The sequence below is a fragment of the Sylvia atricapilla genome, chromosome 13, assembly GCF_009819655.1.
Source record: "Sylvia atricapilla isolate bSylAtr1 chromosome 13, bSylAtr1.pri, whole genome shotgun sequence".
Classification (NCBI taxonomy): domain Eukaryota; kingdom Metazoa; phylum Chordata; class Aves; order Passeriformes; family Sylviidae; genus Sylvia; species Sylvia atricapilla.
The window spans coordinates 1914218-2053745 of NC_089152.1; the positions used below are offsets into that span (position 1 = coordinate 1914218).

The window sequence follows — 139528 nt, forward strand, 5'->3', positions numbered from 1 at the left end:
CACCAAAGCTAAAAAGAGATGAATACACCGAGGATTTGAGAGTTTCGCTTCTCTAATTGAAAAAGATGTCCAAACTGCCCACTTCATATAATTAAGGTCATGCTGCACTTCTCTGGTGTCCAGAAACAAAGCAGGAGCAGAACAGTCTGCTCTCCCCATCATCTCCCTCTCAGCGGTGAGAGCTGCTCCCCGTGGGAGCTGCTGCCTCGCAGAGGTTTCATTGTGTGTGAACAGAGAACGAGTTTCCCCATAACCCTGGCTCAGGCAGTGCCTCCTCCTCTACCTCAGAGCTGGACTCCACGTGGACTTTGTGGAAAGCAGAAATGCATCTTCCCCATTGACAGTTATCTGAAATATTCTTTCAAATGAGATGAAGCAGAAAAATGTCCAGCCAGGTTTACAACCTTTTCTTTCTCCTGCTGGTGCCTTGCTTTGGGGCAGCCACTCGGACATCAGCGCCATTTTGTAAAATCAAACACTAACATTTTTACAGACACTGCTTGATTTCAAATGTTTCAGTTACCAAGTGCTCAGCTTGGATACCTTGAAGAATTTTTAAGTTTTCAGGTGGTGAGAACACAGAACTTCCAAGTCTCCTTTCTCCAGTCAGCCCAGAACCACAGAACCCACACTGATCATCAAACATTTCCAGAGTCTACTGCAGAGACCTGCTTACCTATAAATACATTTACAGCCACTTCATAGACCCCAGTTGTTCCAGCATTCCATTAAATGGTTTTTCCTATTCTACTTAGATGTTTTTGCAGTTACACGTGACATGCAACCCTTGTTCTTCTTCTAGGGGTGAAATTTGAGTTGCAAAAGCATATCAAAGTGATGTTGAGATCCGTGGCACTGCTTTCAAAGAATCTCCTTGGGACCTGTGATACAATGGAGCATCATTTTCAAAACCAGCTTTCAGGCTTTGCAGATGAAGGCAAAAGTGTCAGACAAACACCACTCAGGTCTGGCCTTGCTGGATCAAAGGCAGCAGGTCTGGTGTGCCAGGCTTCCTGCAGCTCCTCCTTGCCCCTGGGAATTCCTGCCTGCTCCAGGGGAGGTGTTTTACTGCTCACACTCCGCCTGCTCACCATTTGCAGCTCGATGCTGCATCAGGCACCCTGAGAGTGTCTCAAAGCAGCGGCTGGGGATGTGCTCCCATGGAGCGCTGGGATGTGTGGGCACATCACCACATGGTGGTGGGACATGCTCCAGTCCCACCAGTTCGGCCCCTTTGTGCCTTTCCTAAGGGGGAGGATTAAGGGAAGGCCTTTGGGCAGGGATCACTCCTTGGCTGCCAGCCAGTTTGCCATGGCAGAATCCTCTCCCTGACATGGAGGTTCCCTCCCGTCCCGTGTGTGCCACTCATTTCCAGCTCCAGAGGGGAGCAGGTTGGACCAGAAGTCAAAATAAAGTATTTCCTGATGCAACTGTGACTGCAAATCCTCAGTTGAACAAGCAAATCACTGAGTAACGATAAAAGTGACTGAGCAATCTCAGACTAGTGCAGCCCTGGACAGGTAAGAACGGTGCTCAGTGGAGAGAATGAGAGCAAAACTTCTTCAGTTCACTATGAAATATTTCAACTCTCTGCGCCGTTGAGGCAGTTTTTCAAATTGAGTAGTTCGATGAAATTGCCACAGACTGATGAAACAAAGCAACTGTGTCAATTTTGTGTCTGCAGTTTCCCTGTGAGACCTGAGGGGAGAAGAGTTAACAACGACCCTGAATGTCTCTATTTCAAAATAAACCACTGTTAAAAACAAAAAAAAAAAATTAAAAAAAGAGAAAAAGAAAAAAAGAGAGAGAAGAAAAGAAAAAATCACTGTCTGTAACATTACAGTTTTCAAAGACTCTGCAGCCAGGAATTACAGATAAGCCCTCTTAAGACCATAAAGAAAAATCTTTTGATAGTGTTCAGCTTATTGAACTGGCTCCTCGGTGTATTCACAGCAATAAAGCTGTCAGGCAGACAGAAAAGGAGAGCTAAGTGTTTCAAGCCTCAGCCACATGAACTCCTATTAACCTGCATTACCAGGCAATTGTTGCTGTGAGCAGAGCGTTCCCTGTGTCAAGTGCCTGTAAAGGACACAGGGAAAATCTCTCAGTGACAGACGAGGTGACTGCTGCTCTGTCCCACGGATGTGAGCGCACTGTGCCTGGCCAGCACCACGCTGAGAGCTGGGAATTACTCCTGGGAACTTCCCGTCTGCTTAGCGAACTTCAGGATGGGAAGAGATGTGATTTCGCTGTAATGACTTCCACGTTTTCCATCCCACCAAGCCGCCGGTGGTTTGCTGGAGGCTGAGGGGACGTTCCTGTCTGATCACACCAGGCACCGGTGGCTGGGGAGGCTGCTTCAAAGCTCTGAGACACCCTGACAAACCCAGGGCGATGAGACAGGGGGACATTCGGGATACAACCCCAACACTTTCATCTTCCCTGCACTCCAGCTGCTGTGTCCGAGCTGAATGGGAGCACACCTGGAATTCCCCTGGACACAAACCCAAGCCACGAAGCACAGACAGATTTTTGGACCTGGCTGCGAAGCACATTCCCCATCGCCTGGAACCAGTAGCTTGGAATTCTCTGCACCACTCCCTCAGGCACTGCAAAGATGCACCTTTAGGATGCACCAGAAGTGAGGCTGAGACGAGGCACCCAGGGCTGTCTGCAGATAAATCAGAAGGGCAATCAGCAGGAAGAACTCATCCAATCTGAAGGAAAACATTTGCACAACAAGCAGTGGCTACAAGCCAGCCCTTAATAAATTTCTGCTAGAAATGAGAAAAAGGTGCAGAAAGATTCTGGCACAGCCTTCCAGCAGGATGGGAGAAACCACACAAAAAATGTTACTGTGGTTTACAATGGTTGTTTATAAATTCACAGAGAAGATGAGAGGCTGTAGTGCCCTGGGACTGCAGGGACTGGATTTTCTCAGTCCTTGCCTTGGATTTGTGCTTCAAATTCCCTTCCTTTCCAGCCAGGGTGACATCCTGGCTGACATTTGATTAATGTTTGTGAGCTTCAAGGGTATCACTAAAAAGATGATGTGGGAGCATCCTCAGAGGGCAAGACATTAGTGCAGAGATGGATGTGCTTCTCCTGAGCGGATGGTTTGCTGTGGCCACTGCTGGTGCAGGTGAGGAGGTTGCTGTGTCCATGAGGCTGCTCATCGAGGCCTCTGCCCTTCTCTCAAGCCTTACCAGACTCATTTACAAGATGACAGATGCCCTGATGGATACCAGTGGATCAAATGGGAGAAGGAAAGGTGACAGGCCTCCCCCAGTGCAGGGACAGCCAGAATAGGGGCAGTTTGTTGGGGTGACAGACTGGGGATAACATCACTGCACTGCCCTACTGGAACATTTCCTGGAATTGCTTCTGTGAGTCCTGCTGGCTTCCTTGGAGAGGTTGCTCCTGGACAGGCCTCTCTGATTAAACTTCAGTGTCTGGCAGTGAAGGGCAGCACACACCGAGCAGGTAATTACGCAGACACTCCGTAGGTTTCATAAAAGCACCGAGGAAGTTTCAGGTCCATTTACTCCCCCGGGTTTCATTCCAGGCATTGCAATGTGCCTCCCTCACCTGTCACCATGTTGCTTTAACAAATGTAGCCCGGGGGCATTTCAGAGCCCGCATCCTCAGGTTAAAGTGGCTGCTGCTGACAGACGGAGCTGAGCAGAGCACGCAGGGCTGGAGCTCGCAGGCAGGCGAGGAGCACGCAGCTAAACTTGGCCAAATTACTTCAGAAAAGCCCTGCTTGAAAGGGATCTTCATTGTCAAATGCTGAAAGACACAAACACGTGTGGAAAGCCCTGGAACCACTGAAGTGCATGGCCAGAAGGCAGAGAAGCAGCCGGAGTTTTCTGACCCACATGGGCTCCTGTTCAGCTGATGGCCTCATGGAATTTGGCATTCCAGAGAAAATGCCCTTTACACACAATCCTACCCAAGGCCAGCCTAATTCACACTGTAGTTAAAAGGCTGAAGAGCCCTTTAGAGCTGGAGGGAGCTTAGGTTTGCTGAAATCCATGCCAGCAGTGTCCATGGAATTCCATGGAATCACTTTTGCTCTCCCATTTTTTTCCTGTCTAAGCAGAACTGCTGAACAGAGATTCACTCCTCAGCATTTTTATAACTTTGCTGTGTAAAGATCTCCCATTTCCTGCTTCATACCATCCTCATCACGGGACACATCTCCTGGAGATGCTCTGGGGATGTGGCAAACAAAAAAGAAATAAAATACACATCTCCCCAGTCCAAGGGCAGCAGGGCTCAAGGCACTGCCAAGCTGGGGGCTGTGGCATCTCCCAGTAGCCACAGCAACCACCAAACATTTTGTAAGAGATTCACACTCCTCCCTCCGTCAAGTGCAGCTCCAGGTGCCTTTTCCACTGGAATTCCAGCATCCCTGCTGAGTGAGAGCTGCAGGAGCCTTGGCTGTGCACACGGGGCACGGACCACGCTGGGTGAGGTACACCCAACTGGTTTCACCTTCATTCCCAAGACATGTTTCAGCCTGACTGACCTACTTCTTCAAATCCTCTGAGAAAAGGACAGAACAGGAACTCCTTCCACACAGTAGCCACCGGAATTCAGCATCCAACAGTTCTCTTTTGTAATGCAAGAGCTGTAACCACCGACAGCAACCACGATTTAGGATACGACAGCATTCACCAACCATTTCATTGAATTGAATGGGTATGAGCAGCAAAAGGAAACATCAACAAATTCCAGATGCAGAATGTAATTATGTTTGGATGGCAGAATGTTCATATTGTTTTCTATAGGGGAAAAAAAAAAAAAAGTCATCATTAAAGCAGTGGAATTTCAGTAAACTATGTTTTGGGTTACAGCCCAGAATAGTTCCACTTGGCAGTTCAGAGGCTTGGGTAAAATATTCCAAGGTTCATAAATCCTTGACTTTAATTTGTAGCTATAGGTTACAGCTTTAGTATCACTGCAAGGGGGTAAATCATGCTCCCACCTCAGCAGCTGCCAAAGGGCACCAGACCAAGCCTTTGGCTGGATTGGGCAGCGTTCAGGAAAACCACACATCAGTGTCATTGCCATTCCCATGGCACTCAGACCCTCGGTGCTCCCAGAAGGTTCCTTGGCTGGAACAGCCTCTGCAGCACCTATTTTTAACTCACACTTTAGATGGGGGTGTCCTGTGAGGGAAAATGATACCTGGAGGTGGGCTGGACATGGGCAAGGTGATTTCCTCTCTCACGTCAGCTTCTATCAAGTGTCTCAGTCCTGCAGGCAGTTTGAAACTGGGAGGGATTCATTTGTAAACCCCAAAATCCAGCAGCATTCCACAGCAATAAATAACTGCATTTACCTTGCATTCTCTGAAACACTGAAAGGAGTTCCAGCGGTGTGGGTTTCTTCACAACATTTGAAGTGACACCTGTGTTAACCTGGCTCTCTCACAGTGCCAAATTTCTGCAGAAAGAGAGTCCCTCATAATCCGGCCAGACTTTGTTCTTTGAATTGTGCTTTGTTCTTTGAATTCCTGCTCACCCACAGCAGCTCTGCAAATACAGTCTGAGGCTGAGCCAGACTCCTCCAAGCCACCAGTCCTGCCATTGTCCCAAAGAGCAGCAGGAATTTGGGTGGCTCACCCAGGGACTTTGTCTCTTGCTGCTTGTTTTCCTGGCAGTCTCCTATTAAACTACAGCAACATCTCCACACAGCAAACATTCAATAACCAGGTCACCATCTAACATCCAGAAATTAGAGAGCAGCTCCACTTCCACTGCTGAGCCAAACCCCAAAATGAAGTGCTGGCCCGGATTAAAAATTCTCCCAGAAAGGGAGAAAATTGTGGCCTTGTGTCTTAGAGTCTCGCCGTGGCTCCATTCTGGAGGGTTTGGAGGCTTGTACTGGGCTGTGCCAGACTGTAAATTTTCAGGGGAGGCAATCTTGCTTCTCTAGAGAAATCTCCTCTCCTGAAAGCAAACCCCAGTTGTCCTGCATCCCAGCCTTGCCTCCCAGGCCAAATGCATCTTCTCCAATAAATGTCCCAAAAGAAGTTGAAAAATAAGTAAAGACATTTCCCATAAATCCAGATTTATATGTAATATATTAAACTGCAGATGGCAGAGGAATGTAAAATGCTTTGCTAATGGAAGAATTCAAGGAAAAAGCCAGAGTTTTAACATGCAAAGAATGCAAATATCCAGCGAAGTCTGCAGATCCATGGCCTGAGGAGTGGACAACCCCAAAGAACGTGTGGAAACCCAAGAGCTGTTGTACTTTCATGTTCCTGACTCCCTCAGTGACTATAATGTCTCACTCTTTGGGTTCTCCCAGACCCAGATTCTCCAACATATTCAAATCTGGGAGGCTTGGGACTCATCTTGATGATGCACAGCAGTGCTGGTCATAAACCAGGCACTGAAACTGCGCTTTCCAAACCGACAGCTCTGGCTCCAGAGCCTGTGTTTGGAACAGGAAAAGAGATGGATACAAACAGGCAGGAGAAGGCAAGGGAATGCTTCCAGCTCAGGAGGATGGGCAATATGGCAACTCAGCTTTATAAACCCGTGCCAACCAAGTCCACAAGCCAACAGGAGCTGAGCCAAGGACCTCTGAGATCACCCTGGAGCACCATCCCCAGGAGGTGGCTCAGCTTCAGCCCTGGTGATGATATTCCCAGAATTACAGACTGCTTTGGGTTGGAGGGGACCTTATACACCATGTCACTCTTCCCCTGCCACAGGGCAGGGACATCTTCCACTGCCCAGGGTGCTCCAAACCCCGTCAACCTGGTCCTGGACACTTCCACAGCTGCTCTGGATATTCAGCAACCATGAAGAGTCAAGGAAAAATTGTACATGAGACAGCGAGGGAGGTTTGAGTGTCTGTGCCTGCAAGTCCAGCCACTTACACAAGCAAAGGTCAAAAGCAGGACACAAAGCATTGGAAAAGGTCTGTGCATCTCAGTTCACATCCGGCCTACAACAATTTCTTTTTTGTATCTTATTTACATCTTCATCTGAATAGGAACACAGTAAATGAGGTGAAGTTAAAATTGGTAAACAAGAATTGCAGCTTTAAGCTTTGATTTAGATGATCTGCTTTCTGATAGTGCTGATGTGAATTGTGCCCTCAGTTATTTTTGGAGGCAGAGTTTATAAACAGGTAACCTACAACAATGTTTCTTAATCCCCCCACCCATTTAATAAAGTGAAGGATCACCTAAATTTAAAACATATATTTAAAACACCAAGAACCATTTCCTGGAGTGTTGCCTAGTTTGTCTGATTTTTTTTAACAAAAATAAAAGAAGTCCAATCTGTGAATGTTTGTTTATTGCTTTTATGTTTCAATTGTACTTATTTCTGTGTTCATACAAGTGGAAGCACATAACTTTTTCTACAACAGCTTTTTTCAAAAGGGAAGTCACTTCTGCCTCCAATTGTGTGTGTTTTCAACTAAGGGTCATAAGATATGAGAAAGTGGATCACAGAATGATAACACAGATTAATTTAAAAGGTTTTTTTGATATATCTTAATGTAACTTGCAGTCATGTTTAGATATGCTTGATTAGGGAAGCGCATGATGCCCATTCCAATTTTTTTTAAAAAAAATCAGACTTCCCTAAATTCTTAAATTCCCTAATCTAAATGTCTGGAGAGTTTAGAGTCTCCCTCCCACAGCTTCCCCAGGGATTTTTCCTAAAGCACTGAGAGAGGAAAGATAAGCATTCCTCAGTGTTCACACTGTTTGCTGCATTGTTCCATTTCCCCCCAGTTCTCAAAGAAATCTATATGATAATGGCAGTGCTGGTCCTGAAGGAGAACCCTTGTTCCCATGGACATGGATGGCAAAACAAGCAGGAAATGATCCTGGGCTATCGACAATCCTTGTGGGTCCCTTCAGCTCAGGATATTCCATGTGAAACACCAAACCACAGCACCCACAAACTGTTCAGGGTGCAGTCCTAAGTGTTAGATTGTCACAGTATTTACAGTTTGCTGCCTAAAATGGAACCCCCCCAAAAATTAAAGTGAGTTTCTTCCAAAACCTTCGCCTCAGACTGAAATGATTTTTTTTAAAGGCTTTTCTTTAGGGTTTAAAGGGAACAGATGCAAAGCTGTGCTGCGGAACAAAGAGGAGAGCACAAGGATTGTCTCTCCTTTATGATTCCTTCAGCAGATGTTCCTCCCCTGGCATGGAGGACTCTGTGCTAAGCTCCATGAAGACCCTCCTTCCTTTAAAAGCTGTGGAAAAGCGCTGTGGTTGGCCACCTCTACCATGAGATTGACCCTGCCCTGCCCTGCCTGCTCCATCCAGGCTCCACTCCCCAGGGACACACGGGGCAGGGTAGAGTTTCCCGGCTGCCATTCCAAAGAAAAAGCCAGAAATCCAAGAGTCTTTGCTTAATAAATAAAATCCCAGCACTATCACCACACTGGTGGCTCAGTTTACAGGGAAGAGTTGACAGAGTTTTCTTCTTGCTCGGGCTTGAGTGAGTTACGGCGATGAAGGAAGACCCAAGAATGTTGATTAATAGATCTTGGAATCTCCAAAAAGGAGGCCCAAAATCCACGGCTGGAAAAGCAGAAGGGCAGGGCTAAGAGGCAACCAGAGCTGCAGCAATGCTGGGTAGCGTGACACTCCAGCCAGATCAAGTAACACTTTGTCTTTGCAAATCAAGGAATGACTCACGGTAGAAAAATTCAAATATCAGCACTTCCCATGGCACAGAGACAACCTCCAACTCCGTGAGCTGCTGGGCACGTGGTGGATTTGAGGCACTGACCAGAGGCAAGATGGAAATTACTTCTTGTTCCATATTTTTTCTCTCAAACCCATTGGCAGAAGCACTAGTTAGGCTTCTCATAGGTTTGGTCTCAGGGCTGAAATTGAAAAAAAATATAATAAAATTCTGATGGCGGCCAGGGAAGCTGCTGGAACCCTCAGGACATGGGTGAAAGCCTGGTTTGAGCAGCTGGGGAGGCCTTGAGCTGTAGCCATGGGAGGTTTGAGGGTGGACCAACTGCTGTCAAGAGTGATATTGGTGTAGGTGATGATGGGAAGGACTGGGAGGTCTTCTGATATGGTCCTGAGCTCTTTCACATCACCAGCCCTGCTGTAAGGGATTGGACAAACTGCCCAGGGAAGTGGTGGATGTGGCACTTGGGGACTTGGTCCAGTGGTGGACATGGGGCTGATGCTGGGTGACAGCTGGAATCAATGATCTTACAGGACTTTCCCAACCTTAACCATTCTGTGATTAATTTGATTGTTATTCCTACCTCACTAATTTTACAACAAATTGATACCCAGCATCCACAACTTCACTGATTACTGACACAATGCTAATAAATCTAAAACAATCCAGGTCTCTTTGAAGAAAGAGCAGGAGACAACATCTCCCCTGTCAGAAATGAGCTGTCAGCCTCAGCCAGCCCAGCAGAACATCCAGCTCACAGCCATCAGAGATCACTCTCCGGGATCTCAGACAGGAGTACGAGGAGCAGTTTTACAAATTCCAGACAACGGCTCGTTCTGGCATCATGACAGAGCAATAAACACACATTTCAAAGCCACTTTGGTCAGGTTCCTCTGTTTGTTCACTAGACAGTTGCCAGAAGGAATGAAAATGTTACCCAGGGGGTGAGCTCTGAAGGCATCAGAGCTGGGGCTGAACTGGTGCTGATGGATCTCACAGAATCTCAGTTAGGAGGGTGCTGGATGTTCTGAATTCCACATTAGATTATGGAAAACAAGGTGATACTTTTAAAAAAAAAAACTAGATAAAGTAAAACACAACTAATGCTCCAATACTGTGATAGATTTCTCAAAAGGGGAAAAAAAAAAAGAGGAACCAGAACTAAACCAAACCCCACAGCCAAGGGAAGAAAGTAACCATCAGTCAGCTGTTAAATGAAACCGTTCTTTCTTTCAGATTAGCTACTGTCTAGTGGTCCATAATTAATATGATTTGAAGGCAGCCTGCCCAGGGGATCCAGAACAAGTGAGTGCAGCACATGCTGACAAATGAAATATCACAGTGGTCACTTTGCAGCACGCCTTGAACGAGTATCTATCAGTAGGGAGAGGGTTTTCCTGCCTCAGATCCAAAAGGCAAAATTCTAATTTGACCAGATTTCAGACACTGGAAAATGGAACTGATACTTGAGGAAACTGGAAAGTACTGTTCTATTTTTTCAGCTTCTTTAATCAGTTTTTCATGTCAAGGCCAGACTGTGTGTCTCGGGGAAGGAATTCCTCAGTGGAAGTCCCTGGACTAAAGGATGGCATTAAAACCTCATTCCTGGGTGGGTTTTGTGTGAGTGTTCACGGGCAGGGACCTCCCCACGCACTCAGGGGAAGGAGGGTGAGAGGTCAGGCTCTAACCCAGGGTTTTAGCAGCCTGAATTTCATCTCTTGCCTGACACAGGTTTCTGTGAAACAATTCTCTATCTTTTGGGGGGTTTACTCTCACACCTGTGATAAGGGAAGAAGAGGATCACCTCATGGAGGCAGAGAAAGGATTAAAAACCCAAGAGCTGAGAAAAGTCAGGCCTTTGAAAAAGTGTGATGGCCCAAAGGTTTAGAAGACCAATAACCTTCTGCAGCCAGCATTGCCAGACACTCAGAAATGCACTGGAGAGACCGAAATTCAACAAACTGAGGGGGTTTTGATTCATAAATGCAAACAGTAATCTCCTCAGAGGTAAAACATGAGAGGGGGGAAAGGATTTGAAGTTTTCTCCCTCAGAGCCACACCAAGGAGACTCTGGTGGGGGAAGGAGCGAGTCCTGCTTGCTGCCTCTGTCCCTCCAAGTGGGTTCAGGGAAAGGGTAGGAGCTGAGGGCAGCCTCAAGTGAGAATTAAAAGGATAAACCAAAAATTGCTTGCACGAGGAAAGCAGCTGCGTGTGAGACCTCTTTACACCTTGCGTTGGGCTTTCCTTTCATCTCTAATGACTCCTGCAAGTGCCAGAGCTCAGTGCAATTGCACAGCAGAACATCAACTCCTGACGTGCAGCTACTCTGAGGATGCAAGAACAGTAAACATTACATAATTCAGTCAAAGCTGTGCTCGTGACCAGGACAGAGCTGGAAAGATTTCCTATGTTTCCATAAAACATCCCATTTCCTCTATACAATCCTATCGCAGGAAACAAACACAACAAAACAAAATCTATTAATTCTAGGTTCTAAGACTGAAGAAGGAAATGACAAGTTATATTAAGAAAAAAAACAGGGTGGCAATTTAAAAGAAAAACCAAGATGTCCCCAATTACTAAAAGCAGATTTGCGTGTCCCCTTTGGTACTGAAGCAAAACTGAAACAATTTGAGAATTATTCCATCTCTTCAATTTATTTTTAAATTAGAATGCTGAATGATAGATAAAACTTAACAAAACAAAACAACAACACAAAAAGGAATAAGCCCAGAAATCATTAATATATTTCAGTAAGATTATTTAAACTCCTTAAACTGTTTGTTTCCAAGTCCAAAACAGTTTAAAGCTCTCCGTGTAAATTCTGAGCATCCTGCTGAATTCAACAGCACAGAAAACCTTCGCATCATTAGAAATAACACATTGTTTGCATTTTCATAAAGACATCAAGTGTATTTCATCCCTGTGAAACACGATCTCCCCGGGGAATTATGGATGAGCAAAACCAGAACAAGTGGAAGTTTAATTTTTTTTTTTTTTAAATGCCAAGAAGCCAATGGGTTAAGCTCTCAATTTATCTTTGTTCTCCAAAGATACAACACTCTCACAGAGACATTAAGAGTGAGACCACACCTGTGTTTCTTTAGCGGTGGCCTGCTGAAAATATTTGTCAGGCATTGTGTCAGGAGCCAGAGCACATTCCTTCACTTTATGATTAACCTTTGGAGAGATTACGCTGGGAAAAGGCTCAAAGTGACATTCAGAGTGAATTAACGGCGCTCAGGCTCAAGGCTCTGCCCTTGAAGCTGCCGGTGTGTTTCAAACAAAGCCCAAGTCAGACGTGGAGTGAGTGTCCAGAGGAACAGAATCCACAGTCGAGCGCTGAAAATGAGCCAGGGACGTTTTTGATATTTGGGCAGTGGTAAATTCAATTCTCCATAGAAAGGGAAAAAAAAAAAAAAAAAAAAAAAAAAAAAAAAAAAAAAAAAAAAAAAAAAAAAAAAAAAAAAAAAAAAAAAAAAAAAAAAAAGAGACAGATGAGAGAAAACTGACCCTTTTAATGAGATCTGCTCACAGGGACCAGCTTCAGTGGAGGAAAACCTGACCAGAACCTGGGCTCAGGCTGTGAGCCGATCCCACAGCAGCCCAAACATCTGTCGCAGGTTCTGCCATCTCTGCTGGGCTTGGCACGGCTCCGAGCGTTCTCCTGACGGGGTTTGCTCCTGGAGCCGTGTCAGCTGGGGCAGCTCCAGCCTTGTTTCATTGAGAGTTTATCTCGAGACTAAAGCAAAAGTCAGAGGCTGCCCGAGTCTGGGCACCCGGCCAACTCTCCAAAGACAAAGAACTTTGTCCAGCACAATGCTAATAAATGATTACACCCTCATTTTACAAAACACTGACTCGGGGCACAGGATCCCTTTTCCAAGCGTACAGTAGGGGTTTAAAGAGAAAAACAAACCCATGGCAAAGCAACAGCAACCAGCCCTGAGCAAAGGGATTTTCCTGCTGTACATTGAGCAGACTCCCTCGTCCCACAGCGGTGATTTGAAGCAGAAATGAAGTGGCAGGAGCGATAGAGGAGTGAATGTAACGGGGGTGTTTTTGTGTCAGGAGCACAAGGCAAAGGCTGTGCTGCATTCCCCGATCCCGGCCTGTCCACGGTCAGCTCCAGGAGAAGGGGGATCCCTCAACACCCAGCTCTGCTGTTGGGGCTTCGGCAGTGCCGTGGCCATCAGCCCTGGAGTAGAATATCCCCGAAGGCTCCGAGCAGCCAGGCCGGCTCCTGACAGCGCTGGAACCAGCACAGCCCCCGGAGCTCTGACGGAGAACATTCCGTGTTGTGGAGCACCATCTGCTGGTACCTCGGCCACGGACACACGGCCACACACCTCCACCTGAGGCTGCTCTTCCAAGGACAGGAGTTCCCTTACCCCACTGGCTGCTCATCTTGCTGCCATCCCTTTCAGTTTCTTGTTGTTCTTACAACAAAGTTGTAAAACGTGATTTTTCAGGGTGGGTGGGGTTGGTAAAAGCGTTTCTGCATTGGTCAATGCCTGTGTGAAGGCAGCTTCATTTTAATTTGAGATTGATTCCATCAGCCAAAAGTCCAGCACTTGAGGATGAATACTTAACAGCCTGATGTCCCCCCAAAAAAAACATATGATGCCCCTCCTGAGAATAAGGACTGCCCTAAAAACTCCTGGCAAAGGACTTCAGGACAACCAGAGGATGTATGGTTCATCTCCATCCCTCTGTTGCTTCCTCATGAAAGGCATGAGGATGACAAGGACATCGTACGGTTCACTACAGTAAATTTTCAATACTGCTTGAGAAAAGCTTTTTTCATGTGATTAGAATAATTTCCTGTCTTAAATTATTAAAAGACCTGTGTCAGGGATTGGTCTGAGTGCTGCAGCCTCTGCAGAGTGTCAGTGTGCTCCCGTTTTCCATACTGCCCCAGAGCAGTTTGCTTCTGCCCCTGGAATGCAGCGAGCTGGCAGCTACATCCACACATTTCTCAGGAGCCTGTAACCTCCAGATGGGAGCACAGGATTAAATCCCTGCATGTCCCTAAAGCATCTGATATTCAGGAACATCTGGGATTTCCTCAGTGTCCCACAGTGCAGACCTTTCCTGCCACCAAAGCATAAAACTCAGCTTGCCCAGGTGGAAGAGAGATTGCCAGGACACTGGGTCTGTCCCCAAAACCCAAAGATGAGCCTGTAAGTTGTGGGGTTTGGGGGAGCTGTGGGGTTTTGGTTGATCAGGAAGACTTGATAAGCAAGTAAATAATGGAGTTTACAGACATTCTTTCCTCGTTAAGGGACTTCTCAATACTTGGACTTTGGGGCTGTTTCTGTCAACATCAAGGATTTCTGGTTTTTTTTCTTTTTTTTTTTTTAATAAATTCCAAAATCCTTGAAAAACACTAAGAAAAGGCATGACTCACATTCAGAATTTCCTGTTGATTTTTTTTTTTTAATGACCAGGATGTCATTGGACAGCTTGTCCTAAAATAAACTGATTACAATGATTTTAAGATACATGGGATATCAGAAAGTTTAAAGCAGCAATTCTGCCTTATGAGCCCCTGTCACCAGCAGCGCTGTGAGTGAAGGCCCCCAGGGCAATCTCTGGGACTTTTGCAGGTACAACATTCCCAGAAATGGGTTTTAGAGGTCCAATTCTCACCAAAGACTGACAAAGCTCTTCATGTAAACTGAGACTCAACAGAAACCAAACCTAAAGCCATCTCCAAAATCAGAAATGCACTTCCAGGTTTGTCCTCCTGTGGGATGCCAACACCTGGGAGGCTGCTGGGGACACCGAGGGCTGATCAATTCCTCTTCCCCTGGAGCAGGCACGCTGGGGATGGGGAGGAATGTCCAGCCTGGATCACTTTTCCCCACTCCCCAGGTCAGAGCCAGCTCTGCCACCCAGCACCACGTCCCTGTCCCCTCAGCAGCATGAGCTGTTTTCTCTCCTGGGCTGCCAGTGGCAGGGAGATGAGATAAATGGGAAGGAAACATGCTAGCAAAACATTAAACAGAGAGGAAGTGGTTTGGGATGGCACTTGGAAGTGCCCCAGGAGCACAAGCCTGGCCTTGGGGAAGTTGAGGCACAAACCAGAAAAGGCAATTTTGGGTTTTTCTCAGGCTCTCACATGCATCCAAAGCATTGCTCTCTTGGAAAAGCATTGTTTGTTCATTAGATGTGGGGGGTTTCTGCTGAGCAGAAAGCTGGATTTGAATGCCATATGCTCCAGAAAGCCAGGCGGATCACGCTGATGAGCTGAGAGTTATTTCATTAGCATCGTGCAGCTCCAGAGGGGGAGAGGCCAACGTTAAACTCCATAAAACTCCACGGAATCCTGTGGAGGAGGGTGCCGGGGAGAGAAGGAGACTCTCCTAATCCAAATAACACGTTATGAAACTCGCTTTTGGTCAGGCTGACAGGGTTTGCTAGCGAGCAAAGCTTTCACACGCGGCTTTTGCAACTGCGGAGGAAAGCCTTGGTACAAATTTCAGAAGGTTCAAAGGCAAGAGAGCCTTTCCTTGATCCATTCTGAAGCGGGGTGTGAATCACAGAGCCAGCTGAACACAGGATGCTCAAAGACAGGAGCAGGCCCTTGCTTTGCACCGCTCCTGATGTGAGAGAACAACAAACGGGGCTGGGAGCACAGCCTGCATGACTCATTCCCCTCATTCCCCAAAAAGCATCTTTGAAAGTCTCACAGCTGAGAAGCAGCCAGCCAAGACACTCTTGCTATTCAGAAATTTAGTATACAAGGAATGAAAATTTGTTGTGGAGTTACATATGGCACTACATCTGCAAATATTTCACATTTTCAAATGTTTAGAGAATGCAGAAATACTAACTCTTCCAGCCTCCCTGTAAATGTTCTGAACACATTTATAGGAGCAGCAGAGGCAGGGAAGCAGCTTTCTCCAAAGCCAGACAGTCAGTAGCAGTTTTGAGGAGACCCAGAGCTAAAAAATGCTGCAGAATATTTAAGACTGCTCGTGGCATGGCACACACAGATTTACCACAACAGCATTCACCCCTGCTTTATTCTTACAGTTTGGAGATCACTATAAAGTTTTAATTAAAATTCCATCACGTATTTATGGAAAGGAGATTGGCACCACCACCTTTACAGCAGCTATGATAACAAATAAAACAGAATCCTTTAGTTAACTTTAGGTCCTTATTGTCTCTATATACATTTCATGACACGAATGAATATTGACAGTGAATGTTATGTCAACAAAACTATGTGGAGGATTGATAATGAAACATCCAGAGCAAAGGCTCCTTTTGAAATCCTGATTTAACTCTTCTACTTATAAATTCCCAGCCAGCCTTTCAGGACACAGAATCACCACTGCAGAATTTAGTTGCTCAATGAAGTACTGCACATACAAAACGATGGAAGAAAGAGAAAGCAAAAAGTTTAGGAACATCTTATGGGTTCAAATCTGCTTCCAGGAAATCAGTCCCACACAGATCATACAAGTGAACCAAGAAGAACGAAATTCTGTTAAAAAACAATCTAAAGAGGAGGAAAAAATCCTGACTGTAGGATTTTGATCCTGAGTAAACTCCTGACTGCTGGCTCTGCTCAGGAGCCCCATTCCCCAGCCCAGTCTCCTAAACCACACGGGTTTGTGCCACACGAGCTCCAGCTGGAAAAGGCTCAGCTTTGGGTGTCGTGGGTAACAAAAGGCAGCAGCGCAGGGACTGGCACCATTCCAGCTGGGGATTTTGGCATTCAGCTCTCCCCTCCCGCATTAATAAAGATGGGCTGTGCCCTGCAGGGAACGGCCACAAACCTCGGGAGTGGTGACCTGCTGTTAGTTCGGCCGAGCTGGGATGGACCTTTCTTCCTCCCCCCTCCTCCTCCCTCCTCCTCCCTTTCACTCTCCTCACACACTCCCAGCCCAGATGGCCAAAGCCAGGCGTGGTTTTAGGGACTTCCACTGCTGCACCGCGATGTGAGCCAGTGTTTGTCTGTTTGCAAAGGACACAGGAACTGATACAACACATCTGCTCCCACAACACTATTTCTTTCATCTGTTGGAGTTTTGGCTTCTCGGAGGGAAGTAATTGGCTGTTAATTATGGGGGCTGAGAACTGGTCACATCACAGAACTGTGTTTGCAAGCATGATTCATGACAGCATCATTTCTCAGCAGCTGTCAGCAGCAAAGGCTCAGCACTTACAAGAAACTATTATAATATTATACCAGCAGAGGATGAAGACAAATGCTGTGCACAGCTGAGAAAGCAGCAAACAAAATATTTTTCTTAAACCTTTATTCGATAGAGAATCAACTTGAAACATGCTGTTTCTCAGGAGAGATAAACAACAATGCTGCCAGCACGGCTTCCCAGACCATGAAACTGAAATCCAAACTCTTCAGATGTCCTCCCCAGAGCTGGATGAAAAATGAAAGACCTTTTCATTAATAGCTGGAAATTTAAACTTGTTCTTAATACTCCCCAGACTGTCTCTGTTCCTGTGTCTTTCTTGTCTTGTGCTTAAATTGTTTGCTCCTTAGGGAAGACATTTTGATTTGTTATCTTCTTACATGCCCCAGGAGATCTGGCCAAAATCCAGCCCTAAAGTATTTAAAAGCAGGAAAACAATCAACCTGCATCAGATCAGAAGTCCATATAGAACAGCATCCTGTCTCCAGTGACTCCCAGTAGCAAACGCTTTGGGGGAGAAAATGCAAATATCAGAGCATTGTGGATTGAACTTCTTCCTGATCTATTTTCCCTGCTCCCTGCAGCTTGGTAAGAAGCAAACAATAAGAATAAAATGGGCATTATGGCTCTGGTGCAGAAGAGAGAGCTCTAAATGCCATTTATTGTTGCTGCTTCTGTGGATTCTTTCTGAGGGAGCTTTGGCAAGCCAGGGGAAGTTGTTTCCTGTGGAGTGTTACCTCATCCCTGCAGATGCCATCACCTGAGGCAGCTGCAGACCCTGTGAGAGGTGGGCTGTGCCCATCCCATTTCACAGCCCTGGGCAGTGATACACTGAACTCAGGGGCAGCTCAGGTGAAAATGCTGGGCTGCAGACTGAGGTGATGAGGATGATGAAGGAATGCCTTCCATAGGGTCCCATCCCTGCTCAATCTGCTCACACACAGCACACAACTCTTTTATCCCTTCAAACAAAATCCAATCTTGAAAACATCTCTTCCTAGAAACCAAACTTGAGGCCATTGGGCACTGGAAGGGAGAGCTGCACGCAGTTTGTCATAACCTCAGTTCTAGGCTGGCACAAATAAAAATGAGAAATTCTACAGAAGCTGTGGAGAGCTCTTTTCTCCTCAGCCACACCATAAATCTCCTGTCTGCCAGAGCAACCACCACGAGGAAAAGATGGTAAAACGGGCACTAGTAGTCATCAGCCATGGTGAAAAACAAGGTGGCTCCAAGACAACACACACTGAGGAACAAGGGCTTTTACAAGACACTCAAATACTTCTGTATGGGCTTCAAACTTTTTGGTGTGGTTTTACATCCGCAGTTCCCTTCCGGATAATTGATGTTGAGGAAAAGTCTGGTTTTGCAGTAGGCAGAAAAATTAAGGCTTCATGTTTGTGGGCTAAACCAAAATACAAGACTTGTATGTAAAACACAAATGAGAAGAAGGAAAAACAATGTTAAAAAATCCCTCAAAGGAGTTTAAAGAGAGCTGACAGATAACGACATCTCCACAAAGCAGAGCCTTTTTCCCACTGAATTCTGAGACTTTGGAGGAGAAACGAAAATGAGCAAAATGTTTGTTTCTTATTACTCAGGAAACTTTCAATTCAGAGATTATATCAGGAAAAGGGAGATCTAGGAATTTGAGATAATGATATACTGCCCTCAAAAGTCTGTTTTTCACATCAGATAAAAGTAAACATTTCCCTAATTTCATAAAAACTGGCTCTCTGTGGATTAGAAACAAAATCCTGCAGTTTTATTGACGGGCAAGAGACTGCCAGAGAACAAATCCTTTGTCAAGACCCAGAAAGTGAGTACAATCAAATTGTTAAATGTCTTTTAAGGTTGCACAGGGGCAGAGCTGTGGGGTCACAGTGCCATGTAATGGCTGTAAGGACAACACACAGCAACATGAGCAGGTCTGTAGATCAGGTTTTGTCTCTTGGTGAGCATGAGCTAGAAAAACTGAAGTGCTCTCAGCCCCAAAGAGTCAGGGTTTATGCTCTAATACCATCTGACTGAGCTTAATCCAACAGTGACCACTCCTGATTCATAAATCTTTGTGCAACTCTTCAGGTTGAGTTATTCAACTCCAAACCCAGCCCCTCTGCACCATCCTTGAGTCTGGCCAAGACACTGAGCACAGACACAGAAAGAAATAAAAAAAAACCACCTCAGACACCCCTGTCCTCACACCTGCTCAACACTCCCAAGCTAAATTAACCCAGGCCCTTGTTTGCCAATGTTAACAAATGTTATTCAAAGAAAAACAGTATGTGAGTCCTGAATCTAGAAGTTTGAAGGGCACCAGCCTCTGTTTCTGCAAGTTTGCAGCGCAGACAAATAGTTCTGATGATAGTTGAGAGTTTAGTCTGCAGCAAATGTGCCACAGACCATAAAGCACAAGCACCCCAAGAGTTAAAGGCGGTGTTTACCTGACTGATCAAAGCCAAATGGTGAAGCTTTTCAAAATCCACAACACTTCTCCAGGTCATCTTCATAATTCCTGGGCATTAGAGACATCCAGGACAGGTGAGCCACCCCAAATTTGTCCACCCCCAAGAGTTTCCAAGCTACTTTGCTCCTGATAGAAGCTCGTTAGCGCTCTGTAAACGTTTCTATATCGGTAGCTCTGGAGCAATAACGGTTGTGCCCCAGATTGGCATCACCTGTGAGGATTTGACCCCTCAGTGCTGAAACTCAACCCCTGCGGCTCCAAACCCTGCTGGCTGTGAGGGCTGAGCCAGCTGAAGCTGCCAGCCAAGGACACACAGCTGTGAGTGGCTGCTGATCTTCTCCCAAGCGCTGGGAGACTTGGTGCTTTTTGTTCCACGGCCACAACTTGGAGCCATCCACCCCTAATGTGACTGGAATCAGGGAGCCAAAAATCTGCCTGAGAACGGCCCCTGTCTACAGAGCTCACAGTCCTGGCCAAAGTCTCATGCTGATGGTCTGTGCCAAGAGGGTTCTGACTCCAGTGGGATCAGAGTGTGGGAACTGCACCAGCCACCTCCAGGAACAGAGCAAGCACTCTGAGCACAGGCAAACCAGCTGATCCCCAAGTCACTCCTTAGCTGTTCTCCTTGGGACCCCTGAGCTGGCTTAGATCCAGGATTGAGGATTGAAGGCTTGCAGCAGAAAGGGGCACTGTCCTGGACAGCCCTGGAGGCACTGCCTGCTCATCCAGTGTCCATTTCCAATCTGCTTCTGGAGTCATCTGAAGGGGTTCACCTAAAAACTAAACATCTCAGCTGGGTAATCTTTAACCAATTCATCACAAAGAAAAACAGCATCTTTTACAGAGGAAACGTGGACAGTTCCCTTCTGCACAGATTTATTGGAAAGGTTTTCATAAACACAGATGTTGGGAACGGATGGCTACTGTGTAATCATGTGTAGAAAAGCCAAAGGACAAAATATCCCTTAATGAAGACCCACATACCATGCAATAGTCAAAAACAAGGGAGGAAGAAATATGGGTGGTGTTACAAATACACAAATTGCAACAATCCAGATGCCAATATTTATTTAAAAAAAAAAATTTATTCTCCCACTCTGTTTGTAAGCAAAAGAGCCAAAAAGTCCTTGCTTTAAGCAACACACGAGGCAGCTCAATAGATCTACGTGGCATTCAAGTTGGTTTTTAGAGAATTACGCCCAGTTTAACAACAGCATTGAGATGGGAGATAATTCTCAGTATTTCTGATATCCTCAGATCAGGATAATATAATTTAATATTTGCAAGGGCTGCACACATATTTTAATTGACATCTTAATGTCACAATTTATTCGAAGAGCTTTTCCTGGATTTTCTAGAATCACAGAATGCCCTGGGTTGGGAGGGTTAAGATCATCTCATTCCACCCCTGCCATGGCAGGACACCTTCCACCATCCCATGCTGCTCCAAGCCCTGTCCAGCCTGGCCTTGGACACTTCCAGGGATCCAGGGGCAGCCACAGCTGCTCTGGGCAATTTATGATTTTAGTCTGTTCTGTGTCAGTTTTTAGAGGTATAAATAGATTAAAATATCTTCATGAAATATTTGAGGCAATGAACCCATTGGCCTCTGTAATTCCAGTAGCAACACGGATTCTGCTGTGTAGAAAGTCCAAATTTCTGGCTTTTAGCAGTTATTAGTGTGAAAATGTGTATTTTTAATTTTTCCAGATACCTCCAGAGCATTTTTAGGGAATTTCACTCTCACTTCCCCCTCCTTAATTTTTGACTGTCATTCATTAATCACAGCAAAATAATATCCAAGGAGAGAAAGTTATTTTTGCCAGTTCAATATCCCTGTTATGCCAGTGAACTTTGCAGAAGAACCCCAAACTCAGGCAACTTAAGAATATATTTGTAATATTCAACAAAATAATAAATTCTGCACATGACACAGGAAACTAATAATCAGATGATCTCAGCCCCAGAAGTATTTCACCACTGTGGAAATGCCAGGTGGAGAGTTCATGTGGAAAAGGAAAAGCCTTGTAACTTCTCCAAACATCAGTCATCACTTCCAGATACCTCTAAATACAGCCATCATTTCACACTGCAGGATATTGTATTGAAAAGCAAGGCAGGGCCAACACGAGCACCTTCTACACTAAATATGCACTGCACAAACCTTAGCTAAGGTGTTTTTCATATTTGGAATAGAGCTCTTTCATTCCAAAAAGAGCTTCATGCTTCTCGCAGAGCAAAATATTTATAGCCACATGCAAAAAGAAAAAAAAAAAAAAGGAAAAAAAATACAAAAGAGCTTGAAAAGGCAAATCCAGAGGTATTCCAAGATAGCTCCGTGTCAAATATTGAGTGACTCATCCACCTCTTTCAATGAAAATGTTCATCCCAGATAGATCAAAGGCCCTGAGTACACCAAGCCCTTTTTGCTAAACCTGGCAGGAGAGTAAAAAGGTTTTCAATCAGCAGCCACTTGGTGGGAGGTCTGGGAACAAATGAAAGCCAGAAGACGCTGGCATTTGAGAGAGACCATCCCCTACAAAGCACAATAGGGACAATGTATATAATGTAAGCACAGTTTGGGAGGAATAGAGGAAAGCTCGGCTGGATGTTTTGTGCAGCTCTACAGATGGATCTGATAGGAGCCGTTCTGACTTATTTTGTACAGATTTTCAAAGATCCTCCTCAGTGCCTATCACCCACGTGCTTGCACAGGCACGGCTTTGAAGGCTGGGCTCTTTATTGAGGATTTATTAGGAGCGGGGATGGATCCTGCAGCCTGCCCAGCTCTGTGGATGCTGTGCAGTAAAGGAGCCTCTGCTGGGATATTCCTGTGAGCTCCCATTTTACCGCTTGGGCTTCCACCTCTTCCACCGCCCCCACAAAGGTTGGGCTGCGGGGAAGGGAAACCACGAAACACAGGAAAGCAAAATGTCAAAGCCGAATTTTAAAATAACCCTGACCCGCTGCAGCGGCCTGCTTGCAGTGGGAGAACACAAGGCTAAAGATTATCGTGCACAGCGGAGTTTTGTGTTGTGCTGCGGCTGCAGCCTCTCCCTCCGGCCCCGGGATGGTCCCGGCTCCCTCGGCAGTCCGGGGATGGTCCTGGGTCCCCCCGATCCCAGGGATTCAGCGGTTCCCCGGTTCCCCCGGGATAGTCCTGGCTCTCTCCCGATCCCGGGGGTTCCCCGGGACAGTCCCGAATGCCCCGATCCCGGGGGTTCCCCGGGACAGTCCCGAATGCCCCGATCCCGGGGGTTCCCCGGTTCCCCCGGGATGATCCCGAATGCCCCGATCCGGGGGTTCCCCAGGACGATCCCCGAATGCCCGATCACGGGGGTTCCCCGGTTCCCCCGGGATGATCCCGAATGCCCGATCCCGGGGGTTCCCCGGTTCCCCCGGATGATCCCGAATGCCCCGATCCCGGGGGTTCCCGGTTCCCCCGGGATGATCCGAATGCCCCGATCCCGGGGGTTCCCCGGTTCCCCTGGGATGATCCCCGATCCCGGGGTTCCCCGGTTCCCCCGGGACGCTCCCGGCTCCCGCGGCCGCAGCTCCGATCCCACGCTGCCATCGTGCGGTCGCTGCCGGCTCCTCGCCCCGTTCGCTCGCCCGAGCCGCAATTACGGAATGGTTTGGGTTGGAAGGGACATCAGAGCAGGGACACCTTCCTCTAGCCCAGGGCGCTCCAAGCCCCGCACAACTTGGCCTGGAACACTGCCAGGGATCCAGGGGCAGCCGCAGCTTCTCTGGGCACCTTGTGCCTTCCCCACCCTCCGAGGGAGAAATTTCCTCCCGCTATCCCGTCCACTCCTGCCCTCTGGCAGTTTTAAAGCCATGATCCCCTCTGTCACACACTGCTGGGGCTTGGGCAGAGCCCATTTCCTCAGGACTCATTTTGGGGACCCGCGACTCTCACAGTGTGACAAGGCAGGACACAAGTGGCCCCTCCTGCGAGGGTTAAATAAGAATGAACGTTTCTGGGTGTGTTCCATGCCCAAAGGTTCAGCACTTCTGTGCAGTAAGGTCATCACCCCACACTCCTCTCACTGAGTGCTCTACCTCGCTGTCTGTGGGATATGGAGAGAACTGTCTCCTGTAAATGCTCCTTAATTCCTTCCCAATTTCCTTGGTCCTCCTGCCTTGCTGGCTGCTCTTTACCACTTCCAGCAGCAGAGACAGCAGGCCAGGAGACCTATTTCCATCCTGCAGCTCATCCATGGCCAACAAACAGCCAAGGGACCAGGAATACACAGACAGCCCCAGTCAGCCCTGCGGAAGGCAGCACTGCCAGACCACAAGGCACAAAACTCCAGCCCACTCCACACTGGGATCCTCCAAACACGAGGAGAGGGATGACACAGGCTCGTGCTAACACCACACTGACCAGGGCACGGGTTCCTCCAACTGCCAAAACTTTCCCAAACTTTCCATACACAGGAATCATCTGGGCCACGGTGCTCCAGCCCTGCCCCTGCAGCTGAACACAGTTTTTAGGAAGCCATTCCAGTGAGAAAAAAAACTAAGTTGAGAGTTCCTCGAGTTTTTCTGCTATATTTTTATAACTCTTTTTAAATATTAACTGTGCAGAATTGACGATTCCTACAGAAAGGAAAATCCTGACACTAATATGCTTCTCAGTCATAAAGAATTCATGCATTTTACCCTCTTTTGAAACTCATTAACCAAGCTGCTGGAAGCAATTTTTCCATGACCCAAAGTAACAAACAGTTCGAAAATTTCTCGGGGTAACAGTTGCCTACAAAGCACTTAAAATTTATAAACTTCTCGTCCAGTTTGTGCCATTTATCATTGCTAGAGTAAATGGAAGCAGTGGAATCGACTATGCATCATGAGTAATATAATGCAATATTAAAGGACACCCAGTGGAGCACTTTGGAGGCAGAAGGATCTAAATCATACACTCGGTGCTGGGAAACCATAAGGAAAATGTGCAGCACCATTTGTTGGTGTCTGGAGCTGTCAGTGTTCTGTGAGCACGGGGGGACAGGACTGACAGCAGGGATTTATTGTGTGTGTGAATGAGGAGGGAAAGGAACACAGGGAAGGATTCCTAAGGAGTGATCACAAGCATTTCCATGCTGCACAAGCTGCACAGAAACTTGCAGGGAGGTGAGGGGGTGGGTTCAGGGAAAGGAAAAGCCCAAGTATTTCCACCTTCCTCCCCACTCCTTCACTGCTTCTTATCCATATCCCAGGAGAATATATAGATTTGTTTAGCATAATCAGTCACTGGAATTGCACTTTGGAATTATTTTCTTTCGCCTCTGTTTTTTAGTATATTCTGGGTTTTAATCTTTCACTCATTTTCTTTCTCTCTTTTTGATTTTTCCTTCAGTCTCACAAAAGATGCACAGAATCCTGATGTAAGAAATAAGTCACTGTTCCCCATTCCTCTGTTCCTCCTCCAGTAATCTGCAAATTGCATCAGCTGAAGGATGTGGGACAGGGATGGATCAGGGCAGACAGGGAGGCACAGACACAGATCCTGCCTGGTGCAGGGCTGTGCTGACACTGGGGAAGAGTTTCAGCAGAAGGATCAGGACAAACCCTAATCCTGTTACAGAAATTGTGAGATGAAAATGAAAGTTTCAATTCCTGGAGTGTTTGTCTTCATTTGTCCATTTTTGGCTCTTAAGATGGACACGTAGACATTACTATCTCCAGGCAAATGATGAGAGGATTATGAAAGAAGAAGCAATATGAACTTCATCTCAAAAGTCTCAAAATGATATTTAATTCCTGTTTGTGTCTTTAATGTCAAAATAGACATTATTTTTCTGGTAAGATGGTCAAACAGCTCTATTGCTCTTTTGAGAGAATTACTGGTATTATTAGCAAATGAGCAGCTTCTGAAATCATAAAAATGATTTCAGAGTGCTTTGTTTTCAGAGTTTTTTAATGAGAAGCTTCTCTCCAAGACAATTACAGAACAAAAATTTGGAAGAAAATAGATACAAATACTCCAATGACCCCAAACCACCCAGGAAACAATGAATTTTGAAAGCATACTCATCTGCTTTAAGCTTATGGTCTTTAACAAAATCTCCTGACTTTAGAGAGCATTTTTGGCTTTTGAAAGCTATCACTTGGATCTATAAAGCTGCTCTTCACAGCCACTTCCTTCAAATCTTTGCAGAAAACATCTGGGGCTGACACAGGGAGCAAACAAGGCAGCAAGAGTCACATCAACACGAGTGCCTCATGCTTCCCTGGCTTGATGTTTCTATGGCAGAAGTGCCTTTATTTGGAAAAGCAGCAACGTTTTATCAGTTCCCCAATAACAGGGATGCAGCCAGTGAGGAAATCTGCCCCAGGAACACCTGGGGATCCCTGGATCTGTGGCTGGAATGATTCTTTACACCCAGGGATCCATGGAATCTTGGCCTCCAGTGACAGCTGGGCCTGGCTGGGCTCCACTGGGAACTTCCCAGGTGGGATGAATGCACCAAGAGGACATTGCTCCTTCCAGGGCATTTTCAGGTCTCTCACCTCTCCAGACTGATGCTGCCAAGAGTAAACTTGAACTGGGGGCATGTGATATCTTCACCAACATCCCCAGTTTAGTCAGGGAGGAAAGATTTCCCATTCCCAGCTCTAGTTGACATCCTGGTCAGCTCATCTCCACCTCCAGATTCAACAAAGCACCACTGCTTTGTCCTCCCATAAAATCCCACCCTGTCCTACACGGGGAGCTCATGGAATAGTAAATGAGGCTCTGAGCTTCCTGAGGATCCTTTGGGAAAGCATTAAAAAGGGAGGCCATATTCATATTCTAATATTCCAGCTATATTCAGTGCAATATCAAAGTCTAGTCCCCATGGCTCTGATTTCTGAAATGCCAAGTCCCCGCAGGACACACACACACGCTTCAGAAACAAAACACCATTAAAAGATCAAAGATCCCTCTGGGAATACATTCTCTGCACTCTTCAAAGCCAAATGTCCCCTCACTTGCCCCCTTGTAAACTGATTAATTTCAGTGGGAAGAGTGCTCACAAAATCAGCAGATCCATGCAGTGAGGAGAAGTGTTTGTACATTTAACTCCACAAAACCCTCTGTATTTCACTCTGCTCGGCAGAAACAACAGGATTTACACTAATTCTCATTTCCAAGCCGCACTTGGTGCTTCATTGCAAGCAGGCAGCTTTTCCTTGAGTGGTTTTGCACATGGATGGGATGCAGCCCCTTTCCCTGAGTGCAGGAATAAATGAGAGCACCATCTGGCCAGGCCCTGCCTGCCGCAGCCTGCGGTGCAACTCCAAAATGTGAGGAATGCTCACCCAGAAGACTCCGTTCACATCCTCCCTCCCGTTCACTGAAGCTGCTCTGTCCCTTCTGGGCTGCTTTAGAGAAGAATTTGGTGGGAAGAGGAGGCCTCTGAAATCCAAACCATCTTCAAATGTGCCTGTGTGTGGTCCGAGCAGGCAGCTTATGCAATGAGAAATGGGAAGCCACTAAAATGATTCTGCTTCTAAATATTTTGACCTTTATTGACATTTATAAGTAGCAGGCAGCTTAATTACCAATTAAAGGAAGTTATTAGCTACAAAAGGAGCCTGTTCTCTTTTTTTTTTCCCTCATGGCTCCTTTCCCAAAGCAGGGCTGTTAGATGAGATGTCTGTGGCAGGACAAGGAAGAGGAGCCCAGGAGACCTCGGCTACTTTATGGCAAATCTGTACAGAAATTCTTAGAGAAGTCAAAAACCTTCCTAAAGGGGATATCCAGAGACAGTAGAACAACAGACTCCCCAAACCTTGTTTTACAGGACTGTCCCATTTTCCTACATGGAATTGCTGGATGGACATTACTTCTGGCTGATTTTCTTTCAAGAACAGCCATAAAAAGGCCTTTCCAAACTGGTTTTGTGGGGTTTTTTCCCCCCTCTTTTTTTTTTTTTTTTTTTTTTTTTTTTTTTTTTTTTTTTTTTTTTTTTCACAATATTCATTTAGGGGCTGGCCTGAGGAGCTGAGAATATTCAGCACTTGGCTGCTAATCCTGACACACACTGTTAAAACAACTGGAAGTTTTGTCCCAGAGATGGATGAATTCCTAGAGCAAACAAAGCAGCTCCTTTAAAATCACCCAACTCTTCATACTGGATTGCAAGGGCTGGGAGCTCTACACATATTTATTGTCTCACCAGAGCACTGGGATTGTTTGCTGGGGGATGGCACTCATGAGAACATCTTAATTAAAAATATAGATATTGGAATGATCAATGCTCTCCCATAATTTTAGAGATTCTTCCAATAAAAAATAGGCACAGCACATACCAAAACTGCAGGATGAGCAGATCTCTGATACTGACAGAGGCAAGTGTGACTTCTTAAATTAAATTAGTGCTCATATGAACTAAAACACAGCCTTGTGAAAGTATTGCCCTACACTTGCATTATTTTCAGTTCTGTAACCTGCATTAATGTTAAGAGCCTTTATGTATGAAGGGAGACACAACGTAGAGAAGACATGAAAGCCCAAAGACACTTAAAGCATTATTTCCTCCCTGGGTGAGTAACCCCAAGGTGTGAATTCCCCAGTAGCTGGGAAGGTGGATGAGTGATCCAAACCTCATTTTGGAGTATGATATGGAAGATGTGAAAGTTCCAGGCACACTGATTTTGCTTTCCCTCAATTCTTCTCCTGCTTTTATCCACACAAGTGCCACAACCCTCTCCACCAACCTCAGCTTCTGATTTTCTGACAAAATTCTGGACTCCCAAGCAAGACTTTTAGCGCTGGTTTTTTCTTTCCCTGAATTTTTACCCAAGATCTTCATAGCTTTTTTCTGCTCTGTGTTCTTTACACCTTTTTTTTTGTAAGCTAAAGGTCCAGGGAAAGAAGGTAGCACAGGGAAGCTGCTTCAACCTGTCTGACACAGACAAACAGTCATCAAATGTCTGAGAAGAAAATGTGTTCAGATATAATTTGCCTGCAGTTTAATAACAAGGAAAGCTTGTGTAAATATCAGCTGCAAAGACTTGGGAAAGCAAATCAAATCCAAGCTTGAAACAGGGAGCAGGTATCAGTAATAATGAAATATTTGCCTGGATTTTGATAGCCTTGAACAATTCAGTAAATCCTAGCACCCCACGTGCACAGCCTGATAAAAATTATTATTATTATTATTATCAGGCAGCTGCACTGCCCTTGAGAACTGGGCAGTGAGTTCTGGGAGGAAGGAAATTGCTGCCACATGCAGTAAATAAAAAGAAGTTTAAGAAAAAGAAATGCACAGAGAGTTGTGCTGCAGAATCATTCCATTGAGCCTGGCTAGAAACACAGGCAGCTACAAACCAATCATTCATCTCCAACATAAACACAGATTGGGTTCGACTCGCAGTAACATAGGTTGAGATTTTTAGTAGATGACATAAATAAATGTATTTTTATATTTCCTGACCACATTAAGCTTGAAATCAAGAGTTCTAAAATGTGAGCCATACACTGTGAGGCTTCTAATAGCCAATAAATTCAGGCAGTCACACTGAAGCAATGTTTTCTCCTTAAAGGTACATTTTGCTGCAGTGTATACAAATACAAGGGGGCTTGGTTTTTTATGGATTTGTAATTATATGTAGGTGAACATGATCATTCAATAAAGGTTTAAGTTCTCTTCGGAGGACAGCAAGATGGAAACCACTTCAGAAGGCACAATCTCAGATCCCAAATATTATTTCTACATGGAAAGACATTAGTGAGGAGATGGGGGAAGGTTGAGGAAAATTACTTTCTCCAGAAAAAAAAGACCAGTTGAGGAAAGGTAAAATATTTTGGCTCAAGAACATAAATGTATTCCTCTGTTCCTGCCCCACTTCTGCTACACTAAGAAAGCACAAAACCAATTCTTATCCTGCTCAGTGCATCTACTTCCCATGTGTAAAGTGGGGATCAGAGAGCTGGAATTCCTTCAGGTGGTGTTAAAGGAATGAAAAATCCTAGAGAATCACCAGTAATACACAAAATACTCCCTAATCAAAGGTCATTTTTCATATCCAGCCCTTACAGCACTTCACAGTGGAGCTCAGCATTTTCCCCAGCATGACCCACACTGAGAAATGGAAAACAACAGAGCAAGGAATTTTTTCAGCTTCTCAAGAAGAGCCAGCAGCAACGTGAGGAGCGATTTCAGGTGGCAGGAAAGGTGTGTGTGATGCACAAAGGCTGATGCCCAGCACTCAGGGGGCTCCCAAGGCTGAGGCTCAGCTTTGCTCCCCACACAAGCTCTGCCTGAAGGACGCAGTCACTGCCCAGGCTGGGAAGGCAAATCCCCCAGCACAGAAGGAGCCCGTTTGTGTTTTGGACCCAGCACTTTGAGTGGGTGTCTCACACTGTGTTGGCAGTGGGGGAGCCATAAAGAGTCAGTGTGTGCTCCCTGCAGAGCCCCTCATCGCCTGGATGTGCTGGGAAAGGCGAGTGGAAATGTCTGAGGGCTGATGTCACCCAGCTCCAGCTCAGCTTTCCTTGGGCAGCCCGCTCCTGGCGGGAGCCTCGCTGAGATTTGTCCCCTTGGCTGGAGCTCTCTGAGCAGGGAGAAGGGAAGGAGGCAGCTGAGAGCTTCACTTCACAACCAGGCAAATCATCCTTTCAAAGGAGAATTCATCATTCCTAGCCCAGTTTAAAAAAACAGCAGTTGAGACTGAGTCAATGGAGGGGACAAGCAGAATAAATTTGAAATCACCAACTGCTTTTGCAAGGGGAATTGAGCTGCATTTGGGACAAAATTAATAAGAAATTCCCCACCTACCTAGGGTTGAAAAGTCAAGTGTTGAAGGGATGGAAACACCAGAGTTAAGGCTGCCATGTGCAGTCTTAATTCACATCTCCTGTGTGATACAATTAAAAGCTATTTTTCCCTATGGCCTCACCCCATTTCGTGGGCAGGATGAACAGAGCTATTCAGTATTTCTGGTTGGGTTTTTTTTTTACCTTTTTGAGTCGATGTGTGGCCTTGGCTTTATTTATAGCTTGCCATTTAAACTCTTCACTGGAAACAGGATTATTCACATCCTTGTGGGTTTTAATATAACACTTATCACAGAAATATTTGCTTCAAAAACATAACAAATGTCTCATGACAAAACCCCTGCCAGTGAGGCAGGATGGCAGCACAGTCCCTTGAGCCCAAATGCTTAATCAGAATCAGAGGTCCCACAAGCTTGTTTTGCTTAGGATGAGATCATCTGAATGTAATAGAGTGTATAATATATTCTTGGGTTTTAGCAAACCAATGGTAACAAAAACCCCATTTCTCTGGGACAGAGCTCCAAAACTTGCAGTGCCCCGAGTTCTGGCTTTGGGAAAGCATCTGTTTCCTTTCAGCAGTGGCCACAGCATTTGCAAACCTTGTTCTCTGTGGTTTAAAGCAGCCCCTTCTGAGACCACGGGGCAAACAAGCAAGGCCTGATCTGAAGCAAAGTAACATTGCAAAGTAAGGCTGGAGGGAAATTATTCCTGGCTCACTTGATTCTGGAGGATTCACACTGAAATTTGCAATTTAAAAGGCAAAAGAATTACCCCTACCTCTGTTTATGCATGTGGTTATCTAATACACCTAAACCCAAAAAAGTTGTCATATCTGATTGTAAAAAACCTGAAATATCTTTGAATGTGTAGCACACAACAGTGCTAATCTTCTTTTTCAGCAGTGAATCAACCATCAGCAAAGGTTCAACAGACTTGAGCTCAGGCACTGCACATCATTCCTCTCACAGACAACTCACATTTGCCCTTTTAATTTGGATCTGGGTTACAATCAAGTAATTTCTCTTTTGAGACATTGTAGAAAAAAACGTTGCTTCAGGTTCTTCCACAAGTATGAAACCATTTGATAAACGCAATTTTCAAGTTTATACAAGCCTGCAGTCCCACCTGCACATCCTGTCAGGGAAATCCATGATTCCCTGTCATGCTGCTTGTTTTACAGCACAGGCTCAGAGAAAAGTGCTTGTTAGAACCATTTTTAAAACATTTACTCACTGTTCTGACAGCCCTTAGGATCTCTTTTCCTTCTTCTGGTCTGTGTTGCTAATCTCCCACTGTTCCTCACTGATGCTGTCTTCTGAAAGAAAAATGCACAATGCCAACAGTTTATACCCACCAGACTGGAAACCTGGCATGTCTGGAGCATTGTTATTATTATTACTATTATTATTATTATTACAAATATGTTTTGGAATTTGTGTTTTTGGCATAATGGGAAGATTTATTCTAAAGGATGCAGCTTAGCTTTTTAAAAATGTGCTAAATCAGTTTGGATCATATCAAACTGAAGTATTTCAGAGATGACTGGGACTAAGATTCCTGTTTGATTTGATGTAGCCAAAAGACAGTTCACAAATATAATCTCAAGCACCACTTAGAAACATCCTAAATACTTAAATACTGCTATTAAAAATACTGTTGTTATTATTTTTGTGTTTAGGCTGCATTTAACCCTTCCCATGGCAAAGTGACAGAGGCTCTCAGAACTCACTAAGCCAGGTTTTAATTTACTACATTTTTAACTGATTTATCTTCAGCTCAGTCCCCAAAACCATAAGAAGGCTGTGATGGAGCAAAGCACTGGGGCAGATATTTCACTTGAAGAACACATTGAATCTCCAGTGGCATCACTTGATTTTGGACTTGAGCTGAAGTTGCTGAGGCCTTGTCTCTGAATTTAACCCTGAAAAAGCAAAAGATTTTTTTTTTTAATTTCTTTTTCTTTTCGCTGGTTTTGTTTGTTTGATTTGATAAATAAACTACAAGAAGGTCAGACACCAAACAACTGTCACTGGAAGAGCTGTGAAAGAATTTAGATTATCCCAGTTCATATTCAGTTTCTCCATGAAATTTTAGATTTTATTTAGGAAATAAGGAGCCTGGCAGTTTAGAAAGGAGCTCCCTCAGGCTGTGCTTATGTGAGCAAAGCCCTCCTGTCCCTGGCAGCCCCGATGGCTCCTGAGGCTGCTCAGAACCTTCTGCTCCCTTTGCTGCCCTTCCCCACCTGCCCTGGCCAGGCAGGCAGAGACATCCCTGAATGTCCAGGCAGAAATCCGAGTTTCCAGCTCCCTGGTGCCCTGTGCAGAACCTTTCACAGCATTTTTCCAAGGTGCCACCAGCTGAAGGAAGCCAGGGCAGGGCAGGCTGGCAGTGCCCAGGCTCTCAGTGCTGTCTCTCCCTGGAGCTCAGCTCCGTGCTCTGCAAGGCTCCAAACTCTCCTCTCCAGCCTAAACCTCCAGCCCTGGGTAGAAGCAAAATTAATCTGAATGTCTTTAGTTATTAAAGTGTTTTATCTGTCCGCTCCCTGTCAATTTGTGCCTGTCTGGTGCATGAGAAAAGGCCCTTCTGGGGCAAAACCACAGAAAAAAAAGTGTTTTAAAACTGAATTTAAAGCCCTGAATGTGAAGGTTTCATAATCTAAGCTGAATATCCATAGAAAGAACAATTGTATGATTTTGGTAATGACCTAATTCAATAATGAACTAATTCAACCCCTTCCAAAACAATTCATGAACTCTTCTTACTCATTATCAACAGACAGTGCTTGGGGACCTGCACTAATTAGCACTATTCTTTGGTGCTGGAGGTATTTATGTCATGGATGCAGGGTAAAGATGGACATGGAAAGAAAATATAACTGTTTCTTTTTTGTTCCTACTCACAAACAGTGATGGGAAAACCTCCAAAAGCTTTCTTGCTGTTTTGTGGTTGTCAGGACACTTCGTTTTCTTTCATTCCCAAGCTTCAGAAGCTTCCTCTTTGTGATTGCAAACAGATGATGGCAGAGGCAGCAATTAGACTAATCCAAGTAAATTCCAATCACTGGTAGCCTGCAGCAGCTTGCAGTGCTCCCATCAAATGGAGGCCCACCCTTAGCACGAAGCTGTCAGCAGGAAAAGAGAAATTAAAATTGATTTTTAGAAGCAAATTTCTGTGACCTTCCTCATTGCACCCAGGAGTATCCATAACATCTGTCATTTATTATGTACCATGGCTGGGATTTTTAACCAACCACTGAGCCTGGGCATTCCAAACCCAACGTGCACCTTTGATTGTGTCAGTGCAAAGTCTCGGGTGTTTTGGACCATCTGGGAGTTCCACAAAAGGACGAAGTGTCTGCACCTCTCTGCACACACCAAGAAACATTAAAAACACACAGTTTAGGAGCACATTTGGAAATGACATCTTTAAAATTGGAGCTTTTAGCACAACCAGAATAGATTCTGCAGATTTATACTGTCCTGGCCAATCTTTGCAATCATTCTTTGCAAAACAGAGGTGGCAGGTTCTCAAAGAATTTGATTTTTTTTTAAATAATGATCCCAATAAAACCAGTGGTTAGTGATAGCAGCTTCTCAGTGAGTTCAATGGGCATAAAACATGAGAGCAGTGTCTTTCATAATAGTGCAGGAGCTGCTAAGGAAATTTAGTGTAAGAAGATCTCCATCTCTTTTCAGGAAGTTCAAACACGAGATCTCCCAGACTCTGGAGATTTTCTTGCAATGGAGACTGTCTCCAGAAGCTGCCCACAGATTTCCCAGGATACCAGATTGGTGTTCCCCACAGCAAAGCAAAGCAAAGCAAAGCAAAGCAAAGCAAAGCAAAGCAAAGCAAAGCAAAGCATCCTCATTTCTCTTCCTTCCAATATTCTTCCATAATTCCAATGTTTTTTCTCAGAAAAGCAAAACCAGGCCATAAACCCAGTTGAGCTTTAGACAAAAAAAGTTTCCAAAAGCAGCAAATATAATGCAAGGAGATTCATTTTGTAACACAGAAAAACACAAGCACAGTTATACAAGTGTTCTTGTTCCAAGAACAATTGTAAGTGGGTTTTGTTTTGATTTGGAAAAAACTCCAATATCTCAGTGTAGTTGCAGCAGACCACACACTGGAAAAATGACGTGGTTTTCTGGTGGCTGTATAATAAGAAAGGATTTTTCTCTCTGAGACAGAAAAGGCCTATTCAAGGTTGGGAAGGGAGTGTAGCTCAGAAGAATGAAGAATCAGGAAGCTGAGGAGATAGGTCAGGATTGTGGGAGGATGATGTGGTCTCGTTGTCTGAACAGCTGCCAGGGAATTAGGAAAGACAGCTTCTCCTTTTTCATCAAAACAGAAGGGCAAAAAGCAAGAAGTCCAATAAATAGCAGGTTTAGGGTGTTTGCTCCTAGGGGTGGCTCCTGCCCTGGTGTCTAGCTGGAGATAAGAGGTTTTGCAACACAAAGTGGCACAGATAGAAAATCAAGTGGGAGGATAATCACAATGGGCTCTGTGCCAAAAGTTTTGTGATGTGCTCACAGAGATTCCTGCAGCAAGAGAAGCCATAAATCTCTCCAGCATTTATGGATGGAGATCCACTCCAGGCTGGAGACAAGTGACCAGCAGCTACAGCACTCCCAGAGTCAGTCCCTGGCTTCACACTCATGGAGTGAGCCCATTGCAGAAGCTGCTTTCCAGGTTATTTTACTGCATTTTACTTCATTGGGCAATTTTGGATGGACTCCAATGAGTAGATTTTTTTAAAAACATTCTTTTTACCAATAAAACACAATAAAAGATTTTATAGCCTTGATGTGTTTCTGGCATGGTTTAAAACCTGCTGCTAATAAAACTTTTCCAAGGGGAAAAAATGACCGAGCTGTCACAATGTAAATATGATTTTTTAACTTTTTTTCTTTAATTTGGGGTTTTATGCAGGAAACTGGGAAACAACATCACAGGAAAAGATCATGTTAAGAGGAGAAAATCTATGCAAGCACAGCTTAGAGTGGAACAGTGTCATGTTCCTGGCAGCCCGTGTTAAATGCACTTGGAAAGAATTGTGTTTTCATGCACACCAAGGGCTGGCTCCTCCTGACCACTGAGTCAGTGACAATTCACCAAGTGACTTCAGTGATGCCCTAAAGCAGCAGCCTGGCTCATGGATCTGGCACCAGGCAGCCAGACAAGAGCTCTGAGCTCAGTGCTGGCCTGATCCAAGCTCCCTGTGTGAGATCCACGCAGCTTCTCCCATGGAGAGAGGGCTGATCTGTCAGTCTGCTCCCCCTGCCAGCTCTCTGAGCAGTCCCAGCCTCTCCTGGCACGCCAAAGCCTTTGTTCTTGGGGTGTTTTTAGGTGCAATTACGATTTAACAAGGAATGAGTAATGCCCACCTTTAATCATCACAACCCTGGCATCGTTCAGCCCTGTGGTGACTCTGGTTCACTGCCCTACCCGGTTCTGCAGGAGATAAAATGTGCCAAATGCCAAAACAAAAAAATAATAAAGTGGTAAAAACGTGCCTTTAGCACCCAAGGCCCCTGCAGCAGGAGTTGTGTAAAGAGCAGCGCCCTTGGTGTGCATCACAGCTGCAGAAGCTGCTGGATTTTCAAGGATCATCACCTCTGTCCCTGACAATGGTCCCTCCTGAGGAGCAGCAGGGCAGACAAATGTACAGAGACCTGCAGGGATGAACAAGGAGCTCCTGGTGATGTTCCTGCTCTCATTTCAGGGCACTTTTTACTCCTGAGATGTCTGTAAAATCTCTGAGATTTCTCTTCTGACAGGCTCTGTCAGAACTGCCATGTTGTTGTTTATTTTGTGCTACCAGGCAACATTCTCAGTTGGGAAATCGGCCATGCGAGGGCACCAGCACTGCTCAGGAAAATAAAACTAAAAAGGTTAAAAAAGACAAAACTGAGTCGCCCAGGGAATAAACAGGAGTTTTTTTACAATCTGTGCAGCTGCAAAAGCACAGGAGAGCAGGTTCCAGGCAGGAGTTACCCACTCAGAGCATCCAGCAGCTCCGGGGTGCACAGCAGGGAGGAGGAAATCTCCCATCACTAAAAGCCAAGGGAGCTGGAGCTGCTGCCCCTGCCGGGCTCCCCTTGCCCTGAGAGCCCTTTCCTCAGAGTGGCTGTGGGAAAACCTCCCACACCTTTGCTGGGTTCGGTGCCTCCCTGTGCCCTGCCTCGGGGCAGCAGTGACCTCCAGGCTCTTCCCCCTCTCCCTCAGCACTGGATGGTTTTCTCACCTGAGAGCCCGGTGAGCAGAGATGTCTGAAATCACATTTTCGGCCCGGCAGTGGTGACCTCCTTTTGTACCTTTTCAATGGACATTATCGAAATAAAAGAAATGAGGAGTTGTAGCTTGAGTTGAACATCCAGAGCGGGCGAGTTGTTTTTTCCACAAAGACATCACCAGAAGGAATTCCTTTAGAAAGAAAAGAAAAAGCACATGATTTTTTTTTTCAAGCTTGCATCTTAATTATATGATTTTAAATGATCCCATGTAAGAACAAAACCCTTGGACTCACTAAATCTGTCGCTGAGTTCTCCCTGCCAAACACCATCCAGGACACAGATATTTGCACCAAGAAAAAACCACAGAATTCAGAATGCAGAATGCTTTGAGCTGGAAGGGACATTGAAGATTACCTGATTCCACGGCAGGGACACCTTCCACTATCCCAGACTGCTCCAAGCCCTGTCCAGCCTGGCCCTGGACACTGCCAGGGATCCAGGGGCTTTTCTGGGCACCCTGTGCCAGGGCCTGCCCACCTTCACTTCAGGGAAGATTTTCCTCCATAAATCTCCCCTAAATTCCCCCTTTCAGCTTGAACCCATCCTTGGCCCATCACTGCAATTCCTGATAAAAACTATCTACAACGCCCCTGTTGAAGAGCCAGTTCTGTAAGAATGTATAGATGAGTGCAAAGCTCATTTTGCTTACAGAGGAAAATCCTCATTGCTAACAGATCCCTGTGGTTAAGCTAAAGCTGGTCCTGCAGCATTGACTGTGGATACAAAAGGATTGTTCTTTTTTGTTTTGACTGTTAAGTGAACAAAATGCTGTTTGCAACTAGATGTTTCTCCCGAGGTTTCGTGATAGCCTGGATTAATCCCACCCAATTATTCTGGGAAAGTAAATTTATTCTGAATGCCCTGGTAGGTTTGTGGCAGTTCAGAGGAATCTCCCAGATAGGACACGTCTGGTGTGAAGAACACCAGGTAAGGCAGGAAAGGGGGGAAATTAAAATAATTCCAGCTGCAATCTGGGCAGAAGGGAGCACAGACAACAAGGGGGTGAAAAGGGTTTTACAGCACCATCCTTAAGTCTGAATTGATTAAATCTTTTTGCACTATTTGAAAAGCTGTTACTTCTGCTGTGTTTGTAGAGGTACAGGCCAGAAAACCAGAGCAATGAAGAGTTCCAAAATGCACATATCAATTTGAAAAGACTTTGATTGAATATTCCACAGCAGACTGTGCATAAGATTGTTTGATTCAATGCAGGGTGATGTAAAATCCTAAAGTGTTTTATTGTGCCTGAGCAGTTCTTGAGGTACTGAAATTATTTTTAAGTCTACTACTAAGAATAATCAAACCAAAAGTGAAAAACATATTGGGGTTTTTTTGGTGTTGGTTCTTTTTGTTGTTGTTTTGGTTTGGTTTTTGTTTTTTGTTGTTGTTGTTGGGGTGTTTTTCTGGGTGTTTTTTTGTGGGGTTTTTTGTTATCCCTGACTCCAAATGAGTTCCTAGCTCCTAGCAGCACTCTGTAAAAGCACAGAGCCCTGCTGCCCTGGGGCCTCATGGACAGACCCCATGGAACATTTCCTGCTCTCCTGGCTCCTTTTCCTGGGACTGTTGGTCAGTGCTAATGAGAAGATGAAGGGCAAAGCTAAACTTAAATTTACTGACTAAGCCAGTGAGCTTCTGGCAATGTCTGTGTTAAAATCACATCTATTTGCAACTTTTTCTATTCAAAATAAAAGCAATTGTGGAGTATTCAGACCTGATTTGAAATGTTTGTAGTCTGCTACAAGTTGTTTTTTTAACCCTGTAATCTAAATGCTCCCATTTGGAATGTCAAGGCTGAGATATTTTTAATCCAGGACTAAAGCCTTTAATGCTGCAGCAGTTGCATTTTCCCAAGGCAGCTGTGCAGCTCCTGTGTTAATTAGGAGATATGGGATGATGATTAATAAACAGAGGAACAACTCTGAGGTTGTACATTTATTACAACTGTTCTGAAAAGGGGTCAGTCCTTTGCCTTTTCGGTTTTTGCCAGTTTTAGGGGTTCATTTTGGCCAGGAGCCAACATGCAAAGCAGCTTGGTTACTCTAATGCAAAACGTGATTATTTTAAATATTTGTTCTGCTTTTCCTCATGGTCCAACCCCATCTTCAGATTCACCAGCAGATGCTCAGGAATGTCAAATATCCTTTGGGGACTGTATCAATTTGGGGAAAAGAGTGCTTTTCTAAAAAGCCTGTGTGAAACTTTATTTAACTCAGCTAAAATGTGTCTAATAGTTTAACTTGATGTCACAGTTTAAAATTGATGCTGGGACTGGATAAAAAGGATGACATCAAGACAAAAGCTGCAATTAATTAAAACTGCAATAATTGCAAGTATTAGTTTTCCTTTTCAGCTTCCACAGGGCTTGTTGCCATGACAGGTGGGAAGATGCTACCAGCATAATCACTTCTCTCTTGTCATGTTTAGAGGGTTTTACTTACTGATATTTGTGGGACAGTTGGAAATTCACAACAAAATAGGTACCAACAAAGAGACCTTTAGGATAAAGATAAGTAACATTATATGAAATATGTGGCTTCAATAATTATAATTTTGCACCTCAATCTTCCCTCATTTTCCCCACCCTGCCAGAAGATAACTACTCCTTCCACTGAGCCCAAGCTTCCAGCCTTCAATTATAATTCCCATCCAGCAGAAAAAAGAAATCAGCTTTTCCCTTTTGACCCTCCCCAAAGCCATTTGTGGAGCAGCAGCTCCTGACAGAGCTGTTGTGTTTTCCCTGGCAGGGAGCAGCAGGAGATGAGGAAGGACACCCTGAGGTGCTGGGCTGTGCTGGTGGCACTGATGGGACTGAGCGTGGCCGAGGACTTCCCGTGGACCAAGAACAATCCAGGCTCCTTCTACTACGGCACTTTTCCAGCTGGTACCTCCCAATCCAGCTGCTTTGGGATTGGAATGTTCTAGATCTGCTCCTGTGTTTGCACAAGGAAGGTTTTCCTTGTCCTTCCAGGGAAAAGGCAGGGACAGAATGAAGGCGGCTGCAGAATGGGGATCAGCAGCATTGTGTAATTCCTTTGTTAGATGAGAGTTTAAAGGAAATATGGAATGTTATGCTTATGACTTTTTCCTTTGCTTGCTTTTAGTAATGCAAATTTGGCAGTTAGACAACCCCAAACAAATGTCTGGGTGCCTTTAGCCAATGCATCAGGTTTAGAGACCATGTGTCTGTCCAATTCCACCCCAGAAAGGGCATTTCCCACCTGTTTAGTTGGTGTGCCAGGAGATGCTTGGCCAGTTCCAGAGGAAAGCAATGAAGCCATTTAATGTACACTCTCAGGACCATCCACATGGGATCTTTGGTCTCCTGCAGATGGAGTGACCCCAACACTTTGGGATCTACTCATGGGAATAGAGGGATCCACAGGGCCCTGCATTCCACAGATCCACTTGAACAGGAAACACAGAGGAAAAGCTCACAGATGAACAGTTCATATCCACAACTCCCTGATTAAAATGCAGTGTTACAAGTCACACCTGAGAACTCTTCTCCTTTTTTATAAATTATCTACAGTTAATGAAATAAATTAAAATACCCTTTGTTATGCAGCTAATTTAAGAAATTAGTAAAAAAAACTGTGCTGGGTTTCTTCAGTATGGAGTTATCAACCTTATCCTTTCTTCAACACATATTTAAACACATTTCATCCATACAAAATCAAGACTAGAAAGATACTGATTGGTTTTCATGCTCAAGTTTTTAAGTAATTTTTAAGTTATATTTTGTGTAACAATAGGAAAACAATCCAGAATATTTCTGTGTATTTTACATAACATCTAAACTTGTAGTTACTAAAATTACTATGAAAAGCAGCAGGGAGAAATGAAGTGGAAACCTAATTTGGGTTTTGCAGTAAGACATTTCTGCCACATTATCAATGCCTCACCTCCTCACTGTAAAATACAGATTTTACAGGTTTAATAAATGAAAGGATTCAATTCCTTTTTCAGTGCATCAGAACAGGGCACCTTCAGTTTATTACCCATTTTCAGGCCTTTTTAGGCACAGATACACTCTGAAATGTAGAAAAACCTCGGCCTCTCCAGCAGTGCTTACTTTCACTTTCAGTTCCTTTCTCCTATGACCATTTAGCACCAAGATCCATCAGCAGGGAAATGTTTTCCCGTTTTTACCTTCAGGTTTCTTGTGGGGCGTTGGAAGCTCTGCCTACCAGACTGAAGGGGCCTGGGACAAGGATGGGAAGGGCCTGAGCATCTGGGATGTTTTCACTCACAGGAAAGGGAAAGTGCTCAGGAATGAGACGGGAGATTCCGCCTGTGATGGTTACTACAAAGTCAAGGTACTGTTCACAAGGAATAATTCCACTTCTGCAAATGTTCTGGGGCTATTCCTTCACCCTGATTTCCCATTTTGAAGGAACAGCTTTAGCTGCTCTAAAGGCTTATTTAACTTAGGAATCCAAGGGCTGATATTTTTTATTCAGTGCAGTAAAATCTTATTTCCTTATAATCTCAAAGAATCAGTAATCCCAAATGTTTCCCAAATACATCTCAGATTTTCAGGATTTGTGTGGCCAAAAAATATTCTAGATGTTGTAGGAAGTCCAAATGCTTAGTTAGCAATGCAATAAACACATTTGAGCTTTAAATGAAATTAACTTTACGTGTGTGTGTACATGTATGAGGTTTTCCATGTATTTTTAAGAGGTTTTAAAATTCAGTCTGGAATTCCCCATATTTTTTTTTGAAAGGCTAACAAACAAATAATCAATGCAGCTCTGTTCACAACATGTTTCCAAGCCTAATACCATCAAACCCAATTTTCAAATTACTGTGCTGGAGGAAAGACAGATACACAGCAAGAGGAATCCAAATGACTGTGAGAAGCCAGGGTTACATAATTGGAATTACAACTAATTAAAAAAATTATATTCCACTGAGGTTTCTCCACATACATAAAGTCCAAGGGAGAACCAGAGGTCTCAGCAAGAACTAAGAGGAAAGAAACTAATTGTGCCTTACTCTCCTAGAATGGGAAAATGCAGGAGAGGTTTCATTTGAGCACTCAAACCAGCAGAAGTTTGAAAGAACAGCTTAAAAATTATCTTAGAGAAGAAGCTGGGACTGAGCCTCACCGGGCTGTGGCACCAGAAGAGATTGAGGCAGAGATTATTTGGTTTGGAAACTTTTTGAAACTTGTATTTGTCCAGTTACCTGGTCCTCTTTGTATCAGAGCACTCTTTGCTTTCGTCACCAGAATCCTCTTTGCATTGGCACAAATACCACCAATTTCTATTTCATTGAACACTGAAGATGTACAATTTCTTAGCAAAAGAACATATATTCATATGGGATTTAGGGGGTTTTCTCATTCCAGTACAAGACAGTAAAGGAAAGTCCAAGTAATTATGGTTTTGAGCCTGAGCTAAAAATGTTTGAGGTCAAGATTTACATGCTTCTATTATCTTCTGGTACAAATTCTGACAGAAATATAATTGTGTTGCAAAACCTCAGCTCATTTTTCTGTAGTTCAAACATTCAACCTCTCGTTAGACAAAACATTCCAGGACTTCTTTGGACTGTAAAAAAAAAAAAAAAAAAAAAAAAAAAAAAAAAGTGGTTAAAGAGGAAGGCTTCGAGTAGAACGAGCCTCAAAGACCAGAAAATAACAGGTGGAATCCTCTTTTGTGCAAACCTTCCACAGATTTTCCACATTCAGAATTATTTAAGACTGATGAGGAACTGAGGTTACACTGCTCAGCCTCAGGATGTGTTAATTGGCTTTTCTTCTCACAGGATGACATTCAGTTACTGAAGGAGCTGAAGGTGAATCACTACCTCTTGTCTATCTCATGGCCAAGGATTATGCCCACGGGCATCAAAGGTGAGCACAATTTCCCTACGTTCTTCCCAATATTCTTATCCATGAGGAATTTTACTCCTGAGTAACCCACAGTTGTTCAACATTCCTGTTAAACAGATTTCTGTTTGTCTGCATTTAACCATTCCAGAACTCCCAACACTGCAATGGAAAATCCCTTGGTTAAATTTTTTTTTTAGATTTCTGTTCTTCCAGTTATTTGGGAATCAGTGCAGGTAATTCCTTGTCTGTGTTTTTCATCAGCTGAGCAACTGAATGAGAAGGGAATACAGTTCTACAATGACACAATTAACAGTCTTCTGGAAAACAACATCACCCCTATTGTGAGCCTCTACCACTGGGACCTGCCACAGGTCAGGCAATATTTAAATTAGTGAAACACCTCAAATAAAGCCTTCTGGTAGAAATCATTTCCTAAAGTTAAGAACTAAAAGTACTTAAATTTGAGGAGCTTGCATGGTTTTGAGAACTTGTAAATATTTCCTATTCATTTGCATTTTATGTACATTGAAGTTTTGAAAAAATCTCTTTCTGAGATAGAAATAGAAACAGAATTAAATAGAAGTCTTCTTTAAGCAGCAGCTGACCTTCAAGTACAATCATTGAATCTTGAAATTCTTATTTCCAAAGGTTCTCCAAGAAAAGTATGGTGGCTGGCAGAATATCAGCATGATTAATTATTTTAATGATTATGCAAATCTGTGTTTTGAGAAGTTTGGCGACCGTGTGAAACACTGGATTACGTTCAGCAATCCTTGGGTAAGTCATCAATGCTTTCCCCCCAAACACTCCCACTGCTGGTTCTGTTCCCAAAATTCTGTGGAAGTGACAGTAGAGGAGAGTAGGGGGAAAAAATGGAGAGGGAAGGGGAAGGATTTAAACCATCAATCTTTGGGGCTAAAAATCTCGGTGGGCAGAGGGCAGAGTTTCAAGGGCAGAGTTTTAAGGCATGAAATTCCAGGAAAACGTTGAAAACTCCTCAGCTGGAGAGACACCAGGAATGGAAAGGCAGCTGTTATTTACCCTTCCCTGCCCCTCAGCTCACCCTCCTCACCAACACTCTGCTCCCAACAAGCCACAGCTCGGTACCAAGCAGGCAGAGGGGCAGGAAATGGGAGCCAAGGAAGGGAAAAGGGGATTGGAGAGGGAGGAGAGCACGGGATGCAGAGCATGGAGCACATCCCCTGGCTCTGGAGGCCAGAGAAGGGCTGACTGTGTGCCCAGGACTGACTGTGTGTGTTTGCAGGCAGTGGCTGAACAGGGCTATGAAACAGGAGAACACGCGCCAGGACTGAAGCTCGGCGGCTGTGGCGCCTACAAGGCTGCTCATCACATCATTAAAGTAAAAAACCTCCTGAATTTGTGCTTGAAATTATGTGTCCATTAAGGATTTTTATCAGATTTCACTCTTTAAACAGAAATATAGTTTGACAGCCATGTAATTTTTAAGTAGGACACTTAAATTATCATCTGGCTTTAAACCTCCAGTGCATAATCCAAGGCACTACCAATGTTCATTTAACACCTGCAACAATTTGAATTTTCCTTCTATTATAAATGTCTCTTATAGTTTGTTTCAAGCTGATTGAAAAAGAAAACATCCAGGTTAGTTCAGAAAGAAGCAGAAACATCCCGGACTGTTGAAACGAACCTGAATGTTTCAAGTGACTTCAAGAAGTCTCTGGTAAAAATTAACTGTCATTTGTCTGAATAAATTAGGGAAAGACATCCAAAAATCAGAGCCTTGGGACAGAACCCTGTCCTGAGGGCTGGGTGGCAGCTCCATGTGGACATCCTGGAAATTAGGGAAGGAATCTTGCATAAAGGCTTTTGTGATGTCTCACATGAAATGAAAGTCTCTGTAATAAACACAAAAGAAATTCTGTGATATTTTTGGCCAGACCTCAGTGCAAGAAGTGCTCACCAGCGTTCCATGGCGTAAGAGATGAAAATGTGCACATGATTTATTCTATCTTTACTTTGTTTTTAGACTCACGCCAAGGTTTGGCACTCCTACAACAACACCTGGCGCAGGGAGCAGAGAGGTAATCAGGATTCATTCTCTGATTGTGCTGCTGTCTCTGTTAAGGGCTTAAAGAACTGCAGAATTGTGCCTTTGTTTTAAGGGATGGTTGGAATTTCCCTAACGAGTGGCTGGGGGGAGCCTGTTGATCCACACAGCCAAACAGACAGAGATGCTGCTGAAAGGTACATCCAGTTCCACCTGGGATGGTTTGCAAACCCCATTTACAGAGGGGACTACCCAGAGGTTATGAAGAATTACGTAGGTAAGTGCCGCTAATTCTGACTTGAATAGATCCACACTTCCAGCACATTGCAAGGGAATAACTCCTGGTCAATGTGTGCTTTAGTCAAGTGAGGGCACAGGTGAGACACAGCAAAGCAACCAAAGGGCCCTGGGCTGGACACAGCTCCTAAAGCAGGCACCAGGACACCTTAAATCACTGTTTCTCCATGTATTGTACCAAACTTAATCCTCCAAACCGAAAGATACTCTTAAAAATCCTATTAAGCTCAGGTGTCCTCGACATTAACACCAAATCCAGGGAAACCATATTTGGCCCCAGAACAGTTCCCAGGGAAGCTCTGGCTGCCCCTGGAAGTGTCCAGGGCCAGGTTGGACATTGGGGCTTGGAGCACCTTGGGATAGTGGAGGGTGTCCCTGCACATGGCAGTGATGATTTTAAAGGTCCCTTCCAACCCAAACCATCCAGGATTTTATGATTTTATGATTTATTGTTGGTGAGACAAAGAAAACCAATTTCCATGCTCCTCAGCAGATGTTTCCTATAATTATTTTGCTAGGCAGGAAGAGTGCCCAGCAGGGCCTGGGGACATCAAGATTACCAACCTTCTCAGTGCAAGAGAAAACCTACATTAAAGGCACCTCGGATTTCCTGGGAATTGGTCATTTTACCACTCGTTATGTCCTGCAGAAGAACTTTCCCTTCCTCCAAGTGTCCAGTTACCACACTGACCATGACCTGGCTGAACTGGTGGACCCCAACTGGCCAGCTCCAGGCCCCAAGTGGCTCTACTCTGTGCCCTGGGGGTTCAGAAGGTTACTCAACTTCATTAAGGTGAGCAGAGCAGATCTTTAATGATAAAGGAAGCAAACAAACTGCCTGGTTTAGATTTAGATTTTCAATAGTTTCACCCATTGGTCTTGTCTTTGTGGGAATTTTGTCAAAAAACGCTCCTTAATTTCAGCTCAGAAAACTACAGAATTCAGTCATTTTAAAGTAAACCCCACAGTTAAATTCCTACTACACATTTTTGTACTTAGGTAAGCAAATGTAGAAAATTGCTTTTAATGCACTTTGCTAATTCACATATTCTGTCAAAAAATGATTTTATGTGAACCAATGTCAACATTTTTGTTTGCAGACCCAGTATGGGAACCCCCTGATTTATGTGACAGAGAATGGAGTGTCTGAAACAATGCAGTGCCCTCAGCTGTGTGATGAGTGGAGGATCCAGTACCTGAAGGGATACATCAACGAGATACTCAAAGGTCACTAAAAACAGCCTTAAAGGATTTGACTTTTGGAGTGTTCTCACCTTCTGCCTAGTTTTTACTTTGTCATTTCCAACACAGAGAAATACCAATTCACAAGTCAAAACGGACAGCAAACCAGACTCATAAATTTTCACCAGAATGACAACCTAAGCAACCATATTAATACTAATAAGGGCAATAACCTATCTGAGATTTTATACTGCAATAAATAATCAGTTTCCACTTTCACAAAGGAGAAATTGCTATGCCCATAGAGCTCTAGTTTAAGCTACAGACAACAATTTCAAAGAATCTAAATTCAATTAATTTATATTTAATTTTTCTGTCCTCCTCTCCACCTCTTCCTGCTATAAACCAAACATTTACAGAACCATATTTTAAGGACAAACCCCACCTTTATCAGTGATTTGTGGTCTATTTCCAGCTCTAAACGATGGTGTAAATGTCAAAGGTTACACTGCCTGGTCACTGCTGGATAAATTTGAGTGGAACAAAGGCTTCTCCGAAAGATTTGGGCTTTACCACATTGACTTCAAAAACAAGAACAAACCACGGTACCCAAAGGCATCTGTTGACTACTATAAGAAGATTATCAGTGCAAATGGATTCCCAAATCCAAGAGAGGTGATGTCAGCTGCTAATTTTGATCTTTTTTTTTTCCTTTTTCTTTTTTCTTTTTGATTTCTGTGCAAATATCACATTGAATTTCGGGAAACAACTTGTATGAATATGGTGCAGAAGGGACACCTTGGTTCTGTGAATTAGGGATCTGAAAGTGGGAACAGCCTCAACTGCTGTTTCTAAAGCATTCCACAAACTCCAACTGGACTTACTGATGCAGTCAAAAATTCTCTACCACAAGTTATTTAGCAGTGCAGTCAGATTTCTAGGCAGAAAATTCCACATATTTACCACCCTTACTGGAAAATAACCTGGAATGTGGTACGTGCCGTTAAAAACTTAATTCAACCATTAACTCGGAGAAACCCACTGAAATAAACCCCACAAAGAACCTTTCAGAAAATCATGTGTTGGTAGAATCAAATGGTTCCAAATCAATTGTAGGGACAGGGAGGGAGCTGTGGGAGTGAGGAGGATGCTGCAGGCTCACAGAACTGTCCCCCTTTCCCAGGTGGAAAACTGGCAGCGGAAGGCCATGGACACCTGCTCAGCCACACACCAACACCTTGCTGCAGGTAATGATGCCTCTGGTTTGGTCTGTAAAGGCAGATTCTGTAAAGTTCAGGTATTAAATTGCTCTCTGAATACTGCTAAAAGTATTTTCTTCCCCAAAGTACTACAAGCCTCTAAAGAAAAATGTCTTTATTTACTGTCTCCAACTTAAAACCACTGTAGCTAAATGGATCAGCTGTGGATGTTACTGAAATACAGGAACTGGAAGAGCTACTGCTTAAAATTGAGGTTGTGGACGACAACATTCTCCTTAAAATAAATCTGCTGAATGCTTTTTCAAACACAAACCAAACCCAGACAAATCAAGACAACCACACAGACAGAAAACTTCTAAATGTTTGACTTTTACATGAAGCGGAACTATAAAAATAAATAAAAGGGCAAAGGAGTGGCCTAAGTTCAAGTTTGGGCTCTGATACTTTTGGTAACAAAGAAACCCAACACAACTGATCCAGAACAGCAAAAAAACCCTCCTGGTGTAATTCAGGACCTTTCAGAAGTCCTGATGTAGGATTTTTTTTTAAGAAAGATCAAATAACTCCTATAGATTCTTACAAGAAGATGAGCTAAATTCTACATGGTAGGAAACATCCCAGCACTCAGCCCAAGTTAATCCTGTCCAGCCTCCACTTCCAAGTCATGTTCAATGTGAATAAATTTGGTTTAACTTAATTCTTCCAGGCTTCTCTGTGAAAAAAAGTTCCACAAAATAAAACCCATTTAATTTTTTTAACAGATACAGAACAATCATAAAAAGGGCAAAGCTTCCCAAGGATTTCTCTTTGACAATTTCCTTTCACCTCGGGGTGAGGGGAATAAAAATCAAAAAACCAGTAAAATATTGTTAATGCCCTGCAGCAAATTCAGAGCAAGGACAATTTTTGCAGCCCTTTGAGCACTGACATGTCTTCAGAAATTTAACTTAAAAAGAAAAAGAGAGGGAAAACCGTCCTGGATTTGCTCCAGCTTTGGCAGACTTAGGAAATTCTGTTTGCTTTGTTTGCTGTTTATGCCAATGTCAACAGTTTTATGTTCAAAAAAAGATCTTTATGTTACCTCTCAGTGAGGTATTACTGTACTCCAGAGGATTAAATCTCTCACGTATTCCTCATTTCTCAAATTTTAGATTCCCTGATTACTCACATGGAAATGGTGACAGAGATTGTTCTTCCTACAGTTTTCACACTCTGCATTCTCATCAGTATTGTCCTCCTCATACTCTACCTTCGAAACCACAGCTAAAACTGCTGTTTGCACACACCTTCATTTGCCAAAAGGACTAAGCTGTAACTGTTTTATTTGAGTGGTTAAAATTTACCACAGATGCCTCTTTTTATACCCCTGTAATGAAATGTTATTTACCAATCCACCTGGAGCTTTTAGAATTGTTCAATTCAATTCCCAAAACATCTTTTTGTTTTTGCCAAAATACAAAATACATTCTCTTTCCACTGATTCTAAGTAGTAGGTTTTACAATCCTTGTAATTTTGGAAACTGTTACACGTTTTGTTCACCAGAAAAATAGTTGAGAATAAAGTGATTCAAATCTTGCCACTATAAAGTTCAAGTGATTAAAAGCTGCTTGCAAACCTTTCAGTCTGTTCATCAACAGCATTTTGATTACCATGTAATTGCTGTTTGTAGAAAGACAGACACATGATTTTAAAATACAAAAGGACTTAAATATTCCAAGAGCACTGCTTAAATATGAACTTGTTAAATATGAACTTATTCATGTCTAAAAGTTAGGATAATTTGCTATTTAGGTGTGCAGAAGAGTTGTTTGAAGTGAGTAATCCAAGGTGACAACTTCCGAATCAGAGTTAAACCACATCTCTGCAGTTTGGTTTACAGGAACCAGACTTATCTTGTACAACTTTATAATATATTACACACAAAAATGTGGATTTTAAGTAATCCAAGTACTTCCAAAATTAATAGTCCACCTTAATTTCCCTTCTAAAGCAAGCAGGAACAAGTACTATAAAAACTTGGTTCCACAAATCAGCTGGCTTGAAATACAACTTCCTGTGCTCGAAACCAGAAGTTATCAAAATTTGTATTCATAATCATCTATAATTTATAGTTTTTAAAGTCATGGATATTGGGGGTTTTCCTTTCTCTTACTTACCCATTGTTAAGTTTTTAATGCAAAATATTTCTGTCTCAGATTATTTAGTCAGGATGTACAAAATGATGGAATTGTTTAAATCAGACCATCAAAATGTTTCCTCACTGATTAATCAGCATAACACATTCAGCTGCCAACGTATTTAAATTATTAATGTCCAGCCAATTCTACTGGTTTTGTTTCTCAAAAAATTATGCAAAACATACCAGACAATACTGTTAAAATAACTCACTTCACATTGAAGGAATAAAATAATTTGAAGAGGAGAGAGAAGTATTTCCAAGAATACTCCAAAATATAAATGCAGGGACAAAGAAACCCAAACTGGCTGAAGACCCCAAGGCCCTGGATGAAGAACTTTCCAAATCCTTCAGGATGATGAAGGAGCACTTGATCCCAGGAGAACATGACAATATTGCTGGGTTTGATGGTTAAGAAAATTCACACTCTGAACAGTGTCTGATTGCATTTATAATGATCAAAAAATAAAATACGAAACCCCAAAGTGCACAATTTTGTTGAATGCCTGTACATATATGAAAAAAAATCCACCATATTTACAGAATATTTATACTGTACAGTCATAATTGCACTGCATTTTTAACAAAGGAGGTGTCTACAGGTGAACTGTGGCAGTGGAGGTCCCACTTAGGTGTAATAAAGCAAATAAATCAGTGAAGGTGAACTGTTTGAAGCCCAGAGTGTTTCTAAAGGTTCTGTTGGGACAGAAAACACTGAATTTTTCACTGAATTTTTCCCCTTTCTGTACCTTTCCAGTCCTGCCTGCTCAGTAACATCAACTTAAGTGAAGTGCACCTGACTGCACTGAGTCATGGTAATAAAATACAGCCTTTCTTCACTGCTGTCATTTACTGTGGAGTCCAAAAGGAAACCTGCAAGGACAAAGGGAAAAGATGGGATTAGCCACTCTTGTCAGAAGGTAGAGATCAGTCCATGGAGCAGCTTCCAGAACTGTTTTCAAAGTGCAGTTTTACTGAAGCACTTCATGACAAAAAATCAATGATGACAGGAAAGATTTACCAAATCCTCACATCAAACCTCATCCCAAAAAGGCAAATCATTTCTGTACCAGTCTCTCTGCTTATTCTTCCCCCTCCTGATGCTTTTCCACTTGTCCTACATTTGTTTGCAGCAAAGCAGATGTTCTCCCCTTTGCACCTTGTCTGACTTGAGACCAGCATTAACAACAGGGAAATTTCTCTTCAAAACTCTTCTCAGATTCATTGGCAAACATTTTAGAAATAAAGTGCAAGATTTTTGGGTATCAACCACCTCATATTTGGAATTATTCTGTCATTTTAGCTCTAAAAACATAACTCAGCCAAGTTGAGAAGGCAAAAAGTCATCACTTTCTGAATAGCCTTAACTCTGTAAATACCACCTCACTCTTTTAATAGAAGGCAAAACATCATTTTGCTTTTGTGGAAAAAGTAAATATAAAGCTCAGACCCACTGAACTGAGGATAAAAACTGAATTTGTTTCAAGTTTGTGCTTTGATTATTTCATTTCAGCACCAACATTCCCCACCTGAATTGTTTGATGTCCCATGTTCAACTGGAGCATTGGTGCTGATCTGCCACGTTGTTTTCACCTCCTTCTGTCCACGGCCACTGCTTATCTCCACCTTCCAGACCTCAGGGTTATCACTGAGAGAATAATCAAAAAACGTCAAAATTGGGGCAGGTCTTCAGTCATATCTGAGTTTTATGCTGCAAATGCTGAGGTTTCTCTTACTTTTGATAGAATTTCTTCACAAGAGCTGGTCTGATGGGCAGCTGAAACACATGCTTCTCATTCAGAGGGTTCTCCTCGTAATATTTCATGCAAATCCTACAAGAGACAGCAGGTTACTTTCTTTAAAGAAATGCTTGTACAACAGAGCATAAACCTTGTGCAAAATTAACTGTACTCTCACATTTTATTATTTCCTTTAGCTTTCAGTTTTAGAACCAAAGCAAAATTTGGCAGGAAGATCCACCTGATCCTTCTGCAGTCTCACTATCACCAACATTAAGGTGTTTCTTTAAAACAGTCAAACCAACTCTATTTGTGACTGTCATTTAAAGAGCAAAGATACAAATGGAATACTTACTGTGTCAGAGGGAAGAGGTTCTCATAACCAAACTGCAGTAAGCCTGTACAGCTGACCATTATTTCCACCACGTGGTGAAGCTTTTGAACACGGTGCACTTGCTCCTGGAGATCCACTGATGTGGAAATGAAATAATCCTGGAAGAGCAAAGAGATTCTGCTCTTACCTGAGCACTCCATTGCTCCAGACACACAACACACCCTCAGGAAATGAAATCATCTTCCTGCTTCTTTGGAGGAGCCAAGATTTTTAGAGTGGCCCAGCAGACTCAGAACAAAGCCCCATCAAAGTGTGACAAAAGTTCACTGCCTTGACAGTGACCCAGATCAGATATCAGGGAATTATCTGGGAATAAGGAAACAAAACAGTGACATTCCTGCAGTGGGCTGTTCCAGCCTCGTGATCTGCAGTTCAGTTTCTCAGTTTTTAAGATTTGCATCCCACCATCAGCTAAGCATGCTCTGCTTTATAAAATAAAAATAAAGCGTCTCACCAAGTAGTTTACTGTTCCAAGTTCCTGGCCTGTAAAAGGAACAGCAGGAAAAAAATAATTAAAATTTAATACACGGTATCAGATGAAATACAAGCAACATTCAGGTGATCAAACAGGAGATTCTACTGAAGCACAAAGTCAGCAGGAGTGTGATGTTATTTATTGACCAGATCATTCATTCCAAGCAAGAAAACCCCTCTGAAGTGGTAAGGTCAAGGCAGGATTTATTTATCACCTAGGTTGCACAATGAAGAAACCCACCATGTACTTGGAGACATTCACCCTCCTCAGGACATAGAAGTTTACAGAAGTAGTGAAAATAAAAAAGCAAATAAACAAAGAATGAAAACAGGATGACAGATGCCAGAAAGAAATGAAGGGGTAACAACAACAGTAAAACACAAAGCTATGCTTCTTTCAAAACAAGTAAGTTTTTAAAATTTTGAAATTTAAAAGCTGGAAAGTTCCATTATTAAGGAAGCTGGAAACTTCACTTCAGCAGATGGGAAGGAAGAGAGATGGAGGTTACCCAAAACGTTCATTATTTCCTGCATGGAACACCTTTTCTCTTCAATTCCTCATGCTGTTGTTACCAAGTGTCAGACTCACCTACAAAAAACCAGACATAATCCTTCTTCAACTTCTCCAAGCCAATCTCCAGGAGCATCTGAATGGGAGTGATGCCACTGAGGGAGACATCCTCCATCTCTCCATGGTAGGACTGTTGGATCAGCTGACTTAAGAAGCTGCTACTTCCTTGATGGATCTAAAAATAAACCAGTTTTTTTAGTGATGTAACTGTGCATGAAACGTCCTCAATATTGTTCAGGAGTTCAATACACAATTTAAATACAACACCAATGAGGGGCAGTGAAAGGACAAGAACTGTATTTTACTTGAAACTCTCCCAAATTTTACCATCTCTGGTGAAATACAAATACATACCCGTGGCTGTATCTCACCACGTTTCAGGGATTTTATGACCAGTGTGAAACAGTCTACTAACTCCTGATAGGAGCTGACACCTGGAAAGAAAACCACAATATTTTAATTATCAATCCAGGCTCTTTCTCTGGTTGGCATGAACAAAACCCCTCAATTAAAGAATGAGAGCTAAAATTACAGATTGCACAGCTTTTTGGCAGCTTTGTCATACGATGACTTTAAGGAAGGCTACTCTAAAAAAAACCCAGTGATCAACAGAGATCACTGAACTCTACATACACTGAAAAATATCCTTCAGATCTAGAGAAAAAGGAACTATAAAGTTTTCAGTTTTAGAGAAGATGGGTTTTAGCTTTAGAGCAACAACCAATGGTTTAGTATCTTTTGCAGTCAAGTCAAATGAAATCATCTCCTGCTAGATGCTGGTCTGCCATTGGAAGGTTGTAAGAAAATACATCATCCTACATCCCTAAAATGGGCTCTTTTAGGAAGAGCTGATACCAATTTTCTGAAGAATCATGAGCCCTTAAAACTCAGAAATGGGCAGGAATTTCCTTGCAAAAGCAAAACTGTCCAGCAGGTAGAGAAGGAAACGGGGCACACCACACTTACTTTTCATTTTGCACCATAATTGCTCAGTAAAGTCCAGGTCTCCTCGCTCACCAAAGATTGATTTTATGCAACTGTCCACAGCAGCTGTGTCACATTTGATTTTCTGCAAGAATTTATTGGTCTTCAATGAAAAATGGTGCCTGAGAGTCAAAAAGCTTCCACATCTGAATTTCTTCAGAGATCAAAACTGGCCGCAGCACTGATTTTTCCCACCACTGATTATTACACAGTAATTTGGAAGTATATTTTTATTTAAAAGTGAGTCTAATTCTTTTCAGAATTATCCCACTGGATAACTGCCAGCCTTGGAAACACAAGGCAGTGTCAGAGAGACTTTAGATCTCAGCCAGGGATTGTCTGTGCATCCAGCAGTGCCCTGGGAGGCCAAAATCCAGACACACGAATTCTCAGAACAGAGAACTTCCCTGTAATCCTGACACAGACTAGTTCTGTTGACACAGAAATCAATATATTCTTAGATTATCAACAAAATGCTGCTTCTCCCTTAATGAAAACAGAGCCAAACCTTTCCTCACAGGCTGAGAGGGGAAAAAAAAATCTTAATATAACCAAAGACATTTTTTATCATTTGAATTTGCCTGTTGCTTTACAATATCATAAACCTGTAGATAAAGAGGACACGTATTCAGCTGATACAATTAAATTGGCCCCAAGTCACTAAATCAGGCAAGAAAAGCAAATTAATGCTAGAATGCAATGGCACAAAGGTCATAATTCCTGGGAGAAATCAGACCAACTCCTATTTTTACACAGCAGAGACAGAAAGCAAGAGATCCATAATCCTTTACAGCACTATTTACACATATAAACAGTATAGAAGATTTAGCCAAATCTGGAATAACTGCAGTTAAAAGGGAAGCAAAATGACAAAGCAGCTGTTAGGACATTGCACACACCTCTGTTTCATTCTTGTTTCCAAATACACAATCTCCATCCAGCTCCTTCTTTAAATCTAGTAGAGTTAAAAAAATAAGTTCCACCACTATGGAAAGTGTCATCAAACAATTATTAATCCCCAGGCACATCATAACTAACAAATACATTGAATAATAGAATTGACTCATTTAAAAATGGTTTTACTGGGTAAGGATATAATCTGAAAAGACTTTTTAAAAATGTCTTTTATTATTTATTACTTTCATCCGTGATATTAGGACAAAGAAAAATTACATGTATTAGCCTATTTAACTATTCTGTGCAGAGGATCCAGCACAGAAATGAATATTTCTAGTTCTAATGCATTAGAAGCTGTCTGTGGAATTCCCTTTTACTCCCGTGAGGTGCCACAACCCTCCCTCCCCATGGACAAGCAGCAATTACCAGTCAGAAATTCCTGGACCAGTTTAAGAGTTGATTCAGACTCTGATGGCTCAGGCCACTCAGTTACACCCATCTTCAGACCTTCAGCCAAAGCCTAAAGGCAGCAGAAAATCATACCAAAAATCAGTTCTTGGGAGCCCTGCACGTGTCATCTCTCACAGATAACTTCACTGAGAATCACAAATCTCTGCACAGCTAACCAGGAGTTACAAAATTTCAGAATTCTCTGGTTATTTGCCCTCTTTATAGTCAAGATTTCTAAAAGAGAACTCAAAGTTGCAGTTAAATAAACACTTGGAAGTTCTCTTTGAAACATGTGATGCAGTTTGCAATAAAGCAAATTATTAGCACATAAAGTGTGAAATTGGAATTTCTCCCCTGCACTCACCAGGACGAACTGCAGCTCTCGGTACAGGTGGAACACAGGACTTCTGGGGTCTCCTGGCTCCAGGACAATATTCTGAAAGTTCCACAAGTTTACTTCAGTTTCAAACTTTAGAAATCAAATATCCTAAAATTTTTATCAGTGAGAAGCATTTTATCAGCGCAATTTACAATTCAGCTGATGAACAGGTTTTGCTTTTGTCTGCTACCCTTTACACTCCTCATGATGTGAACTGTGCCAAGAGCTTGGGCTGGTTTTGCTTTGTCCATCCTGACTTACCAGGGTGGCAGCAGTGGTCAGTGGGGGAGTCTCCAGGATCTTTTCCACCCCATTCCATGTGATATCCACACTGATGCTGCTCCCACACTCTGCAGTGGTGTCCTCCATGGCAGCAGCTGCAATCAGCTGATAGACAGCAAACCCTCTCGTTGTCACCTGAAGCGAAAAGATTCCAACAAATGAAAACAACAAATCTACCACGGGCAAAGGAATTTTAAAAGCATTTCACAAGCACGCAGAAAAGGGTTAATACTCATTAGAAATGCATATACAAAGTTGGCTTTTTGCAAATATTAGAATGAATACTGTTGTATAATTGTACTGTATTATGTTTTATTAATAGAGTTTAGAAAAGTGATGACTGTATTTTCTGCTTGTGACACAGTGTAAATAGTAAAAATACTAGGGTTTTTTTTCTTCTCTGTAACATCTAAACTGACCAAACCAGAAGGTATGGGGGAAGGGTTGTCACCTTGTAACCCTGCATAAAAAACTGCTAACTTTCTGGGGTTTTTTATCAAAATGAAAACAACCAAAAGTCTCAAGAAAAAGATTTGTAAGATCCACGTTACTAGACAGAGTGGAGCCACCCACAAATAAATCTAACAGATAAGATGACTGGGGATACTTGAAACAGACAGAAACACAGAAATAATGCATTAATATCCACTGAATATGTAAAACAGCATAAATTGTAAATTTGCATAAATTGTAAAACACCATAATTGAAAGAGAAGGGTGTGCTTTCTGGTGAGGCACCCCAGTTGGAACTTTTTGCCTTTCTGTTTCCTAATTATCTATTTTTAATTTTTATTAAACTTGTAAATTTTCCTAAGAGAGTGGAAAAGCTTGTTTTTCACAATACCAGACAAATGCATGATAATCATGACCTGAAATCAGGCTGTTATATTACAGAATCATACTAAGGTGAGTTTCCATGGAGGATCTAAAAGGCCTCCCCAAACCAGCATTATAAATCCCAAAATAAAGTTTTTAAACTTCAATGGAAGCCATGACAGAGTGTAAAAACCTACAACAGATGAACGATGTCTTATTTTATGTTCCTTTTTGAGCTCTTCCAGGTTTGCAAAACGGGTTTTATCAGCTGTAGGACCTAGGAAAGAAAAAAAAATCAGAATCAAAAACCCCCATTTGACACAATTCAAATTTGGTACTTCAAATTCATTCCCAAATATTCCCTTTGTGAAGCAGGATTTGTGCTGTCCTATAGAAAGCAGGAATTCTCCTTGCATTCCCCCTATTGACTAGAAGAGCTGATATGAACATACACAAACATTTAGAATGAATCAGAGGCTGTGCAAGAAGCTGAAAGGCAGCAGTTTAAATTTCCTGTTGTTGCACCTGAGTTGAGGCAGGCCTGCACAGCTACAGCTGCATCATTCAGATTAAAAAGCCATTTCCCTCACACAGTATTGGTTAAAAACATCTTTTCTCTCATTTAAATCCTTTTATTTTTCCTTTAAAACCAGGAATATAGATCATTTCCAAGCCAGCATCACACCAAGAACAAAGACAGCACTGTGACATCAGCATCCCCACATCTTTTAGCCTTCCTCTCTTTAATTTCTGTGCAGCATGATCCCCTTACCATCACATGAAACCAGGTAAATATTGAGCTCTGTGACTTTGTTCCCAGCCCTGAGAGGCTCAGCTCCAATCCAGCAGGTGTGCTGAGGGTCAGAGCCATCACACCTGGCCCACAGGGGAGGAAGCACCACCAGGTCACTTGTCCCCAGGCAGGACACGTTTGGGTTTTGCAGCATTGTGTACAAGGAAATCAGCTGCCTGGAAACAGGAACGGGGAGAAGGGAAGATGTCAGATTCCAAAAGTATAATTGAACATTACATTTTAAGCTCATTAAAAGAATAAGAACCAGGTTTTGGTACCATGCATTGGGATTTTAATAGCAACAAAGATGCAAATCAGATTTTAACAGGAGCTTTACCAAAAAAATAAGCATTGAAGTTTCAGTGAGCTTTTTTGGCTCATCTGCACCCAGTGAATGCCATTACCCCAACAGCTCAGCTCCCAAGTGCTTTTCCAATAGCTGGATTTTAGCTACATTTTAAAACACTTTTAGCCATTAAAAGCAGGGAGACCCTTTTGCAGGATGGAAAACAGTCACAATTCCTCATATACTAATGACAAACTTCATTTAGGGGATTGAAAATACCAGTTCTGAATATCAGAAAAAGATAAAATTACAAAAGAAAACTCCCTCAAAAGGAGAGGCAAAGCTTTCACACTTACTTTGCTCTTCCAACAGAAAGAGCCAGGGCTCCAGGACTCTCTTTTGGCAAAACCTCAGAGGCACAAACAGCATCATCTGTTCTTGATTCCTCCATGGAATTACTTACTTCACTGTGAGTCTTGAAGAGAAACGTGCATGTAAGTCAAAAACTGCAAAGTGTGTGAAAAAAATCTGATGGGAATTCAAAAGTCTGGATTGCATTGAACATCTACCATGCACACTTACAGCTTTCTGCAAAATATACACTGCACTGCTTCCATTCCAGAAGTTTTCAACAGGACTTTTGCAACTGCCACCAACCAACGAGATCTCTACGTCAGTCTGGAAAAAAAAAATCAAAGCTTTTTAATGCACTGTGTAGAGACACTACATTTCAGCATTTATTTTTTTTAATGCTAGGAATTGCAAAATTAAATAACTCCACAGGCTGTTTTCCAATCCTTTTGACTCCATTTGTGACCCACCAGCAGGGACCTGAAGGGAGCCTACAGGAAAGATGGAGAGAGACCCTTTAAGAGCACGGAGTGACAGCACAAGGTGGAATGGCTCCACACCGAGTAGGTTTAGATTGGAAATTAGAAGAAATCCTCCATGTGAGAGTGGGGAGGCCCTGGCACATTTTCCCAGAGAAGCTGTGGCTGCCCCTGGATCCCTGGAAGTGGCCAAGGACAGGGTTTGGAGCACTTGGGACAGTGGAAGGTGTCCCTGCCCATGGTTGGGGGTGAGATGGGATGATCTTCAAGTTCCCTTCCAACCCAAACCAGTCTATGATTTTACCTCGTAGAGATAGGGATGTTCGGGGATACTGTCCTTTCCATCTTCAAGTAACCTGAAAGAAAAGAAAACGTTGAGATACACGACCTTTCCCCTCAGCATTCCTCATTAAACACGTACATTAAACGCTTCAAGGCTACAACCGGAGCCTCAGCAGCCTCCCCACAAGCGGGGCCAAATCTCCTTCAGCAGAGCAACGACCCTCACCGGAGCAAGAACCCGGACAGCCCCGGGAACAACCTCGATCCTCACCGGAGCAAGAACCCGGACAGCCCCGGGAACAGCCCCGATCCTCACCGGAGCAGGAGCCCGCTCAGCCCCGGGAACAGCCCCGATCCTCACCGGAGCAGGAGCCCGCTCAGGGCGCTGACAGCCTGACGCCGCCGCTCCGCCGCCATCGGCGCCGCCACAATCGAACCTCCCGCCCGCCGGCGCTACGCGATCTCCGTGAGGGGAGGGTGACGCTGTGAGGGGCGTCACGCTGGATCCCTCCGCCGGAACAGAGTCCCTTGCTTTAGCGGGGATCTGAGCGGGACAGAGGCCCCCGAAGGGCTCGGGATGACCGCGGCGGGGCCGAAAGCATTTTTCTGGGGACTGAGACCGCGGCTGGAGCTCAGTCAGAAGCTTGGACTGGGGTCGGAGGTTGGCCGGCCGGCGCGGAAGAAGCGGTGGTCATATCGCGGAGGGACATCGACGTAGTGACGGGGGTGTGACCAGTCCTTCCTTTTCCGGTCGGGGCGCGGCGCGGGCGGGCGGCCGCACGAGCAGCTCCGCCGCCATGGTGAGAGCAGCGCCGGGCCCGGCCCGGGGCAGCGAGGGGCCGGGGGAGAGCGGGGCGGGCAGCGGGGCCGGCCCGGGGGAGCCGTGTTTATCGGGCAGGGCCGAGCCACGGGCAGCTCGGGGGCCGCGCCGGCGGCGTGGGGCGCGCGGCCGCCATTTTGGGCCCGTCAGCGCTCGGCGGCCGCGTGGAGCCACCGAGCGGCGCCGGGCCGGGCTGGGGAGGCCGCGGGTGGGAGCGCGGCGTGGTTTGCTGAGTCCTCCTTTCCGTGGGCATGGAATACGGTGGGGTTGGTCCCCATCGCCAGCTGGCAGTGCTTTCTAGTTTCCTCGTGAATGTATCTAAAGTGAAATAGGCCTCATGGGAGCGTTTTCGCTTATTTAGAGTGGGAGGAACGGCTGATGTATATCCTTTTTTTTTTTTTTTTTTTTTTTTTTTTTTTTTTTTTTTTTTTTTTTTTGCAAAACAAGCTTTAAGAGGCCTTGATCTAGAATCAGCTTGCGATTAAGCAACTTTTCTTTCCAGAAAGAGCTCAGATTGTGGCCTGATGCCTTCGCCCTGATGGAGTTTGTTGCTTGTGTTGGGGTCTCTGGGTTAACAGCGAGGGCCAGAGCGTTGCTCAGGACTAATGTCACATGCAGAGATGGCCCTTCCTTTGCTGTTAGCTGCTTAGTTTGCAGTTCTAGAGTATTTTAATACATCTGAAATGAACTGCAGCTGGGAAGGGGAAGGAAGATGCTTTGCCTGTACTGTTACCACGAGATAATTTAACAGCCAATACAATACAATGCTAAAACATTGCTTTTAAAGGATGCTGTTCGTCCTCTGGCTATTTTTGGGTATCCTTTCAGCCTTTTGACAGGCAGCTGGTGCTGAGAGCAGCTTAATTTTTCTCTGCACGAATTTTAAAGCACCGGAGGCTGTTCAGTGGGGTCCAGACTTCCCTCTGACACTGATGAGCTGTAATCATTGTAGTAGAGAAGTTGGTTACAGCATTTCTTAATTTAAATTACAAGTATTTAGCTAATGCAGGTGGGTTTTTTTTGATAGTAGATGGGAAGTAGTTTTGAAGGGGTTTATTGAGAGAGCCTGGAGGCTGAATTGTGGAAATGCTTTGGAAACTCAGGTGTAGGGAGGGTCCAGACCCCCTTCTGACACTGTTTGATGAGCTGCAATCATTGCAATAGAGAAGTTGGATACAACATCTCCTAATTTAAATTACAAGTGTTTACTTAACACTTGGGTGGGGTTTTTTTAATAGTGGATGGGAAGCTGTTTTGAAGGGGTTTACTGTAGAGCCCGGAGGCTGAAGTGTAGAAATACCTTGGGAATTCAGTTTTCTGGACTGTGGAGCACAACTGGGAGCGAATTATTGCCGTGATGATGTAATTTGCGTCTTATCCAGTGCTCAGCGACAGTTGCCTGCTGTCAGCGTGCTGGCACTGCCGAGCTGACGACTCCTTCGTTCTGAGCAATACCCAGAGGAGCTCAAAACACCGGGAATTCCTTTCCCTCGTGCTAAAAGAAGCTCTGTGCTCTCCCTCCCCAGGCTTGCGCTCGGCCGCTGATCTCCGTGTACTCCGAGAAGGGCGAGGCCTCGGGCAAGAACGTGACGCTGCCCGCCGTCTTCAAGGCGCCCATCCGGCCCGACGTGGTCAACTTCGTGCACACCAACCTGCGCAAGAACAACCGGCAGCCCTACGCCGTCAGCGAGCTCGCAGGTACGGCACGGCTCACCTGGGCAGGGGCTGGGAGGAGCAGAGTGCTCTGTGGTTAGGCAGCACCAGAAACCCGCGCTGGACCGACAGATTTCAGGAGGAGAGAGAAGGCAGTTTGTTGTATTTCTCTGGGGGATGGTTTTTCCCCAGGACCACTGAAGCTTGTACCCATGTAGTTTTACCCTTCTTTCCTTTCTTGACTTAATTGGCTGAGGTCCAGCCATCCCCCCTGGGCAGAAACCTTGATAAGGGCCTGTCCTCCCTTTTTCTTCTTCTTGCCCTCTGGCTCTCCAAGGCTCCAGCCCTCTTTCCCTCCTTCTGGACCTCCCTTGCCCTCTGGGCCTCCTGCCCTCATTTCCCCTCCTGGAATAAACGTCTTGCATCAACCCTGGGGGTAAGAGCCTCTTTTGGATCTTTTGCCCTATCCCTGAAATATTCCCCCAAAGCCTCCCAAGGAACTGAGCCAGCCCCGGGGGGCTGCAGGGGATTCGTTTCAGAAGTTTTGTTTTGGGATCTCGACTGATGTAGGCTTTGGAATTTGATTAGGGATTGGGGGATGAGGTTGACACCTCGCTGACTCCACTGGTCAACCTGGAAGTCCCATCAGTTTGTCCTCCCCCCTGGAAAGGAATGTATTATTCACCAGACATCGCTCTGTGTTTATATTACAAAGCTCCAGCAGAAAATGCAGAAACCTCAGGAGGTTGAAAAATCAAGGTGACAGTGGTCCTGGCTGGGGCTCTGTGCAGGAGGCAAGGCCAGTTGTTAACAGGCTGCTTTTAAAGGCAGTGTTTTTATTCGTGGGCCTGAGAGAATTTTAGCCTGCTTAGCAGCTGCTAACTGCTTAACATTGTCCCCAAGGAAAAATTTCTAAAGAAAGCTTTTCCTCAAAACAATCTTGGTAAACAACTCTCCTTTCTCAAAACAATCTTTGTCCAGCTAGTTTCTCTAGTTTAACCAATAGCATTAGAAAGGTGTTGTTTCTTTTCACCAATCATGTTAAGTCACTATCAGAACACCTTATTAAAAGGTAGTAAGAGTTAAACAAAAAAAAATAAGCCACCTTTTTTTATACTTTAGCTTTCTGAATTATTTAGAGTCTTGGATGTCCAGCAGCAACATTGTTATTCTGAGGAGCATCAAGGTGGTGTTTTGGGGTTCTCTGTTGCTGGAAGTATCACAGTGCCAAGGTCCTCAGGTGGAATCCTGTTTTTTTGCAGGAGAAACATAAAATGGCTGAAAGTGTTGCAGGTGAAAATCTCTGCTGCACATTGACCTCGTGAGACTTCCCTGAGGCATTCACCAAAGAAAAATTCCTGCAAATGGGCACTTGTTAGATTGGCTTCTGTTGTTGGTGCAGATAACTTCTGCTTCCCAAGGAGTCTGTGCTAGGAACATGCCTTTGTAATCTTATTTCTAAATTTCACATAAACATGCCTTTTTAACCTTGTTTCTAAGTCTCACACAAACTTTTTAACTTGCTAAATATAGCAGTGCCAAGTCAGACCTCCAGACTGAGGATCAAGCTTAAAATAAGTGTCTTAAAGATCTTAAATCAGAATCAAGTACATTAATAGACTGAGATGAAGTTTTCCTCATACAGATTTGTTGTGCTGAAATGATGAAAATCCACTTCCTTGGTCTGTGTTTCTGAAACACATGATTGTGTGGAAATTCTGATTGATGCCCTGAGTTCAGCATCCCTCAGACTGTGGGAGCATGGCCGTGGTGTCACTCTGAATGACTCTCTCTCTCTCTGTCTGTTGCAGGTCACCAGACCAGTGCTGAATCATGGGGTACTGGGAGAGCTGTCGCTCGAATCCCTCGGGTCCGGGGTGGTGGCACTCACCGCTCTGGCCAGGGTGCCTTTGGCAATGTATCCTTCCACGGCTCTGCTGCCTCTGGGGGCACAGAACTCAGCCAGCAGAACAGGTTTTAATGATCTAAACTTGAGCTGGAATCTTTTTCTGGAGGTAATGGCTGCAGCTCAGCCTTGATCTGACGTGATTCCCAGTCTGGAACCACATGACTCTTTCTGTCTTGCCATGATGTCGTAATTTGCGCCTTACCCTGTGCCCAGGGACAGTTGCCTGCTGTCAGAGTCCTGGCACAGGTGGTTGACGACCCTTTAATGCTGAGCAAGCGATAGAGAGTCACTTTGGGGTAAGAAAATTGTAAAAAGTTGTCCTTAACTGCAGCTCCCAGATGTGTCGTGGCGGCCGCATGTTCGCCCCGACCAAGACCTGGCGGCGCTGGCACCGCAGAGTGAACATCATGCAGAAGCGTTATGCCATCTGCTCTGCTCTGGCTGCCTCTGCCCTCCCAGCTCTGGTCATGTCTAAAGGTGAGAATGCTGCCTCTGGAGTTGGTTGTCTGAGCGCCAGTGTTGGATGCCACCAGCGTGGTGATTAAATGGAGTGTGGTAGTGCAGTTTGATTTGTTAGTGGAGGCAAAGATGCACTCTACACTCAGGTACACAAAGTCCTGTGTGAGACAGACCTGTAAGACAGCACTGGAACTTCACTGCTCTGGTTACTGTGCCTGATTTCATTTCTTGTATTTCTGCCATGAATTTAATTTATCATGTATCATTTATGAATATACAAAGCAGGAACCTTGAGAAATTGGTCCAGCCAAAGTCAGTGAGCAACACTGAGTGTCCTCTGAAATCCTCTGTAGGTCACCGCATTGAGGAGATTCCAGAACTTCCTCTGGTTGTTGAGGACAAGGTTGAGGGCTACAAGAAAACCAAGGAAGCTGTTCTCCTCCTGAAGAAGCTTAAAGCTTGGAATGACATCAAAAAGGTGAGCTGGGAAAGTGTGATCTGAAGGGTAAAAAAAACAGGTGATCCAGTTCTGCAGTGATTAGAGCAGGAATTCCAAACAGTTCTGTATGTTGATTCTGGAGAATGATGAACTTCTTCACGGTCCGTGTTGCCGATGTGCAATGATGATGGTGAAGTTCTGACTGCAGCAGTGTGTGGGGCCTGGCTGCTGGGCTCTGGGCTGGTGGGATAGTTGGGATGTTCAATTCCTGCTTTTCCCAGGTTTACGCCTCCCAGCGCATGCGGGCCGGGAAAGGCAAGATGAGGAATCGCCGCCGCATCCAGCGCAGGGGACCCTGCATCATCTACAACGAGGACAACGGCATCATCAGAGCCTTCAGGAATATCCCAGGTAACTGCCCTGGGGCACACCCACTCCTCTGCTGGACACTGCCTGGAATGATGAGATTCCACTTCATTGGTCCGTGTTTCTGAAACACCGTGATTGTGTGGAAGTTCTGACTTGCTGCAGTAGTTGATATGTTTTTTTATAAAAGCCTGTTGGAGTGATGTTTAGGGTGTTTGTGACAAATGTTGCAGCTGTTCCCAACCCTGAAGTGCGTTTAGGGTACAGATGAGGCTGCTGAGTTTGCCACTAGAAAAAGACTATGATGAATATTAATAATTTGAAAATTCAATAGGTTTTCATACAGAGGCATGTACAGCTCCAGTGTCAAAGCCAAAAACTCCCAGTCACTTTCTGCATCCTGCCTATTGCATAGCCTCCCATTCCTGGGTTTGAGTTACAAACTCAAGGGATTGCTTTGCCTGCTTTTCCTGCAGGGATCACTCTGCTGAACGTGAACAAGCTGAACCTGCTGCGCCTGGCTCCTGGGGGCCACGTGGGGCGTTTCTGCATCTGGACTGAGAGCGCCTTCCGCAAGCTGGACGATCTCTACGGCACCTGGCGCAAGGCTGCCACGCTCAAGAGCGACTACAAGTGAGTGCAGGCAGGCTGGGAGACCAGCCCCCCTCTTCCCAGGGAAAGGGATACTGGGACTTGCTCCTGAATGCCTGGTTATGGAGTGTTAGCCGTGGTTTTGTCACCCGCTCACGCTCTGATCGTTGGTTTCGCAGCCTGCCAATGCACAAGATGACCAATACAGATATTGGAAGAATCATGAGAAGCCAGGAAATCCAGAAGGCCCTGCGTGCTCCAAAGTAAGTGATTAATGATAAAACGCTTTGCAGGGAGGTTTCAGGCTCAGATTTCTTAATTCCTGGGTAAACACAAGGAATTGCAGCTGTCCAGATTTCAAGGATAATTGAGCAGAAGTGGCATTGCAAAATACGCTGATGATACACCATGGCTGTGCTTTTCAGGAAGAAGATTCAGCGCAGGGTCCTGAAGAAGAACCCACTGAAGAACCTGAGAATCATGATCAAGTTGAACCCATACGCCAAAACCATGCGGCGCAACACCATCCTGCGGCACGCCCAGAACGTGAGTGGGGCTGCCAGGGCTGGGGCTCCTGCTTCAGGTGTTGTCCTGATCCATCTTCTCTCTCTCTGTTGCAGCACAAACTCAAGGAAGAGAAGAAAGCCAAGGCCCGGGCCAAGCTGGCAGCTGCCAAGGCCCAGGCTGAGCCTGCTGCACCCACGGCAGAGCCTGCTGCCAAGAAGGCCAAGACAGCCAAGACCCCCAAGGCAGCCAAGCCCGCTGCAAAGGGCAAGGCTGAGGCGTAACTGGGGCCGTGCTGCCCCGGGGTGTCCGCGGCTGCTGTGCCCAGGGCGTGTCCCTAATAAACGCTGTTGTTGGTACAGAGAAAGCCAGCTCCGGGTGTGCGTGTCTGAGTGGGCATTCAAACAAACTTCCGGGAAGAGAGGGAGAGGAGGGAGGTGTGGCTGAGCCCACGGGAGCCGGGGTCGGGAGCAGAGATCGTGAGGCTGCTGTGGCCAGAAGGGGCGGTGGCCAGGAGCTGCTGCAAGTGCTGTGACCTGCGCTGGCCGTGGGTGCAGTGGCCGGGAGCAGATGTGGTGACCAATGGTGGCCGTGGGTGTGTGGCCAGGAGCAGCAGCAGGTGCTATGACCTCTGGTGACCAGTGGTGGCCAGGAGCAGGTGCTGTGGCCTGCCGTGACCATGGGTGCAGTGGCCGTGGGTGCTGTGGCCAGGAGCAGCTGCAGTGGCCGGCCGTGGGCGCGGTGGCCAGGAGCAGGTGCAGTGCCCGGCCCTGGCCGTGGGCGCGGTGGCCAGGAGCAGCTGCAGTGGCCGGCCGTGGGTGCGGTGGCCAGGAGCAGGTGCGGTGGCCAGGAGCAGCTGCAGCCGCCGGCCGTGGCCGTGGGTGCTGTGGCCGGCCGTGGCCGTGGGTGCTGTGGCCAGCCGTGGCCGTGGGTGCGGTGGCCGTGGGCGCGGTGGCCAGGAGCAGCTGCAGTGCCCGGCCCTGGCCGTGGGTGCCGTGGCCAGGAGCAGGTGCTGTGACCGGCGGTGGCCAGGAGCAGCTGCAGCGGCTGGCCGTGGGTGCAGTGGCCGGCCGTGGGTGCGGTGGCCAGGAGCAGCTGCAGCGGCTGGCCGTGGGTGCGGTGGCCAGGAGCAGGTGCTGTGGCCAGGAGCAGCTGCAGCGGCCGGCCGTGGCCGTGGGTGCAGTGGCCAGGAGCAGGTGCGGTGGCCAGGAGCAGGTGCTGTGACCGGCGGTGGCCAGGAGCAGCTGCAGTGGCCGGCCGTGGGTGCCGTGGCTGGCCGTGGGTGCAGTGGCCGGCCGTGGGTGCTGTGGCCAGGAGCAGCTGCAGCGGCCGTGGGTGCAGTGGCCAGGAGCAGGTGCTGTGACCGGCGGTGGCCAGGAGCAGCTGCAGTGCCCGGCCCTGGCCGTGGGTGCTGTGGCCAGGAGCAGCTGCAGCGGCCGGCTGTGGCCGTGGGTGCGGTGGCCAGGAGCAGGTGCTGTGACCGGCGGTGGCCAGGAGCAGGTGCGGTGGCCATGGGTGAGTGCGGTGGCCAGGAGCAGCTGCAGCGGCCGGCCGTGGATGCTGCGGCCAGGAGCAGCTGCAGCGGCCGGCCGTGGCCGTGGGTGCAGTGGCCGGCCGTGGGTGCGGTGGCCAGGAGCAGCTGCAGCGGCCGTGGGTGCGGTGGCCAGGAGCAGCTGCAGTGCCCGGCCCTGGCCGTGGGTGCTGTGACCGGCGGTGCCCAGGAGCAGCTGCAGCGCCCGGCCCTGGCCGCTCGGTGGCGGCCGCCGCTCCCCGCCGTGCCGCGCTGACGTCCGCGGGCGGCCCGTGACGTGCGGGGCCGGGGCGGTGCCTCCCCCGGCGGGGACGATGCTGAGCCGGCTGCAGGAGCTGCGCCGGGAGGAGGAGACGCTGCTGCGGGTCAAGGCGGCGCTGCACGATCAGCTCCGGCGCCTGCGGGTGCGCGGGGCCGGCCCGGGGCTGGGGGCGGCCGTGGGCACCGGAGCGGGGCCGGGCCATCAGCCCTGCCGTCTGCCCGCGCTCCGCCACGGGCCCGGCCCGCTCGGGGCTGGGGAACGGGGAGCCGCTGCCGGGAGTCGGGCGGGCTGGGAAAGGGCAGCCACGCACGGTGCTCTGGGGGGTGAATGTGATTGTGAGTGCGTGTAGGGTGCGTCTGTGACAGGTACCTGTAAAAGAGAAATGTGAGTGCATACAGGATAGGTTAAGCGATAAGTGTAATTGTGAGTGTATGTAGGATACAGCTCTAGGAGCTACCGGTGAGTGTATGTATACATTGAGAAGAATGTCAGTAGGATATAGCCCTAAGATATATAGGATCCTATATAGATATACCTCCTATATATAGAATATATCTCTGAGAGGTAAATGTGAGTATATTCTATATGTAGAATATATCTCTGAGAGGTAAATGTGAGTATATTCTATATGTAGAATATATCTCTGAGAGGTAAATGTGAGTATATTCTATATGTAGAATATATCTCTGAGAGGTAAATGTGAGTATATATATATACATATGTATATCCTATATGTAGGATATAGTTCCAAGAGGTAAATGTGAGTATATATATATATATATATCTTATATGTAGGATATAGTTCTAAGAGGTAAATGTGAGTGTATATATATCTTATATGCAGGATATATCTCTAAGAGGTAAATGTGAGTATATATATATACATATGTATATCCTATATGTAGGATATAGTTCTAAGAGGTAAATGTGAGTGTATATATATCTTATATGTAGGATATAGTTCTAAGAGGTAAATGTGAGTGTATATATATCTTATATGCAGGATATATCTCTAAGAGGTAAATGTGAGTATATATATATACATATGTATATCCTATATGTAGGATATAGTTCTAAGAGGTAAATGTGAGTGTATATATATCTTATATGCAGGATATATCTCTAAGAGGTAAATGTGAGTATATATATATACATATGTATATCCTATATGTAGGATATAGTTCTAAGAGGTAAATGTGAGTGTATATATATCTTATATGCAGGATATATCTCTAAGAGGTAAATGTGAGTATATATATATACATATGTATATCCTATATGTAGGATATAGTTCCAAGAGGTAAATGTGAGTATATATATCTTATATGTAGGGTATAGTTCTAAGAGGTAAATGCAGTACATATTAATGTAATGTAGTACATATTAAGAGATAAAGGTAATTGTGAGTGTACATAGGATACATCTGCACAAGGTAAATGTGAGAGGATGTGGGATACATTAAGAGATAGATGTAGTTGTGAGTGGATGTGGGATACATCTCTGGGAGATACCTGGAATTATGAGTGTCTGTATACATTAAGAGATAAATATAATTGTGAGTACATCTCTAAGAGGTAAACGTGAGTGTGTGGTTTGCCTTAGCTGATGGAGGGAGGAGGGATAGTTCGAGGTAGTGGAACTGAAGACTGCGTGGCTTTAGAGACTCAGGTAAATCGTAACGAAGGAGCGTAGAACAGAACTGCAGCTTGAACAAAGCTTTCCAGACCCCGATACTGGGGCTCGGAGCCGGTGAGCAGTGTCAGGCGGGCCGGGTGTTAATGCCGTGTTGGTGCTGAGTGCCAGCAGTGCTCCCTGCAGGTGGAGGAGCTGGCGCTGCAGTCCATGATCCAGGCCGGCGAGGAGAACGTCCCAGTGCCGCTGGCAGCCCTGGCCGAGGACACGCAGCAGGTAAAGGGGTCCCTGGGCTCCGAGGGGGCCCCACAGCCGGGGGTGAGCATGAGCAGGGCTCTGCCTGCTTCTCCTGTGCCTGTGTCACCTCACTGACGCTTCTCATCAGTGCAGAGCTCAGCTGGAAGATGTCTGCGTTGCTGCTGGCTTGTTTCCAGGGTTTCACCTTTTCCCATCCCCAAAAGCAGCACCGTGTTTCCAGGGGGATTGGGAAATACCTGTGTATTTGTGTGTAATACCTGTGTTCACCTGTGTGGTGAAGCTTCAGTTCACCATTAGTGGGGTATTCTGTGGCACGGGGGTGGCCCCGGTGCCGGCGATGGAGGCTCAGAACCTGCCAGCCTGACCCAAGTGCAGCTTTTCCTTGTTGCTGTGATGGGCTCTCAGTCAGCAGTTCCAGCTCTGCATTAAATGAGTCTTTCATTAACAGTGGCTGCACAGCTCTGTCAGTGATTTAACAAGTGTTTGGTGTCTGTGCTGGTTTGGTAATGGGCCCTTTTCTCGTGACAGGCTCTTGGGCAGATGGACAATGAGGCTGCCATCAATCAAACCCAGTTACACCTCAGTCTTCAGGATGATAAAGAGGAGGAAGAGGAGGAAGAATCTGATTCTTGAGAGAAAAAAAATCCAACATGGTTTTTAATACAGACTCAGGAATTTCTTCTTCATTCATATGAAACTCACCAAGTGATTTCCATTTTGTGCTGTGTGTGGATATGAACTGTTTGATATATCAGAGTTGAGGGCAGTGACAACACTGAACACACGAATTTCACAGCCTGGGCACATCTTGACTCAGATGTTGAAAGAATGAAAATCTGCTGCACAAATATGTAGCATAACCCATTCCACATTTCAAACCTAATGTAGCTCTTTACAACATCTTTGGATGTGGAAGGGAGAAGTAATTGATCAACCAGACTAATTAACACATGCACTAAAAGCAATAACTTGTCTGTTCTCACTTCCTGATGTGAGAAACAAATCCAGGTCCTGAGGCTGGTGCTGCCCCAAATGATAACCTCATTTGCCTAAACTGGGAATTTAAGATACAGGTTGAGAAAGATGTGTCCAGGGCTGTCTCCAGCCTTCAGCTGCTGTTTTCTCAGTTCCATGGAAAGCTGGAGTCACTCCCAGAGTCCTCCCAGTGTCAGCCCAATTCTGTGCACAGCAGGGATGTCCCTCTGTCCCCCTGGTGCTCTCCAGTTCTGTCAGTCTGTCCCAAAGAGGGGCTTTCTACTTCTGCTCCTTCAGAGCAGCAGCCAAGGAGCCTTTTATTTGTCCACAAATCGTAGAGTAAGAAATGATCCGTGGTGCTTGTAATAAGCCAATACTCTTAAATTGGTGTTCTTTTATTTTTCCCCCGTTGTAACCTCATAAATCAAGGCAGGGTCACCTGTTATCATGTGATTCTCAAGGAGGAGCATGAGGAGTTCAAGCACTTAATTATAAATGGAAAGTGATGTGAAATCTCCACAAGTTTTGCGTTTGGAAAAGTGTCTGGGATCCTGGGGGTGGTCAGAACTGACATTCAGCCTCCAGTGAATTCCTGCCACTGTTCAATGAGTGTTAATTTGGCTCTTGTTTGGTTTGTACCAGTGGAAACTGTTGGGATGTAAATGTGGCTTCATCCTGTACTAAAGACTGTTTGAGGATCCTGGGTATCTAATGGAGGAATTCAGAACAGGAGTGAAGAGATTGTTTAACAAAGCTTCCCCAAGCCTGACAGGTAAAAAAAATCCCCAAAGTCTGAGCCAAAAATGTTATGGTCAAATAAGCCTTTGCAGTGATGTGTGTGAAGAGCTGGTTAGGGAGGAGCTCAGGAGCCATCCTGGCCTTTCTTGGCACATTTCAACTCCAAAGGATAATTCTGACTGTTGAAAAATGTTATTTGTGCCCAGCATGGTCCAGAGCAGTTTTCATGGATGAAATTCCTGCTGCTTTTGTGAACAAGTCCCTTGCTTTTGGATTTAACAGCCCAATTCTAGTGCATGTTGCAATAAAGTTCTTTTCCTGCTGTCCTTACCCACAGCTGTGCTTGCAGTGCCCACGTTATTTCTGTCTGGGAGAACAAAGTGGGAGCTGAACCTCTCAGACCTCGCTGTGTGTTTCTTTTAGCCAACAGTAAAAGAGCCTGGTGCGGGTCTGTTTGCTGGGTGTAGAGTTTAATTTACAGCCTCCCAGCTGTCACTTCGGGTGTCATTGCAGCCAGGAGAGGCTGGAGGGAGCCCTGGATGTGTCACTGAGTCATTTCCTGCCCTGCTGGGCCCGGGCTGTGCCAGCCCTTTGATACCTGATCCTTTGGGCATGTGGAAGTTCACGGCCCGCTGATGGGGATTCCTTTTGGGGAGGAATTTCAGGCATTTCCTCATCCAAAGCATCCTCTCAAAGAGCTGAAATTTATAATGCAGTGACCAGATTAAAGCCTTGGTCAGGTTTTGAAAAAAAGCTTCAAGAAGTTATTTGATAATATATTTATTAAGAGAACCCATTGCTAAACATCTGAGAGAATAAAACAATAAAGGATTTTCATACACTTTTAGACACTAAACACAGTTGTCATGACTCTTTAGGTTAAAAGAAAGCAAAGTGCTTGGATCATTGTCTTGATTCCATAGGACACTTCCAAGAACTAACTTTTAAAAATCAATTAGAAAGACAGACATCACTAAATCCAAGGATGATGATGATGATATGTTCGAAAAATAAATATAGAAATATGAACAAGTCTACAATTAGAATATTGCCCTGTGCATTCCGAGGAATGCAGAGCTCTTGCCTTCTTCACCTGCAAAAGAGAGAGATCTCTAGACAACAGCAACATTGGAGCCTAACTTTGAGGAACAGCTGGGCAGCAGCAAAGCATGCTCACAGACAGGCTCGGAGCATCCCGATCCCGAGCCCGGGGAGCTCAGGGAAAGCATGATTGAAGTACCAACGATTTACAAAGAGTCTTGATAAAGTTCAAACAAGCCAGGGGCCAACCCTCCCCCAAACCCCTGCCCCAGCGATATTTTCATTAAGAAAGAATATCCATAATCACCTAAAATCAGCAAGCACTGGAACTTACACAGCTTACATTTGGTCAGTGTGAACGAACGGGAGCCGGTACGATACCAATTAGTTCAGGACGAGATTTAAAACCGTTTTGGCACATGCTATCAAGACATTCTTCCTTAAGAGGTGAAATACATGTTTGAACGGGTACAAGCTGAGGAAAAGAGGAACCAGGAGAGCGTGGTTGTCACCAGAGGTACAGTCCAGGAGCTGCCCCCGGGCTCAGACGCCGGCGGCGTGCGTGGGGGTGCTGGGCTGGTTAAGGCCGATGGTGGAGCACAGCCACCCCGCAAAATCCACCTCCTCCGCCTCGGATCTCTTGATGAAAGCATGGATCTGGGCACAGGAGAACAGGGTCAGGGTGCCAGCTCTCAGCCTGCTCAGCAGCAGCCCCTCAGGAGCACCCTGAATCCACCCGGAGCAATGGAGCTGGGAAACTTTACAGAGCACGTGGGGAGTTTTCCAGAGAGCAGCATCCCAGAGGGATCCTGCCACACAGAACACTTGCAGCACAGAAATGGGACTCAGCCACTCGAGGTAAAACTCTGGAAAATGTCTGCCTGGGCACTAAAAGGCTTTTTGTAATAAAAAAAGAGTCTCTCTGCATTTTGCTGCACTATTATTGTACAGCAGGGTGAGGGCAGGGAAAACCTGATTTTCTGCAGTACAAATAAAGTCCTGGCACTCCACTTCAAATCATAAAAAGATGCCCTGAGGTTGATATGGTTATTTCACACAGGGAAAAAAATGCAGGATTTGTGTTGAGTTCTACAGATTTTGCAAGACAAAGCTGGTAAAAGAGTGACAAATTCTGCGTTTCACAACAGATGTTTAAAAATCATTAGTCCATATGGTATGTGGAGCTTTGTTCTTTTGTCTTCCTAAAAACATTAATCAATACTTTATCATTAACTAATAAACTCAAGAGAGAATTCTTTTGTTAATTAATTTAAGTCACCCATTGTGATTATCAAATGGCAGACTCCACAACCCACTCGAATTTTGGTCTCCTTGGCAGTCCCTGTTGTAGGAGGGTGTGAAACCTGCAGCCCCTTGATCTCCAGCTCAGAAAAGCTGTTCCTGCTCAAGCTGAGCTGCTCGTGGTCTGCTCTGGGCCAGCTGAGGAAGCCAACCTGCCTGGGAAAGGGCTCTTAGATTAAAATGAAATTAAAACCCTTCACTTACCATCAGCTGCTTCAAGTCGGCTCTCTCAGCAGGATTTTTAATTAAACTAGGAAAACACAAAGTGGTGCACAAGTTACACTCTGTTATCTTTTAAAATCAGGCTGGAGTTGTTGGTTGTACTGCTCTGGTCTGATGACACAGCTCCAGAAAAGCATCAGGTGCCTCTCAGACAGAGATGGGAGCCTGCAATTCTCCTCTGGGAGCTCCACAGCTCCAGGTAAGAAATCCTGACTTGTCTGAGACTGCTGAGTGTCTAAACCAAGCTGGGGACATAAATCCCATTTCAACCAAAACAACATAAACCACTTTATCCCTCACATTTCTCTGCCCCAAGTCAAGCTCAGTATCAAGCAGGGCTATTGCACGACTGTCCTTCCTTCTGGAAGCTGTAAATACAGATAATGGATAAATGAACATTTGAACTGCAATGAATTGCCTCCTTTAGCAGTGCTGGCATCACTGGGGTGCAACTGGGAAAAGTGAAGAGATGGGGGAATGGCTGCTGGGATAAAGGTGCTGGTTCCAGGGCAAGAAAAACCATCTGGAGCCTGCAAGATTCTGCAGCCACTGCAGGATGATGCTCCTGAGCCCTGCAGAAGCTGTCTGTGCTGGGGGTCACCCCCTAAGGCTGGGAAAGGGCTGCTCTGAGCTGCACACAGCAGCAGAAATTCAGAGAGGGATCTCCCTGAGCTTTGGGGTTCCTCTGGATGCACAGCGCTGTGCTGCCTGTGAGGTGAACTTTAGGCAATTAACACCCAAAGAGGATTATGCTGATTGCAATCCTTCCATTTGCCCCTGGCCTGGAGCAGGGACTGTGATTGCCAAGTGCCTGATGGACAAAGCAAGGCTGAGCCAAACGTGTCCCTCTGCCACTGAGCCACAGGGAAAACACAGAGAAAATACTCACCATTTGTTAACAAAATCTTGAAATTCAGAACCAAAGACACCATTGGGCAGTTTTGGAGGTGGCTGTAAAGAAATGAATTTTTAAAATCAGCAATCCTTCAGCATAACTAATACATGATGATCATGCACAACCCACCCAGATTTACCAGTTCCATGTCCCACACCTGAGCAAAGCTGTAAAACCGTGGCTGATTTGGGTTATTACTGCCAGCTGCAGGACTTCAGGTGTTTTTCAGTAATAAATCAGGTTTTCCCTGGTATGGGGTGGGTTTGGGTGGGTTTTGTTTGGTTGGTTGTTCTACTTTCTCCACACATACACCTGAATGAGGTGAGCACAGCCTCAGCTCTCATTAAGGAAGGCTCAGAGCACTAATTAGCACCCTGTCATTCTCCACACAGCTGAGGGAAGATGCCCTGCACATCATTAGTTGCATAATCCTTTTGATGTCAATTTTCTGTCTCTGGGAATGAGTTTGTTCAGGCTCTGAATTCAGAAAGAATTCTGACAAATCAAGAAGGAGGACTGCATAAACCTTGGTATGAGACCCTGCCTCATCCTCCAGGACTTCACTACAGGATCAGGGTTAAGTTTCCATCCTCACACTGAGTTTCATGCACAGAGCAGAGACAAGGCCTGCACTCCTCCCTCACTGGTGCACAACCTGTGCTGGAGGGAGCAGCTCCTGCTGGAGAAGTTTGTGCTAAATCAGAGCTGGCACAAGATAATCTTGCCAAACTCTGGACTCCTGCAGCTTTTCAGCCCAAACTGACCCCCTCAGGGATGCTGCAAGAGCAGGACCACAGCAGCTGAAGCAATTCAATGCTAACTCTCTTCCCAGAGTTAGTGCTGGCAGATTGGGCCGTTATATAATATGCAAAATAGATTTGTAATCTGAGAGAATTGTGCAGGCAGATGAATTACAGAAGCAATTTATCAATTTCTCAGTGGCACAGGCAATGCAGGCACCCAGACACCAACTGTGCCTTTGAAATGGGTGAGTTGGACACTTTTCAATAATTCACCCAGCTGGAACAATTGTTATCCAATGCTGCAAATGACAGCTAACATGAGCGTGGTTTGGTTGGTTTTTTGAGGAACACAAGCAGTGGAGTCACACAGGTTTCAGTGGTACTTGTGAAAATACTGGAAACAATCCATTCTAAAGCAGGAATCTCTAACCAGCCTTGGAGCTCAGCTGTTAGAAAGACAAGAGAATTGTGACCCTGTCATAAGGCTAAACCAGACTAAACACAGTCCCTCAAACTCCAGGATGCTTTAAAAGTTTACAGTTGTAAAGAGCAGATTTTTAAGTTGATCAATTACCTCATTGACGATGTAATCCAGAAGTTCAAAGATTGCCATTGGGGGTCTGCTGTCTGATCCATAGGCTGGGGAGAAATGGGAGAGGAGGGATCAGTGTCACTGTCCCTGCAGGGCTTTGGGGGTGCTCGAGGAAGCCCAAGTGTGACACTTTTGGCACCTGGCACCCAGCAGATCTACAGGGAAAAGGTGCAACAGCAGCAGGGAAACGTTTTCATGCAAGCAGACATTTCCAGGTCTGATCTAAAGCATTCACTTCACTGGGAATCATCCTGCAGCACTTGGATCAGCACCTTGGAGAAAACCAGAGCAACAGACTGGGATGTCAGATTGGGTCTCTGGTGCTCTGTTCTCACAGAGCTGCTCTCACTGAAGCTCAGCCATGTGCCCACTACAACCCTGATTTTTTAAAAGTTTCAAGCCCCACTGTGTAGAGCAGGATGAGATAGAAAAGCCCTTGGAGCTGGCAGGGAAGGGTGCTGGGAATGAAGTCAGAGTGCTGGGAATGAAGGCAGAGGGCTGGGAATGAAGGCAGAATGTTGGGAATGAAGTCAGAGCATTGGGAATGAAGTCAGAGCATTGGGAATGAAGTCAGGGCGCTGGGAATTAACTCAGAGGGCTGGGAATGAACTCAGAGGGCTGGGAATGAACTCAGGGCGCTGGGAATGAACTCAGGGCGCTGGGAATGAACTCAGAGGGCTGGGAATGAACTCAGAGCATTGGGAATGAACTCAGAGCATTGGGAATGAACTCAGGGCGCTGGGAATGAACTCAGGGCGCTGGGAATGAACTCAGGGCGCTGGGAATGAAGTCAGAGCATTGGGAATTAACTCAGAGGGCTGGGAATGAACTCAGAGGGCTGGGAATGAACTCAGAGGGCTGGGAATGAACTCAGGGCGCTGGGAATGAAGTCAGAGCATTGGGAATGAAGTCAGAGCGCTGGGAATGAACTCAGAGCGCTGGGAATGAACTCAGAGGGCTGGGAATGAACTCAGAGGGCTGGGAATGAACTCAGAGGGCTGGGAATGAACTCAGAGGGCTGGGAATGAACTCAGAGGGCTGGGAATGAACTCAGGGCGCTGGGAATGAAGTCAGAGCATTGGGAATGAAGTCAGAGCATTGGGAATGAAGTCAGAGCATTGGGAATGAAGTCAGAGCATTGGGAATGAAGTCAGGGCTGTAACTCACAGCTCATGGGCCGGCCGGGCGCTCTTTGCCTGGGCGAGGTCTCTGTGACTGGAGAATCTCCCTCCACAGGGCAGCCAAACATCAATTCCAGCTCCTTGGAGTCCGGAGGGGGAATGGGGTACCTGCCAATGGCCATCTCCACCAGGGACAGCCCCATGCTCCAGATATCTGACTGCACTGAGTAGTGAGTGCCCTGAAGCCTCTCAGGCTGCAAAACACAGGGGAGGGGAGAGAGGCAGGTTTGTAATGAGAAATTACAAGAAAATTTACATTCTGCAATAACCTGGATAAATGAAAGGATGAAACCTCTTAGTACAGCATGCTCAAGTTGCTGACTTATTGGTATTTTCCTGGAAATAACAGAATTTATTTTTTTTTTTTTGTCCTCTGTATTTCCTTAAGTTCCCCAAACATTCCAGCACTGCAAACAACTGTGAGACTCTTCAGAAATTCATCTCTTCTGTGCTGGTTTATTTCTTCAGCACACATCCAACGGAAGTACTACACAAGGCTCTACAGGCAAGATCACACTCAGCCAAAAATATCTTTTGTATTGTCTTTAGGAGATTCACACACTGTAAAGGTATTGAAGTATGGGGTGGTTTTGGGTTTGTTTTTTTTTTTTTTGGTCAGTTGAATCATGATCAGAAATGTATCTGACTATTCCAGTTCCACTGCTCCACAGATCCTCAGTTTTGAGCAGTGCATCCACCCCCTGCTTCTGCCAAAACCAGCAGATGAGGGCTGCACAACTCCTTTTGCTTCATTTTTGCACCTGCTTTGTCAGTCTATGTTCAGTGCTGAATATGGTTCCTGAAATTATTAATACATTGATCTGCTTCACCCTTAAATCCATTTTTACTGGGAGTTCTCAAAGAAAACGTTCACTTTTCTGTACTCTTTTTAAAATCAAGCTCATATTTTACCCAAATGGTGCAGATTATTCTCTGATTACATGCACATATTGGAAAAATACATATTTAATTTGAAACTCCCTCTCAAAGAATGTGAGAATGCAGTAAAGCCTCTTCCTTTTGCCATAAGGGGGTGATAGTTTTGTTTAATTATTTTGTAGCATCTACTGAGATTACATTTGAGTTTTCTCCAGGGTCCCACCTCAGTCAATTCCAAACCATCTGGTCAAACTACACAACTGCTGGACAGAACAGAAATGTCCAAATCCCAAGATTTTCATAAAATACAAGTGTAAAGTAAAGGTGGGTGGATGAGAAAGAGCAGCAAACAGAGAGAGCAGTTATTCTATAAACATAATTAAAATCTGGAAATCTGTTCAAGTTAAACACTGTCGTTTTTACACACCTCCATGTGGTAAAAAGGGAGGTTTGCATGCAATAATTCTGTGTGGGTTTGTATGTCTAGGAGCATGCAAAGGGAGCTACTGCAAGAGAAGATCCTTCAGACAAAATCCCCCTCTCGTGGCCTGGTCTGTGATGCCAGAGAGCAAAGCCAACCCTCAGTCTGTAAAAACAACAAATTGAAGAAAACTGAAGGCAGACAGCACTTGGCTCCCATCCCTTCTCCTGGAAGAGCCAGGGAGAGGCAGGAGCAGGGATGAGCTGTGCATTTGGTTTTGCTCATCAGCAACAGCCCCCAGATGTGAGAATGCAAGCCCAGGCTGCTCTCAGGTGTGTCACCAAGGTGAAGTGACACGAAGACAATGCAGGTCTCCTGCTGAACAGAGGCTGCATGAAAGCTTTTTCCCTTCAAGCCTAAGCCCACACAGTTTTAATCCTGCAGCCAGAGCTGGGAACAAGTGCAGCAGTTAATTGTGTGCTGAACAAGGTGTGTGAGAATAAAAGAGCTCTTGTTGCCACGAGCTGGGGCTGGCACATCACACAGAGAGCTCCTCTGGAAAGAAGCTCCAAGGTGTTCCTCATCCACAGGAGCACAGAACCCCCTGGGAACAGCCCCAGATGAATTCCTTGTGCTGTCCCAGGGCTTTTCCTGCTGCTGCAGCCACGCTGGGATCTGGGAGGGTCCCACCAGGAGCTGGTGAGGCAGCACTCTGCTACAGAGCAACCCCAGCAAATGCTGGAGTGGGAAGAGAAGCACACTTCCCAAGGAAAACAAACCATCAACACTGGGATTTTCTGGGAGACACAGACGTGTCCAACCCCCAAAGGCAAGAACTGACTGGGTTCTGCAGTGTAGCCCCAGCCCCAGATCTTCTAGAGTGTTATAAATATTCCAGGTTTTTTGCTTTTCCTGCAACAGTTCTTCCCCCTGACATACACACACAGAGTCTGATCTGACACCAGAATATTCCTGGAATGCAGGAAGAGCTGAACCAGGAACAGCAACAGTTGGTTCTTGTTTGATCACCAGAACTGGGACAACTCAAGCCTAACAAACTCAGAGCTGTGAAATCTGGGTTTAAACCTGTACTTACAGACATGTAGGAGCGTGTGCCAACAAAGGAGTTTGCCATGGAATCTATCAGCTGCCCACTGACACCAAAGTCACAAAGCTTGATTTCACCTCTAGAGTTTACCAAAATGTTGGATGGTTTCACATCTGGAAAAAAAAAATAAAGTGAATGGATGATTTAGGAGATGAAACAGGAAACCTGACAATGCAAGGTGAGAATTCTCATCTGCCTCCTTCTGTTTCCCTTCTGTGACACAATTCTGCAAATAATAAGAGATTTGGGTCCATCTCACTGACTCTTTATTTAACTCTAGATAAATAAAAAGAAATATTAAATATTACACGTGAAAAAAAAGTTGTCAGCTTTTTGATTTCCTGGCTTTTAAATATTAGGTTTGGATATCCACATCCTCCTTACAGATAAATAGTCTCCTTTGAGATAAATAAGTGTACAACAGCAGAACTCCTCCTGAATGATGATACTTTGCCTAGAAAGGATCAATAAAGAGGCCCTACATATTTATTTTACAAAGGTCAATTAATTACAGCAGCCACACAATCATTCCTTCATATCTACAGAGGATTAATCATCCTATGGCCAAACACTCCCTGGGGTGGGTTCTTGCTTTCTGGGTTTGTTGGTTTTGTTGGGGTGGTGATCTTGGGTTTGGTTGTTGGTTTAGATTTGGGATTTGTTGTTGGTTTTTTTAAGCTCTGAAAAAAATAATTTTCCTGTTATTGAAAATGTGTGTTTGAAATAATTTCAGGTTGTTTTTTTTTCCTGTGACAGAGCCCCTTCATGATTTTGAATTAATCACTTCTCCTAAATGGAAATTTAATAAGGGTCACTGGTAGCTTAGCAACTAATAACAGCTCTTTGTGAATGCAAAGGTACAGGGAACAAGTGTTCAGTGTTTCTTTTAGAGCTGTAAGGAGGTTTTTCCCTGTTTCTCACTGCTTTAGCTGGTCATTACCAACACATTATCAAAACAAGCAACCAACAGCCCACATTGGCAGAGTAATGCTGCAGCAAAAAGGGAACTGCAGAATTGTTTTGAAGAAAGAGAATCATAATTCCACTTTAAAGCAGACTCAGAAGTCTGTAGGCTGTCACATTTTCATTTGCTTTTCACTTTTAAGCACAGAGAAATTCCAGGAGCTGCCCTTTGGTTGGGACGCCCATGTGATGTCCCTGGGAAGAGGACACAAGTGTGACAAAGGTTTGTGCCTCACTGAGCAAGATCCACAGGGAGGAGAAAATAAAACTATTTCAGCTGTTGTCCTCCAGGTCCTTTTTGAGGAGTAACATAAAGTTTGGATAATTATCTACTTTGGGAAATTGTGGCTCCATTTTTATTTTTTTTTTTGTCCCTGACATTCCTTTCCAGGCAACTGAAACTGTCCAGGCACCATTTCCTGCTCTGATTTGTGACTAGAAAATCCAGGCAGGTATTTTGTGTGTGCTGCTTTCAATTCCCCACCCCCGGGAGGGGATCTGGCCAGCTGGGCACAGAGCTGGACCTTCTGCAAGCTCTGCCTCCTCTGGGTCAGCCCTGCCTGCTGAGAGACCTCACCACAGGGAAATTTTCACCATGGAAAGGAAGAATCCAGGCTGGGAGCTTCACCCAGCAGTTTCAAACTCCAGCAGGAGCTGAAAAACAAACCCAAAGGCCAAACAGGGAAGCAGAGAGCTGAGATTCCCAACTGCACAGGGCTCTGCACCCAAAGCCCTGTGCAAAAGCAAGGTGGGAAGAACAGGGTTTGCAAAGCACACTGGAGGCACAGCAGAGCCTGAACAAACCCCAGATACCCACATTTGTGCTGCTCATCAGTGCACAGCCACAAATTCGACTCAGAACAAAGATGTCAATACTCACTTTGAGTTCACTGATACCTCATCATTAAATGGCAAAGAAAAAAACCCATTACCATTCCACTGCCCCAAACAAAATTCTCTTTGTGAGCATCTTGAAGTTTCAGACTCCCCCTGATCTCCTGAAGGCTTCCCTTTTCCCCTCAGTGCTTTTGCAGGTGGCAATGCCACCCTGCAGCTCTCAGAGCAGCACAGCAATCCCATCTCCTCACTGGGTTTCTGCACAAAGCTTCTCCTCCCTGGAGTATTTTCATTTTCCACACAAGGCACCCCATGTGATCAGTGTGATGTTTGGAAGGCTGCTGCCTTTCCACCCCTCTAAATGTAGCACCTATTCTATTTTCACTCCAGAGCCTCCGAGCACTTGTGCAGTTTCTCTGGAAACCAGAGATTTGTATTGCCAGAGGAACAGGAATGCCAAAGCATCCTGCAAAATCTCTGCTGGAACTTGCAAGGAAAAGACAAAAGGAACACACAAGGTGTTATGTAAGCATTTCAGCTTTAAAGAAAGTGGGAGATATTTTATATACCATCCCAGAGAAGCCAGGAAGAGAATTCTAGAGAAGTCCTTTGCCAGGGGGATGGATTTATGACACTGCAAAGGGAGCTGGTAACACAGAGAAGTTTCCAGAATGCCTGATAATCTCTCTCTGAGGTTCCTTCCTCTGCTCTGCCCCACAAGTTCATTCTGAAAGGGGGCCCTGGATGCTGTCACAACCCCTTCAGGCCAGAATTCCCTCTGTACCAGCTACTGAGCAGACCTGTGAGGACATGGACCAGAGATGTGTCTTGTACATTATTGGGATCTCCCAAGGCAGGATCTCACAAGAATCCCCTGGAACTTCGACCCTGGAACAGAGCAGTGACACTTCCCTGAGGCTGCTGCCTCCAGCTGGGCTTCAAAACCTTCCAGAGCAGCTTCTTCTGCAAGGAGAGACTGCCCACAGAGGATTAAACTGCAGACAGCACCACAGATATCTTTATTTAACAGAAGATCTTATTAAAATATCCAGCACAGTCGTGCTCCTCACCCCTTCCTTTCCTGTGCCTGCCTTGGATGCCACCAGTTGAACTCGCAGAGGTTTTGTGATTTCATTCCTGTCTGCTCAGAGAGGACCAGAACACAAAGCACAGTGCTCCACATGAGCAAACCCTCTATAAAAGAACTGTCTTTTCCTCTATAGAAGGATTATATTTCCCATTCTTGCTCTAAAAAGCCCCAAAAACTTCTTCCTTGAGCTGTCTGGAATGACAAGTGAACACTTTGCTGTTAGTCCAGGACACAGCTGTGCACTGAAGCAGTTGAGGTTAAATATTCCAAACTTGCTGATATTGCCACACAGGTCATAAAACAGCAGTGGAATAAATCCCTCCCTGCAAATGAGTTCTCACAAACCTGGCTGTCTTTAGGTTTCAGAACACATTTTTTTTGGCCCTTTGATGCCACGTTCTCATGTTTAACAGGGATGACTCTTCATTTTTAAGTCCCCTACCCTGCCCACAGCACAGCTCCAATAAATCCTGCTGAAAACAAACCCACCAAGTGCACACGTTTCCCCCAGGGATGGATGAGTGAGAACAAACAGCCCGTGTGAGATGCTGTTCTCACCTTGTCAGTGCAGCAGAGAAAGCAAAGCACAGAAATCTGTAATTATTACAGCTGTGTACAAAATAATGCTGACACAGTTACAGGAAAAGCGCTTTGAGCAGCACTCTTTGTTTCAGCTGGGATTCAAGGAAGAGGCAGTTTGGAAAAAATGCCAGAAGCAGCTTCACCTGCACTTTAACCTTCACAAGGGGTGTCCAAATAATGCACAAAGTCTGTGGCACAGACAGAGCATCAAGGACAGGAGCAAGTTTGGCTCTGCCTGTCCAGAGATGGGAAAACCAACTCACTGTTCCGACTGATTCTCCTTTTAGCTGCCACCACTGGCCATGATCAACTCCCAGAAATGTCATTTTGGCTCCCTCTGTATCAGACATCACAGATGTGATGTGATCACAGAGCAGCTCCTGCAAGAAGTGCACGAGGTCACCAATTCCTGCTGCTGGCAGAGCACACACAGGATGGAAACTGAGCTGGAACATCAAAACCACAACGTGCACCTGGGATTTGACACTGCAGGGCACACTCAACCCAGGAAAACTGGAAGAAATGTAGAAGAGGAATTTTTTGTTGTAGAAGAGGAATTTTTTGTTGCAGAAGAGGAATTTTTTGTTGTAGAAGAAGAAATTTTTGTTGTAGAAGAGGAATTTTTTTGTTGCAGAAGAGGAATTTTTTGTTGCAGAAGAGGAATTTTTTGTTGTAGAAGAAGAAATTTTTGTTGTAGAAGAGGAATTTTTTGTTGCAGAAGAGGAATTTTTTTGTTGGCCCATGAACCTGCAGTGTAACCTCTGATGTGGCAAATACCACGAGGTTAAGCTGCACTTACACAAGCTCAGGACGGCTTCATTTTGGATTTATCAGATTTACAGATGGTAAAACTGAAAATAAAGAAATAAAAACTGCTGTCTCAGCTGAGCAAGATCAATCTAAAAAAAAAAAAACCAACCTCAAGCAGCCAACATAGTAACAACCCACTGCTGTGGCTGCCTGGAGAAAAACAAGATGCAGCAGTAACTCTTCCAGGATGCCCTAAAATAAGGTGACCTCTTTCCCTGGAGTCCTTATGCTCTGAACAGAAACAAATGACTTTGGAACTGTCACCAGAAATGTTTAGAGTCTCCTTCCAACCTCCCTGCTGCACAAGAGAGCTATATTTGTTTAAAAAAACCCCTCACGAAGCGGGAATGTGTGATAAACACAACTCCATGTGTAAGGTGATCCTACAACAGCTTGTGCAAGCTGGGATTGCTGATTTCTCTTCTTGGTCTGGGCAGTAAATTCAGACATGTATTAATGTCTGCTGCAGGCATTTTATAATTTGAATTTTCTCCTGTGCTCCAAAGCTCCACCTTCACGTCACACCCACGGCAGCAATAAATGGATTTATTACTGTACCAAAGGTCATTCTTCTTTAATGGGACATGCAACAGATTAATGGAGGAGCTGGATTTTCAAAAGGGCAACTAAAAGCAGAAAATAATCCAATTTATCTAGTCTAAAGTAACTAAAAACCCAGGCAAAGCAACACTCCCATTTTACACAGCTTCACCATGGTTTTTTTAATAATTTTAAAGTATAAAAAGGATGCAGTTCTGCCTGACAGCTCTCAGTAAACAGCATGTGAATGTAAGACAGATGGGAAAAAAGAGACTTTCTTTGACAAGTTTTAATGGCAATGATTATTGAACAGTCAAATGAAATTTAGGTCAGAGGTTTTAATTGCAATGAGTGTCAAATACAGACAAGTTTTGTGTGCACGCAAAATGCAAGAACAGCAGTTCAAGCATGGATTATAGACCCAGAGAAGCTGCAGGAAGACACCTGATAGTCGTGGTAAGAGATTTGGATTTAAAACAGAAAGTTTGCCCAAGGAAAACCCTTTGAACCAAAGTCATATGGAGCCATAAAGAACCAAGCATAGAAAAAAAAGAGGTATTTTAATGTGAATAAAAACGATACTCAAGGAAAGTTACAACACAAACTTTTATCTCACCTCTGTGCATTATTTTATGCTTTTCTCTCAGATATGTGAGTCCTTTTATTACCTAGAGACAAATGAAAAAGAAATTAATTTAGGAAGCAGAAGAGAGAGTTGAAAGCTTTGCCTGTACAAGAATTCCAAATGCAGTTTAACAGAAATCCCAAAATGTCATCACTGCCAATCAGCCCTGAGCTTTAATTTATACCTCCAGCTCAGATCAGAAAAACAAACAAAAAAAACCAAACTCAACCCCTTCCTGGAAGTTCTGGACACAGAGCTTGCTGCAGAATGGAGAGGAGAAGGTAATACTGAAAAATAAGGAAATGTTAATTCAGGAACATCACCTGATGCAAAAGCAGCAGCTCCAAGCACACCCAGCAGAATGTGTTACTCATTCCAGTGCCCACAGCTACCACATACAAAGATACTTTAAAAAGGGACTGAAAGGTGAAGAAACACACTGAAAAACCTGGGAATATTCCCCTCTCCCTCAGCCCTGCAGGTGGCAGTGCCCAAGCAAACCCCAGAGGACACCCACTCACCGCAATGCTAACTTTGCCCAGGATCTGCTCTGGAATTCTCCCAGCCTTCTTCAGCACTTGATCCAAGGAGCCACCATCCTAATAGGAAATATTGCAACAGTCAAACTTGGATCAAATCGCTCGAAAATATTTTAAGCTGTATCCTGAAGCTTACATTCGTTAAAAAATAAAATTTTTAGAAAAGAAGCCGCTGTTCGTGTTTGCTTTAACATTGTTGTGGTGCAAACCTGAAACAAATAAATCGCTCCTCCAGAGGAATCAGTTGGGTTTGTGTTTGTTTTAAACAAACATTTGGCCACCCAACAACATCCACTCAAATAAACACTGCACACAATGCTCTTCCAGAGCAGCATTCCCATGGTCTGGATCTCCTTCAGGAAGCACTGTCCACAAACAGTGCCAAGCCAGCAGGAAGGTTTTCACAGGTCTCTGTCATTTTCAGTCCAATGCAATTTTTTTCTTTGTCACAGCCACCCACAATAACCCTCCTCCTCCAAAGACAGAAAGAAAAGATTTTATTGATCCTGATTATGGGGCTGAAAACTCATCATACTGGAAGAGACAAAGAGTTTTCTGCTTGAAAATCCCAGAATGATGGGGTTGGAAGGGATCTCTAAGCCTGGGGCAGGGATTTCTCCACTATCCCAGGTTGCTCCAAGCCCCTCCAGCCTGGCCTTGGGCACTTCAGGGATCTGGGGGAGCCCCAAATTCTCTGGAAAACTGTGCCAGTGGCAGCCCAGGATGATGAGAGAACCCAAATCCCTGTCCTTCCTTTCCCAGATCCTGCACAGGAGGAGCTGCCTCTGTCACTTCTGCAGGTCCAGGGTGAATCTCCCAAGGACGGAAGGTTGCTTTGGCACAGACAGAACCAAAACAGGGAGAAAAATGTTTGGAAGGTTCCCTGGTAAACCATGGCCTTGTTTATTAGATTAAATAAACTGCCTGCATGCACACACACACCCCCAGCAAAGGCAAATTTATCCCACTGTTGCTAAGAGCTTTTCAAAAGGAAAACTGGGAAAAACGTTGTTTATTTTTAGCAACTGATTCAACAATAGACTTGTGCATAAGGTCTGGATTCTCTGGAGCAGAGAATATACAACCAAAGAAGAAACTGAGAAGTTATTTTTCAAATTTAAAACCATATCCTGTTGTCTGGATCAGCACTGGATATCTCCCCATACTTGACATAAAGATCCAAGTGGAGTAATGAATTGCCTTCTGCCTTAACCTCCCCTTTGGAAATTTTCATCAACATTTACACATGGTGAAAACAAAACAAAAAAAAAAAAACCAACCTGGAACACAAAGGTTTATTATTGAGGGCTAAAATCTACAACTCTTATGAGAAGGGAAGTATATAAATACTTCTCTGATCACGTATTTTTGTAAAAAAAACCACACCCACATACTCCACACTTGATTAAAAATAAACCACCAGGAAAAAAAAAAAAAAAAAAACGTATCTCTAGAAATCTCTTGTTAAACCAGTCTGAATTTCTGGACAGCTGTCTCTGCTGAGACACTGGTATATTAACCATAATTTTGGACAGAAAAAAAACTTTTTTCCCCTTCCCTGAGGACCAGCTCTGATCCTAGACAAGGCTGAACACAATTCAGCTGCCTCGTGTTGGCTGCAGCCTTCAGTGTCTTGCAGGAGCTGCCTCCAATCCTTTTGCCTGTGAAATACCTGCTGCTAAGCAAAGTTAGGCATTGATCTTGAATTTAGGCACCTAAAAATATCCCAACACTCAAGTTCCATTCCTGTTCCACCTCCAACTTTTTGTTCGTAATCCTGCTTAGGTTTTGTAACCCCCTGCTAAAAATAAGATTTCTGAGTGGTAACAACTGGAAAAAAAAAAAAAAAACCCGACCACAATGGAGATTTCCATCCTATCTTTTATCCAAAAACTTCTACCAATGATCTGCCTTAAGCTTAATGCTAAATCAAGACTGTAATTGAAATAATCCACCTCTCTTTGGATTTCATAACTTATTGATCAGTTGTTCTATGTGTAAAATGTCGTATCCAGTTTGGCTTGGAGCAGATTCACTGCCAGACTTCACTCTGCCTTCCCTTAAACTGAAAATGTTTGCTGTCAAGACATAATATTCCCCATCAGATATATTATTCCCTACTTAGGAACCTACAAACCCTGACTGCTGCTGCTAATTTTCTCATTGACAAATAAATTGAGACTCTTCAGGCCTTTTATTTCTCTCTTGGAACACCACCTCTTCTCTGGAATGTGGTAACACACAGGTTCCTTCAGCAGCCACAGCTGCACACATCTGTGACATTTCACAGATTTTAACAGCTACTTTCCTATTTTTCCCCCCTCTTCCTTTCAGTTTTGAGAGCTCAATTTTGGGAATTTTGCAATTCCCAGCAGGAATTTGTGGTTTTGGGAGGTGCACAGCTTCCCCTGGGCTCTCCCTTGCCTGGAACCCGGATGGTGAGTGCTGGTTCCTAAGCAACCATCGATTCCTTCTAAAAATTCTGAGGGACCAGAGAAGCATTAAAACAATCACATGCACTTTCCAGAAAAAAAAAAAATACAGCTTCTTTCCAAAGAAACAGCTCTTTTCAGGGGAAAAAAAAACCAATCAAGAGGTCTTCAGCTGTATTGTTAAAAACCTCCACCAAGTAAGGCAACAAATCTGATTGTCCTTTAACTACAGAAAATTTACTTTTCATGTTTTGAGTCCATATGGCTGGAGAAAGGCAAACAGATGTTGAGAAGAATGTGTACTTTGTATTAAAACGCAACACGGTTAAAAATATTTTTTTGGCGTTAAAAAAGTTGTGTAAGATCCCTCTGGGCCTGTTCACCATTCTGCATGTCTGCATTTTCTGTCAAATTTTAAAAAGGGACAAAATATGAATGCATATAAATAAGGAAAAAATAGAGTCTGCAGTACCAGAGTGATCTGGTCCATTCTGCAGAAAAAAAACCCAAGCTGAACCCCAATCAGAATAAATAAATAGCAGGACTGGCTAAATATTTCAAAATACAACAAAAAGATAAAAAATAAGCAATTGGGAAGCTGCATTTGTGCAGGGCAGACCCTGGAGAGGGGGATAAAACATCTCCTAACGTTTTACCCTCCTCCTAAAACATCTCCTACCAACCAACCCAACCTCAAATTTGCAGAGTAAACCCAAACCACCTCCTCAGCTGAGCAGGGAACTCTGGTGAGGGCAGCGCTGGTGGCACTGAGGGTTTGCTCAGTGGATAACCCCCAGGGAATAAACCCAGTAAATGGATTTTGTGGGCTCTTGTTGGAGTCCAGGACATTCCCTTGGATGGCCTGGGACCCGAGGAAGGGAATTTGAGCCCTGGACAGGGGGATGTGGAGCTGGTCCAGGGGGCTCAGAGACCTTGGCACAGAGCCCAGGAAAACACCAGGTTTGATTTTAATCCATGGGAGAAGGTTCCAACATTGCAAAAGGAATTACAAACCACCGGGATGTGAAAATAGTAGTTTAGTACAGTAGGCGATACAGAATTCAGTAGTTTTAGAGTTTATAGAATAAAAGTAAATGGGGACAAGATGGTGGAATTTGGGTGGTACCTCATGTACTTCTCCTTCTTCCTTGTCCTCCATCTTTTGGGGTGGTGATGGCACAAAGTAGTTAGAGTGGATTGGAGCAAAGTAGAAATGACACTTTTAGTGTGGGCACTGGGCATTGGCACAAAATAGTAAATAACTGACACATTATAAATGTATAAATGTAAGGGAACATCCCATCTGTGGGCAGTCCCCTCGTGTCCCAGCTGCTGTCTGGACCTCGGCTGGGAGCAGAGAAAATTCTGAGATATCAAATAATAAACACCACGAGAAACCTGAAAACAAACCTTGAGTTCTCTGCTTTTTTACGCAGACACGACTCAGGGCTTTTAGAGGGCCAAGGACTTTACACCCCCGAAATCTGGGGTGAGGAAACCCCCCGAGAGGCTCTCACCATGTGCTCCATGCAGATGGAGATCTCCCCATCGCTGTAGAAGGCTCCATAGAAGCCCACGATGTACGGGGAGTTGCACTCGTGCAGCACCTGCAGCTCCCGGATGATCTGGTTGCGGATGGCTGGCTTGATCTCCAGGTGGATTAACTGCAAAAGAAGGCCACTAAATGAAATCAAATCAAATCCACTCTTCGGGGTTGATCTGTGCCATTCAGAGAGGTTTTCAATACCTGGCAGGCCCTGAGTGTGCTCTGATCATCTCGTGACCTCCACAGCCCCTTTCCAACCTGAATTATTCTACAGTTTAACTGGAAAATAATCCATCCCTGGATTGGTGGCCAAGGGAAAATCCCACAACAACAGCACCCATGAAAAGGCAGGAATTCCATCCTCTCTTCACAAAATCCTTCTCCAGAAGAAACCTTTTGTTCCAGCACATTTCCTTAGGGAGATGTGTCAAAGATGCACTGGCTCAGAGGCAGCTGCTGAAAAATACCTGTCCAGGTGTTTGTAAAGCATCAGTGGAAGGAATGAGCTGAATCTCCAAATAAAAGCTCCCCAATGCTTTCTCCCCACTAGACTGCTTCTCCCATAAAATACAAGTGTGTTCCTTAGGTGAAAGGACAGAGGATTATGAAAATGAAATTTTAGTTAATAAATGGAAGGAAAATGGCAATTCAGCAAACCTCTCAGTAGCATCAAATATTAACGAATTGGGGCAAGATTTCCTGTTAAACCCACAGCAGGTGAAAAGACAAAAATCAATGGAATTGATTTAGCTCAAGAAAACCTCAGTGACTTGTGCATTTTGTAATTCTCACATCTCAGAATTGGGCATTTTCCTTTGCTTCTCCCCAAACTGCCAGTGTCCTCAGCATGATTTATTCTTAGCACATGCACATTTTTCTTTAGTTTTGCTGAAGACGATGCTGTCCCCTTCTTAAAAAGAAATATCTGAAGTCTCCAACTTCTCAATTAAAAAAAAAAAAAAAAAAAAAAGGGAAGTTCCCAGTGTAGTAAAACAATGGGAGCTGGGATGAGTGTTCTGTTCCCAGGGATATTGACAGGAAGTGAAACCTTCTCGTGTAAACTCAAGGAGAATGAAACCACCCAGCTATTTCAGTTAAAAAAAAATAAATCTCAGTTCCCTTGCAAACTAGGTCACAACAGCTCCAGGTTGTAAAGCATGAAAAATACTCTCAGAGAAGGAAAAATCCCTTCCTGCACAGAAACTGCCCCCCAGGATGGAACTAACAGAACAGGAGATGTCACAGAACCCCGATGCATTCCCTCACCCACATTTTTTGAGTTCTTTTTGTCTCCAGTCTCATCCAGAGGCCCTTTTCTTGTGCATGCCTGTGAGGGAGCTCTTAAGGCAGGTGATACCTTTTCCATCTCTCTTAACTTATTGTCCAGAATACAGAATTATTGCCACTTCTGTCTAGTTTATAACTTCCAGCAATTTTTGAGGCCTTCTACTCCTGAGTGAAAGGGAAAAAGGAGGAACAGATTCCAATCCTTTCATTACTAACACGTGTGACACTATGAAAAACTGGGAAGTTCATGTGGAATGAGGAAGTGCAAACCTTTCCTACTTCTGGAAACACAAAGCTGGCATTAAATAGTAATTTCTGTGTGCCAACAGCAGTTATTTCTCTAAATAAAGTTTAAATAAATAAAGATTCCAGAGACGATGTCCTCTATAAACACCACCCCAAGGTGCTCTTTCTGACCCTCTCACCTTTCTTGCCATGATGAGGCCAGAGGGTTTGTGAGACACTTTGAAGACCACACCACCATTCCCTGCTCCCAGCTCACTGATCTTCTCAAAGTCATCATCCTTCAGCTCCCCAACCTTCTGTTTCTGGGTGAGGAACGCTTCCAGGCGCTTCCGCTGCTGCTCATCCAGCTCCAGCTCCTCCAGCTTCTTCTGAAGGGCTTCCAAATTTGTCCTGCACGAGAAAGGAGAGCAGGATTGAGCAGTGCTGTGAGGGGAAGAGTGAGGGAACACAGGTCAGAGTTAAATTGCTCCATTTTTGCCCCTGCACAGGTTATTTAGAAGGACCCAAATGATGCCTGAAGTTTTCTCTTTGCTGTATTTCAGGTTCTGTGGTGCCCAGGGGTGCAGCTCTGAGCTCACAGTCAGTGTCACTCAGCTCTGAACAGCAGGGACACAAAACAAATCCTTCTCCTGCTGCACACCAAGGACAACTTTCAGCCCCAAAGCACAAACAAGGGTGGGCTGGAGGGAGGGACAAGAAGGATGGGACCTCACAATCTGAAGATGTAATGGAACAAATAAACCCCAATATGCAAACGGACCAAAACTTATAAAAATGTAAGAGCTCATGACCACTCAGCCATTTTGTGACCCTTTCAGGTCCACCTTAGGTGTAGCCCTGGGACTCCTGCCCAAGGTGGAACCTGGAGGCCTTTCAATAAATACCTACTTTATTCTCTGGCTCTGTCCAGTCTCTGTTTCAGCTCAGCCTTTCTAAGGCACCACAACCTGCACAGCCACCCCCATGAGATATGTTATTGCAGCTCTGATTTAAGTAAACTGTTTTATCCCAGATAAAACAATGACAAACACATGATCCCCAGCTTCCTCATCAGTGAGGTGCTGCCCAAACCCAGGCACGTTGAGTCTCACCACCTCCAGGAGTGGCTTCATGACTCTGCATTTCTGGTCAGACAGAGCTCCTGAATCACAGCACAGCACTCCACTGCTATTTTTAGTTGTGTGTTTTCAAGGTTGTGTTGTAATTTCCTACAGAGTTTGCCTAAATGTTTAATTGACTGGTTTTCACAGGACTGTGTAACCAACCATTCATTCAGAAGTTTCTTATTTAGCTATCAGTAAAAAGTCGTCAAGCCCAGCCAAACAAACATTCAAAACACAGTCACTGGAAATGTGAAAGTCTTTGGCCCAAAGGTTTTAAGCTTATTTTAATTTTCTTAAAGGACACGTCTGCTGGAAACCTCATTTTGACATCTTTAAGCAACACATAATAGAAAACCAAAACTTTATACAGGAGTTAAGTTTGGAACTACAGACACAAGTTCAGTTTTCCAGGAACATTTTACAACTTCAGTTCCTATGGAAACATTTCATTCCAATATGACAACTTAAAGGCTCCTTTAAAATTTCCTGCTTCCAACTGCAACAATAAGTTGCAGCAGGAGTAAATATTTAACAGCAAGTATCTGCTTTGCTTCACCAAATTTAATGCAATGTTCCCAGGGAATACAGTGTTGCTAGGATGAAGAATTTGAGGAAGAGAATATATTTCTTCACAAGTATGAAGAATGGAACTACTTTCCATTAATAAAAATAAATTTCACCAATAATCAAAACCATTTTTATTCATCACTTCATAAAAATGTTCACTTTGAAAATTGGTTGTACAAAGGGACATTCTCACAGCCAGTGAGGAGCTGGTCAGCTGAGAGGATGTTTAGCTACTGCCACAACTGTCCCTATCTTACCTTAAAAATGAAGCATCTAGACCAAAACAAAAATTTACTTTTAAACTATCTTTTCAAGAGAAACATCATTTCTGTCCTCACACCATGTTTTATACCTGTATAATCACACACCAGCAATCCTGGAGTATCCCCACTGAAAAATCCCTCACGTAGATAAACGTGGCTTACAAGAACAGCCGAGTTAATCTGGTTTACTGACTCTGTTTTAAAGACGAATCATTAAGAAAGAAACACATTTTTTTTGAAATTCAGAAATGCATAATTGAATGATTAATCACTGGATTTTTTTTTTCCCCTTCAAATGGACCCAGTGAACAACAAATTCCAGGCTGAAGTCAAAGTGAGGTGTTTCTTTTCTAGAATATACCTGAAGCAGCTCTTCCATGACCACAAGAGAAAAGCTGAGGCAAAGTTTAAGCACTTTCCTGCAATAAACTCCAGAGCAACAAATGCTGGACACAAACTCCATGTTTTACCCTGGAAAAATCACTGTTCTGACAAGACAGAATCAAGTCTTCATTATAATTTACAAGCTTTGAGAAGAAACTTGCTGTCATTTTAAGGATTACTGGATAAGGCAGGGATGTGCATTTGGAATTAAAAAAAAAAAAAAAAAAAAAAAAAAAAAAAAAAAAAAAAAACTAGAGACACAGAAACAGGATGCAACAAGGCTTTCCTTGCTGTGCTTTGAAGAAAACAACTATTCAGTTTTTCTCTCAGGCAGAAGGGGGATTTTTGCCTCTGGAGACAACACAGAGATGCTCGAGCACATGACTTGGAGCAGACAGACTGCTGGGGTGATGGAACAAACAACTGTCGTGCTGATGCTTCAGGAACAAAAAAAAATTTGCTACGATAGAACTTCTCACATCTATTTAGTCTAGTGTTTGTCTGGATAAAGCTTTTTTTTATTATTATTAATAAGCTGCCTGTTTCAATCTAAATAAACTTGGTATTCACTTAAAGCAGGCATTTCCTTGCTTGAAGCTGTGAATTATTTCTGGGGTCCCTGTTTGTCAAGAGATTCCAAAGGCTCCCACAGATGGGAAAGTATTGATCTCATGAATTTCAGCAGCTCAAGTTTCTCCACCAAGTGTAAAATCTCCAGAATGTTCTAAGCTCTAAGTGTAAAACCTTCATTACTTGCAGTGACGAGCAATGACATTCTCAGATTTTCAGGACCAGTTCTCTAACTGTAAAGTGAATTAACCTGAAAGATCTGAACCCAACAAATGCGTTGTCAGAATCACTATTCAGAGTGTAACTACCAACATCTCCAGTTAGTCTGATGACAAGAACAGAGCTACAATAACTGAATGCCAGGCATCAGGAAAGAATTAATTTTTTTTTTTATATTGGTCCTTTGCTTGAAGGACTGGACATTAATCAATTTAAAATGCAGATAGGTAAATAGAAGGTGTATTTCTCTCATCAGAATTAGTGGTGTAACCTACTCAGAGTATTTCCAGGAGGCAGAACTTAAGAAGTTTCAGTTTTTAACTCCAACTGCTGTAAGAACACTCCCCTGACTGGGAGCTGAGACTGTTACCTGGACCTTCCCCAGGTAAAAGCATCACAGAAACTGCAAAGCACAAACAGGTGGAAAAGTCAACCAGAGTTTTACAGGTGGAATGAAACCAGCACACACAGAATACAGAAGAGGGAATACTTCAGACAGTTCATCACCAGGCACCACGAAAATGTTCAGGAACTTTGGCAGCTAAAACAGCAACATGCTACTGTGCAACTGTCTGCCTCCAGAAGGAGGACTGGTAGTTACTTAATCTTATATAAAACTTCTATTCAGAGACAAAGATTCCCATCAAAATTCATCACCATTACCTGCTGCAGTCTTGGAGTTGTGTTTTTCACTGTCAAGGCACCATGGCTTTGCCAGGGATCCATCAAAGCAGGAAACCATCAAATCAGCTCAGGGCTCCACGGTGCCAAGCACCACTCTGAAGCAATAGGTTATCCTTTAATTTAGTGCTAGCAGTCTGAGAGCCAAGCACACACCAAACTGCACCAGGGATGGGATCCAGCTCTCACAGGGGGATGAAGCCACAGGGAGGTCCTCATTTGTTAAAGGAACAGAGGAATCCCACAGAACACCAGCAGGAAACACCTTCCCACTCAGCTGGCAGAAGGATAAACACCCTGCACAGCCAGCAGACAGCTCTGCACTCAGTGCAGCGTCTTCACAGTTACTGCAGGATCTCTCTCTTCCTGACTAAATGGAAAGATTAAAAAAAAAAAATACACACTCAGGGCAAGTTTTTGGGAAAGCTGACTTCCCTTCTGTCTTCCAAGGGCAGCATGAGGTACCAGGTGCCCTAGAGGAGGAATTCTCTCCACCCACATTTGATCAGGGAGGATCTTTCCTATTACCTCACATTGCTTCTTCCTTTCTGTGCTCAAGGAAGTGTTCTGAGAGCGCAGCGTCCCCCTGGCCACGTGGCACTTCTGTGACCTCCCCAAGTTCAAAGAGAACGCAGGAAGAACTCCAACACAGCCCACCTTCCCCAAACAATGACCCCTGATGGGCGTGGAGACACTGCATCTTCATCCCTGTCCATGGGAGAGCCACATCCAGCCCTTCTGCTGCCACACTGTGCAGGTGAGGAAGGTTTTCCAAGGAACATCACAGCTGGGAATGTGGAGCCTTTCAGACTCAGGGACTCCTCACTCTGGGCAAGCTCATCTGGGATCCTTAAATTCTGTGCTCTCCCAGCCCCTCACCTTCTGCCAATGGCCAGAAGTGGATGCTTGGGTAAAAAGAATCCTGGGCGGACACAAATAAATGCCAAATAAATTTATTTATCCCAAATAAATGTCCAGCAGCACCTCGAGTCACTGGTGCACTGGACACCCTGTTCTCTGCTCCTCAGACATGGCCATGGTCTCATCCACAACCCCCTGCCCAGACCAGGTGTGTCACAAACACCACCCCACCTCCAGGACACCTCACACTGCTCCTCTAGGAGCTGGCTGTCCATTTTGTTCAGATTTTCTTTTTTAAACACCCAACCTCCCACGATTGATAAGCACTAAACGTGTGCATATCACACAGAGCTGGGCACTGCAGGGACAGAGCAGTGTCTTAGGGGACAAGGAGCAAATTTTGGATTTCCTACATGCAGGTTTGGGCAGGGAGGAGTCACAGGTTGTGCAGAGTGAGAGCACTCAGCACACAGAGATGGACAGAAGGCAAGTGCAGAGTCTCAGCTCCTGTTTTTGGGGACAGCCACCCGACCAATGAGGAAAGCACTCCTGGAGGAGAGGCATGAACACTTTACAACACACTTGTTTTCTTGGAAGCAGTAACAGGGAAGAGAAATGCTGCTTTTAGTCTGCTAGCACAGAATGGCATAACAAAAAGCAGAAAATAAGTCCTTAATTAATACTAGTACTCCAAATCCCTGGGAGCTTTTTTTTTTTCTAATTCATGTTAGTGCTAAGTTAATCATACACTCAACCCTAAAGGCTACAGTAAAGCTGTTACTCAACTCCAAAGTCGACTTCAGAGAGAGAAGAAAAAAGTGTGGCAGGGGAAAAAGAAAAAAAAACATCTGAGAGTCTTTACCAGTAATTTGTCAAATATCTGTTCAAAGGCATCACTATCAGTGCTGCAAGCTGAACAATTAGCATGAGTGAAAGCATCAAGAAGTACTTTCACTTTCAGATCCCCTGTCGCATGAGGATACAAAGCTTGGGGGTTGTTTTCCAGAACAGTGACATTAATGCTTTCCCCAAGCCCACACAACTGTCAATTTGGAGAAGAAAGTAGGCAGTTCACTACATAATTTCCATGAACAACCTCAATCAGGGAGCTGAAATTAAGTGTTAGGAACATGAAGACATTCTGTGGTTTTGAGAAGACAGACTACTATGTTGTGTGACTCTGCCAAACCTGGGCAACAAGACAAATTCTCATTAAACCTCTCCTTTAACAAAGAGCAGTTCACAGAGTAACATGGAAGATAAATGTAATTCCAGCAGTCTCCCAGCTTAGAGCACAGGTGTCTGTCTGGGCTAACTCCACTGCAGCCTCATAAAACTCACAGTCAGAGCAACAACTCCAAAAAAATCCCAATTCCCTACAAATGCAAAGGAGTCTGTTTTGGGAAAATGCACTGGTTTTCAACCCTTTTTGATGTGCAATCCTTTCAATGTGTTAGAGGAGCTTAAAATTTTTCCCTTGGACTCAGGTGGGATTTCTAGGTGGATTTTTCAGCTGAACATCACAGAGTGGTTTCTCAAAGCTCCTCTTGTCCCATCCCTGCCATGGCAGGGACACTTTCCCCTGTCCCAGGCTGCTCCAAGCCCCAGTGTCCAACCTGGCCCAGGACATTCCAGGGATCCACAGCTTCAAATATCTAACTTTTTCCCCAATATCTAACATACTTCCACACTGCAGTGACATTGCATGGCACAGAGTGGGGTTTAATACTGTCAAAAAAAAAAAAAACACCAAAAAACATAAACCACCAAACTACCCAGTAAGAGGCAGAGTTTTGATTAAAATAATTTCTCAGTAAAACATAACTATCAGAAAAGCACTGCTCTGTCCAAGAGAGTATCCTGCTACCTTAATTCAATGTAAATTGTCGTTTTTCTAAGGCTGAAAGGCAAGAGTTTTAAAGAAGAAAACAAATGTCACAACTTCAAATCTCCTGTTGAGTCCCCAGCCAACTGGACAGCTGAGCTGCCCAAAGTCCCTCTAGGCTGAGCTCCTGGGGGGAATCTCTGCTTTAAGCCTCCTTCTCTTTGTCTTTAGCCTCAGCACCACCCCACTAAACATTGCATTTTGCTCACCTGAGCCAAAGCCCATCAGACAACACGGGTGAGCTGCAGGCAGAGCTCAGACAGAAAAGCCAGGGGTGGCACAGAGATTCCAGAGTCGAGCCCTGCCTCTTCCCACCAGATGTTTCCCAGCTGTTCCCAGCCCTCCCTTGGTGTTCCAGCCCCTTATCCCGAGTGGCAGCAGGAGCTGCCGGCAAGGCTCAGGCACCCCTTTGGCATATTGAGCTCTGTGGCTGAACAATGCCACAAAGAGGGAGTTTGGGGTGGTTTTTCTGGGTTAAGAGGCTTCCTCAAGGCTACCACTGCATTCAAAATTTGCCCTAAATCAACTTTGTAATCTCAAGTTAAGAAATTCTACAGCCAAACCTTGAGAACAAGAAATCCAAGAAATCCAAGCGCTCCATCTCCCTTTCATGTCTGCACACCACGGATTTTTCCCAGCCAACACTACACATTACCAGGATAAACGAACCACAGGCCAATTAAAACTTCCTTATGGACAACAAAATGAACTTATTGATTGGATACTGAAAGCACAACACAGAGGATACACAGAATTCTAAATTCTGATCAGCTGACACACGTATTTACCCAAGGCCTGCGTTTCCACTGGTTTATGTCTCTGAAGCAGGAGTTAAATATAATGACCAAAACAAAGGATGAACAGATGCAATAGTCACAGTAACAGTATCTTCCCCACTCTCCCATGTGGTAGCTACACTGCCTTTGAGGGGACACCACAACCATAAAAAAGATGAAGTTACAGGATCAGTTGACAAGGCCAGGGTTAGAATTGAGACTCCACAGCAGGACCAGCTCCATCCAGAGCCACAGTGACCACACCAGGGACAGAAGAAACTGTCAGAAACTGTCTGAAAACAGACAAAAAAAACCCATCAGTGGGATTCTGAGAAAGCCAGGGGTGGAAGGTTTGCCTGCATTTCAAATGGACGGATTGCAGAACACTGAACATTTGTCAGCATGGCCATTCTGCAAAAGAAATTAGTAACTTTTATTCAATATACGAATCGAGTGTACCAATACATACAGAAATATTCACATATCTATATCCAAAGAGAACTTTTTTTTTTTTCCCCAAAAAGAATGTGTTCTGCAATCTGCTGACTCATCTTCCCACCACACTGGAAAAAAAAATTCTGGAAAAGCACAGAACAATGCTGAGTTGTACAAAACCCTGCAAGAAAGGGAGAAGAGTTGCCAGCATGTTTCAGGGGTTTGTTATAAAAACCCATGAGGAGGTTTTTTAAGAAGATTCTTGTTCATCCAAAGAATCCCACACTGCTGGAATATCTCCATCCTGGTGCTCAGGATGCAAAGTAAAAATAATCTGTCCTTGTTACAGCTCCCACTTGATGCTTCCCACTGCTGGATGGGGCTGGATCCAGGTGGAGATCCCATCCTGAGCTGTCAGCAGGGAGAAGTTCTGCTGGAATCCCCCTTTCCTCCTGCTCACACGGGACTCAGGATGGCAAAGGCTCCAACACAGATGTTTGCCAAGAGATGCTGAGCTCTGGATGAGCCTTTCCCAGCTGTTCCCTTGCCGTGGGCAGAGGAGCCTTGCACTTCTGTTCCAAAGTATAACCACGGTTTTGTCTGAGTAATACTGAGCACGTAGCAAAGCAGGAATCATCTGGTTACTAATTTCTAGCGACACGAGTGATTAGAAAAAGAGATCCACTGCTTCCTCAAAAAAAAAAAAAAAATTTAAAATTAAGAAGTCTTTGGAAGAAAGAACATGATTCCCCCAAAAAATCAGTTTTGCCAGCGAGCATTTCTTCCTCCAAGAGACATTCCTGTGTTTTGGCAGAGGGGTTTGCACACTTTACACAGCCCAGTGAAGCCCCAGGGCGATGGTGGGAGAACAAATGCAGCTGTAAAAAAAGGTAACAAAAAGGCAAAAAGGGGGAGGAGCTTTTCTACCGGTAAATTTAGAGTTTAGTAATTGAAAACTACCTAAAGGTGAGATGGAAAGGTTTATCAGACCTCAGAGAAAATTCCTACTCGGCTCATTTCAGAATGTTTCTCCTGTATGCAGTGAAATATTTAATCAGAATCCACTCTAAAAACTGGCTGGTGTATTTCCTGCCCCACAGAAATTCCCCAGAATTTTCATGGTTGGGTTTTTTTTTTTAAGTTAGTGCTAACCCAAACCCCCTTTTCCAGGTAAACAACAGCAGCACTGTTGTTATACCAAGAAATAACTCAACTGCATGCTGGGTTTACCCTCTCAATCCCTTTTCTGGCTACGAGGTAACACTGGAAGGTCTCACAGAGATTTGTTCCTCTCGAAACAGAGACCTGAAACGACTCAATTAAAAGATGTGCTGCTCAGGAATTGCTGTAAGTTCTGAATTCCAGCATCTCTCAGGCCCCCTGTGCTCTGTCCCTCCATCCTGCCAAGGCAGCAGGTCTCACTCTGCCCCAAGCCACTCGTTCCCAAGTGACCCGTGCACAAATTAACCAAAACTCCCGCACGTTTTCAGGGGGATTATTTCCCTGGCCGAGCTGTGGGTGCCCCAGTGCTGGGGGACAGAGCTCTGAGAGCTCCTCCGGTGGGTTCTGAGCTCTCAGAGCAGCAGACACGGGCACAGCCAGGGGAGGAGAGGCTTCTGCAGAAGGGCAGGATCTTGCACAAGCTCTGTTGTGAAATCACACCTCTGTGACCGTCTGCAGGCTCAGTGTAAAGGACAAGAAAAGCAGCTGGATCTACGAGCACAGCTGCACTTCCCTCACCACTTATCCTCCTCAGCAACGTTTATTTTTACACCCACTTTTTAACTCCCCTAAACCAATTTAAGCCTTTTTTTGGGGGAAAAAAAAAAAAGACACCTCATATAAACGAAAGCATTTCTCCATCACCATCATTATGCTTAAATCTGGCTGTCAGAACATAACAAGACAGTATTAAAAGTCTTCAAATCTTCCCTACATCCATAATTGTCAACAAAAAGCTGCCTACAGCCAGCAGGAGCTGCACAGGTCAATGTGCCCCCAGCATTAATTTCTGTGCTAGTGGTGTCCACTTAGTCATAATTTTTTTCAGCACAAGTCTGTGAGGTGCTGCAGGCTCTGACTTTTCATTATTTTATTATAGCAGATCACATGTTCTATTAGTGTACTTAAGTAACACTAAAATGGTATTTCTAATTCAGTGAAGGACTATGCCAGGCTCAAGCACATTAAAAGAGAAAGCTGTGCATGAGTATATTTTAATTTAAAATGCACTCTCTCATATCACATGTATTTGGAAGCTTGATTAATCCTTCATTAGTTGGGGATTAAAAAAAAAAGTTTTTCTCTTTTTTTTTTTTTTTTAAATATTTACAAGCTTGCAGTAATTCTACATGTATATTGAATGCAATTGCAATCCAATCAGATCAGTCATAAATTCCAGGGTCTAATCTTCCAGAACACTGCACACAGGCAAAAAAAAAAGCTCCCCTGAAGTCTAAGGAATTCCAAAGGGGAAAAAAAGAAAAAAATCAAACAAATAAAAAAATCCTCCCCAAGCAAGGCAGAAATGACCCTGCAAGCATTAAAATGAACAACACCGAAAATTTTCCTTTTATCTAATCCCACATCCAAGAAAACTGATAAAAAAACCCTGCTCCATGGAGGACAAATTCTCTTGGAAGGGGATCCACTGGGAAAGAGCCCACAGTGGGAAATTCAAGCCCAAAAAGCCAAACCCAAAGCCCCACAACCCCACACCTCTGATGGGACACAGCCTGCTCTCCTACTCCTCAAAACCCCAAACTCATCTCCCTCAAGAATGATACTGAAAAACGTGAAAACTGCAGGAAGCACAATAAGTAAGCAATTGTTTACTTAGCAAATTGGAATATATATTGAAGTGCAAACCAGTTCTGCACAATCCCCAAACTTTTCTTTGCCAAGCACACACAGGGAGCTGCACCAGCCATTCAGGGACTTCCTTAAATGCAATTTCACCAGAATAAACAGCAACAACAAGAAAAGGCTGATTAATTAATACTCAAACTATGACTGGAATTTGCAGTCTCCCATTTTTACAAAATTACTCTCTGGCTTGAACAGTTCTAAGGCACAGATTTACAATAATTAAGGCTTTACAAAGAGAAAACCCCGAAAAAAACACATTGTACCTGATGGCTTGGTTCTACTCACAGTTTGCTTTGGATTTTCTTTCTTTTTTAAAAAGAAATACAGTTCCTAAGGTGGTAAAGACCTATGGACAGCATCTTAAATGCCTCTTGAGGGCCCATTTCTTTTTAGCACATCGGAGAAGATGCAAACTCTGTTGTCTCCTTTTTTTTTTTTGCTCTCATTTTTATCTAATTAAACACAAACCTCCTATTGTAGCTGGCAGAAATCTCACTTCTGAGATTTGCAGAGGTCACAGCTTAAAGTTTGTTTTGGGAGACACCAGTTGTTGCTAAAAACACATAACACAGTTATATTTTGAAAAGAAAAAAAAAATACACTTCAATCCCATCGTGTCAAAGCTTATAAAATACATAAAAGTCAGTGGCACTCAACTTATAAAAAGAATTGTTTTCATTTTTGTAACCCAGGCACTTTTGGGAAGGTTCATGTTTTAACACTAGAGCTGGGAAAGTTGTTTGGATTTACTGAGATAAGGTAAAAAGTAAGGCTTCAGAGCAGTTAGTTTGACCTTTCTCTCTGACTATTTTTTTAATTTTAAAGATGCACTTAAAGAACTTCATGAATTACCTTTCTTTTCATGTGAACAAAAAACTTATTCTAATATGGAACATGGTATTATCTCAAAACCTGCTTTTTTTTTCTCTACTTCATGTTCTGAAGCTGGGTTGGCTCTAGAGAAACAAAAACTGGGTGACAACTGTCAGATATTCGAAGAAACAGGGAGTCAGAAGTTTGAAAGGAACATAACTCCATAAACTGGAGATTTGTTCTTGTTTCTTTTGGCTGCTAAGACACAAAATTACCCCAGAACATTCAGCCAGAACAGTTCTCCTTCAATTCATTTTCATTCAGGTTTGCTTGGTTGGGTTTGGTTTTTTTTACCCCTTCTCTGCAGAAGCTTTGCACAATTACATCTGTGCAGCTCCAAAGGATGAAATTAAATCTACAGCTGGCCAGTGTCATCTTGGTTTCAGGCTGAGGAAGCTCAGGGCTCAGAGAGGTTCAGCCCTCGCCGTGTAACCACAACTCCACGGGAAGTGTCAAAACCAGAAGTGAAGCTCAGGGCACAGGAAAACCTTGCCTGAAGTTGTCTCTGTTGTCCAACTGGGCACAGCCAGGGATTGGGAAGGCCCCGGAGAAAAACTATTCCGACAGGATTTTGTGGTTCGGTAATTGCTACAAGTGTCAAAGTCTGCCGTGGGAGAGAAACATTGTCAAAGTTTCATTTAAATATTCGGGATACATGTATTGAAATTGTAAGTGCACTAACTGCCCTTTTTGCTACTTGGCCAGAGCGGGAAAAAAAAAAGGGATAAAAAAGAAAGGAAAAAAGAGGAAAGAGTTAGGCACATGAGGCCCAGGCCTCCTGCACACTCTTACAGCCCTACACCACGAGCTTTGAGCTTTCCCTTGCCCCAGTCAACGAGCTCCCATCACCAAATAAGGATGAAGACAAGAGGACAGGACACAAACGCAAAGCAGGACATCCTGAATCATCCAGCCCCTTCTTTCATCTCCTCCCTTTCCCCTTCCTTTCTGCCAGGAAGCCGCGGTGTCAGAAGTGCTCCTTCCTAAAAGTATTAATGAGTTACAGAACCTTCCCCCTTTTCCGACGAGCGAGAAAGTCTCGGGATTCCAGCCCGCACATCCGTTTGGGTTCGTGCCAAAAATCACCCTCGGGCCTGAATAACTTCCTTCCTGCTGGATGGTCGGGTCCTTCAGGCACTCACAGGCAGGAATTTCATCGCCTCGCTCGGAATCTTCCTCTCTGCTTTGCCAAGTCATTCGAGCTCCTTCCGCGCTTTGCCGTGCCTGAAGAGCCGGGGAGGTTTTGCGGGAGGAGGGTTTGGGTATGGGACGAGTAACTGGAGCCCCACACAGACAAAATTACACGCCAGGAGGGCTCGGCGCTTTAGGAAGTGTCAATACGGCAGGGCAGGGACGCACGGCGTTCTTGGAACGCCTGGGAATGCACAACAGCCTCACAAACACCTGACCGAGGAATTCAGGCAGTGACCAACGGGGGGAAAAACAACCCCAGAGCTAAGAGGGGAGGAAAATAAACAATTTCCTTACAGATCAAGGAAATGAAAAAAACAAAACTGCTTTCAACTCAATTCCAAAAACGTGTCCAAATTCTGATGCAACTGTTCTTAGCCATTTGAAATCTTTCACAATGAGGGCTTAAAATTAGCAGGATGAGGGGATATTTCCATGATTAATTAATCCTGGCTGTATATAGGACAACCGGTTGCTGAATTTACTTTCACTAAGCTACTTCTTTTAAAAATACTGGGCACCTCTAAGCCTGGCAAAAGCTGAGTGTAAGGTCCTGTGTGTGATCAGAAGTCTGGGGGACACACACACACCAACCCCAGCCAAATCAACACACGGAGCAGAAAATGAAGCAAGGCAGTTGTTCATCAGTGCAGAAAAGACTCAGCACTCCCAGGAGTCTCCGAAGGCTTCCAACAAGTAAATGAGCATCATACACGTAAAAGCAATTTAAAATTAATGACGCTTCTTGAGGGAAGAGATACGATATTGAGCATATTGGGAGCGAGGTGATTTACATCAGGTACTACAAGCAGCGAGTGATTGCTGTATCAGATTTGTTCTGTAGAACAAGACTAAAATGCAACGAGATCCCTGAAGACTAAATCAACATATTCCCAACTGCCTTGAGAAAATCGACTGGAAAGTGCTACCCAAGCAAATATAAAAACACAGTGTTTTCCCCCTGTCAATCCAGAACAAAAGCTCTGTAATATTCAGATCATAATGCTTAGATACAATCAGTAACTCCTGCCAAAGAACAGTTTTTAAACAGCTCATCGCTCAGTTGATCATCAAAAGAGTTTGCTAGAAATGTCACAGCTGGAGCTGCTAGATGCTGAATTTTTTTTATTTTTCGGGAGGTATTTGCTTGGTTTCGGGGTTACATTTCTTTTGCGGTCGATTTGGTTTTGGTTGTTTGAATTTTTATTTTTTTTTTTGTTAAAAGATGTCTGGGCGGTGAAACGAGATCTGAGCCTGGGTGAAAACGTGGCACTGATGAATACAGAGCACTTTAAAGCCCAAGACTTGCACATGTCACTGCAAGCCTGCCTCACATCCTCTGTGTCACCGTGGTACATCTCAGCTCAGTTTACATCTCCCCGAGAGGAGCGACCTGACCATACAGGGGCAGGAATCTGCTCCTCCAAGACACACCTTTGTCTCAAGGCTCGCTGAAGGGCTAGCCCCGACACCACTGTCTAAAAATCAAGGTGTGAACACTGACCCGTGAACCTCAAATGAAAACCTTCTGTAACATTTCATCACTCCGAGGTGCTGGCGCTGTGTCTGCCCACCCACATCCGTGAGAAACGTGCAACAGAAGCTTCATCAGCACCATGCAACCATCCGATATTCAGTATTTTTTCCCCCAGAAGTGTCCCCGTGATTAGCTCAGCCCTTCCCACATTGACAGTGTCATGTTTGTGTTGCACACAGAGCAGCTCCGAAGCCGTATCTCCACACACACTCCCTGCCGTACCCAGCACAAGATGCCAATTAGCGAAAAACAGATTTGCTCCAACTAACGATTGTTTGGGTTAAAGCCAAGGACGGGGCTAAACAAAACAAAACAAAACACCTTTTCCACAAATCTGCGGGTTCCACTATAAATTCTCCCACACGCAGGTTTATGAAATATGCCATAGGAAACGTATAATTTGGCATTACTAGATAATTATATAAGCTAAGAACCCAGCAGACACCATTACGGGCTGTGAGAAAGGAGTTATACAAGTTTCCCCCTATTTTTTCCACCTTTTTTTTTTTTTTTTTTTTTTTTTTTTTTTTTCCCGTCGCGTATGTGACAGAAGTTTGTTTATCACGGCAGGCAGCATCTCCTGGCTCCGCGGAGGAGACGCGAGTATCCCCCGGGCGGGGGCAGCCCGGGACTCCCCGCCCGCGGTGTCGGCGGCCGGGGCTGCGGGGCAGGACGGGCTCGGGAGCAGCGAACCCCGCCGGCAGCGCCCGGCCCGGCCCGGCCCGCACCCCCGGCTGCACTCACTCTGCAGAGCTGGTCCCGTTCACGGCGGATCCATCGGGAGCGGGGTTCAGCTGGATCGGCCCGGGCTTCTTCTTCGGCATCTTCGCCCGCACACGGCGCGCAGGGGGAGCGGACGGAGCGGCCGCGGCCCCACTTCGGACGGGTCCGGGAGACTTCCTGCGGCGCGGTAAACTCGGGAAGGGGGAGCTCCCCTGCGCGGCGGTGCCCCCGCGGACTGAGGGCAGGCGGCCGTGCGGCTGCCGGAACCCGCTCCGAGCGCTCCGAGCTCCGGCGGGCACTGCCCGGGATCGGGATGTGCCCGGCCGGGACCGCGCCGGCGCGCGCCGCCCGCAGCCGCAGGGCGCCTGCGCGGGGAGCGCGCGCACGCGCACGGCGGGGAGCGAGGCCGCGGGGAAGCGCCGCTGCCCTCACAGCGCTGCTGCCCTCACAGCGTTCCTGCCCTCACAGCTCCTGCTCTTACAGCGCCGCTGCCCTCACAGCGCTGCTGCCCTCACAGCGTTCCTGCCCTCACAGCTCCTGCTCTTACAGCGCCGCTGCCCTCACAGCGCTGCTGCCCTCACAGCGTTCCTGCCCTTACAGCACCGCTGCCTTCAGAGCGCTGCTGCCCTCACAGCGCCGCTGCCCTCACAGCGCTGCTGCCCTCACAGCGTTCCTGCCCTCACAGCGTTCCTGCCCTCACAGCGTTCCTGCCCTTACAGCGCCGCTGCCTTCAGAGCGCTGCTGCCCTCACAGCTCCTGCTCTTACCGCTCCTGCCCTCACAGCGTTCCTGCCCTCACAGCGTTCCTGCCCTCACAGCGTTCCTGCCCTTACAGCGTTCCTGCCCTTACAGCACCGCTGCCTTCAGAGCGCTGCTGCCCTCACAGCGCCGCTGCCCTCACAGCGCTGCTGCCCTCACAGCGTTCCTGCCCTTACAGCGTTCCTGCCCTTACAGCACCGCTGCCCTCAGAGCGCTGCTGCCCTCAGAGCGCTGCTGCCCTCACAGCGCTGCTGCCCTCACAGCGTTCCTGCCCTCACAGCGTTCCTGCCCTCACAGCGTTCCTGCCCTTACAGCGCCGCTGCCTTCAGAGCGCTGCTGCCCTCACAGCTCCTGCTCTTACAGCGCTGCTGATCTCAGAGCGCTGGTGCCCTCAGAGCGCTGCTGCCCTCCCGGCTCTCCTGCCCTCACGGCTCCTGCCTTCAGAGTTCCTGCCCTCACAGCGTTCCTGCCCTCACAGCTCCTGGTCTTACAGAGCTGCTGCCCTTACGGCTCTCCTGCCCTCACAGCATTCCTGCCTTTACACGGTTCCTGCCCTCACAGCTCGTGCCCTCACAGCTCCTGCCCTCAGAGCGCTGCTGCCCTCACAGTTCCTGCCCTCACAGTGCTCCTGCCCTCACAGCATTCCTGCCTTTACACGGTTCCTGCCCTCACAGCTCCTGCCCTCACAGCTCCTGCCCTCACAGCCCCTGCCCTCACAGCTCCTGCCCTCACAGCCCCTGCCCTCCCCGAGCCCTGGCTGAGGGTTAGGGGCGATAGCAGGAATAATCCTTCCCTGGCAGGGTGGGGAGGCCCTGGCACAGGCTGCACAGACAAGCCGTGGCTGCCTCGTTCCTTGGAAGTGTCCAAGGCCGGGTTGGATGGGGCTCGAAGCGCCCTGGGATAATGAGGAAGGAGTGTTGGGGCAGTTTAAGTCTGCTCCATCTCTGAGCTTTGCAGTTCCCTCACACAGGGTGAGGGCCACGCTCCGTGCTTGGCACAAGGAGGGCAGAAATGAGGTTTTCAACTGGACATGGCTTGGAACAGCTTGGTGTTCCAAGGTGTAGTGGAAGATGTCCTTGCCCGTGCCAGGGGGTGGAATGGGATGGGATTTAAGGTCCCTTCCAACACAGCCTATTCTCTGATGACTTAAAAACAGAACCTTGCTTTAACATCAACTCGCTTCCACAAATCGATAAAGGACTGATTTTTCTTTTGAGAGTCTAAAGGACGAGCGAACTGCAGTGTTACAAGCAGCGGGAGCAGAGGGATCCCAGAGGGGAAGCAGCGGCAGAGAGGCTGGACAATGGTGTCGTGTGACAGCTGGGCTGGGGCAGCTGGCACGGAGCTGGTCAGTCAGCCCAGGACACGTGGGGCTGTCACCAGGCAGGCCTGGCTCACGGGCCAGCAGGGCACGTCACCCCTCGGGCAGGACAGCGGGGTGTCCGTGCTCCAGTGGGCTCTTCTAGGGGAGCAAAATTGCTGCGAGGGCAATGTATATCCTTGCTATGGTCAGTAGAACGTGTTCTTCCGTAGCAGTTCTCTCTCCACGAGGGGGAATTGAAATGTAAAGATCCTGTTGTTTAGCTGTGGATTTTGGAGGGTCGAGGGGCTGGATGTGGAAAATGAAAGCACCCAATGGCCTTGGTTGGATAACAAAGCCAATCTGGACACGTGTGTGCAGTTAACTATGACACATACATTAATTATATGATGAGATTCAGGAGATAAAAGGAGTTCCGTGTATTTGACTTCCGTGAACATAGTGACACTACAATCCTGCCTCTACTGCTGAGATCTGGAAAGAACTTTGCTCAAGTTTGAGTTGCTTTATAAGATTAATTTCTCATTGTCTGAATCCAGCAGAAGTTAGCTGAAAACTCAATTTTAAGGCCTGTAGGAGTTACAAAGTGAGAAGAGCTTGCAGATTTCCAGATTTCTTCTGATTTCTGACACAGCTGAGAAATTCTTTCTGCTGCCACTGTGCATTTCTGCACCACACAGTGCTCCATCTGTCAACAAACACATCGAGCAGAAAAGACTCTGCAGTTACTCATCATTTTGCTTAAGTGATAAATGAAACCTCTCACAGACACACGTGAGCCAAGAAGTGAAGCAGCGCCGAGGAACTCAGCACTAAGGTGGAGGTAGTGGCTTGGTACTGGTAAAAGAGTGAAAAACCAGTTTCTTTGGCAGTTCCATCTTTTCTTGAGATTCCCTAATGGTCTTTTTCATATACAAGGCATGTGAATTTAGCACTGACTGAATAACGTCTTTCCAGACAGGTTTTATACTCCAATGAGTTGATTCAGACACAGAAGGAAGTGCAGGGTTAATTCCATAACAGAATTTCTACTGTGAATACTTTGGATACAGAACCAGCCTGGATTCTGTATGATTGAAATTTCTGTGGTTTGAAAAATACAATTATATTTTAATCGATGCAATCATGAATGTTTTTACAGAAACCAAACTGATGAACAAAGTTCCCCATATATAATGCAAAAATGCTGAACAGTTCCTATCATCTTACCCATTTCTAAAGTAAAAAAAATAAAAATAAAATTCGCAGTTTTGCTATTAAAGATGGATTTCCTCCATCCAATTCCAGATATTAAGGGACAGCTCCCTCCTCTGGAGCACTTTATCCTTGCACTGAGAACACTGGACTGGGAAATTACTGATTTCATCAATCTCCTTTAAAACCCCTTTGACCAAAGCACAAAACCCACAAATATCTGGGGTGGACTGTACCTAGAAATAAATTTACAGGCATATGGATTGATGCAACTGCAGAAATGATTTCTGTACTGTTGTCTGTAAAACAAGTTTAACAGCAGGGCATTTGTTACTAAAAATGAAGTACATTTCCCCAGCCAAAGCAGAACACATGATTTGAAAATTTGAATTTTCTCCATGGAAGGAACTGTATTTTGCTTTACAAACAGGCGTTTCTGGAAGTGAATCACAGAGGAAAAGAGGAAGAAAAACCAGAAGATGCTGTAATTTCAGCAAGAGGCTTCTGAGGGGGAAAGTTTCTGATTTATTGATTTCACCACCGCTTGGAAAAATAGAAATCATTTATCTCTGTAAATAGAAGTGGAACAAAGAAGCTTGTCTTCATTACCAATTTTTTCCCCTTTTGGAACCAAAATTTTGCCTAATTTCTTGCATGAGAAGAGAACCACAATTACTCTATCGATCAATTGCATCTAAATTAAGCCAACTTTTCAAACTCGATTGCCACGTAGAGCTGCATCTTTCACTGCCAAAACATGTGCACACAAACTCCTATTTGCAAGATTTAATACTTCTTAATCTATGCAGTGGTTAGCAAAGCAAGTTAGGGAAATAATTAGTCCCATAAAGCAACGGAATTAAAGGAGTCTGGTTCAAATTTGAATAAAATTGGTCAAGAGGATCAAAAATTATTTGAAGGGAGCTGGCAGAGAGCTTGGCAGAGATCACAACCTGCCTTGCACCTTATTTCCTCAAGAAAAGGAGATTCAAAAGAACACTGTGGATCACAGCACAATTTTGCTGCTTTGTGATACACTAAAAGCTTAGAAATGAACATTTAAGGTGGCTGCATAATATCACAGTTAGATTAGATCAGCGAGGTATAAATGTAAATAAGTATAAATCACAGATCACCAAAATTTGCTTAATCCTTAAGATGTGACTTCCCACTAACACAGATACAACGGGAGCAGTTGTGCTGAGGGTTTGTGGCATGAACAGCTTTGCCAACATAATATTTGAAGGGGTTTTTTTTTTTTTTGCTGAGCAAATTCTGCTCCCTTAGGAATAAACCCCTTCAAGCGTGGAAGCAGGCAATTATCCATTTGACAGATTTGCTTTGCCGTATATTACGTGTAACAAAGCAGGAAATGAGACTGAAAGAGAAAATAAGGTGCTAATTTTCTCCAGTTTTTCTAATGAAATTACAGTAATCAAACAGAAACAAGCAGTAATATTTCTTTTTCACCTAAACTAGGAATCAGAAGTGTTTTCTAGAATAGAGGCAACCTATGGGGGTTTTTTTGTTTGGTTTTTTTTTTTTTTCCTGACTTATTATTTTAGCAGCATGTGGCTGGTTATTCATTTCCTGAAGAAAACCCAATAATCAATGCCTGCCAGCATCTGCTTTTTATTTAATTAGGAACATAGCACTGGAAAGAACCACCTAGGTCATCAAGTCCAGTTTCTAATTAAACACTCCTCAAAAATATTGATTAATCAAAGCTGCATAAATATGGTGGGTTTTATAACCCTGTGTCTTCTGCAGAGATTGTAAGTGATCTGCTTTCTTTTTTGATTTGTAAGGATTTTTCAGTACAAAGAGTGACTATTATTTTCAGTGCAAAGACTTCATCATGTAGATACTTGATTTTCAGTAATTTTATATGACAGTTACAGTATTTTGTGCTGGAAATTAGCAGCACTTGATCTATGATTATTATTAAATCTCTGTGTTAATTTTCATACTTAACTGCCTCAATCAATTGAAGAAATTGGCCATATCTAAAAAAATTAGATAAATTGATTCAGGGCTAAAAAAACCATTTATGTGTTCTCCCTATGTTTAATATATTCTTGACTATAAAAGACGCTGCAGCAGTTGGGAATACCCATTTTAAATATTAACTGTTAAAATAATTTTAACCAGAAAGTAACTGCAATTGATTTTCTCCTACTAGAAGGACTACATTAAATTACCAGAAACATCGTACGTCAAATTCAAATTTATAGAGAAATAAGGGAAAACCAATTCCTTTAATGGATTAATATTTTATATTAATTTATATAGTTTTTTTTAAACAAAGAGATTTTAAGTCAGATACACTTCTGTGGACTGAGCTGGAAAACAATGAGAACAATTTACAGCTCCAGCTGCATTGGAGACAGGAGCCTGGAGCCTCTCCTGTGGTCCCTGCAACCCAAAGCCTTACATGGCATTTTACGTGCACGGCTGCCAAACCTCTGAGGGCTCGGCAGATTTATTCCAGCCTCGACAGCTGCAAACTGTTCACTTGTAAAGTCCCAGAAGGTTCTGTCTGGAGAAGAGCTCGGGATCGCTCGCTGTCCTGGTTCTTTCCTCTGAGACAGAGTGGGAATCCTGAGCTGGACTGGGAATCCCTGAGCTGGACTGAGAATCCCTGAGCTGGACTGGGAATCCCTGAGCCGGACTGGGAATGCCTGAGCTGGACTGGGAATGCCTGAGCCAGATTGGGGATCCCTGAGCTGGACTGGGAACCCCTGAGCTGGACTGGGAACCCCTGAGCTGGACTGGGAATGCCTGAGCCAGATTGGGGATCCCTGAGCTGGATTGGGAATGCCTGAGCTGGATTGGGAATCCCTGAGCTGGACTGGGAATCCCTGAGCCGGACTGGGAATCCCTGAGCGGATTGGGAATCCCTGAGCTGGACTGGGAATGCCTGAGTTGGATTGGGAATCCCTGAGCTGGATTGGGAATCCCTGAGCTGGATTGGGAATCCCTGAGCTGGACTGGGAATCCCTGAGCCGGACTGGGAATCCCTGAGCCGGATTGGGAATCCCTGAGCCGGATTGGGAATCCCTGAGCCGGACTGGGAATCCCTGAGCTGGACTGGGAATCCCTGGGCTGGATTGGGAATAGTGTGGCCACAGGAGCAGGGCAGCGGTTCTGCCCCTGTGCTGGGCACTGGGGAGGAGCTACTCCAGTGTTGTGCCCGACCCCTCGGTTCAGGAAGGACACTGAGCGTGTCCAAGGCAGGGAGCGGAGCTGGGAAGGGGCTGGAGCCCCAGGAGAGGCTGAGGGAGCTGGGAAAGGGGCTCAGCCTGGGGAAAGGGAGGCTCGGGGGGAATTTCTGGCTCTGCACAGCTCCCTGCCAGGAGGGGACAGCCGGGGGTCGGGCTCTGCTCCCAGGGAACAGCCACAGGAGGGGGACATCGTCTGAAGCGGCACCGGGGGGGCTCAGGTTTGACAGCAGCGGGAATTTCCTCACAGAAAGGGCGGTCAGGCGTTGGAAAGGGCTGCCCGGGAGGTTTGGAGTGCCCATCCCTGGACGTGTCCAAGGAATTCCTGGATGTGGCACTCAGTGCTCTGGGCTGGCCACATCGGGCACAGGTTGGACTCAATGATCCTGGAGGTCTGTTCCCACCTCAGGGATTCTGTGATTCTGTGAAGTGACGGGGGGCTCACCAGACACTGTTTTAAATTCCATTCCTGGAGGCCACTCATCGTGGGGCTTTGCAACACTGGATATTTCAAATTAAACACTAATCCCCACCACTTTTTCCCTGACAATCTGACACTATAGGCGGCTGGAGTTGCTGGTGGGTGAGACATTGGACATGCCCCGGCCATTTCTGCTTTTTTGGCAGCCCGGAAAGCCAAGTGTATCCTGGGCTGACTCCACAGGGAGGGCAGCAGGTGAGGGGGAATTCTGCCCCGCTCAGGTGAGACCCCACCTGCAGAGCTGCCCCAGCCTTGCGGCCCAGCACAGGAAGGGGAGTCCAGAGGAGGCACCGGGATGATCAAGGGGATGGAGCACCTCTCCTGTGGGGAAAGGCTGAGAGAACTGGGATTCTTCAGCCTGGAGAAGCTTTGGGATGACTTAACTGTGGCCTTCCAGCTCATGAGGGGACCTTACAGAAAGGATGGAGAGGGGCTTGGAGAAAGCTGGGATAGTGGAGGGTGCCCCTGACGACAGCAGGGGCGGGGTGGTGGAATGAGAATGAGATGATCTGTAACGTCCCTTCCCACCCTGAGCATTCCCGGATTCCACAGCCCTGGGATCGCCTCCTGCTGACCGCCCCGGCTGCGCTGCGTTTTGGCGCCAAAACCCCCGAGCCGCGTTCGGGACCTCGCGAGACTCGGCGCTCTCGCGGGACTCGGAGTGCGCGGGGGCGGCCCCGGCCCCTGCGCCCGGCGCGCGCTGCCTCACGGCCGGAGCCGCTGGAGAGACGAGTGTGAAATCAGCCTGTCCTCACACCGCCTCAGCCCGGCCGGAGCCGCTGGAGAGAGGGCTGTGAAATCAGCCTGTCCTCACACCGCCTCAGCCCGGCCGGAGCCGCTGGAGAGAGGGCTGTGAAATCAGCCTGTCCTCACACCGCCTCAGCCCGGCCGGAGCCGCTGGAGAGAGGGCTGTGAAATCAGCCTGTCCTCACACCGCCTCAGCCCGGCCGGAGCCGCTGGAGAGAGGGCTGTGAAATCAGCCTGTCCTCACACCGCCTCAGCCCGGCCGGAGCCGCTGGGGAGAGGGCTGCGAGACCGGCCTGTCCTGGGGAAAGGGCTCCGAAATCAGCCTGTCCTTACACCAGCCTCGCTCCGGCCGGCGGCTCCGGGATTAGCATCCCTTGGGCAGCCGGAAAAGGAGAATCCTCCTCCTGACCGCCTTTCGAAGTGGGTAAGCTGTACGCTTGGGGAATTGCCACTCCACCTCCGAAGGCTTCGGTCAGCGGTGTGAGCGGCTCCATGGATTAGCGCTGTGGTCAGGAATCCACTTGTTTTAGTTAATTCCTGGCTCTCCTAAGTCATTTTGGCGAGTTAAAACATCTCAAACCCGAATAATTTTATTCGGCTTAGGTAGGCTGGGTTGTGTTATCCTCTGTGTGGTACCTGCTGTTTAATTTCTACGATGATCTGGTTACCAGATCTTTTCCTAAAAAAGCTGTAAATATTGTATATAATTAGCGTTTATCTGCTTCTGTGGCAGCCTCGCTGCTTCTCTTTAAATGCTTTTGGTGTTTTCTGCAGGAGGAGAAAAAAGGCTTCTTTGTGGCAATGCTAGATCCTTTAGAGACCAACTTGTTTGATCTTCCTGATTATGAGAATACAGAAGACGAAAAATTCCCACCTCTTCCCCCTCCTGCCTCTCCAGGAAGAGACGATGCAGAATGGGCTCAGGCTAATGGAGGTGAACACCCGGGACCCCGAAAATTCCCATTTTAATGCTGAGCGATCTAAATTAGTGGTGTTGGACTTCAGTGCATAAAAACAGGCAGAAAACAAACTGTAAATTTAAATTGTTAATCATGCGATGTGGGAAGAGTTTATTTTTGTAGATTCCATGAAAATACGTGCACAAAGGAAATCTTTATAATATACTGAAGTTCTTGTGACATGTTTCTCTAAATAATTATACAGCACTGATCTGTAGTTACTCTTTATGACTTGGCTTTTGGAAGGGATAAAAGGTGTTGGATGCACTCTCAATACACTTACCAGAAATACAAGTGGAAACTTAAAATGTACTCGATCCAATCCTAGGTGATGGCAATTGCTTTGAATACTTAAATGATGCTGTTTTCTTCCCCAGATCCAGATGGAAACCCGCAGTCCCAAACAAAGGATTCTGCTGTGAGCACACAGAAAGCAGTTAAGAGACCAAGGCCTAGATTAGATGCCCAGAGGTAACTTTATACAGAATATTTCTTTATGTACTGAGTTTGTGTAGGGCTGTGGGAGAATGATTAAGGTACCTCTAAAACTGCTGTGAGTTCTTTATAATCACCAGAAAGAATCCAAGCTTTAGGCTGTTGTAAGGAACGTGAGAGTTTTTTCTTTGTTTGTTTTTACTTGTAAATTGAAAGAAGGAAGCGTGAGTTTCCAATAACTCCCCCACTCCTGTTCCCAGGTTAATTTCAGAAAGGGGACTCCCAGCTCTGAGACACATGTTTGACAACGTGAAGTTCAAGGGTAAAGGGCACGAGGTGAGACCTGCTGAGCTTTGGGTTTGTTTCCTGGGAGGTTAATGCAGATTTGATAGTGCTGCCCATATAATCCAGGGAGAATTGATAGTTCTCTGATTAACCAGCTTCCCAGCAGCATCTGAGCAAACCCTGGTGAGGCTTGGAGCTGCAAATTTTAAAACAAACATGAAACGCTTTAACAAAATCCATCTTTTGATCATAAAATTCTTTTCCTCCACTCTAAAAGTAGAATATCACATCTGTGACTCTTGTGTTGTCCATACAAGCAGGGTTTTGAATCACAAGGTTTAAAAAAGAAGTGTGACATACCACTCGAGCAAGGAGAAAGCAGGACTTTCTCTACAAACTTTCTTACTCTTTTGGGTGCACTTAAACATGCAGAGCTTATTTTCCCTTGCATATCATTATAGAGTTGGCTGTAGACAGGGGAGGCTCAGTCTCTTCTCCCAAGTAACAAGCAATAGGACAAGAGGAAACAGCCTCAGGATGTGCCAGGGAGGTTTAGATTGGTTCTGAGGGGAAATCCCTTCACCAAAGGTGTTGTCCAGCCCTGAGCAGGCTGTGCTGTGGAGTCATCAGCCCCAGAGGGATTTAAAAGACATCCAGGTGGGACACTTGGGGACATGTTTTCGTGGTGGCCTTGGCAGTGCTGGGGGAGTGGTTGGGCTCTGATCTTCAAGGACTTTTCCACCCCAAACAATTCCATGGTTCTGCTGGCACAAGGACACCTGTGCATCTGCTTTACAAACAGCATCCGTGGCATAAATGTTCTCATGGCCACTGCAGGCACAAAGGAGCTGAGCAGTAGTGCTGGAAGGGGCCAAAATCTCTCCTAGATCAGCCTATTGTGATGGATCTGCATTCTAAACATCAGGATCAATGCCAGCTGTGCCCCAGTGGATTTATTTCAACCTGGGTTCAGCCCTGGTTGTTTAAGGACAATGCTTCAGGACCTGCAGGATGTGCAAATGCTCCCCTGAGCTGGTAGCAGTGCTGTTCTCACAGCCTGAGATGACACTGACGTGGGCTGTGGGAGGAGGAAGGAAAGGTCACCCACACATTGGTACTGCTGACATTTTCCAGAGACTCTCAAGCTGCAGGTGCTCCATGTTCTCAGGAATTCCTGAATTCCTGTTCCCTTTCTCCCTGCTCTGTCAGCTTTAGTAGCTGGGTTTCATCTTTTCTGCTCTAGGCAGAGGACCTGAAGACACTGATACAACACATGGAGCACTGGGCTCACAGGCTGTTCCCAAAACTGCAGTTTGAGGATTTCATTGACAGAGTGGAGTCTTTGGGAAACAAAAAGGAAGTTCAGGTATGAATTGTTTCTGTCAGTTTCTCTTCATGGTGTTTGGAATAGGTCAAGAGTTAGATTTAGGGGATCAATTACGCAGCAAAAGAAGGTTGTGCATACTGCTCAGAAGTATAACGTGAGTTAAATTAATTTCTCTCAATTAAGAGCTCTGTCTGGTATTTGTATTTGTATTTAGAAACAACCTTTCTTGATTTGAAATAATCCTCCAGGGAATTGGCTTCAGCATTTTCAGGACATCTTTAACCACAGCAAGAACTTTAACCAGTTCTTGCTTAACCAGCTGGAACTGGTTGGGGTTTGGGGTTTTGTTTGGTTGGTTTTTAATTTGAACCTGCAAAAGAAGAGTGATGAAGGATTCAGGCTGGGTGATAGATGGAGGAGTGGGAAGATGAGCCACAGCGTTGCAGGTCTGTGTGTCAAATGGACATGAAGTGAAAAGAGTATTTTTATTAAGAGTAAAAAAATGTCAAATGAAATTGCTGTGGTTTTGCCATGCTCCCAAAAGTGAACATAAAAACTTGCTGCAGATGAAACACCAATGTTTTCATCTCCCACCCACAGACCTGCCTCAAGCGGATTAGACTTGATCTTCCTATTTTACATGAAGACTTCAAACATAATGAAGGTATGTTCTCTCTGCTGTTTGTTCAGTACTTCAGTGCTTGAGATTATTTACTTCCCTTCCTACTGACCAGGAGTAGGCTTTTCTAGTGTGGAAGAAATTGAGAGGCCTCTGCTTTAAAACCAGGCTTCTGTGAGTCTTATGACAAAACTGAACTGGTACTTGCACCAGTATGTATGTACAAATCAATAAAATGCTGAAAGGAAATGGGTGTTAACCAGCATTTTCAGAAATGTTGCTCCAAAAAGCCCCCTAGAACTGCAATTACTGAGCACAGAGATTTGTGTTGCACTCCCCCATGAGTCTGGAGAACTCTTGGATCCTGTTAAGGCAGGAGTCACAAACTCACCCTGGTGACCCTCCCAGGAGTTGCAGGGTGTGGTGCCCTTCACAGCAAAGTGCTGCTCGGGCTGGGCCACTGCTGTGTCTGTCAGTGCTGGCACACAGCTCTGGGACATTCCTTCTGCCAGCATCAAACCCCAGCACTTACTGAGCATGACTCAGGAGTCGCTTCCAATCAGAAATTAGACATCAACAGATGGTAATTAAAGAGGAGGTAGCATTCACATGGTCGTTTGAAAGAAACTTTAGGAGCAGAAAGGAAGGAATTTCATCATCATTCCTAAGGCCCTGTGCAGGGTTTTGCATTTTGACTGTCAGTCTTGAGAGCATCGTCTCTGCGTTGTCCCATTTGTGTCCACGTGAGCCTCGGCCTCCAGCCCGGGCAGTGCTTGGGAATGGTTTTGTGGTGGAGCTGATGGGTGGCACCACTGGCCTGAGCCCTGGGGTGCCCCTGGGGCAGCGGGTGACACGTGGCTGCCTTCACTGTGCTGCGTGTGAGAGCTGCACTGCAGCCAGAAGCTGCCACGGACAGCAACAGCCGTGGATCCTGCCGACAGCGTCTGCAGAGAGATCAGATTGTTCTGTGCGATGGCTCCACACACGTCTGAACTGAGCTGTGAGGGCACTGCCACAGCCTGAGGGCAGAGCTGGAGAGGGCATCTCACAGGTGTGAAAAAACCCAGCTGGGCTCTTGTGTTAACAGCCCAACCTTTTTGTCAGCTGATGTTTCTGGTCACAGGCTTAGAGTGGTGCAGAGGCTTTGGGCTCTCTGGGTGGGGGAGTTTGGGTAACTGAACTGCCTCCACTTTGCTCCTTTCAGTGCTGGCAGATGAGGAAATGTCTCTGTACCAGAGCTCACTGAATTCAGAACTGAGTACTCTGTGTCCAGACTTCTGATCCACAGAATCCTGGGATGGTTTGGGTGGGAAGGGACTTTAAACCCCATCCTGTTCCATCCCCTGCCATGGGCAGGGGCACCTTCAATTAGTGCCATGCAGCCTGGCCTTCAAAGGCTGGAATTCCTGTAGCAACTCCTGCCACTTTGTAAAGGACAGTGTTGGGAGGAAAATTACTTGGCCCTAAGGATTGCCTGCTTTTCCTGTCCCTTTTGACCCTTCAAGCACGGCTTCTGTTGCTAACTCAGTACACAGAGCTGTGCCTCTGCACTCAGGCATTGATTACTGTGTGTGTGTGAGCTCTGAGCACTTGTGTCCTTTGAATACTGAGGATGTGGGCCTAGGCAGAAAACTGCCCATTGAAATTAAATCATGGAATGAACTTCAGCTGTCAGTACAATATGTAGAAGATAGAAACGCTTTCAGAATGTCCTCTTGACTGACGTGAAGTGGATCTCGGTGGGTGTAACGTGTTGATTCTGCCCCTTTTCCCCCCTCGTTTGCAAGCAGAAGAGGAGGAGAGGCGTGTGCTGGAGGCAGCGGCTGCAGGAGCCGGTTCGCAGAGCGGCAGAGCCGAGCCCAGCTCCCCGCCGGGAGCCCTGACCGAGGAGCAGCAGCAGCGCATGAGGCACAACCGGCAGCTGGCCCTGGAGCGGCGGCAGGCGCGGCTGCAGCAGCCCCAGGGTAAGCACCCGAGGGCAGGGCTAACGCTGAGGGCAGGCTGAGCCCTGACGGCTCTCCTCGGAACTGCTGGAATGGGCTACTCTCACATTTTAACAGTTTTCCTGTAGTTAAACTCCCTGGTGGTTGTACCAAGCTGTGACGGCTCTGTCTCTGCAGCTCAGCCTCTCACCTCTGAGCTGCCTTTGCCACAGGCTGGCATTGTGCTGATGGGGACAGTTAAGCACAGCAGCCGTGTCTGCTCATGGTTGTTCTGGTTTCTCTCAGCAGAGCTCCCCAGTAGTTACTCAGCAGAGGGGTTTGACAGCCCAGTTGCTCAGGATCCCACTGGCCTCACTGAAGACACTCAGGTTCCTGCAGCCAGGGATGCTCCCACAGAAGAAGATGGAGATGAATTGGAATGTGCCAGGGAAGAGCAGTAACTTCCCCACACTGTGAATGCCTTTCTTGACCAAAAGATCCCTCTGCTTTAAGTACTGTACTGAAACACTGCTGGCTTTTGGCACTCCAGAAGCTTCAGGGAATTCTTTGTCGTGGCACCACTGAAGGACAGAACTCTTCCCTGGAAGCTGCAGAGGAGCAGCTCTGTACACCAGGAAACGGAACAAAGTTCTTCAGCTGCACTTGAGCCTTCGTTTCCACCTCTCAAAACGTTTTTTAGATAATGTTTATGAGTTTTTTCATCTACTTTGAATATAGTTTATAATTTATGTTAAACTGAATTAACTGGGATGTTAATGGGCTGCTATTAAAGGTGTGTTGTTTGGGGTTTTTTTAACAAGTCTTATAACAGGGGTGCTGGATTTTTTTTAAACTGCTTACCCATTACTTGTATTTTTTTCATATAAAATGGAAGCTATTAAATTTCCGAAGTCAAACCTGAAATTCTTGTCTGAGGCTGTTACAAGGCCAGGACTCCCACATTTCCCCATCCTTTGGATCACAAGGAATGAGACTTTCCTTCTGATCCTGCTCTCTGCTTGAGGCTCTGCTTCATCCTCTTCTCAGAGTCTTGACTTACACAACAGCTTTTCCCTTTGGTGGAATGAAAAGGAACCACCAGTAAAAAGTACTGAATTTCTACACACTGAATGAACTGGGTGTTACTTTATGAAGGAATTTGCTTTTTATATCCTTGTAGGGAAGAAGAAAGTATTTAGGTTTTATGGACAATATGAGCAAAGTAATTTTTGAAATGATTTTTAAAAGAATTCACAGCAAAGTGTCTTGATCTTTACTCTGAAATATGAGCTTTATCAGGTATAAAATCTTTTCATAACTCATCCATACTCATAATCAGATAAAAATAATTCTTATTTAAAACAGACATTTAGCTTCTTATTGAAAGGACTCTCGAATACTTAAATAAGCTGCTTTTGAAAAGATCCCCCAAGCACTTGTGCACAGTGAACAGGAGTGGGACAGCCCCGGGCAGTCCCAGGTCAGGTCCTGACGTCCTGGGTCACATCGAGCAGCGCCAGCTCCCGGATCTCCTCCAGCAGCTGGTACAGGCTGGGCCCCTTGGTCTGGCAGAACTGCCGGGACTCCTCATCCAGCACTTGGCCCTTGGCTGTGTCCTGGGCTCGCTGGTTCTCCTCTGCAGCCCGGCTGCCCTGCCTGAGCAGCTCAGCCCTGGCGCCGTGGGGGCTCGGGCGGGCACACTCGGCGTGGGCGCTGCTGTGCGGCGCGTTCCTCACCATCTCCAGCCGGATGGTCTCGGCGTGGCAGCGCGAGCTCTGCACCACGATCCTCACCTGCAAACCAGCAGTGTTAAATTCCTGATGGTGCCGTTTCCTTCTCCTCCCCTCAGACCAGACGCTCACCGTGATGTGATCGAAAAGGCTCAAGGTCAGCGAGTCTCCAGAAGTTGTAGTGGAGGTGATTTTATGCTGAGAGCGGTGGAGGGATCCAGGCTTCCACTGGCAGCTCCCAGCCCCTTGACAGGAGATGACCAAGCCCTCTTTGTTCTTCATGTAGGCTGCACCTTTGATTCCATACCTACAAAAGAGCAGAGGAGAAGCTGTTCTAACCATTTTCAGCCTTTTCAGGTCCCTTAGTTTTGAAACCCACAGGCTGGCTGGGATTGTACAAAAGCAAGAGGAAGCAGCCTGATAATCCTGCCTCAGGAACACTGATAGGCGTTGTCAAAGAAACCCAGAGGTGAAAACAGCATGGGGACAGAGATTGAAGTGTTTTGAGGGCACTGAGGCAAAAGTGAAATAATGATCCATTATCTTCGTGCTGGGTGGGGCCTGGAATGGCTCAGTGATGGGAGAGGAGCAGCTTTACAGGTTTTTCCAGACAGACAGTGAGGACACAGTTCTCTATTAAAAAAAAAAAAAAAAAGCTTGAAGAGCAGCAGTGTGATTGCCCTGAGTTCTCTGTAAGGCAGCAGCCTCTCCTGGCTGGGAGGTGATGCATTTACAGGGAGCCAGGTTTTATATGCTCTGCATCACCTCTGGGTTTGGCCAGCAGCCCCAGAATGGCTTAAAATATTAGTGAGACGGCACCAAGGGAGGTGTTTGAAAAGCAAGAATGTTTTAATTAAGAGGAAAAAGAGAAACCATAGAGAACAAAAGACAGAAGCTGTGCTAGGTGCAAGGAGGACCTTTGCACCTGCTAAACACCTCAAAAATGCACCAGAAGTCTTTGTGCACTCTCTGAAGTAAGTAAGGAGTGAGGCGGGATTCTTGGCATCCTGCCCAACAGAAATAGTAACAGGGTTTTGAGGTACAGCTTCAAGGATCCAACAGGTGTCTCCGTGCTGGCACAAGGCCAAATAAAGTATCAAAGCCTCTGGTTTTTTACTTTGTAATGAACCCCAAATCCTTCCCTGGGATGGAAAGCCCTGCTCCCGTGGGGGTGCAAACCCCAGTGTATGAGGAGCACTCCTACACGGAGGCTGTGGCTCTTGGGCCTCCCAGGGAGCCCTCTGGAAGGCTGGAGACGGGCTGAGCTGCGGCAGAGCTGAGAGGCGGCCGGGGGCAGTGGGTGCAGCAGCAGCAGCAGGGGGCAGGGGGTGCAGCAGCAGGGGGCAGTGAGGTGGCAGTGGGTGCAGCAGCAGCAGGTGGCAGAGCTGTGCAGCAGCAGGGGCAGTGGGTGCAGCAGCAGGGGCAGCGGGTGCAGCAGCAGGGGCAGGTGGCAGAGCTGTGCAGCAGCAGCAGCAGGGGGCAGTGGGTGCAGCAGCAGCAGCAGGGGGCAGTGGGTGCAGCAGCAGGGGCAGTGAGGTGGCAGAGCTGTGCAGCAGCAGCAGGGGCAGTGAGGTGGCAGAGCTGTGCAGCAGCAGCAGCAGGGGCAGAGCTGTGCAGCAGCAGGGGCAGTGAGGTGGCAGAGCTGTGCAGCAGCAGCAGCAGGGGCAATGGGTGCAGCAGCAGGGGGCAGTGAGGTGGCAGAGCTGTGCAGCAGCAGCAGGGGCAGTGAGGTGGCAGAGCTGTGCAGCAGCAGCAGGGGCAGTGAGGTGGCAGAGCTGTGCAGCAGCAGCAGGGGCAGTGAGGTGGCAGAGCTGTGCAGCAGCAGGTGGCAGTGGGTGCAGCAGCAGCAGGTGCCAGCCCCGGGCTCACCGTGGCACGAAGAGCAGCACGCCGTTGGTGCGGATGGAGTAGATGACGCCGTCGGCCACGCAGCGCTCGTCGCCCTCGGCGCTCCTGTCCCGGAAGTACATGCACTGGAAGAGCTCCGTGGATTGCTTCTGGGCCCGCTGGGCTGCCTGTGAGCACACACACACATACACAGACAAAAACCTACACAAATGTTCCAACAAGTGCCTCTGGATTTCGTTCCCACGGCTGCTTTTTGCCGTTATCTACTGGCTTACCTCTGCCCAAGAAAAATTACAGCTAAAACAAAACTCTACATGCAGCTCAAGTGAAGTATGAGCACTTTTACCACCGCTCTCAGAAGAAAACTGGTATTTAAACAAACCCCAAAGCACTACAAATAAAGTGACACTCTTTACCAAAGCCACAGTCAGGACTGGTGTCCCATGGAGACTCCCACAAGGACGCCCTTACCCGGTTCCTGTTGTTGATGTGTCTGCACAGTTCCTCCAGATCCTTGTTACTGATGATGTTGTCCTTGCCATCCCCCAGGGTGGCTGCCATCAAGAGCCTGTGCACAACGATGTCAGCGTATCTCCTGATGGGAGAGGTGAAGTGAGTGTACTTGTCCAGGGCCAGCCCTGCCAAGAGAAAGGAACAGAGATGAGCAGGCACGGCCATCACGGTTCACAAATGCCAGGGAAGGCAGGAAAGTGAGCAGGTACCATAATGGTGGAACTGCTCCTCGGGACAGGAGCCAGTGGAGAAGTACAGGGCGTTGGACATGGCGTGGGTGGCCATGGAGCGCAGCAGTTTGTTCACAATGGGATCCGAGGGGTCGTTTGCTCTGTCCAGAGACTCGGCCAAAGCCTTGTTGGACCTGCAAAAAGGTGTTAATTCCAGAGAAAACCACACTGGCCTTGGTTATAATACAGTTAATAATAACTCACAGTTAACAACAGCATAAAACCCACAGAGAAGTCAACAATTATTCCTAAAAAAATGGCAAGCAGAGCAATATTGAAACTTTCAATGCTGTTTAGTAACAGCTCTGCTCTAAGAAAACGTTTAGAAAAATCCCAGTTTTCACCCTGCTGCAACCTGGAGAACCAGGGACTGGAGTAAACTCCATCTTGTGCAGTACAAAAGAGCGAGCTGGTCCAAACCTTTGTGTCCAGCACAAATGGGACAGGGTGACACCCAGGTCACAGGGGCTCTGCTGATGCCCTTCACCATGGCCTGCTCACGCTATCTTGCCCAAGTAACTCTGAATTATTTTGAGTCATTGAAAATGACTACATTGCACAGAATTCACCTAATCTAAACCAGTATTCTTACACAGGAAATACAGTGCAAACAAAGCCACTGCAGAGCTTGACCACTGCACTGACTGAACAAATGTCTTGTCTGGGTACGTCTAAAATTATTCAGCCACTGCCATTTGCAGCACAGCCAGCAGAATGCAGGCAGCTTCTCCTGGTCAGAGCATCATCAGAAAAGTCCTGAAAAAAACTCTTTTTAAGAACTGCTATGCAACGTCTCTTAACATTGATACTCAGAGCTGGAATTGCTCAATTTAAATTACAGAGCTGTAGTAACAAAAGCTACCGTGTGTCAATTGAGAAGCCTTTGGCGCTGGCACACTCCCGAAGCTCCGTGAAGAATTCCTGGCGCGGAGGCGGGTGCTGGCGCAGCAGAGCTTGGTGGGGAAAACGCTCGGCGATCCTTTTCGCCACCCAGTGGTTGGCCAGGATCATGCATTCCGCCACGGTCTCGTGCACTTCCAGCGGCTGCTTGGGGATGAGGTCCTGGATGTTGCGTTTGTCATCCAGCTGCACTCGGATCTCGATCCCCTCCAGCTCCAGCGCGCCGCACCTGTCCCGCTTGGCTCGGAAGTGCCGCGCTATGTCGGTGAGCTTGGACAGCGCCCAAACCAGCTCGGCCAGCTTCTTCTGCCTCGTCCCTTCAGCCAGGCCGCTCAGCTCCTGGATATCCCCCACCACACTGGTGTCCCCATCCAGCAGAGCCTGGGCTGTCTCGTACTCCAGCTTGTAGGCAGAGCGGATCAGGGTTCTGCTGTACTGAACCCTCAGCGTCTCGAGAGAGTCCTTCTCCAGCTCCCACAGCACACTCACAGCGTACCTTAAAGACAACACCACGGCTCTGGAATGCCTCTGGTAGGCTCAAACTCCCATTTCAAGCACGTTCAACTCTTAGATTTAATTCTGGTTGTGGAAGCATCTTTTTCTTTATGAAACCAGTGCTCAGCAATAGCACTAAATAATGCACTTGCCTCTCAGTCTCATGCACGACCACTGAAATGAGGATCAGCTCCACAACAGTATTTTCAATTCATCTGCTGAAGCAGAGTACCCCTAAGGTATAAGGTCTCTAATAATTTAAAGCAGAGCTACGCTGCGATAGTTATTTTTAATTTACTTTTATTTTTTATTTTATTAGTCTGACACATCCACAACGAACATCTCTGTACCCCGAATATCCTCACACCAGCAGCCAGCTGAGCCTGTAAATTGATCTGAACTGGTCTGTAAAATTCACTCTACCTGTGGTAGAGCTGCTGGGTAATTGTTAACGTCCACAGTTCTCCCAGTAATGATGCAAAAAGACTTGTGAAAGTCCCCCAGGCCTTACCTGTCCACGCCGCTGAGGAGGGAGCAGAGGTGGGTGCTGAGGACAGAGGGCAGCATGTCACAGCGCCGGTCCGCCAGGTAATACGTGGTGGCCCTGGAACAAAACACTCACTGCTCTTCCCTCCAGGAGCCCTGGGGCTGGGGTGTAAGATTGCTCCATTGCTCCACGGCCTGATTTGAAAAGGCCACTCCCACAGAACACTCGCAGGTGCAACACCCAAGTTAAATTATTTAAATAGGTATTTGTGCTGTACGACCCTAATTTTGCCTTCATTGGTATTTCAGCTGCCATCAAGGGCAGAACCAGGGCTGCACAAAATTTGCTCACTGAAGAAGAGGTGATTTAATGGCTACATCAAACACCTCTGCTGCCTGCACTCTGTACTTCTTTGAATCTACAAAGAATACAGTTCACTAAGTGATTCAGTAGTTCAAGTTCAAAACAGTGGGAATAAAAGAAAAAAGAGAATGAAATATTTGCACACTAAAAGACAAGATTGAAGATTAAAATAAGCCTGACAAATACCTCTGGAATTAAATTAATGTAAGACATAATTCTATTTTGTGGGTGTTCATCTCCCTTGGAATGCAAACAAATGGTTTTTAAAAAATATTTTAAGCCACAGATGTTAAATTAGACTATAAAGCAAAGAGGAGTGATTAGGGAAAAATAAACTTGTACAGCTTTCTGGAAAAGAAATTCAAATAAAAGCAGAATGTCATTAGTTACATAACAGTTCCATTAGCTTTAAGAAGTCTTTACTAAAACATGAAAGTTGAAAGCATGTTTCTTTTCCTTCCAAAATTTCCTTAAGGTAGCATCACAAACTCCTGAGCTCCATACATTTCCTAATTACCAGAAAATACCTCACCTGGCTCTGGCCTCCACATCAGTGTAGGAATTTGCAGCCACGAAGTGAGTGACATCTGCAATGTGCACCCCCAGCTCGAGGTTCCCGTTGGGCAGAGTCCTGACAGAGAGAGCATCATCCACGTCCTCACAGCCCCTGGGGTCAATGCTGAAGATCAGGTGGGTGTCTCTCAAGTCAAGGCGTTTTTTCTCCTCCTCTGGACTCACTTCCCATGGATTCTTTGGAGAACTCACTGGCATTTCCCTCATCTGTACAGAAATATTGTTGGTGAACACATGTTTATATATTAGCTACAAAAAAGATGCCAACAAATTAGATTTAATTAGTTTTTCAATTTTTTTTACATATGGAAAGTGTGGAAAAAATTAAAAAGCATTCTATGTGTATTAGTAACCAATGTTATTACTGTGGTGATATTGCAACTCTAGCAAATACAACCATTACATATTGTTTTTTTTTAGTTTTCTTTCAATTAATTGTAGGTATAATCAAAATAATTATCTATGAAAGCTAGTTCCTCTCCCAGTTGAAAACAAAGTATTTAAGACAATGATTTCAGTAGAATGAGGCCTTTAGGATCAGTAGCACAACCACATACTGAAGACAGAAAAATCTTAAAGGTCTAACTCCAATTTGAATTAAGAGTTTGCAATCTTTTCCTCACAGCAAAAGGATTATCTTAAAATCACTCTTGACTTGAAAATCCGTAGTACCAATAGAACCACTGATCCAAGAGATTCCAGAAAAATGAAATAAAATAATAATAATTTTTCAGCTTTTAAAATGGGCTCTCAAAAAACCCACTGGCAACAAAGACGTTGAGCTGTAAGAGGGTCCCGTCTCTTTGAGAAACAAGAAAAGAAAAGACAGACCAGATGACAGAGACAAACCTGGATTTCTGAGAAAGGGGCAGCACAGATGCTGTTCTCCACCAGGATAGCTGCAATCTCCCCCTCCAGGTCTCCAATCCTCCCCAGCACCCTCACAAAGTGCCCGTTGGGGTACAGGGAAGTCGACTCCCAGGAATCGATGCGCACGACAACTCTGTACTCCTGCAGTGACACAGCTCTGTCAGAACCCTCTGTGCCCCTGGAAAGCACCATTTATACCCCTCACACACCTTGCACTGAGCAGAAAAAACACAAAGCAAGTGTATCTAAGTGCCCAGGGCAGCTGGACTTGTGCTCCAAATTCAGAACCCAAATAAGCTTCATTACCTGAAGCTGAAGTGGTTGTGACAGGAATTGAACACAATCCTTGAAGGCAGAAATTGAACCCTCACAGTCTTTAATAGTTTCACCATGTTTTTGTCAAGGAAAACATCCTCAGAGCCTACACCACCCACACAGCTTTGCAGGCACACAGAGCAGAGAAACACTTCAGTTAAATTACCTGCAATGCCTCAGCCTGCTGAGTGCTGATCCGGATTTTGGGAATTCGGTAATCCCAAGGTGTTACAAGGACTTTCTGAGCATTCCTGCCCTGGGACTGGCTCTCTTCTTTAGAGGGGAAAGTGACCACATAATCCCTCCAGTTCTTTTGGATGATTCCAACTACTTTACCTTTAGATAAGGAACATGGTGCAGGAAAGAGTTAAACAGAACCAGGAAAGCAAAGATGTGGGAGGTGCAGGAGATTCATTGCTTTGTAAAATAAACTGAAGTGTCCCCAAATCTGTCACAACTGCCAACAACATATGCTGTGCAGACAATACAAGTGTGTCATAAACTACTGCTGGCACAGGCAGATTTTAAAGAGCTTTCATTTATGTGGAGACTAACTCATTGTATAGATTTCAGTTGATACACGACAGAAATTACTCAGAGATTCCCACTGCTGCTGAAATGTGGCCAATTCTAGGAATTTTTAATAGCAAAGAGCAAAACACAACGTGATTTCCCTAAAGAAAGAGAATTAACCTCTTAAAACTTTTAGTTCTGATGTCAACAAATTTTTAAGATGCAGCTACAGCTGTGGAGTAATGATTTCAAACAAGACACTAAGTTCCCATGGTACCCAGGCATGTCACACTGGGATACTTTTTCACTTTTTGGGTTTTTTTTTCCATTATTTATCAGCAGGGAATGAAAAGGATGCTTCTCCTTACCTGTGGGCATAGGGTCACCTGTGGTGTCTGCAGGTGCTTTGTCCTCAGTCTCATTTTCACAGAGGGCAACAGTCCTTCCCTTCCACTCATGCACAGGGAGCAACTCAACCACAACCACATCCCCGTGGATCGCACGATTCCGAGCCTTTGACCCATAAATGAGGATGTCACTTTGAAGTTCTGTATTAAAAATAAAAAGAAACAGAACTATAATCTGCCAAAAAGAAAATTCAAATCCCTCCGTTCTTGGCAGCATTCTGCTGAAATAACAGAAAATTACTTTTCCAGTATGATTTCTTACAAAAAGGACTACTGGCAAGAAATTAATATTGCAAGGAAATTAAAACCTTTTCCTCTATTTTCTTTTTGTTCTTTTTAAGGATCTATTAAGGAATTTTGTAAGTGAACTTTTGGATAAAAAGCAGCATAGGCTGGGATGAGTTCATGGTTCTTAGGCAGCAGCTACAAAAACAGACAGCATAATTAAATTGTGAAAGCCACTGCCACAGGATTCTGAGCAGGATTGAGAACCAAACAAGCTTTTAAAAACCAGTGAGTATATTGAGCACTGGTTTGACTGCAGGGTCTGTCACATTGGAACATTTGACAGCAGTTATTAGTGAGAGCTGGGCCAGGACAATGGACTGTTCCTTCTATGGTGCTGATTAGTAACTCATGCCAGAGAGACAATCCTGGATCACTCCAGATCAGCTTGATCTAAAAGGCAATTTTCCAATCATGTCCACAAAGACCAGCTTCCTAACCCTGCCGACATCCCTGCAAACTCTTGCTGCAGTCAGAGGAGTGGTCACCTGAGTTCAGAGCAAAGCACAGGGACAATTTGCCCCAACGTTTCCCTTCAGAGAGGCGCAGGGAAACAAGACCTGAATATGGCAGAGGTGGTAAGAAAGAGGAAAGGAATTCTCCTCACAAGATTAACCCTCTGGTTAATCTTCAGCCTGTTTTCTAGCCCATGAAAACCACGAAAACAGTGTCTCAGCCTTCACCTCGTTTGATAACTGAACCCTTCTCACCTGTGTCTTTGCTGCCAAGAGCCTGGAGCCGAACAAAAGCTTCCAGCTGGGCCCGGTGCTTATTGACATTCAGAGTGCCCTGGAAGAGACCAACAAAGCAACCGACAGAATGGAACAGTCACCCTAAAACCAGACAGCTTTAAAGGATAAAAGCTGGGGGGGGTACAATTATTTTTACATGAATTAGTTTTTATTGATCCATAGGTTATTTTGAACAGAACTTCTCTCTACAGGGGGGAATGCAGGATGTAGAACTTTAGGAATTAACTTCTGGAAAACAAAACTAAATTCTTTTAAATGCTGAATTTATTTATAAGATGGCAAATGACATTTTACTCCAACCACAGGCAGTGTAAGATTACCTTTGCTGCCTGCCTTAGCACAGAATCTGGCATTATTCCAACAAGACAGAAAAACCTCAGTCTTTCTGTTCATATTTTATTCCTGCCTCTGCTGAAATTGCCAACAAAGGGACAAATTACTGCCTCTAATTCTTTAAATTATTTTTAAAAGAAGTACACTTGTCTACCAACAATCCATATTAAGGCCCTGAGCAGCCATAAACCTGTAAATTAATTTCATTGACTGAGAGATCCCTGTGCAAATGAAGTGAGACCTGCAGCCTTTGTGCAGCACTATTTGTATTTAAGAACAAGGTCTCACTCCTTCAAACTGTACCTGGTCTCTCAATTTACAGGTACATCCCATACGAACCTGAAGAAAAATCCACAGCAAATTTCAAATCCTCAATAGCCAACTCCTACTTCAACTTCTCCAAGACAAAAAAAAAAAAATTTAAGAAAAGTTTCCCCCTCACAATACAGTGTAGGGGAGATATTTTGAGAATCCTAAGAATCCAAATTCCATCCTCTTGTTGTTTTCTTCCCCTCTTCCCACCACAGCCATGTTTGCTTCTCTAATCACTCTAGTTCAGGCAACTCAAGGGACCAAGCAGAAGACTGCATTGTTCTGTGTATGTTCTCTATAGAACAAATACCTGCAGGTATCTTCCAGATTTGATGCCAGCCTCCAGTATTTCCACAGGCAAGTGCTCAGGATATTCCTTCCCGTGGTTCTCTTGGCTTTCACTCTCCCGTTCTCGCCGGGCTTGGACTATGGACTCAAAGAGCTCATGGGCAGCCTTTAGGTCAGGCCAGAAGTTATCCAAATAATTCTGTGTGAACAGATAGAAATAAACAGCAAAGTATCTGAGATCTCTGCTCTTTTCATAATGCATTTGGAAAGCCCACAATGGACAAGAGCTGTCTCAACTATACCCAAATAACACTTCCAAGTGGTAATGATGGGTCTGCTCTAATCCACTGCTAAATACAACAAAGGTCAATCAGTTTGGTGCAGTTTTTACTCAATATCCTTCCACAGATAAACATAAACATCCCATCTCCTGATCCTACTGAATCCCAGTGGTATCAGATAGACACCAAAATGAAGAATGATTTATCTTCTCAGACATCATCCTCAGCAGTCCAGGCAAAGTAACTCCAGAACATTGCTGATGGATATTTAGGCTACAGCTGCTTATGGACTGCTTGCACTCCAGATTTAGGCAGCTGCCTGAGGGAACTGATCACTGCTCATCAATGCCAAATCCCTTAAAAACAAGGAAAAGGTCTCCTAAGAAAGATGACCTCTTGTCCTCAGAGCTGCTGTTTATCTTTCCAGCTCGCTGCTTTGTTCACTGCCATTGGATTCTCTGACATTCCCATAAGTGACACATTTCCTTGCTTTGACAAATGGAGACACGAGTTACCATCACAGTTTTCTTCAATGTAAACTCTGACATGATTTGCAATACACTTTAATGTACTTGCTTCATCATTTTGATGCAGCATAAAGGGAACCTTTTATTTTTCTGGCACGTTACCTTGAAGGAAATCACAAACACTCCTTCTGTTTCATTTCCGTACTGCCTGATAGCATCTTCATCTTCTGTTACCATAACAACTGGCATCTGACCCAGGCAGTGACTGTGATACCAGGCTGCTGCCTTGTAAATGTTCCTGAAAAGCAAAGTTTGAAATAGATTCCTGGCATAGCTCATTTGCTACTTACAAGACTTTGCTGGCTTGGTATGAACGAGATTTGGATTTAACACTCAGACTTTTGAGAGATATACACCAAGCTACAGAAACATTCTTCTGCAAAAAAATGTTCCTGTGCCATTCTTAAGCACCACAGGAAGAGAGGAGAATAGAATGTTTCCTCCCCAATACATCCACTTGTGCCCTGGCTGCAACACAACATGAAGTTCCTCTGAGTGAAAGCTTGGAAAAAGCAGGCTGGAGGTGCTAAGACATTGATGCTATGAGGTATGACTTTAAACTGATCCAGCTTTTTCTTTAGCATTATTGCATTTGATTTAGTACATTTTGTCTATTTCCCTGAGAAAACAATGCTAATTCTTTTATAATCATAAAGCACAATGCAGACTTCCAGTGACTGTGAAATGTTGCAGAGCTAAGCAGAGCAATAGCATGAGCTCTCAGAACCTGGTGCACACTCACACTGCTAAATACAAAGTGATGATGCTGTGCAGTGTGACACTGCAGAGGTTCAAACAAACCTGGTCTGCCACTTCTCCATGGATTCTCCCTTCTCCCTGGGCTGGTAGCAGTCCTGGTGGAATTCATTAGCAAACACGGTACAGTCATGACGAGGATCCTTCAGCAGATTCCGTAACTTGTTGTACTGCCTGGAATGAAAAATGATAAATATGTTCTTGTGCTTTCTTTTAATAATGCTATTTTAACTCCACGTGAAAATACAGCTGAAAAACACCAGGAAAATTACTGTCATGCACAGAGAAACTTACCACAGATGATAAATCCTAAACCATCACCCTGCATGCAAACTCTTCTAGGTTCCATCGTGAACGCTTCTGATTTTAAACATACTTGTTTTCCAACGAGCCCCACAAAACATCCTAAGTGTCCAGGAACTTGTTTTGTTTGTCACTTTTGGGGCAAGGGCTATTTCTTCAAAAGCATTTATGCTTTAGAAATATGGGAAGGCCCTGAGAGCAAATTTCCCTCTGCAATGGTATGGCAATGCTCAGGTTAATGACTAGTGAAATCAAGTACCATACAATAACATTAATTGCTCCCCAAAGACAAGTGCTCAGCCATCAATACAGCAAACCAAAACCTGTCCATAATTTAGCTGTGGGCACAGGATAGATCATTACTGCAAAGTCTAATTGATTCCTGTCACCAGCCACTTGATTAGTTAATAAAGCTCCAGGTTTGATATTGCTCCTATCAAGTGAAAACTATGCCAGGCATTGATATCCACGGATCACAAAGGATCCCAGTCCTTCCCCTTCTGTAAAACTACATTAAGACCCCTGAAGGGCCTAAAAACAAATAACACATTTTATAAATCAGTAATTTTACTTTAATCTAAATAAAAATTAAGTTCTTATGGGATAAATACCTGCGTCCTTTCTGATGTTGCACAGCCTGACAAGCTGTTTGCATGAAAATAATTCCTTTCAGCTCTGGAAATTCCAGAATCTCCAGGTACTCCTGAACAACCTTGCAGTCGGGGACAACGTAGTGTGTGACATCATCTGACAACAATTTGCCATCTGGAAGATAATTCAGAGTTTCAAGGTACAAACTTTCAGTTGCAATATTGGCTTCTTGCAAATATTTCCCAACGTAAGAAAATGACAATTGTGTCTCCACAAATGGGTACGTTTTTTTTACTGATGAACAAAATTATGGATGTTATGGAATAATTCTGTGGTACAGTCCATAAATTTGTGACAAAACCCTTTTGCATCCACTGATGCCAACATTTAGTGGAAATTCTATCCAAAGGAGTGAAAAAGATCCATTTTTATTATGAAAAGGCTGTAACTTAAAAGAGCAAAGATTATAGTTCTTTCTTCTCTGCTTCCATATGAAAAAGGGACTACACATCTGGCACAGAAAATCTTTTCATGGAATTTCCAAAGGCTGCAGAATGATGAGCAGTTCTTTACCCTGCTCCCACAGCTCTCTCTGTTCAAACACACCGTTTACAGCAGGCTCTTCACAAAAAAGAGCACAGGCAAGGATACACATAGAGAAAACCACTGCTACTGCAAAGAAAAGACATTTTTAAACCTATTCACCATTGGTATTAATTTTCTTTGTAGAGACTCCATCCCTTAGGAATATGCCATCAAAACACCACACACAACACATCACAGATGACATCTTTAAAATGTACCTCAAAATTAAAAAGTTTAATTGCTTTTTGGTATTTCAAAGATTCAGATGGGAGGGGATCTGCACTGTATTTTCTCTTTACCTATTTATTCTTTGTTATAAACACTGACCTGCTGAACTCACCACAGTGCAGGCAAATAATACAGAACAAAGCGTATAGATATTGACAAGGCAGGTTATTTTCATTTATTTCTTAGGAGCAACCACGGGACAATCTTTGAGCTGTGACCACAAGAAGTGTGAATCCAGACAGTAGAATTGTGCACACAGGAACTTGGCCCTCACCTCACACCGAAGGCTTATAATGGATGATGGCAGCAGGCATACAAGAAAGCTAATATTTATTAATAATTCAGAGGAGCATTAGAAGTGAAATGCCACGGGAAGATTTATGAGCTCTGCCCATACAAAGTTATCCTTGCCTAACCCATACATCCAGAGCAGAATGACTCCCAGGCAGGCACAGCTCACCCTTACAAGCACCTGCTGATGTGATTTTTGCAGGCAGTCTCTCGCAGGGCGTGAAATAGATTTGCTCAGCGCACTGTGTAGAGTCAGGGAGGAAAACAAATATTTCCCTCACATCTGGGTTACCTTGAATAATCACAGAGGGACATATTCTGACTGTCACCTCAAGCACAATTTACATTGAAGTACAAAAGAGGGAGAGTTAGGCACAGCAGGAGAGGTTAGACTTTTTTCCTTATTTATACCTTTAACTTATCGTTGAGGAATTCATAACCAAATGCATTATTTTAGGGAGCAGTAACTATCACTAGTCCTGATCTCCTAGACAGCAGTAATACTCTATAATATCCTAAATAATACACCTTCTACCCTTGATTGCAACCTAAATCAAAAGTGAAAACATCTATGCCCACCATAGCTCCAAAAGGAAAAAAAAAAAAAAAAAAAAGGTCACAGTTTTCAACATTTTCTTTCAGACAAGTCATTTGGTCAATTTAAACAGGTTGGATATTATGTTTGTTATTTGCCAGTCAGTTTCCTGCGTCAAATAAATTGTGCTATTGAACAACAACAACAACAAACCCAACTGAAACATCAACCACGGCTCGGGTGATGATCTACGATGCACATAACAGCACCACAGTATGTAAAAGCAACAACAAATGCAGACATCAGAGCCTGGCAGCCTTCCCGTGTCTGAAATGCCCTGATATAACACAGGCAATTACATTTAATTACTGAACAGAAATAGCTGCTGATGCAGACTTACAATGGCTTCAAGATAATGGCTTGGTCCCATTGTAATACTTAACAGGTATGTATAGAATTTAACTCCTGCTATAAACCATCACCCTGCAGAAATTAATACACTTTAAAGGGTCTCTTAAAGCAAGAGAAGGGCAAAAACGGAACAATCCTTTTGCCTTTTATCACCGCCAGTAAACTGTTCACAGTTAAACCCTCTAACAATCAACTCCTCGATTCCTGCCGCTCTTAACGCCTCGTTGGTTTCTGAAGGGATCTTGTTTTAAAGGAAAACTACTGCTACAGCCGCGATTTGTTCAGGACGGTCCGGATACCCCGGGATGGGGATGGTCCTTTCCCCTTCTGGGAGAACACTAGCTCGAGGATCGATCACTCTCTCAGGGATCCCCCAGCTCAGGGATCATTCTGTCCTCAGGGATCACCCTCTGTCCTCAGGGATCACCCTCTGTCCTTAGGGATCACCCCAGCCCGGGGATCACACTCTGTCCTAAGGGATCACACTGTGTCCTTAGGGATCACACTGTGTCCTTAGGGACCACTTTACTCACAGTTCAGGGATCACCTTCTGTCCTTAGGGATCCTCCCAGCTCAGGGATCACTCTCTGTCCTTAGGAATCCTCTCAGCTCAGGGATCACCCTCTGTCCTTAGAGATCACCCCAGCTCAGGGATCACCCTCTGTCCTTAGGGATCACCCCAGCTCAGGGATCACTCTCTGTCCTCCGGGATGCGCCCAGCTCAGGGATTCCCGCAGCCCGGGGATCACCCCCTGCCCTCAGGGCTCACTCTGTCCCCAGCCCAGGGATCACCCCCTGCCCTCAGGAATTCCCACAGCCCAGGGATCACCCCCTGCCCTCAGGGATTCCCGCAGCCCGGGGATCACCCCCTGCCCTCAGGGCTCACTCTGTCCCCAGCCCAGGGATCACCCCCTGCCCTCAGGGATTCCCCCAGCCCGGGGATCACCCCCTGCCCTCAGGGATTCCCGCAGCCCAGGGATCACCCTCTGCCCTCAGGAATTCCCGCAGCCCAGGGATCACCCCCTGCCCTCAGGGATTCCCGCAGCCCGGGGATCACCCCCTGCCCTCAGGGATTCCCGCAGCCCAGGGATCATCCCCTGCCCTCAGGGATTCCTGCAGCCCAGGGATCACCCTCTGCCCTCAGGGATTCCTGCAGCCCAGGGATCACCCCCTGCCCTCAGGGATTCCCGCAGCCCGGGGATCACGCTCTGCCCTCAGGGATTCCCGCAGCCCAGGGATCACCCCCTGCCCTCAGGGATTCCCGCAGCCCAGGGATCACCCCCTGCCCTCAGGGATTCCCGCAGCCCAGGGATCATCCCCTGCCCTCAGGGCTCACTCTGCCCCCGGCTCTGCCCTCCGCCGCCCCGGGGGACGCGGCCCACCGCCCCAGCCCGGCCGGCGGGCGGTGCCGGCTCTGCCCGTGCTCAGCCCCGGTTCCCCCCGGCGCCCTCCCGGCGGAGCCTCACCGCGGGCGCAGGCGGCGCGGCACAGGGCGCTGCGGCACAGGGCGCTGCGGCACGGCACGTCGGGGCGCAGGTAGTGCTCCCGCACCACCCGCACGGCGCGGCCCTGCTGCCCCCGCAGCTGCAGCACCTTCTCCGTGCGGAGCATCGGGGACCGGCCGGCGGTGGCGGGGACCGGCCGGCAGTATCGGGGACCGGCCGGCAGTATCGGGGACCGGCCGGCAGTATCGGGGACCGGCCGGCGGTGGCGGGCACCGGCAGCGACCAGCGGCCCTGAGGCCGCGACTGCCGGGGCGCCTGCGCGGGGCGGGGCGCGGGGTCACAGCGCCGGGAACGGCCTCACGGAGGGGCGGGAAGGGAACGGGCGGGGCGGGCTGAGGGGATACGAGCTGAGGGAAGCGGGGCGGGATGTGGGCACCGGGCGGGAACGAGCTGAGAGGATACGAGCTGAGGGAACCAGGGCAGGTTCAGGGAACCGGGCGTGAACGAGCTGAGGGGACCAGGGCGGGAACGAGCTGAGGGGACCAGGGCGGGAACGAGCTGAGGGAACCGGGCGGGCTGAGGGAACTGGGCGGGAATGATCTGAGGGGATACGAGCTGAGGGAACCGGGCGGGAACGAGCTGAGGGGAACGCGGTGGGCTGAGGGGACGCGAACTGAGGGACGGGTGGGAGACAGCCGAGACAGCTGGAACTGGAGCTGAGGGACAGCGGGAACGAGCTGAGAGCTGGAACTGGAACTGAGGGACAGCGGGGACAAGCTGAGAGCTGGAACTAGAGCTGAGGGACAGCGGGAATGAGGTGAGGGAGCTGGAATTGGAGCTGAGGGACAGCGGGAACGAGCTGAGAGCTGGAACTAGAGCTGAGGGACAGCGGGAATGAGGTGAGGGAGCTGGAATTGGAGCTGAGGGACAGCGGGAATGAGGTGAGGGAGCTGGAATTGGAGCTGAGGGACAGCGGGAATGAGGTGAGGGAGCTGGAATTGGAGCTGAGGGACAGCGGGAATGAGGTGAGGGAGCTGGAATTGGAGCTGAGGGAGCTGGACCTGGAGCTGAGGGACAGCGGGGATGAGGTGAGGGAGCTGGAATTGGAGCTGAGGGAGCTGGAGCTGGAGCTGAGGGACAGCGGGAAGCGGCTGAGGGAACCATGGCGGGCCGGGGCGCGCTGAGGGGAGCCCGAGCAGTGCAGGCCCTGAGGGAGCCCAGGCTTGTGTGGCACAGAGCCTGGATTCCCTTCAAGTGTGGGATGCGGCTGTGTGGACCTCCATGGTCTTTCTTTCGCGGTGTCTTCCAGGAGAAATTCCAGGCCCTTTCCTCGCCCCTGATTTTGTGCGATCACACGCCAGAGCCCTCCGGGAGGTGAGGATCACGGCAAGGGTGCCTGAGGAGAGCAGGCAAGCCCTAATGCCGACTAATTTTACAGTAGTCACCAATATTGCCCTTCACATTTACAGAGGGGAAGATAAAGGCACTGGCAGATGAGGTCTAGTCCAAGATGAAAGAGAAAAGCAGGAGTCCAAAGCGGTGTCTCTGGGTTCTGAGTCACTGCTCTGTGTCTAATGCTGCAAGTGTGGAATTTCGGGGATGATTGTTTTGACTCTTAGAAAAGCATTCATACTTTCTCAAATAATACCTGCCTACACCATAACTTCACTTGAACATACATACGTGGTGAGAGCTGTGTAGTGTTTGTCCTTAGCAGGGAAAAAACCCACTGGGAAAGAGCCAAGGCAGTATGTCACTGCATGTTCCTGTTTATTCTACTTCTTATTTTTCACATGTTTTATAAAATGTGTATCTCCAATGACTAATACTTCTAAGTTACCAATTTGTGCCAGTAAATGGAAGCACCATCTGTAAGAAGCTGATTTGCAGAAGCCAAGTTCTCAAACATCTGAGGAGGAGGAGGTGTTATAACTGAGTGTGAGACGACCAAAGTGTAGACTTGGCTTTGGGAGTCAGGATGATTTCAGATGTATTATGTAAGCAGGATGTGAGAGGAAGAGGGAAATGGAGAGCAAAATGATGGAGCTCTTGTTCAGCAGGAACAAAGATGAAGTAACTCATGCTGATAGAAAGGGTAAGAAAAACACATCATTTGGGGGGAGGAAAAAAAGACATTTAATTGAGTTTAAAATGTGGCAGATGCCGATTGCTGACACAGTGAGGAACACAGACCAGTGTGCTTACTCAGTGACATTCAGTGACTGTAATAACATGAAGGTTAATTAAATAAAAGTAGCTGAGATCACTCCCCTCATTTGTGCACTGTTTCACAGAGGAAAATGGAAGACCTTTGGGCCAAGTTCGTGCCCTGCTGATACTGTTGAGTAGCTGCATGTGTATTTATAACATCCTAGTCTGAACAGTTTTATCATTCTTGAGTTTCCCCACTTCCTTCCTCTCTTGCAAGAAACCTCAACTGGTTGCAAAAGGCCAAGCTGAAGTCACTAGAGCAAGAGAACTCTTGACACTTTGTCTGACAGCTGAGTTTGTCCCTGTGAGATCAGAGATCAACTTCCGTGCCGATCTGGGAATTGTCTTTACACAGGGCAAGGAGTTTGTGCAGGGACAGCCAAAACTAACGGGATAACATGTGCATGTTTAATTGTTTTAAAATAAAAGTTGCAAAAATGCTGGTGTAGCAATATTAGAAGATCTTGCCAAATGTTGACAAACAAAGGTTTTAGTGCAGCCTGCCTGCAGAGCTATGGGCCATACATTGCTTCACTCCATAAAGTACTTTGTAAAGAGAAAAACATGGTAGAATACAAAGACACCAGTGCAAGTATTATTTTAATAATATTTAAATAGTAAATATATTAAATTTAATGTATTAAAATAATATTTAAGTGAGTATTCCTCACTTTGTGCAATGCCCCCGTGGATAACACCAGTGAGTGCTAGAGAAGCTTTTATTTTATATGGGCAATAGGAATCTTTAAAGCTCAATCCCATCTTTGTGCCTGCCCAGGATGGCAAGTGGAAGCCTCTCAGGAGCTCTCCTGCCTGGAGAAGCCTGTCAGGAGATGCAGGACAGAATTTCAGTGTGTTATCTTTTGACAGAAGTATTTGGGCAGAGAAATTTGAGATCACTGGAGAATATCAGCAATTGACTCGAGTTTCCCAAGCCTGACTCATCTGACAAATGCCACAAATGAGGCAGAAGGTAAATCTGGGATCCACACAGTCATGGAATCAATAGAAATTGTATCTTTCCATTTGAAAAAGGCCTTTTAATATTTTTTTTTTCTCCAAGTACTCTCTCACTGAGGTAGAGGATGCGAGTTTTGATTATCTTATAGCATATTTTTGAAGTTGGTTCTCCCACTCTTAAAGCAATTGTGGAGCAATTGGCAATTCAGCATCTCCTTCTAACTCATCCTAAACCGGATAAATGCTCTCTTCTCTTGGAGACTCCTTCTCCTGGATTGCTGGCTCAGTAAAAGCCAAGTATTGTAAAAATTGCACCCACATCTAGAAAGGTCTCAGGATTAATATGCCATCCCTTCCACTCATAAAAAAGAAAGATATCAGATGATTTTAACAATGTCTGTTTGGTGTAATCCCGTGTCCACTGGCATTAATTATGTCCCCCTCCTTTAATTATTTTTGTCAGATCTCATGTTAATTAGACACTCTTATTTTGCTTAGGATTGCACTTTCACTGATGATTATCTCATTTATCCCTTAAAATCATTCATACAGCGTTACAAAGAGAATTCTAATGTTCTCCTTATTTTAGCGAAATGAAAATGATTTTGTATTCGCGCTTTTTTTTTTTTTTTTGCCTTCTGAATTTTCTCCGTG

The 139528-nt window shown here is 45.5% G+C and overlaps 7 protein-coding genes and 5 non-coding genes across 15 annotated transcripts; 9 read left to right on the forward strand and 3 right to left on the reverse strand.

Annotated features, from left to right (window-relative positions):
- Positions 1 to 42918: 42918 nt before the first annotated feature.
- On the forward strand, positions 42919 to 48354 carry LCTL (lactase like). 3 transcript variants are annotated; one of them, XM_066328025.1, is made up of 9 exons: positions 42919 to 43008; positions 43496 to 43591; positions 44240 to 44294; positions 44376 to 44537; positions 45076 to 45350; positions 45658 to 45784; positions 46215 to 46414; positions 46923 to 46986; positions 48111 to 48354. In XM_066328025.1, exons 1-9 carry the CDS (start codon positions 42919 to 42921, stop codon positions 48224 to 48226), a joined length of 1185 nt encoding a protein of 394 aa, XP_066184122.1. In that variant the 3' UTR covers positions 48227 to 48354. The 3 variants fall into 3 exon arrangements, with proteins under 3 accessions (XP_066184122.1, XP_066184123.1, XP_066184124.1); XM_066328026.1 differs by lacking the exons at positions 46215 to 46414; positions 46923 to 46986; XM_066328027.1 differs by lacking the exons at positions 43496 to 43591; positions 46215 to 46414; positions 46923 to 46986.
- A 1215-nt stretch (positions 48355 to 49569) lies between these two features.
- Positions 49570 to 58809, reverse strand: ZWILCH (zwilch kinetochore protein). The gene is made up of 18 exons (XM_066328197.1): positions 58675 to 58809; positions 58336 to 58387; positions 57784 to 57879; positions 57558 to 57676; positions 56895 to 57091; positions 56320 to 56399; positions 55286 to 55441; positions 55010 to 55081; positions 54622 to 54715; positions 54198 to 54253; positions 53281 to 53383; positions 52669 to 52748; positions 52333 to 52489; positions 51724 to 51752; positions 51231 to 51367; positions 50873 to 50968; positions 50666 to 50784; positions 49570 to 50009 (listed from the first exon to the last, which is right to left on the reverse strand). The coding sequence occupies exons 1-18, from the start codon at positions 58728 to 58730 to the stop codon at positions 49918 to 49920; spliced, it is 1791 nt and encodes a 596-aa protein (XP_066184294.1). The 5' UTR covers positions 58731 to 58809; the 3' UTR covers positions 49570 to 49917.
- A 153-nt stretch (positions 58810 to 58962) lies between these two features.
- On the forward strand, positions 58963 to 65421 carry RPL4 (ribosomal protein L4). The gene is made up of 10 exons (XM_066328198.1): positions 58963 to 59113; positions 60660 to 60831; positions 62598 to 62704; positions 63034 to 63172; positions 63508 to 63632; positions 63875 to 64004; positions 64436 to 64592; positions 64730 to 64813; positions 64976 to 65096; positions 65171 to 65421. Exons 1-10 carry the CDS (start codon positions 59111 to 59113, stop codon positions 65336 to 65338), a joined length of 1206 nt encoding a protein of 401 aa, XP_066184295.1. The 5' UTR covers positions 58963 to 59110; the 3' UTR covers positions 65339 to 65421.
- LOC136367265 (small nucleolar RNA SNORD16) lies at positions 60484 to 60584 on the forward strand. The gene has a single exon (XR_010744663.1). It is a non-coding gene; the product is annotated as a small nucleolar RNA SNORD16 (small nucleolar RNA).
- On the forward strand, positions 62442 to 62512 carry LOC136367262 (small nucleolar RNA SNORD18). Its single transcript, XR_010744661.1, has one exon. It is a non-coding gene; the product is annotated as a small nucleolar RNA SNORD18 (small nucleolar RNA).
- LOC136367263 (small nucleolar RNA SNORD16) lies at positions 62870 to 62969 on the forward strand. The gene has a single exon (XR_010744662.1). It is a non-coding gene; the product is annotated as a small nucleolar RNA SNORD16 (small nucleolar RNA).
- Positions 64047 to 64118, forward strand: LOC136367261 (small nucleolar RNA SNORD18). The gene has a single exon (XR_010744660.1). It is a non-coding gene; the product is annotated as a small nucleolar RNA SNORD18 (small nucleolar RNA).
- A 1434-nt stretch (positions 65422 to 66855) lies between the features above and the next one.
- On the forward strand, positions 66856 to 70786 carry SNAPC5 (small nuclear RNA activating complex polypeptide 5). Its single transcript, XM_066328201.1, has 3 exons — positions 66856 to 66989; positions 68666 to 68755; positions 69266 to 70786. Exons 1-3 carry the CDS (start codon positions 66900 to 66902, stop codon positions 69368 to 69370), a joined length of 285 nt encoding a protein of 94 aa, XP_066184298.1. The 5' UTR covers positions 66856 to 66899; the 3' UTR covers positions 69371 to 70786.
- Positions 70787 to 71214: 428 nt separating this feature from the next.
- MAP2K1 (mitogen-activated protein kinase kinase 1) lies at positions 71215 to 105607 on the reverse strand. The gene is made up of 11 exons (XM_066328199.1): positions 105289 to 105607; positions 90511 to 90721; positions 88770 to 88916; positions 84803 to 84880; positions 84273 to 84324; positions 78823 to 78947; positions 76413 to 76620; positions 75228 to 75292; positions 73905 to 73966; positions 72998 to 73043; positions 71215 to 72148 (listed from the first exon to the last, which is right to left on the reverse strand). Exons 1-11 carry the CDS (start codon positions 105366 to 105368, stop codon positions 72035 to 72037), a joined length of 1188 nt encoding a protein of 395 aa, XP_066184296.1. The 5' UTR covers positions 105369 to 105607; the 3' UTR covers positions 71215 to 72034.
- A 7725-nt stretch (positions 105608 to 113332) lies between these two features.
- On the forward strand, positions 113333 to 119460 carry TIPIN (TIMELESS interacting protein). The gene is made up of 8 exons (XM_066328205.1): positions 113333 to 113413; positions 113764 to 113923; positions 114326 to 114419; positions 114644 to 114719; positions 115912 to 116034; positions 116596 to 116659; positions 118405 to 118578; positions 118846 to 119460. The coding sequence occupies exons 2-8, from the start codon at positions 113791 to 113793 to the stop codon at positions 118995 to 118997; spliced, it is 816 nt and encodes a 271-aa protein (XP_066184302.1). The 5' UTR covers positions 113333 to 113413; positions 113764 to 113790; the 3' UTR covers positions 118998 to 119460.
- LOC136367260 (small Cajal body-specific RNA 14) lies at positions 117469 to 117601 on the forward strand. The gene has a single exon (XR_010744659.1). It is a non-coding gene; the product is annotated as a small Cajal body-specific RNA 14 (non-coding RNA).
- A 327-nt stretch (positions 119461 to 119787) lies between the features above and the next one.
- Positions 119788 to 135893, reverse strand: DIS3L (DIS3 like exosome 3'-5' exoribonuclease). Of its 2 annotated transcripts, XM_066328202.1 has the most exons (17): positions 135725 to 135893; positions 132229 to 132382; positions 131360 to 131488; positions 130661 to 130796; positions 129773 to 129949; positions 128776 to 128854; positions 127742 to 127921; positions 127027 to 127196; positions 126525 to 126686; positions 125635 to 125882; positions 124764 to 124856; positions 123720 to 124253; positions 122837 to 122991; positions 122586 to 122752; positions 122136 to 122281; positions 120399 to 120573; positions 119788 to 120329 (listed from the first exon to the last, which is right to left on the reverse strand). In XM_066328202.1, exons 1-17 carry the CDS (start codon positions 135867 to 135869, stop codon positions 120018 to 120020), a joined length of 3162 nt encoding a protein of 1053 aa, XP_066184299.1. In that variant the 5' UTR covers positions 135870 to 135893; the 3' UTR covers positions 119788 to 120017. The 2 variants fall into 2 exon arrangements, with proteins under 2 accessions (XP_066184299.1, XP_066184300.1); XM_066328203.1 differs by lacking the exon at positions 132229 to 132382 and having other exon boundaries at positions 135725 to 135808.
- Between the last annotated feature and the right edge of the window lie 3635 nt (positions 135894 to 139528).

What these genes read in the sequence shown, in the direction of transcription:
- LCTL (XM_066328025.1), top strand. Translation starts at nt 42,919, where the DNA reads ATGATTAATTATTTTAATGATTATGCAAATCTGTGTTTTGAGAAGTTT. An exon ending in CTGCTCATCACATCATTAAA is followed by an intron (nt 43,592 to 44,239) that starts GTAAAAAACCTC and finishes CTTTGTTTTTAG; the next exon opens with ACTCACGCCAAGGTTTGGCA. An exon ending in ACACCAACACCTTGCTGCAG is followed by an intron (nt 46,987 to 48,110) that starts GTAATGATGCCT and finishes CTCAAATTTTAG; the next exon opens with ATTCCCTGATTACTCACATG.
- ZWILCH (XM_066328197.1), bottom strand. Translation starts at nt 58,730, where the DNA reads ATGGCGGCGGAGCGGCGGCGTCAGGCTGTCAGCGCCCTGAGCGGGCTC. An exon ending in ATTATGGTGCAAAATGAAAA is followed by an intron (nt 52,749 to 53,280) that starts GTAAGTGTGGTG and finishes TTTTCTTTCCAG; the next exon opens with GTGTCAGCTCCTATCAGGAG. An exon ending in TTATGTCTGGTTTTTTGTAG is followed by an intron (nt 51,753 to 52,332) that starts GTGAGTCTGACA and finishes TTCCTTTTACAG; the next exon opens with GCCAGGAACTTGGAACAGTA.
- RPL4 (XM_066328198.1), top strand. An exon ending in GCCAGGGTGCCTTTGGCAAT is followed by an intron (nt 62,705 to 63,033) that starts GTATCCTTCCAC and finishes TGCAGCTCCCAG; the next exon opens with ATGTGTCGTGGCGGCCGCAT. An exon ending in CTTGGAATGACATCAAAAAG is followed by an intron (nt 63,633 to 63,874) that starts GTGAGCTGGGAA and finishes TGCTTTTCCCAG; the next exon opens with GTTTACGCCTCCCAGCGCAT.
- SNAPC5 (XM_066328201.1), top strand. Translation starts at nt 66,900, where the DNA reads ATGCTGAGCCGGCTGCAGGAGCTGCGCCGGGAGGAGGAGACGCTGCTG. An exon ending in ATCAGCTCCGGCGCCTGCGG is followed by an intron (nt 66,990 to 68,665) that starts GTGCGCGGGGCC and finishes TGCTCCCTGCAG; the next exon opens with GTGGAGGAGCTGGCGCTGCA. An exon ending in TGGCCGAGGACACGCAGCAG is followed by an intron (nt 68,756 to 69,265) that starts GTAAAGGGGTCC and finishes TTCTCGTGACAG; the next exon opens with GCTCTTGGGCAGATGGACAA.
- MAP2K1 (XM_066328199.1), bottom strand. Translation starts at nt 105,368, where the DNA reads ATGCCGAAGAAGAAGCCCGGGCCGATCCAGCTGAACCCCGCTCCCGAT. An exon ending in GCCTCATCATGGCAAGAAAG is followed by an intron (nt 88,917 to 90,510) that starts GTGAGAGGGTCA and finishes CTTCTTTTGCAG; the next exon opens with TTAATCCACCTGGAGATCAA. An exon ending in CAAGATTTTGTTAACAAATG is followed by an intron (nt 73,044 to 73,904) that starts GTGAGTATTTTC and finishes GTGTTTTCCTAG; the next exon opens with TTTAATTAAAAATCCTGCTG.
- TIPIN (XM_066328205.1), top strand. Translation starts at nt 113,791, where the DNA reads ATGCTAGATCCTTTAGAGACCAACTTGTTTGATCTTCCTGATTATGAG. An exon ending in CCTAGATTAGATGCCCAGAG is followed by an intron (nt 114,420 to 114,643) that starts GTAACTTTATAC and finishes TCCTGTTCCCAG; the next exon opens with GTTAATTTCAGAAAGGGGAC. An exon ending in GCGGCTGCAGCAGCCCCAGG is followed by an intron (nt 118,579 to 118,845) that starts GTAAGCACCCGA and finishes TTCTCTCAGCAG; the next exon opens with AGCTCCCCAGTAGTTACTCA.
- DIS3L (XM_066328202.1), bottom strand. Translation starts at nt 135,869, where the DNA reads ATGCTCCGCACGGAGAAGGTGCTGCAGCTGCGGGGGCAGCAGGGCCGC. An exon ending in TCTTGGCAGCAAAGACACAG is followed by an intron (nt 127,922 to 128,775) that starts GTGAGAAGGGTT and finishes TTTTTAATACAG; the next exon opens with AACTTCAAAGTGACATCCTC. An exon ending in GGCTTCTCAATTGACACACG is followed by an intron (nt 122,992 to 123,719) that starts GTAGCTTTTGTT and finishes ACCTTTTTGCAG; the next exon opens with GTCCAACAAGGCTTTGGCCG.